The 136,408-nt window shown below is 39.5% G+C and overlaps 4 protein-coding genes across 11 annotated transcripts; 3 read left to right on the top strand and 1 right to left on the bottom strand.

Moving 5' to 3' along the window:
• Nucleotides 1–458: 458 nt before the first annotated feature.
• ZFC3H1 (zinc finger C3H1-type containing) lies at nt 459–44,550 on the bottom strand. 7 transcript variants are annotated; one of them, XM_064449625.1, is made up of 35 exons: nt 43,873–44,549; nt 39,579–39,998; nt 36,538–36,593; nt 36,085–36,280; nt 35,651–35,877; nt 33,892–34,015; nt 32,149–32,246; nt 31,031–31,234; nt 30,169–30,333; nt 26,928–27,065; nt 26,399–26,517; nt 25,919–26,065; nt 24,714–24,888; nt 24,392–24,523; nt 23,128–23,676; nt 22,934–23,043; nt 21,526–21,657; nt 20,322–20,443; nt 19,684–19,785; nt 19,206–19,322; nt 18,189–18,372; nt 16,219–16,405; nt 15,552–15,743; nt 13,359–13,596; nt 12,111–12,216; nt 11,835–12,033; nt 11,264–11,358; nt 8,956–9,066; nt 6,602–6,706; nt 6,347–6,512; nt 5,511–5,611; nt 4,243–4,344; nt 3,634–3,673; nt 1,431–1,493; nt 459–1,305 (listed from the first exon to the last, which is right to left on the bottom strand). In XM_064449625.1, exons 1-35 carry the CDS (start codon nt 44,465–44,467, stop codon nt 1,168–1,170), a joined length of 5,955 nt encoding a protein of 1,984 aa, XP_064305695.1. In that variant the 5' UTR covers nt 44,468–44,549; the 3' UTR covers nt 459–1,167. The 7 variants fall into 7 exon arrangements, 5 of the variants coding, with proteins under 5 accessions (XP_064305695.1, XP_064305688.1, XP_064305678.1 ...); XM_064449618.1 differs by having other exon boundaries at nt 36,085–36,283; XM_064449608.1 differs by having other exon boundaries at nt 36,538–36,599.
• THAP2 (THAP domain containing 2) lies at nt 44,505–66,921 on the top strand. The gene is given in 6 exon segments (XM_064441747.1): nt 44,505–45,922; nt 50,334–50,397; nt 50,481–51,676; nt 56,683–57,149; nt 64,294–64,338; nt 66,825–66,921. Coding segments are annotated over 3 exon segments (549 nt in total). The 5' UTR covers nt 44,505–45,766; the 3' UTR covers nt 50,810–51,676; nt 56,683–57,149; nt 64,294–64,338; nt 66,825–66,921.
• A 1,169-nt stretch (nt 66,922–68,090) lies between these two features.
• Nucleotides 68,091–85,980, top strand: TMEM19 (transmembrane protein 19). Of its 2 annotated transcripts, none has more exons than XM_064449653.1 (7): nt 68,091–68,145; nt 68,465–68,615; nt 77,645–77,758; nt 79,282–79,419; nt 79,749–80,003; nt 81,127–81,336; nt 84,235–85,980. In XM_064449653.1, the coding sequence occupies exons 1-7, from the start codon at nt 68,095–68,097 to the stop codon at nt 84,396–84,398; spliced, it is 1,083 nt and encodes a 360-aa protein (XP_064305723.1). In that variant the 5' UTR covers nt 68,091–68,094; the 3' UTR covers nt 84,399–85,980. The 2 variants fall into 2 exon arrangements, with proteins under 2 accessions (XP_064305723.1, XP_064305728.1); XM_064449658.1 differs by lacking the exon at nt 68,091–68,145 and adding an exon at nt 68,152–68,308.
• A 26,119-nt stretch (nt 85,981–112,099) lies between these two features.
• On the top strand, nt 112,100–125,391 carry RAB21 (RAB21, member RAS oncogene family). The gene is made up of 7 exons (XM_064449586.1): nt 112,100–112,483; nt 119,468–119,527; nt 119,710–119,817; nt 121,359–121,422; nt 122,246–122,300; nt 122,732–122,820; nt 123,720–125,391. The coding sequence occupies exons 1-7, from the start codon at nt 112,337–112,339 to the stop codon at nt 123,857–123,859; spliced, it is 663 nt and encodes a 220-aa protein (XP_064305656.1). The 5' UTR covers nt 112,100–112,336; the 3' UTR covers nt 123,860–125,391.
• Nucleotides 125,392–136,408: the final 11,017 nt, after the last annotated feature.

Here is a 136,408-nt window from a genome sequence, read left to right on the forward strand (position 1 = left end):
AGGTGCTACAACCATCTTTTGATATGATTTGGCATGGAGAGAAGAACAGGTGGAAAGCCAACCTGATGTGAACAGCCCCATCACTGGTCCAGTGGGCTGACAGCATCTCTCTGCAATGCACATGTAGTGACTTTGGAGAGCGGCCCTCATTTCATTCGAGGTGAAAAGGACAAAATACAAAATGTACTTTCCATTACTGAATTGGTGTTATTGACAGGGATAGTTGATAGGGGACAAACACCTGTCTAGCTGAGGCAAGAGAAGGAAAAAGCCCACTGAGAGGTAGTTATTCCACACCCACAATAGGCAGCTCAACCGCATCTGCCACATATGGAAAAATAACAAAAGACAACAGGTTGGGGTTTTTTTAAAAAAGGTCAGCTTGTATTGAAAATATCTCTGTAGAAACACCTGTAATACTACAAGGTAGTACCAATACAAAACAGATCAATATTAACTTTCTTTAAACTGTTAAACTTTATTATAAATTAAAATTTCTTTACAAAAAATTGCACATAATTGACCACTCTTAGGTTCTGATGCACTGGCATTTGCAATAGTTTCTTTAATCTTCAAGTTTAATAGTCTCTGCCGTGAGTCCAATGCAGAAAAGGGCAGTAAGCAACCCTCTTAGAGCCTTCAAGTGCAACAAGCATACTTGTGGCCACGGCAGTTACACTTCCCTTAAGAGCGGCTGCTTTTGTTTTAAATCCTGTAATGAAAAAGTCTCAAAAAAGGTTTAAAAAAGGAAAAACCCAGAATGGACTACTTGCTTTTTACTGTAAACACAGCCCAGTAAATTAATCCCAAACACAGATCTCTCAGGCATCAGCGAGAGTGTCAAGTGAATCAGGAACAGCAAAACAAAGAAAACAGAAAATAAAAAGAGAACATAAAAAAATAATGTCTGTCATTTTGATTAACTATACTTACGTAGATGATGTTATGAGAATCTGGCAGGGCCCAGAAGAAAGGCCAGACAGGGAGTTCATTTTTCCAGAGGAGGGTCACGTTAATTGTTTCCAGGTTCAAGGAAAGCAGATTGGAGACTTGATATGCTCAGCAATACTCATCTGCCTTACACAGATCTTAGGCATGGATCAGCCTGAAGAACCATTCAACTGATTTTGGCATTTAATATGACTTATGGCTGACCGTACCCAGCGTTCAGTGATTCTTGCTTTCTGTTCTGTAAGTGTTTAAATTTAAAAGCTCATCTAGGCTGACTCCAACCTCTTGGCACTTGGAAACTAGTTTTCTCAGGTTATCAGTTTTACCTCCTCCTGATGCTTCAAACAAGAGTTGCTGTAAGAGATGGGGAAGCAGATATAAGATTTAGCCAGAGCTTGAGCATCACCACATCTATGGATATGGGATATGCAGAAAATTTATATGAAACCTCAAACTAAATCATAAGGAGAAAACATTACATCTTTCCACAGTGTTGCACATAGAGGTAACTTCTGAAGGGCTCTCTGATATAAATGATGGACCTGTAAAATAAAGACAAGTATTAAAAGTCGGCACAATTTCATGCACTAAAAATGAGTGATTTGAAGCACAAAAATCTCCTGCAATAATTCTTAAAATCTGCTTTTAAAGAAGTTTAAAAATCAAGCATTAAATTGGTACCAAAAGCAAAGGCAAGGTTATGTCTGACCTTAATTCTGACCCTTGTATGCACATGATTAATTGCATAAGGGCATTCTATTTTTCTTCACAAGACTCTTGCCTCATTCATTGCACAGGATGGAACACGCTCAGGGAATGAAGCAGCTTACTGAATATTTCTCTTTCACCACTCAATATGTAGTCTCAAGGCCTTGCTTATTGCATACCATCCCAGCTCTGCAATGAAAATAACTGTTTCATAGGGTTTTCTTTTCCTTCAGCACCTATCTGCCTGTGCTGTAAATAATCAGTATGTCTTTGCAATACTCTAAAAATAAAAAGTGTTCTACCATTTTATGGTTAGAAATAGGACCAAAAGATTTAATACTAGTATTTACTCAAGTCTTCTTCAACTACTGGCATCTAAAGTACCAAATTTCATCAGAGAGTCATTAGGAGAGGTATTTATTGGCATTTTAAATACTCGTACCTATTTTTACATTCTTTTGGCAAACCTTTACATGATCTGATGATGGGAATAAGTGACAGGTTCTCCAGGAACAGGAAATCCAGAATCTGAATCATAATTCAATTTTAAAACAATATACTACTTGTTTACTAGAAAAGCCAGTTATCTGGAATAGTCACCGATTGGTGTAAAAAAAGTTTTAAGTGCTCACTACATCCCAAAGTAAGCACCCCCCCAAAAAACCCAACTGCACCGTGTGCACAGTGATTTTACTCCACACTGTATATTTAGCCAGGTGGTTGCAGAAGAAAACCACAAGATGACTTCTGGCTGTAATCCAGCTACAGTGTTTTACATATGCCTTCATTCTAATTGGTTTTCTTCATGGACCCTCTTTTTGAGTAGTTTGAAACCTATTTTTCTAACTTTCTAACAACACAAAGCAGGGATCTTTTAAGTCACCAGCCTCACTACAGGCAGCTCCTTACAATATATTCCATCTAATACAATGACTGAAGCAGGGATCTGTGACTAATTAGCAATTACACCAAACCATCAACACAGAGACAGAATTAAGGTTCAATAGGCAATCATGCCTTTGATATCTCCTAACTTTGAACTATTTGATATTACTAACCAAGCAACTAACTGCCTGCTTGGGGAAGTTTCTTTTTAAACATTCTAGGAGACAGTAAAAATGAAAAAAGATTTCATATGCGAGTCTAACAATAGCCATGCTACCCATTATGGATCAGTTAAAGCTTTAACACTGTTTCAAAAGAAAGACTGCTGACAGAGAAGAAGCCACCTCAAGAATGACACAAAACAGGATACAGCAGAGAAGTCGCTCAGAAACACCACAAAAAAGCAGGGAGTCACAATCCCAGAGCCTCATGATCCCCCCCTCAATAACACCGCATCTTTCCACAGGCAGGGGAATATTTTGAAGGTGACAGCAACAATACCAGGAAGATCCATTCTGCTTGAACTGAAAAGTGACTCAGTTGCTTGCCAAAAACCTCTTGTATTTGCATACAGAGTGATAAAAGTATTTCCCTCCCCAAAGTACCAATGCATAAAATTGTTATTTTTGGAGAAAAAGAACTGATGCCTTTGGCGGGATCAGGAACTACTCGAATTCTCTACATACATTGCCTTGGCAGACCCACCTTTCCAACTACTAAAGAGAGTTGTTAGCATCTTCCAGCACAACAATCCTTCCTTCCCTCTACTGTATTTTAAGAGCTGGTGATCTCCTCCAGATAAAAAAAAAACCCAGACAAACAAGAGTTGGAGAAGAACACAGGCCCCCTAGTAAGCAAGAGACACGCACAAACAGTATGCACAAGTATTCATGATATAACCCATTCTACCTTGATTGCCAAAAATCTTTCTCACCCTTCAGGCAAATGCTTCGGAGTTAATAGATAGAGTATTTCAACTATCTAGAAATCTTGGATTTAAGAGATGACCATTGCTTTGGATAAAGCCAAGGTATGAAAAGTTTTACAGGATTTTGTAATTACTCATTTTAGTAAGCTGTGTTGACTTACTTCTCTTTGTCCCATTAGAAAGCATTCGGCAGCAATGGCTCTGAGGAAAAGAAATATATAAAAATATTTATTCTTGAATTATTTTAAATGCCATTAGTGGCAGAATACTGACTATGGAATGGAATTACAAATTCCTTGAGAAGAAACTGACTAACTTCCAATGATGTTAATCTACAGTGAAAAGATAAAAATAGCCATTTTTTAAAAACAACCTTACATGAGCAAGACATTTCAGTGGTTCCCCATTATGAACAAACACTGAAGAAAAAGATCAGTTCAGCATCACTGGATAATGGAGATTACTGCTATTGTGATATATAAAGGGGAGGGTAGAGAGGAGGAGACAGAAGTCAATAGTTGAATTAAAAAGGCAACTTGTAAATACATCATTCATATTTATCTACGTAATAGCCATTCACGTTTCTCATTTTAAAGAGGTGACAGTACCTCTGTCTGTTGTAACAAACAGTTGCTGTTTAAATAAGCAGCTAATGAAAGAGACTTCCAGCACAAGCCCAATTGTAAGGACGTTTCAGATTTACCTTTGTGATGTAAACCTTATAAACAAAAGCAATATCTATGAAAACAGATGTATGACTGTTGCATTACATTTTCCAGATGGCCAGGCATGTTGGGATATTATATGTAAACATCTTGGCTTGCAGTTTCAGAATTTGAACATTGCTCTCCTCCCAGTATCGCAGAAGCAGTCTGTAAAAGGCATTCATGAGAAAGGAACACTGTTCTAATCACTGGGAACAGAAAAGCAATCCAAGATACAAACACATTACACAAAATGTATTATACTTAACCTGAGCCAAGAGTTACAAGTAGGAAAAAAACCCAAGCCACCGTATACAATAATGACTGAACATGCTCTCAGAACAAAACAAAAAAGTTAAGATACACTTCCAGAGAATAATCAGTAAGTGTGAAACCAGATAAGAAATACGATCTTGGCACATTGCAAGATCCATTCTTAGCATGCACAAGGTAACTGTATATTTGAAAGCAGGCTAATTAGTCACGTGGCTAGGAGACACTGTTCAGTCAGTTCTGCTCACCCATTTCACATAGTATCAACATTGTCTAAGGAAGCTGCAAGTGCCATCTAGACAGAATTGCAACTTGGTTTAAAATGCAGCCATTCAACTTCGTGTGCCAAAGGTAGGTTGTGTCGTACCGTCCCCCATGCCCCCAACTACACACACCACTTATTTCAAGACTTGCTTCGAATTCTTTGGGATCACTGTTGATGATGAACAATAAGCTTTTTGGGACTTTTCAAAAATTATTTGATCAAATGTTCATGAGTTCACTGCAGCTGAATACAGTAAAACATGGACTCTGCTCCTGGAAGAGTGCATTTTGAAATACTGTTCAAATAAAAATCAATGCAATGCTTACATCAACTGCTTCTGTTTCCCATAAGATTTTTTTTTCCCAAAAAATTAAGAATGGTTTACCTTTGCTAAATAATTGTCAGGTTAAGCCTTAAGGTAGCACTGTTACACACTGGTGTATCCATTTTTATTGTTCTATGCTGGAACTGTACTTCTATTACATCATTAAGTAACAACAGGATTTTAACAAGTATCTGACATTTCTCTACACGCTTGAAATTTTGACTATTTGTATTCATTATATACAATGCATAGTTAATTTCTGTATAATTATAACCTTTCTGCAGATAGAACAGAACCCTGTCAAATACAAGGAAGACTGAGATGATGTTGGAAGGCACAATATGCCTCAAGCAACATGCAATAATAAGAGTTTTACTTTTGTAGTAGAAAGCAAATCATGCATGTCTTGCACAAAAAAAATGTAGTTATGTTAACCAGCTGTTTGTCTTGATTACAAGTATTTTTACATACCTCAGTGCAAGTCCAGGATTAGTAGGCATGGTAGAACAAAACCGTTCCAAGGTTTTGGAATGTTGAGATTTTGGAATGCAGCTCAAATAAAAAAGAATTACCTGTAGAATTTGAATTATAAACATGAATTTACCTTATAGCTGTCTAATTTTGCTAAGAATAATGGAACAATAAGCTATGAACATTATGACTCAAGTGAGTTACCACCTACAAACCCTATCCCTCAATAGTACAGAAATCAACTTGTGTAACAAAAAGTTAGTGTCAAGTTGTTAACACCGCGTATTTTATTCCTTCTAGCCTGCACTTAGTGCAGTAAAGAGAAGTGCACTGGATGTTAGCAAAATGGGACCCAGGACTTCCATAAGCTTTATTCTGTCTAAGTGCTCAACCTGTTTTTACTCCTACTTCTACATAATTTCTTCTGTTTCTTAACCACTGTAATTTCTATGATCAAAACTGACAGCTTAAATACTGCTTCCATCTGCCAGCGTTACAGCTCTGCAAACCCCTCTTGCTTGTCCATCTCCTCCCTCCCTTACACATCTTCTCTCTTCTCCAGGATAGAATAGTTTGCCATTAACAGCTGTATTCACAGTATTAAAGCATGCCATAATAAAATTTCTCTTTGCCTTACACACCCTTTATTCAGAAGGTCACTGCTAGACAGCCTTCCACTCAGGACACTACTCTCCTCACACTCGTTTCTTTTTCTAATTCCTAGCTCAGTGTTCATACACTATTAGTGCCATATTTGAACAAGTAAACGCCATGTACCTGCTAAAAGGTCATCAGTCTCTTTGTTTAATCAAAACTGTCCACAGACACATTTTTACCTTATTATGAAACTCATAATTGGTCCAATAATCAGCAGTACTAAAAGGAATTGGGTATCGTGTGGGGACTGTAACCAGACATCTGTTCACTAGGTCAGTAAAAAGCTTGAATTCTTGAACTTTGTTGTTGGATCCAACAACTTTGCTATTGATAAAAACAAGGTAACTGGAAGAAAAAAAAAAGAGAAAAAAGATAGTTCTGGTAGCCTTTACTCAGTTTTGATATTAATTTACTTTCCTTCCTTAAGAACTTACTCCAGCCAGATGTTCTGAACAGTTTCCTGCTGCATCACTGCCCCCAGAGCTGCTTCATACGCATCCAGTGCTTCACCAACACTCGCATGGAGAGACTGGCACAAACTGTTTATATTAAAAGTTAAAAAGTGTTGTATGTCATAAACAATGCATGTTCTTACATATTAAGAGTACGAAACAATGAAGAACTTCCCATTCTGAGATGCAAGAAAAGAGTGTTGTCAGTTTAGCAGTGTTATGGACTAATTTCTCAGTCAACTTAATAAAATGGGTAAGTCTCAACTGCAAATAAATACAGAAACCACACAGTTTATAATGCAACTCTTAAACAGAAATAAAACATTGTGAGTTGTCTTCTACTCTTGTAAACTACCCTTTTACTAATAGTTTTAATAGGGATGCTCTGACTGCTACAGAATGGAGACAAGTCTTGAGCTTCCATTTGGAAAGCTCCAAAACAGTAGGTTTCGAAGTCGGATTAAAACCACTTGAGAAATGGTGTCAGACTGAGGCAACAAAATTAGTGTTCCGAAACAAATACTACTGGGGATCTGGGGTAGAAACATGCTGATGTCAGGGAAAAAGAACCTGACAAGAATAGTCAAAAAACTCTTAATTTTGTTCCATAGTTCCTCAAAGAAACACATGGTCAGACAACATATAGGACAAAGATAGCAGTAGACATATTTTTTGACCAAGTTTCAGTGAACAATCCTTACTTCCAAGTGTAAAGCAAGAGAGAAAAAAGGGAAGACTTACTGTAAGTCGTAACAGGGAAAAAAGAAAGTCTCATGAAGAGGAAAGCTACAGACATGCAAAGTGAGATTGGGCTGGTATTACTACCTTGCTACAGAACTCTTGTGACTAGGGTCACATAACTAGAGTGCCTGATTCTACTCCTGTTTTCCCCAAACACTACAAACTAAATCACCAATTTGCTACTCCTAAAAAAATGTGTGTATACGTTTGCATATACATATACACATGCGTACACACATACAATGATCTTTCCAAGTAAAACACTGTTCCTTGAGCTTTGAGGCTTTACTGTTTTCCATCTGACTATTTTCACTTGGTAAAAGTGAACTTTTATGCCTTTAGTCCTCTGTACCTGAAAAAAGGAAAGGCAGATATATAGGCCCAAATACATAGGCACTTATTGTAGCAAAATTCAACCACAGAAACACTCAATTGTTAGCTCTGAATGTAATTTAGGAACTAATTTCAAGAGCATTAATTTTCCCCTTAGAAGCAGGTGCTAAAATACAGGAGCATCTGAGCTTAAGTTAAGGTCCCTAATGACTAGACTAAACAGTGACCTGAAGTGTCTTTTTAACCTTTCTGCTATGCAAGTACCAAACTGAAAATTGAGCTTGCGAAGAGGTATGTATTTTCTAAAAACTATTTATTTAAATTGGTATTAATGGACAATATAAAAAGAAAACAAAGATAACTTAACATAAACCTTATATGAAGATTTTCTTGAAAACCATACATTCTACCTGTTTATAAGTTGTCCACCAATTAAAAACTATAAGCAACAGTGTTGAAGGAGTTCTGAGGAGTCCTCATGCAGTATCTGAAGCACTACCATCTCCACCCCTTTACTCATCTGAAAAGCCACATAGCTACTTGTGAAGATTGACAAACCCAGACCATGAAGTGGTAAACTTCTTAAACAGCCTAGGTCAGCATCTCAGCAACCACAGTTAAACTAGCATAAGTTATAGATGGCTAATACTTTGGTGCTTGCCAGTCCTGGATATTGCTGCTATCAAAAGGAATGGTGGAAGAAATAAAGGAAAAAAAAGATTGTGTATACATGACAAAGATCTGTCACCTTTGCAATCTCTTGCAGAGGAAAAGGTCGCTTTGCTGTATTACTTTGCTACAGAGGGGCACCTGTGACTAGTCCCAACTTTTATAGTCTGCTGATAGTAGCTCCATAAACAGCTGAAACTGGATCAAGGAAGGTGGGGAGACTAGGGCTAAACAAAGTTAAACAGCATGGGGCAAACTACTGTAAAATAAAAAGGAAGACAACTGAAAGCCAGAGCACCACTACTAGTAGTGGGAACCTAAAACAAAACAAAAAAATCATTTTGTGAGATGAACACACCTGTTACTGTTCCCATAGGATAGAATTTCTGAAAGATTTCTCAAGTGGAGAATTTAAGTTGATGTGCAATGCAGTTTCATAAAATTGTATCTGTTGTGCAGCAGGAAGGTAGGTTCTCTAAGGACTAGCAGATCATTTATTGAAAGAACCCAAAGCAATATAACATTCTGCTTTGGAAAAAGACATTTACTCAGACCCAATAGCTGTTTCTCAGAAATACTTTAGAAAGTCTCACCAGTAGATCTGCCACAGATATGGGATTTGCTGGTTTACAACATCATCTGTAAGGTGTTCTTTATAGAGAGGTGATGTAAACTCAATTGGCATTGGAAAATTCAAGAGGTATCTACAAGAGAAAAAAGTAGCAGTAAATGAATATTCCTCTACATGGAAGATTCCTATGTGGACGTAAGACTTAGTTCCAAAATCCAGTTCATGGGACATACTAAAAAAAAGCACTTTTCCTAGATTTTAGTTTAACTCTATCCAGCTACAGAAAGCATTACACAGAAACATAGAAAGCATTTACTCCCTCCTTACACAGAAAGTTAAATGTTACTTTATACCTCAGGCTTCCCCTTCCCCACTTAAATACATCAAGTAAGGTACAGTCATCTACATACACTCAGCTAACCAGCGTGGCCAGTTGTAATGGAAACACCTTTAAATTGTTGTAACCCAGGATTTGAGCTACACGTTATGGGAACTGCTATAGCAGGAACCCCTTGTTGCTAGACAGGCTAGGAGCAAAGGGAGGAGGTCACTGCAATGTTAAACCTTATAACCTGGCCCAAAAGGGGGCAGGGGTGGAGACTGCAATGGTTCCACCTTTGAAGTGTTGTATCCCTTGATTTGAGTTGCATGTTATAGGAATTACTACAGCAGGAACCACCTGAACCACTGAAGGACAAGCCTTACAAGAAGCAGTGCAAGTCCAGCAGTGACCCAACCTGTGCTGGCTTTGGTGCCCAGTAACTCCACGTACCACCACCTCTCCTGTGCTCATCAACCACCACAACAGATGGAGCCTGAAGTCATGGATTAAATTAACTCAGTGGACATCTGTGAACATTTTAAAGATACTTTACAGGGCCAGTCCATAGAATAAAGGAATGATATCTGTGTATTATGCCAAAGGATGGAAAGGGTGGGGGGGGTGGCTGGTGAAGTTGTCTTGAACAGTGCAGGACCTGAGCATGACATAAGTGGTATGGAGGAAGGGGTGGAGAATGTGGTTTTGGCTGGGATAGAGTTAATTTCCTTCACTGTAGCTGGTATAGTGGTGTGTTTTTGATTTGGCATGAGAAGAACGCGGATGGCACACTGATGTTTTAGTTGTTAAGTAGCAGCTAAGCGTCCCTAACTAGTGCCTGTATTAGTCAAGGACTTTTTCAGCTTCCCATGCTCTGCTACGGTTTCAAGAAGCCAGGAGGTGAGGTGGCTCAGCCAAGGTAGCTGATCCAAACTGACCAAAGGGATATTCTATACCATATGACATCATGCTCAGTATATAAAGCTGGGGAAGAAGAGCAAGGGGGTGGGGACACATCTGCAGTGACAGCATTTGCCTTCCCAAGTAACTGTTACACCTGATGCAGCCCTGTTTTCCTGGAGATTGCTGAACACCTGCCTGCTGATGGGAAGCAGTGAATTAATTCCTTGTTCTGCTTTGCTTCTTTTACTTTTTTATGTAATTATTGTTATTATTACTATTACTGTTTTGCTTTACCTATTACACTTTTACCCTTCTGATTCTCTCTCCCATCCTGCTGTGGGGGAGTAAGCAAGCAGCTGTGTGGTACTTAGTTGCCAGCTGGGGCTAAACTACAACACCAGTACTAATTTTAAAGTAAACAGATGCAAGCAGAAATAAAATCTAAACACGTAACTTGGAGATAAAAACATTTCAAAACCTCATCTGCATAAGCTTTAGCACAGGTCTTCCTTTGAAGGCCTTCAGAGGCATCTATTTTGACTATAAGGAACTTGCATATTTCAAAATGACAGTCTCTCAGTTAGGTGCTAAAATTCAAGTGGAAAATCAGCATGCTAGATAGGAACCTGTGCCTTTTCAGCAATAATAATCTGCTGATTAACAGCATGCTGGACCTCTGGATTGTGGTCTTCTACATGTGCCTAAATATAGTGGTTTAGGTTATGTGATTTTAGGCTCCTAGCTTTTGCAGGGGAGAGGGGGCAGGGGAAACACCAACAAAAACAAACACCCTCCCTGAAAAACCCAAACCAAACAAAACATCAACAACAAAAAACCAAAACCAAACACCCACATCTCTGGCATACATGATAGATTTTCATTCCCCAAATCCAGACATAAAACTTGCTGGCTGTTTCATCTTCAAATGCTTGTGGTTTTACAATTTAGTGCATAAGCACAAACAACAAGTACAAGCCTTATGAACTATTAAATCATAATTTACTGAAGTTTTAGCAAAACATGCCAAGCTAAAAATAGAGGAGTTTAGAAATTTCTAGACTGTCTTGTTTTTCAAGAAAATTTAAATTGAAAATTATTCTAAGTGTACCTTAAGAGATCCATGGGACCATGCTGTTGGCATGTATTCTCAAAGAAAGCTGCCACAAAATCTTGCAACAGTGGAAGAATACTGCTTGACCTTTCCTGTTTTGGGATTTTATTTTTTAAAAATAGAAAAATTAAAATGAGACATCAACCTGAAAATAATAAGAACAATTTAAGCACAAAAAATAACAAGTGGTATGTCTATCTCTGCAATGATCCATTGTCTTCATTCTCTCAAGAATGAAGTCTAACTAGGTCAGTCAGCAGATAGCAGAAAAAAGCTGAAAACATATTACATGATTTACTGTTAATGTGTTAGTCTTGCTTAAGGATATTAACACTGGATTAGAACAATTCAAACTATAAATTTATGATTTTGTATGATTCCTTTGATTATCTTTTAATCATGTCATTAATCTTGCCAATTCTATTTTTCCCATCTATGTAAAGAAGTACTGGACATTACAACAATATCATGAAGAATTAATTTGATAAGTGTTTGAAGCAACACACAAACCCCAAACTTTTTATAAAGCCAGCAGACCAACAAAATGAGTTTTGAAGTGGAGTATTACCTGTGAAACAAGGAATTTGCACAACTGATAAAAAATTTCTGCATTCTGAGGATTCTTCTCAAAAGCTCCAATCCACACTTTGTAGGCATTGTCACTCTGCTCCATCTGCAAATACAAGGTGGCCAAACTCTCCAAGAGCTGACAGTTGGTAGGGCAGAGCTCCAATAAAGATCTACAAAGGTCTGCAGCAGACTCCCACCTTAACAAAAAGTAAAGGTAAGTTTTCACAAAAGCAGAGTTGTGTACTCCAAATAAGAATGCCTTGAAACAACTTACCTTTCAAGAAGTTTCAGTAAAGCTATCATGTTTCTGTAGAGAGGAAAGCAGGTAGCTATTCTTTTATCAGCCTCAAGGCTTTCATCAGTGCATGTTTTGACTGCATCTTCAAAACAAAAGTATAAAAATCAAGCCTTTAGACCTCAAGCAAGGTCACCGTTATTCGAAGCCTTAACATAATGAAAAGTCTCATTTAATATAATGAAAAATACAGAACTGTAGAAAGATATTTCCGAGTGCTGCTTTTGCAAATTATTAAAAAAACCTACCATCTTTAGAAAAGCTTTCTTAAAACAGCACCACAGTCCAAAGACATAGTCTTTCAGAAGTTTCATCCCTTGTTCATTTAAAAAATAGAAAACATCCTACCAGTGAAGTGTTAAAGCCACATTACAGATAGCAGTGGATCACTATTTTTGAAACTACATTCCAGGATTTCCAGCATAGCTGCTCAAAGCTATTGAGACAAAGGCTAGTATAGGATATTATTTTTCTTCTCAGCATAATAAAAAGTTACCCAACAATGAACACCCCATAATAAATGCCCCATTATCATGGCTAGACTGCCTTCACTCCCACAGTTGGGCTAATCAATCTACCCTTGATTATTTCCACAGTGTTACCACCTGCAGCATTCTCAGTGGCAATTCAACGTTGTTGCTGGCTAAGTATTGACATTTAGACAGCTCTATTATAAAGTCTACGTCTGGCAGCACCACAAGTCAAGAATTCAATTTTTTCTAGTATCTTCATTTTACATCTTAAGAAAAATAATTCAGTTTACTTAAACTCTGAATGAAGACAAACACATACATTAATTTGCCTCTTCTAAGGAAACACACTAATCTTCCAGGAAAGTAACTTTCTGATAGACACATCCCATCGAAGGGAGGAAGGGTAAGAGAGAACAACAGGAGCTTGGCTTTATGCTTGCATAAGCCCAAGAAAACTAGCACTGCCATACTGTCAGAAGGCACTGGTCTTTTTCTCTGAACTATAATATTCTATCAAGATAAAGCTACAGCTTTGAACCACAGATGAAAAACAGTGTGTGTGTGTTAAGTACCCGAGTACATGGACTTTCCTCACTGCTCAGTTCAAGTCAAGATGAAATATCCACTGGATTAATCCCAATTGCTTAACACAGTCATCAGCAAAACCGCTTTGCCTTGAAATTCCAAAAGTTGGATAATATTTCCTGATTTACAAGTGAGTAATGTATTAAGTAGTTTAACTCCTTAATCTTACCTTCAAACATAGCTAACAGCGTATCAGGATCAGTCTTCACATCTTGAACTGTTTGCCATGGTATTAAAAATGGTTCTTTGTTCATGATCCTTGAAGGGCTGACGTTAGCTGGATCATAGAACTTGACTGGGAGAATGCCGAATTCAGTTAGATGTATGTAAGCCAGCCAAGCCAAGCAACGGTCACTTACAGTAAGGCGTTCTGATATTATCTTTTCATTTGCTGAATTTAAAGCATTCTGTAAAGGTTAAAAGAAATAATTATATTCTAACCACAAAATCTTTAACATCTAAGAATGAGAAAAGGAAACAGGAAGAATAATTTCAAATATTTTCCATAGAAAAGACAGGAACTAATTCTTTATGTCAGTCATGATTATATTTGGCTTATGTGATTGTTTGACTGTATTCAAATTGTATGCATAATTTCTAGTAACAGGTTTAGATAACTGTAGATTATTATTTTCAAAAGTGAACAGAGATAGACTTTGAAAACATGCATCTCCCAACATGTGTTCCATTTTTCTACATAATTCTTGGACAATTACTTCCAGTTGCATAGAAATAATACATTAGCTCTAGAGACAACTCAACTAGAAGTTGGACTCAGCTTGCTATATCCTACCGAGTTTGGGGTTTTTGTTTGTTGGTTTTGGGTTTGGTTTTTCTCATTATTAAGTTCTAGTTATCCAGCTACTAAGTTACAGCTATGCAAGTCTTCTGAAAGCACCACCATCTCTAGACATATTGTTTAAAAAAGTGTGTTGGAAACATTACTGAGAACAAGGATACTGCTTCAAATTTTCCTACCAGTCATATGCAAAACTAGAATAGCCCAGTTAAATCAGCAGATCCCAAATAAAAATCATTAGTGCATGCAATTAGACAAAATCTAAATACAATTGCTCCTAAAGCAGAACAGAACCTCACAGCTAGTGATGTGCCAACATTTATCTGGATGAATGCAGTATAATCAGAGAATGCATTTTCAAGGGAATGAAAGTACTTGTAAATTTAGACAAAGTTCAGCAGGAGACTTGTCCCGTAATAGGCTAAAACTGAAGCTTCAAAAACATGTCACTTATTCACCCTCCAAAATATTTACTTTTGAAAACTTGAAAGCAAATTTTCTAAGAGACACATTGCTACTTACTCTGAAGTAGCATTTACTTACAAATTATCTTAAATACAGTTAAATAATCTCTCCTCAAGACATTCTTTGCAACTACACATTTCAGATTAAAAATGTTTGGTTTTGTGATGATGCTTTGGAGAAAGGTAAGAGAAACCAATTTATGTTATTCTCCCATATACACTGAATTTCCACGTCAATTCAACAGAAGCTGAGTTTTTTCTCCTTTTTTTGTTCATTCAAACATTCAAAGTTACATTTACCAGTACTGCTGTGTTTTGAATAGCTTTTGGGGGAAGTCTACACAGAATTACACTTCTCTATTTAAACTAGACATAGAAAAAGCATGACGACCTTAAACCACACAACTGAGAAAAATGTTTTGGGGTGTAGCAAGCAACAGGTGCCACCTGCTGGTAGGAATGAAAAAACTTGTAACTGAAACTAGAGCCGCTCCCACTTTTACTCAGAACTGGTGTCAGCACTCAATTTCCTACCTTCATCCACTACTACTGGATACAGAACAGTAAAAGTGACCTAAATTCTTTCTACAGTCACAATAAAAGCCTGAGATAACTCCATGACTTTGGAGTTCATGGGATCAGTAAAGTCTGATTTAACAGTCACCAAGATGTGGAGCAGGGCCATACTGTTAGATAACATCATATTATGTTCTTTCCCAAGAACTACTGGTTTGGTAATTTCTGCAGCAATGAACATCTGAGTACCTGAGGCAAATCATTATTCACTGGCCCTTCACTGCAGAATAGTGTTCTATGGCTTACCAGAAATCAAGCAGTAAAGCCATTTCCTGGGAATTATTTTGAGACGCAGTGGTCTAGACTATTAGCTACACAAGCAAAGCAAAACAGGTAACAAAAACCCCAAAAGTATATCCAAATTTTACAGTGGCATCGTATCTCAAAACAGAAGTCTCTAGGAGAATTGCTTCAAGCAAACAAAGCAAGCAGCAGTTCTTCTGAAGTTGACACTATCAGAGTCACAAGTGTTAGAAAGGTGAAGGTATGAAGACAATTCCTGGGGTGGTAACCTGGAAGTTACCTGCAGCAGAACAAGAGCATTCTGATGTCTTCCTGTGAACAGGCTTAAGTGAACCCTGTACAGGAGAGTCTCCAGCAGCTGAAAGGACACAAGATTTGGATTTTCTTCTCCCCCTGTCACTTCCATTAGGAACTGTATCATCCTCCCACATACGTAGTCTTTTCCATCAAAGGAATTCTCCAAATTCAAAAACTAGAGAAAATTCATATTAATAATAATAATAATCAGAACACTAGTAAAGCTTCTAGGTTAAAATTTAAAATCAAACAAACTTCGGATAATGTCTTTGACTGCCTTATGAAACATATTTCCCTCCTTCACACCAAATTTCCCCATCAAACTTCAAAAAGTACTGTTCAAATATTAAAGATCAAATAGTCAAAGTTAATTTTTGCAAGCTTAAGTAAAAAAAAAAAGAAATGTAACATCTTAATTTTAAATAACACATTACCTGAGGAAAAGTGATGATTTCTACAAATATCCTGCAAACAGAACTTTGAATCACTTCATTTTCTGAGCAACTTTTGCGTTTTCAAAAAGCTATAGTGTTTTTCGTTTCACACTTTCCCTGTCACACGTACTGGTTTTCTACAGTAGAAAATGCACACTTACATGAACATTTCACATATACTTTTTTAAAAACTTTTTGTCTGTCTGTTTTACTTACTGTCCACCAGATTTGATAAGAAGGAGCATATTCCACTGCTGTTTCACACATTTCCTGTATCTCTTCCTTGGTTCCTCTTTTTGAGAAGAGTCTGAGGTAATGACACCAAATTTCAGAATTTTCTTTGTTGTTCTCAAGGGCTCGAGCCAAAACGTTTAAAGTAGAATCTAAACACTCAGACGATGAGCTGTAAAAGTTCAAAATATTAAAAACCTCACATCAACTGTGTTAATACAATAACTTACACAGTTTCATACATGAAAAATGGATGCCTATAATTAGAATGGAAGTGACACACAGACTCTTAACATGCAGTGTTCTTTACTATGAAAGTTTCAAAGTTTCAGTAAGTTTTCATCCTTCAAAGGTTAAGTGCAATTACCATAGTGCATGGAAAAATAAGTTTATTCAGAAAAGAGCATCAATTCAAATAAAATTTCACTTCACAAATAAAAGTCCACTTCAATTGAAAGTGGGTAGGCAAAAGTCTCAATCTGCAATCATATAAAGGCCTTAAAATCACACAGACTTAAAAACTACTAGATTTCTAAGATTTGGTAAAATAAGTTAGAATATTTTTGTCACATATTTAATTTACTTTCTACAGTCAAATATAAGCCTTTATTTCAGGTCTCTATGCATGTCATGCAGGTTTTCTTTTTTCAATGGTTTAGAGGCACGGGAGACTGTAGTTTTCAAGATACCTATCATGAGATGATACCAGCAAAGTAATACAAGATTAGCTCAAATAACCGACTATTGCAAAACACAGAGCTGAGCTTTAATTCATAAACAAACTTCTGTAAAACCACTGAAAGCTTCTGAGGCCACATTTATTCTGAAAACATCTTTAGAAATTACTTTGCACAGGCATTTATGAGAGGACATGCACATGTCCGAAAAGAAAACTAATACAGTTCACCATGTGTAAGTCTGAAGCCTTCCCAACCCCTTCTGCCACCACTGCCACCTATAAACCACTCAGTTTCTTCAGTCCTGAGGCACGGGAGAAATGGGGCATGCGGGTGTTTTAAGAAAAGGATGCATTATCTTACTTTAGGTTTTCTCCCTTCTTTTCTTGGTCTTTTTCTAAGTATACTTGTATTTCGCAAGTGTGCTCCTCTCATCCTGCCACTTGCTGGTAGTATCTTATTTGAGTACTGGCCTTTCCAGTTCTACCCCATCTAGTGATCAGGCAGCTATTAATATAGCTGAACTTCTGCTACATGTTGCATTAGCCACAGTTTACACATGGCTTTTAAAAGAGAACTGGTCCTCTCTATTTCCTTTCCTCCCTGTTGCAGCTGCTTGAGCCAGTACCTCACTACTACAATTGAAATCAGTCTCTAGAATGAAACCACCATGACAGAATTCCTACTGAAATTATCTGACTGCCAATAAAAACATGGCAACCTGCAGAATAATTTAAAGAAACAGAAAAGAAACTAGAGAAACTTAGAAATCCAGAAGTGAAAAAAATTACAGTAAAAAACTGACTGCACAACTGGACCATTTCTACAGGGATAAAACCATATAGCAGAACTGTTCTTATAAGAAAGCTTTCTGATGAAAGTAGTTTCAAACATTATTCCAAGCATTCACTCTATAAAGGATAAACTGATTTGAGTTTATTGGTTCACTACTTTATCACTGGAAGTAAAACATTCCACTGTAATCTTGGGAATACATTAGGTTGTGCACTCTCAAACACCAGCAGTTATTTCTCCCACACTACTTTCCAGCAACTTCCGTTCCGGATCAGAACCTACCTAAAGGTAAGCCATCAGTATAATTTATTACTTACACACTATATTGCATAAAGTAGGAAGACTAATCTATTTTTAATCTACTTCTATTTCATAAATTATTTGTGGCGTTTGTTGAAGAAAATTCTTTACCATCAGAAAGGAAACTTAATCATAGCAGCATGGGTAAAGCACAAAATGAAATCTAAAATGTAGCAGACTTACCCTTCATTTTGATTCAGGTATTTGTATGCAAGTTTAATCCATAGCTGTACATCACAGGGGTTTTCTTGGACACTTGCTTCCAAGTTGGAAATGTCATCCGTCTCACTTGTAAAATACCGGACATCATCTGGAGTCACTACGGCATCAAGAACTGGAACTCTTTTTTTATGTTCTGTGGGATGTGCTGCAAATAAAAATAAAGAAATGTTTCTTTTCAAAACAGAAGTCACCTGTAAGATTAGAACTCACACAAGGGGTGGCATTTATATATTTCAAGTATAGCCATTGACCAGAGCAAAATACGGTTATTTCAACATCTTCTAAAACTTAGAACTGTGTAGCCTGTAGAAAACTAGTTATATTTCAAGTGCGAAGGCAAGAAAAATAGCAGTAAAAGGCTGCTCTGATCAACAGGCACTGATTAAGGCAGTTCATCGGGCAGTATTAGGAAAGACACATGTGAAAGAAGATTTTCTCAATTCTAAGTCTCTAAAAATCCTTTTAAAGGATTTTCTAACAAATCCTAAAGCTCCCACTTGCATGAATCACATGTGAAACACTGTTGGGTTACAGATGCTCTAGCAAGCTTCCAAGTCTCAAATGCAGTTTAACAGCAGCTTTAACTCCTGACCTCAACACTAAATACTAATTGTACCAGTTTAAGATAACCAAACACATGAAGTTTTACTACTTATAGTTCTGGGAGGGAAAAACAAAAATTAAAACACACTTCCTAATGGTCTAGTGACAAGGAACTGTTTCCGTAGAATGTTTCAGCTTTATGTTCCTTTTAAGACTTCTAGTCACCATTTTTTTCCCTAAAGGCAAAAAATTCAGGTCAAATTTTACCCAAAAATGCATGCAAAATAAAGTTTGCATGCAGGAAAGAGGAAGTCATGAGAGGTATTAAAAGCATTAGTTCTCTTGAGAACCATTTCAAAAATTAGGTGTTGGGAAGAGACCGGTAGATATTTTTCCCCATACTCTTTTTTAATGACTGCCACACATTCAGATTACCATATTTAATAGGTCCAACAAACTGTTCCTCTTCACTGCTGCTACTATCTAACAGAGGTTTTCTCCAGTACTTTGGTCTCCATTTCCTTTTATCTTTCCATGTTGTAAATGGAGGTGCTGTAAACAAGCAAAGTAGTAGAAATTGTTTTAATTTTGACAACAAAAGTAACTGATCTTTGCTAACAAAGACTTCAAAGAAAAACATTCTATTTTTCTGTACAAATGTAGAAGTTTCAACACAAGTTATTTAAAATCTATTGTGTTCAAGTACATAAGTCACTTTTCTAAGCTGGACTCCAACACTATTACATTATTGCCTTAAAACAAACTCTGCTGCCTTTAATTTACCATAAGCAGAATTTATAATACTGAGATAAATAAACTAAGTAACAAAAAAATTTATTTGTTTATTAGATCATTAAGGTACTCATATAATTAAAAGAGTTTCACATTGCATTTAATCTACTAAGTTACTTACTGTGACTTTTACTCTCATTGACATTGCTGGCCAGAAGAACAGCCATCTGATCCACTGACATACGGTCTCTGTTTATACCAAAGAGTTTTTCAACGTATTTTTCTGAAAAAAGAATATTTATATCAATTTTCATTTATGTGTTAACCTAAGATAGGTAACAATAATAATTCAGCATAGGTCATGCTAAATTTATGAAATATGACTGCTTCAAGAGGTCCTACAACAAAGAAATTAAAAACTGGAAAAGTTCTGTTCAGCAACTTGCCTATACGGCAACAACACTGTTTAAGATTCCAGCTCCACAGAAACAGACTAGTCCAGTAGTTATAGTAAGAAGTGAGGAAGGGGAAAGGGAAAGATCCTATACCCGTTGCTCCCTAATCCCCTGAATCCAGCAACATTTTTTTTTGTTTTGAGTGAAATGTTCCACAGATCAATGATCTTTTCTTTCTATAAAGACACCCAGGTAACTACCCACTACAAAAGACCAAATTGAACAACTGCAGAAACCTATTTTTTCATATAGCTGTATATTATACATTGCTTTACAAATTCCTTGACCCAGAGCTTTTAATGAAAGCCATTCCCTTCAGAAATTAATCTTTTTATATAAAAGTGAACAGAAGACTCTTAAAAACCTGTGGCAGTGCTGATTTCCTCATCAGTGCTTTTTTCTGAACAGCCAATCAGTTCTAAATTGTAAGACAGAATATCCTGAAACAGCTGCTTACGGCTAAGAGTACAGTCTTTCATGTGCTGCCTGAAACAAACAAATAAGCAATTGATAGATTTATCACAGCAACAATTTAATAAGGCTTTTAACTAGAAAGTTGGTTTTAGTACATGCTAGAGTAACACATGAAGAAAATTACACTCACAGAAAACACTATAGCCTGCTTTGAAATTTCTGTTAAATATGTCTGGATCTTCTCTAAATTTAAGCCTGCATCGGTAACTTTATCGTAGTCTTCATTATTTCACTATAGCCTTACTCTAAGATAAACTTCTACACATTTGCTTTGCACTAACCCAAAACCACAGTATTTAAAACTTTCCAGTTCAAACAAGGTAGTTATAAGAATTAGGTATCACTTTGTACTTGAGAGTCAAACCGTGTTAACAGCTAAAAGCTGATCCAAAAAGCTGTCTGCCACCAAAAGTAGGGGGGGGGGGGGGAAGCTGAACTCCACTCCTATTACATTTTTCTAGTAGTCAGTAGTTTCCAAGTTGAGTTTATATTCCTTACCAATTTGTATCCATTTGCTCTTGTACCAAGTTTTAAAATAAACTGTGCAACATTGTTTAACAAACTATTTGTAATATCATTTAACACCAGGCTTCAAAGAAACAAATTTAGCCAGTATTTTCCCAGAAAACTGGAATTCTACTAGTACTATAGTATTTTTCTTACATAATCACATAATATTTGGTATATGCTTTGTTTTGGTTAGCAGCATGATACACCTCTAGCATGCTTAACAGTACCAACCACCACCTGAGGTTCCATGATGGTCTGAAGTTATGATGAAGCTGTAAAGCAAGAGCAGTCCTATCCAAACTACAAGGCAACCAAAAGGTGAAATGTTCTCTAATAGTCCATACTGCTTTTCTAAATTTACATCTAAAGACCCTCCTTTCTTCGTGGCTTAGATGAAAGAGCTTTTCTCCTACCTACCAAGTATCTGCAATTGGGTGTTAAAAATAACTTTCTTTTCTAGAACTTGGGCATAGGATCATAAATCCAGACCTTTTAAAAAAAATTAAAAACATGCTTATTTTGGTCTTTGAGTCAGATATCTAGAAGAGAGGTTTAGTTCAAACAAACAAAATTTAAAAACTCACCACTGACAGTCATCGTCATTACACGTGCCTGTTAAATCAAAACGGCAGAAACACTGTTTTGGCTCAATCATATTGCTATATGTTACTGAACTGAGGTACAATTTTTCCTTCGTTCGAAAATACGGACTAAACCTAAAATGAAACAGTGAATTTTTTTAATTAAGCTTACAAGATAAGACATCAGTTTAACTAAACAAAGTATTTTTAAAAAATAGTCATTTTCTCTATGTTAAATCTCATTATTTCCAAAACCCTACTACTAAAAGTATCACTGACGTATGAGTTAAGAGGAAGGTGAAAGCAGTGGGAGAGGTAAGGAACAAAACAGTACTTCTCAATCTAAACAAATTCTGCTCTAGCATTCTCTTTTCCCTTAGGTACAGAACTTCATTCATATAGAAACAGGAAGTGTAGTAATCATCCAGTAGGAAAAGGAAACTACTGAAATTGAATTTTAGTTTAGTTTTTTAAAAACTGCACTCATGCTCTAGTCAGCATAAGATCAGCGTCAAATGGAAGTATGAAACGAACTGTTAAAGATTAACCTGAAATAGCAGCGAAGAAATCCACATCAGATTTTAGAACATGCAAACAAACAAAAACCAGTCTGAGCTAAGCAGACCAATGCTTGTTTTAAAACTTTAGCTAAAGCTTGACAATGTCAGTTTTGGGATTTGTAGCTCCTTAAGGAATTGAAGCCATAACCTATAAAAAGGTTAAAATGAATACCCCTTTATGATGCATCCTCCATCTTCTGCTGCTTAAGAATATAGAAATAAAAAACCTGAAGCACATGGTAGGATTCTACTGCTCCAGTTTAAATACCAGACTTTAACTTTTAGAAAACAAATGTGTAGGAACAAAGCCCTCTAGTCAAAAGAGCGATGCATCAAACTCATTACACTTCCAGGTGCCTACTTTAAGTCAAGACAAACCACTGTGGTCATGCCTCTCTTACTGAGCAGGAATCCAAACACAGGTGATTAGCTCAATCTTGTCTCAGAATGCAAATTCTAGCAAAGTTTAAAGACTGCATTATTGAAATACACTTCTGTTAATTTTGTCCTGGATTTTAGATTGCTTCATACTGGATATAAAAATCCTGTTTTCAAATGCTTATTTTTCAATTTAGTTATACCAAACAACAATCCAGTTGTGGGGAACAGTACTCAACACAATATAAAAGCAGCATACTGCACAAAAGCAAGAGACACCCGCATACCAGAAAAAAACCCAAAACACCTAAAATCATTAGGTTCCCTAAATTAGGCAAAATTGTTTAAGGATTGCAGCTTCTCACTGCAACTTGTCTTTCTGTACATGCCTGGGTATCAAGGAAGAGAAGTGAAGAATACTTGAACAAGAACACACATACACAGAAGTCAAACAGCTGCTACAGTCTTCATACCTGTAGGATTTAAATACTAGAAGAGGACTATGATACGGTCCAAATGGAAATGGTTTCACTTCAGTTTGTTTGTTTTGCGATGTAACAAAATTCATGTCCACTGAAATTTCCTAGGAAACAGATAAATAGATATATAGCAATTGCAATACCACCTAATAAAGACAAGCCTTCATATTTACTTTTAAAGCATTTACCTGACCACACAACAGATCTTCCTTAGGTACTATAAAAGCAGTACTTTTCACTAGCAGCTCTTTCAAGCTGTCAGCTTTAGCATAAAGCTTTTTCAGTTCATCAACATTCAACCCAAGGAACAGCTCAGGCTCCTCTGATGCCTTTTTCGAAAGTTTGTTTATAGTTTCTTGTTTTGGAGTGTCCATGTGTTTAAGATTTGGTTTAGTGAAAGAATTAGATTCTCTGAAAGATCTCCTTCGTTCTCGGTTTGAATTAGACAGGACTTCATCATCGAAGTAGTTTTCTTCACTGTCCAAAGACAATTTATCCTGTGTAAGATCATGAAGTGATGGCTGAGGTAATGCAAATTCAGATTCCTCTTCCACATGAGGTGCAATATTTGCTTGTTCCTTGGTTTGAAGTGCACGGGCCTCTTTCAATTTCTGAATCTTCAGAGCATATTCATACTCTAGTTGCTGTAGTCGTTTTTTCTCTAGTGCAATCAATTCTGCTGAATGCTTTTTTGGACTTGATGTAGGAGAGTTCTCCAATTTCAACATTTTGCTTGGCTGAAAAGAAAAAAGTTCCCTTTATTTCATTTTCACATTTACTGATCTATTGACAGGAGGTAAGGGAAACATGGGCAAGATATATAATTCAGAGTTTATAAAAACCTGTCTTAAACTCTTGCCAGAAAAATTCAAAAAACAGCAGGAAAACCACAAAAGAGTTTGCCACAATTCAACTGGCTTGTTTGCAGGTTTTTAAAAAAAAATTACCCTACATCATGTAAGAGGCTTCAACAGGAGTTCTGGCTACATTTAAAAGGTGAGCTGTAAAACAAGTATACATGGTGGTGTTGGCAGGAGTGGGGAAAAAAAACAAAGAGAAAAATTTACAAAAAAATATTTTAGCCTCATCTTTCAAAACAACGAGATCAGATACCCACTGCAGCATCTTTGCTAGATAGTTTTAACAAGATCACTGAGGTATACAGACAGTAAAGTATTTCCTTCCTTCCTGGCATATAGCTCCTCTTATTATTTATCCATTAATTACATTCCCCGGCATAGAAATGCAGACTTTGAACAGTTTTTCTCTTTTAAATGCTTAAAGCTTTTCCCTCTGAATTCCCCAAGACAAAGGATACCAATAGGAAGATTCCTGCAGTACTTTTGAAATGTTTTCCTTTTTTCCTGAAATCCTATTTGAACTAAGTTTCCTAATCAAAACTACCGCTTCTTTTCAAGTACAGCATGGTTTAAAAGCATGCAACAGACTTACTCCAAGATGATCTTGCTCCAGTTTTCGTTTCCCAATTTCCTTACTTGCTACTGCTTTTGCTCGAGCAAGTTCTTCCCCATATTTTAATGCCAGAGCTTTTTTTACTGTAACGCGTTGTTGAACTTTATGAATCTGAAAAAAAACCACTACAGTAAGATACAAATTTTCAGATATGACCACATAAAAAATATAATCAGAAGAGACACAGGAATTAATCAAGAATTAATTCAAAAGAAAGCCTACTGCCTCAAAAAAAAAATCAGGCTTCCCATTTCAAGATATCCAGCTCCAGAAAACAGAAAAACTTCAAAATTCAAGTTACTTGTTCCTGAAGCTTCTTGAGAAACATCTTATTGGCATTCAAGATCTTCTCGGTTGCTTGTAGCTGTTCAGCCAGTTTGTTAATCTTACTTTCAGCAATTCGAACATTCTCTCTCTTCTTGGCCTCTTGTTGCAACAAATGTTTCAAGACAGATTCATCCTTCATCAACAGAAGTCTAAAGGTAGAAGAGCCATGTAACAGATTTTTTTACCAAAGGGAAATTCCTCAGAGCTATCACAGCTCCTCTGAAATACTCGCTATTTAAGAACCCAGCTCTTTTTCACTTATCAACGTTTTAAGTTTCTCCAGATAGCCTTAACATCCATGAGACAAATATTGGTTCAGCAATGTCAGTATGAAGCAGATTAAAGCACTCTAGCTGTGAGGACAGGGGAAGGTAAGCAAGTGGTGTATCTTTAATACTGATTTTAACATTAAGATATCCAAAACACACATGTTCTTACTTTCTGTTAAGTAACAGCCCAATTCTTCCTTAAGGCACATACACACATTAGCAGATTACCAGCCACAGTATTACAACACAATAGCAAAGTAATTAAATATAAAAAGCTATGCATTAAAGGAAGCAAGATAAAGACTTAGATAGATATGAATAAAGGCAGGACAGAAGAACGTCCTTCAAAGCATGTCTGACCAGGAAACAGTTTGTTCACAAGACCACACAAGTAATCAAGTGGCAATGGATGCAGAGAAGAACCATGCAAAGTGCTTGTATTTTCCACAGTAACTTGGAGGAAGAGTGATAAACATGAAGGCGGCATGCTAAGTCAGAGAAGGCGACAGGAAACAACTTACCTATTCAGCAGAAACACTCATTCATTTATATATATAAAATCAGGCATATCCCATTGAAACATGCTACCCTCAAAGTGTACTGATTAGTAAAAAAGCACACTCATTTTTTCATATTTCAGAGTTATTAGGTGGCACAGGTGATGGTCTAGTCACTGAACGTAAGCACAGCTGGAAAGAGTTTGTGTGACAATTCATACTTAGAAAATACCACACTGGCACTACAACACACAATTCCTTTTGTACAGCAATAGAATTCAAGACTGAATAGCTGAAGACAACAGAAAACCAATCATTTCCTGTACTTTAAATGCTACACATTCAAAAATTTTATCTACAATTTTCATCCTGCTAAGCAAACAAGGTAGGACTTACAACAGTGAAATATGTACCTGTTTCTCTTAAGCTTTGCTTCTGCTTCTGTGACTTGTTTCGTCACTACTGCTATTCTCCCAATTCCATCAACCTCACCATCAGAATTTGCAGGGGACGAATTGTTCCTCAGTGGATCAGACTTAATTAAGCGTTGCTTTTCACGACTAAAAAAAGATGTCAAAAGCAAATATGTTCAGTAGCTTCAACATTCCTTTTGATGTGTACTCCCCAATAGTTTTTAAATCTTCAAAAAAGTAGCAGGACAAGATTTCAAGTTAAAAGAAGAACTTTCCACAGCTGCAATCAGCTACTGTAACTCAGTTCAAATCCAAGGACTTTTAGACTACTATGTTGTCTTACTAAAAATTGCGTGGGAGGGAAACCTGAAGATAATGGCAATGTTTTCAAACTCGGATTTTACTTCCAGTTACAAAAATAGACTAGTAAAGGACTACAAAGAATATACATTTTACATTAACAATTCAACTCAGCTGTACCTGGCAATCTCTTCTTTTAAGAGTCTGTATTCTATCTTCTTATCTTCTGGTAGAGCCTCCGGGGTTCTCATTGGATCATTTTCTTTTTCTGATTTTGGAGGGGCTTTGATTTTTGAGGCCTGTTACAACAAGGTTCAAGTCAATACTAGTTATACTAGTTTAAAATACAGCTATTAACTGGTATTTTTAAGAGGCATTTCAGCACAAACTTGAAGCTGTTCAAGGCTAATAACATCTTCTAAGCCAGTATTTTTTGCTAGTAATTAAAGATGCATTGAATTCTAATTGAAAAAATGAAACCAAAATATATTACAAATTCTGTCTTCAAGATGCCCATCTTAACCAAAAAATCCTTTTAATTAGCTTGTCCAATCCAAATTACAATCTAACAGTCCAGACAGGAGTGATGTACTCACTCTTGCCATTTCTGATGTAATCCAGTATTTCTTGACCCAATTCTGAAGTTTAAATTCCATATATAAAGCAAAGTCATTACAAAATAAACCTATTAAATGCTGATAGTGTTTACCTCAACATTTCTCCTTGCTTCTTTTATCATAGATTCTAGTCCTCCAAACACACTGTTAGTTGCGTTAGATGGCTCTCCATCAGACTCACTATCATCCGAATCATTTAATGTAACCACAACAGACTTGTGTTTTGGAAGCTGCGGGGAGATCAAAAAAAGTTTTATAGCAAGCAGAAAAAGTTAGAGGCAGGTACAACTGAGCACATATTTACTGGATAAGAAAAAGGAGGTTAACTCCTTTTGTTATCATGGCACACCTATTTCACCTTGTAAGAAAAAAAACCCTAAGCATTTGTGCATCTCTACCACAAGACAGAGATACTATACCCATTCTTGATACTGTAAGATGAAAGGTACTCCAACATTTGCAGCCTATTCCCAAGTATCTGCAGCATCTCAATGGTCATAGCATCTGATCATCAAACCTTTCACTTCTATACTTCATTAATTATTCCAATTGTAATGGAAACTATCATCTGCCATTTGCAAGCTTTCTTTTTTTAATTATCAAGTCTACATTAGAAATGCTGTGGCAGACATACCATAACTCCCTCATCTTTCTGCCACACAGTTGTGATGTCTCTTGTCCCAGTTATACCTAGCTGCCCTTACAGTCAGCTGCTCAGGCAGTTAAGTTGGCAGATCACCAACAGTACATAAAGAACAAATGAAACAAGATTAGTCACTTTTTGCCAACATCACGAAGTGAAACAGTTCACTGAAGATCAGGTGACTGCCAATTCCAGCACAAAGATAGATGCAGAAACAAGCAGACAATTTAGATTAACGTCAAATGCTCTGGTGTTACAGCCTGAAAAGAAACAACTTAGTTCATATTTCCAGGACTGCTCTTCCCATCTCTCACTGTAGGTCTGGACAATTACAGTTATACATGTAACCTTTACCTCAGTACAGGACCTCTTCAAAGTTCTAGGTGTATTTTGAAGTACACACCCCACAAAAAACCCTACTACTTAAAGTGAAAAATACCCAATTTCCACAATTGTTTCTCTTTTATATCCTCTTTCTGGATGGTTCTTACAATAAGGATCATATCTACTACTTCTGAATGTATTACAGCTGCATCATTTTTGTACCACCATAGCACAGGTAGGTGAAATTCCAATTTGTACTGGTGCAAGAGAACAGACCAAGGCACTGCTCCTCTCCTCACAAATACTCTCTGGCTGCAGCTCCATGGAAACTTGATCAGGCAAGGCACCCCATCCGTCTCCTTACCTGCAGTTACCCAATACACCCCCTTCCCTACCACTGGCTCTTGATATTGAAAGGCTAAAGCTGCCAAGCTGCTTTTGGCACAGTTGTGTAGGGTAAACTGTCTCTGCCTTCCCCATTTTCCTTCTGGGGGAAAAGCTGATAGTGAGGAGGGTCAAAGTCAGCTGTTTTTTCCTGCTGTTTTTCAAAGTCAGGTGTTTTTTCCCAGGTGTTATTTTTTGATATGGTTCAGGAAAATGTTTAACGATGGGTAAAGTAACACCAGTCACCCCACTGCCTTCAGTAAGATTAGCTTCTGCTGCAGGGCAACCACGGCCTCAGCTGTAATGCAGGATCTCTCCAAAATGTTCCAAGACGTACTTTTGATCAGTGGTGAACAGACCCCTGAGTGTCCATGTCTACTTTGAAAAAGGGTTACAAGATGTCACTGAAAAAGCAAACCGACATCTGTAGGCTACTTCACTACGCCAAGGTCCTCAACTCCACAGAAGACATCCCAAGGTTTGTAAATTAAAAACCTCTTCTGAAATACAGTAAAGCATAGTCAAATATTTAAAAGCTACCAAGCCTCCAAAGCTATGAAGTTGAACTTCAAAACCTTGAAGAATTTGTGTCTTCTGTTCCTTTGTGATTTTTTAATGTCTGGATATATCAAACAATGCTAACAGAAAAAACAATCAGCTTTTAAGTTCAAAATTAAATTATCATTAGTTCACTTTCATTAGGCTCCAGTAAGACATACCAAATACTAAAAAATTTTAAAAAGTCATAAGCACTCAGTTCAAATTGTTTCTACAAGTTTAAACTAACAGGAGCAATTGATACTGTTTTCACATTAGATTGTTTTCACCTAGGACAGAAATACCTTGTGACTAGTCACCTGTGAACATTATCTGGCCATAAGTTCTTTAAAACACACACCTATTTATATGTAAGTATTCTATATCCCATCCTATTTAAGAAAATTAATGAATGCTAAATGCTTCATTTCTAATATAATTTATGTTAAAAAAGACACTAGCCAAGCTAACTGATTTAAAAACAAGGTATTAATCTGTCAGCTTTAACTAAGCTAACAATAATTAGCAATTGGCACCGGGTTTCAGTTGCAGGTTAACATTTGCATAATACCTTTCAACAGCACAGCTGATAAGAGACATGCATTATATAATTAAGACAAACCAACAACTTCATAGTAACATGTGTTCTCCCTTCATTAACTGTTGTTGCAGAAATAAGTCTCAGGGCAATAGAATATGTGGCAATTTAAGATTTCTTCCAGAACAGTTTGAGTATTTAAACATAAGAACACTTAAAAACATAAGTAAACATGAAATAATTACAGAATGGATGTAAGCATGCCCAAATTGAACAATTACTCTAGTAATATCTGGAATTTAAAGTCGATTGAGAGGATGGGTATGAAAACAAAATCCACCTTAAGCTTAAGAGCACAGTGCTAGCTATGTTGCTCACACACTGTTCACTGAAAAAATGCAACTCTCCCTAGAAGGAAAAGTACTTTTTCCCCCACCAACGTCAGTTTTTCTAACCAGTTTAGCATGTTGAATAAGTTAAGCAACATGTCTGATGCTCCAGACCTCAGTTTAAAAAGAAGGGAGACACCATTTGGCCAGGAGCAGAAGAAAGAGCAAGAGCACCTCTTTTTGGGCAACAGTGACTAGATTAGCTCAGCTACCATTGGACAGCACCCTTCAGTCTGGGCTAATCTGGAGAAGAAATTAATTTAGCTATATTTATGGTGTCTTTCAGTTCAGATGAGTGCTGGTGTGTTTTGATGCTCTCTTAAACTGTACATTCTTACTTTGGCATCAAATTCTTTTTAGAAGAGCGGACAGATTATCAAAGTTACTAATAATTCAAATGTTTAATTGAAGCTCCATCGTTCTGTGCTGTATCACTAGAAAACCTTAAGATTGCTGTTCCTTGAACTGAGGACAACTTCAAGTCATAGTCTTAATAGAAAGCACCAATATTTCCTTACTGTGATCACTGCTCTTGGAGGCCTCGGTACTCTAATAAACTTTGTATTTTGTACCCGTGGCTGAGACACAGTATTAATACTGACAGCAGACAGATTGCTTCTTGGCACAGACTGCAAATTATCTGGAACAGGAGGGGAAGGTGGACCACTGTTACTTGAAGTTTCCTAACAAAATGAAAAAAAAAATACAATCATAAAAATATACACTATACACAGCTATTTTAAAAGACATAAGCATAAATGAGATTGCTCCGTGCATGTCTTGGAACTGTGATTTAGGCAGACTATCCAAACATTTAGACAAATCTTGCAATTCTGCAATAATGTCAAAAAGGCACATAAGAACATGCCCATTATTCACAGGTCAAATGCAAAAGATCTGTGGCCTTTTAATGAGGTCAAAAACAATCTGAGTTATCAAAACAACAAACTCTGCTTCTCACTCAAAAAAAAACAAAACAACAAAAACCCAAAGCAGTTAACCTCTACTAACTCCTTTTGCTAGAAGGCTGAAATAAAGTGTCTTGTTTTCTAGCTGACAGCTGATAAATAATGAACTTTTTTGCAGAAAATAAAATCCCTATTCCCCTGAACGTACTCAGTTTTCACTATCTTTAAGCTTCATAATTCCTTCAGAAATAAAAAATAAGCTGCAGTTTACAATTCAAAGGGTGTTCTGGAGTGGCTTTTGTTCCAGTTTCTTTTGGGGGTGAGACGGTGATGGAAATTCAGAGATTTATTTTTTTTTAAAGTCATCTGAAAGGCAGCATAAAAAAGCCTGTAATCCTTACTTAGCAGGTCACATTTAAGTTTTGGTCAAGATTGCCATCTAGAGGTTTACATTCAAAAACCAATGGAGTACCTCAGATCTGAAAGCTCGTTTGTTAGCTAGAGACTTGAGTAATTCTTCTCGTAAGAGCATCTCCTCTTCTTCTTCCTCATCGGCAAATGGAGGTTTTGGTGGCTGTTCAGGTTCTTCAGGCGGAAGAGGCGGAAGAGGTGGAGGTGGCTCAAGAGAAACACAAGAAATACCCTCCACGTAAAGCTGGCTCAAAGATGGTACAGGCTGAGATAAAAACAAAAACAAGGGTTTGAATACTACTGTACGATTGTTCAGCAAAGGTTGAGACCTAAATGATTTCATGGTTTAAAACTAATCCAAACTGCAGTGGATTTAAGTGACTGTCAAAGGCTGCTGCTAGATTGTAATTCTGTGATTACTCAAAGATGATAATGGGAAAAAGGTTACATTTGGATAGTAAAGTAGCGCAGACACACGAACTAAATGTAAATGAGAATTCAGAACTGGATATAGTCTAGTCGTAGAAGTATGGCTGACCAGATAGGTTCACACTGCTTGAAAACACAGTCCTTAAACAGTCTTATGAATTTGTCTTGGCTATCAAAATTACAATTTCCCATAGTCAAAAATTCAGAAGCTGTCATGGCAGGGAATGGCAACTTTCTACTGCTTTACTAAGAAAGGCAACAATCATTCAGTGAAGAAAAGTGGTGGGGGAAAAAACACATTAATTCAACTTCCATGTTTGAAAGGAGGACTGTAATGAGCTACATTTTTGGTTGGTTCCCCCCCCAGGTAACAAGTCAGAGAATAAGTATATACATGGCCTAGAGATAAGAGGCAAAACTGCCGCACTAATAATTCCAATTCATTATTTTCCCTTGTGTGCTTGAGGCAATTTTCACTTTCTATTATGAAACAGCTCTAACAATGAAGGGAAAATTTTGGTTCAATAGGGAGAACTTCCATTAAACAGGAATTGGATCAGCCAAAAAATAGCTGAAATAAAGTATCTATAAAAAGGAACCACAAGTCTATCAGATAGTTCAAGGGAATCACCAAATAGAGAACTGTATAAAAACAATCTAAAATTTAATCCTAACTTTAGCATTAGAAATAAGATACAAAATGAGAACTATCAACATTTATGAAAACACACTCCTTTCAAGGTTACTTACTGGAATTGGAGGTGGTAGTGGCAAGGAAATTGGTGGTACTGGAGGTGGAAAATATCCTATTGGACACTCAAAGAAAGGAGGCTGCACTGGAGAAGAAGCTGTAATTAAAAATTACTGAGTGTAAGAAATCTGGCAGATAACTATTAAACATTAACTCATGCTTATGCTTCAACTGATTTCATGCAGCAGAAGGAGGAGACAAATATTTTTACTACACACCAATTTGAAAGGTAACACCAGACACAGCACAATGCATCTGTTTCTACATATATGTATATTAAAAGAGTAGTTACATATCTTTTTTCTATTCTATATATGAAATGCAAGTACAGCCAAGCAGTACCACTGAGGTAATGATTCGGCCCTCATATTTGATTTAATTTGCAAGAATATAACTTCTTCAACTAGGTATCCCAACACAGAGGCTCCTGATGACTGGCTACCAAAAATACAATAAAAACTGGGACAGAAGCAGACCAAATGCACAGCTGATACTGAATTGTGAAACATAAAACTAGAGCTTGAGATGCTTCATCAAGAGAAGATTGATGTAGCTTACATGTCCAAAACAGCAGGTGTAGTGTTTTAGCAGACTAATGTACATGGAAGGCTGACAAGAAAGGAGAAAAAAAAAAAAGGGAAAAGAAAGAAAAAATATGGAAGATGAAAAGCAAGAGAATAAAAATGGCCAATGAAGTAGTATGCTTAATGAAGCTTTCTCAACACTCCACATGTTCAGGTGGAATAAGGAAACCTGAATACCTTAAATGCAGCTCAAACTCAGAGTCAATAACTGATTTAGGTTGGAAGAGACCTCTGGAAGATATATGCCCCAGTACAGGTGCTCCAAACAGGGCTGCCCCCAATGTCAGGTGGCTATGGTACTTGTCCAATCAAGTTCCAAGTATATTTGAGGATGGAGGTTCCACAACATTTCCAGTTAATCTGTTGTAGTGTTTGACCATCCTCTGTGAAAGTTTTCCCTTATATCTAAGCAGAATTTATTTTGTTACAATTTAAGTGTTGTCCCTCGTCCTTCAGTTGCACATTCTATCTTAACCGCCCATGAAGTAGTTGGAAGACAGCAGCAAAAGCCTTCCTTAGCCTCCTCTTCTCAACACAAACTCAGCTTTCCCAGTTTCCTTCCACAAATCAAGTGCTCCAGTCCCCAATGAACTTTAAGAAAAACAAGCCTGAAACAGTTTCCCCTAGTCAAGAGGGTCCTTTGCTAGACTTCTAGCACATCACTATCTTCCTCCTCCTGTGAAACCAGAGAACTGAGGCAGTCTCAGTGTTTAGCAGCCCCCTCCAACCACCTGCCTGTTTTAGCCACAATGCTTGCTACAACCCAGGCTGCAGTTTGCCTTTATTACCCAAAGCCATGCTGACTCACATTTTACTTAATGTCCATTGAGACCCCAAGGCCCTTTTTTGCAAAGCTGCTGTCTATCCAGTCAACAACCTGGGGTCCTTACTTGCTACACAGCTGCTTGGGAATGTAAAAGAATAAACTCTACTCTACTGCAATGAAAACAGTATAGCTTTGAAGACCTTCAAAGTACCACTACAGCAGAGATGGAAAGAGTCAGCATTAAAACAAGACAGAATTACTTCACCTTAAAACATTAGTTCTATGACTGACATCTCAAAAAAACAGACTTTCCTTCTAAAAAAAGATAGCTTGTTTCCTACTTTAACTACTTTTACCAATCACCATATAAGAAAACTGTAAATAAGTCTTACCTGGAGAGTTAGTTTCACTATCTGTATCCATAGCAACTTCATCATAATTATCATACTGATATATGCCTCCTGCACTATCTGTAGACTGCTTATCCAAAGACCATCTCAAGTCCGTATCTGAAGACTAAACACACACAGAAAAGGTGTATTTTACTTAGCTGGTCTTATGTTAATTCTTTTAAAGCAAACCAGTTAAGAGTAAGTTTTAGAAACAGGCCCTTATAATTTTCTTATAGCTTTTAAATACCATTTACTTAGCCTCTACAAAAAGAACAAACTGAAGATTACCTTATAATCAAGTCCATTACAGGCAGTGACTTGACAAATTAACATGCAATTTTAAAACTGGATCTCTTGAGGGAGGGGGTTGGGGGTATGTCATGATACACAGATGCAATTTTAAAATACCTATTAGGTCATTATGTATCTGGTAAATTGCCACACATATATTTCTGAAACACTGAAGGAGAATTAAATGCTTTATTACTTCTGTTAATCTGTCATGGCAATTACCAAGAGTACTTGAACTACCTTTGTTAGAAACAACACAAAATTGCACAATGATCATCTTCACTATGACAGAGGTTGTGTGTTTAGGTGAAACATGTTCTGATTGTTTCAAGACTGACGGCTCAGGTGGAGGATCCTTTTGTTGTCCCAGAAGGAGCCACACACCACACTGAACTATGCCCAGAGACTGTCAACTAATAAATCAGATCGTTTAAAGAATGCCTAACACTATACGGATGCCAATGTTCAGTAAGCACTGAAAATATGCAGAACAGCTAAGTATGACTTCTTAGACTCCTCAATTTATATCTTTCAGAGCCATACAGTAGACATTTTGGTAGTTTTTAGAACTTCTACTGTGTAGAGTTAAACACTTTTAGCCTCAATTTTCCACTCATAAGTGGGACTATTCTACAGCATGACCTCAAAAAGGGAGTCCCAATTCCCTTAGTTGCAGTTTCATTTCTCCTTACAGCATCAGTAGCTCCAAGCACTTGAAGCATCTAGCTGCAGCAGCTCTACTGCTTCCATGATGAAAGAAAGAATGCTGAAGAAACACTGCCATTTTTAATGCAACATACCAATGTTTTAGAGACAGAACATTAGTGATTCAAGTGCCTCTTGCTAATCTCAGGATGAGAGAACAAAGACAACCTACAAGTTGCCGCATGATGACCACTGCAGTAACTTTATTCCTTCATAAATTTGACACAATTCTGTCACCCTGTAATGAGGCTGAAGTAATTAATTATCTTTTGTTTCTGTGCATATTTTGTACCTTGACAAATTAAAAATACTACAGAAGAAATCAAACCGCAAATTATATTTTGGAAGAGGCAGGCTACTGAAGTGATACAGACACAAAAAGTTTGAAAATGTGGAGACAAAACTGCCATATAAGAGAAGAAAGCTTGGTTTATGGGTTTGTGTTAAATTACAAAGACTGCTCTTTGATTACAACATTCAAAATATTTTCAGGAGGAAAATGCTTTACCACTGACTTGCAAATGTACAGCTCATACAAAGCTGATCTTACCAAACCTAAAGGGAACGACTGTCTAGAATGGGATTAAAACACTGTAAACACTGAAATACTTTCAGATTTTTGTTATTGTTGTTGTTGGAGGGGGAGTGAGTGTTGGAGGGGAGGGGTCAGGGAGGGACAGGATGTAGAACCAGGAGGGGCAAGACAGAAATCACTCATTAATCCTAAATATAACACCTGAACACCATATAACAAATTTGTTACCCTGCTTCTCGATCTTCTCTTTCCTCCAACTAGCTTCATAAATCGATTGTACTGCTCTTCTTGGTTTGAGAGGTCCCTAATTTTCCTGATTTCTTCCTCTCTCTTTCTTCTCTCCTCTTCCTCTTCTTGTTTCCTCTGGTCTTCCTCTTTCTGACGCCTGTCTAGCTCCTTTTGCTGCTGCATCTTCTTTGATGTCTTCGTCTGCTGTTTCCTCAAAGCTTGCTTGGCTTTAAATAAAAAGATATGGGATTAACTCCATCTCACCTGAATAATCTAGTATTAGGGGGAAACATTGAAGAGCTCTGAGTAGATATATGGGGTTTTAGAAGGATTAACGGCTCATTGCCCAACGTTTCACATAAGAAAAAAAACATAGTATGTTATTTCAGAGGTCATGCCATTGATAGCCACTGCAGTAACATTAAACTTATTACCTGTAGTGCTAGTTTTTTTTGTTGAATGTGCTTTTGTACTGGCTTTGACTTTCTGTGTTACACTTTTCGTTTTTGTTAATTTCTCCTTGCTTTCCTTCATCACCTGTTGTTCTTTTTGCTGCCATTTTTTACTAGCAGACTGAAGTGCAAGAAGCCTAAGTTGCAATTCAGACATCTCCTCCTCATCATCAAGCAGCTTCTTAAGAAGAAAAGAGAAGAACGGATACGTCAAGAAACATCATTTAATAACTAAATATGTTTTGAAAACGTCTTTTGAAGTCTGTCCCAAAGTTTTTACCAAGAGAGTTTAAAAATCCTGCTGTACTGGTAAGTGTAATTCCTTAAGAATGGACTGTTTTCTATTACTGAAACATTTCTGGATTGTAATTTGGAAAAAGCCATCAGAGTAACATAATACAATTATGCCTCGTCTACAGAGGAATACTTTCTTACCTTTTCAGATGTAACGTCTGAACTGCTAAGCTTTCGCACTGTTTGCTCTTTGTCTTCTGTACCTTCCAGAAGAAAAATACCGTATTTTTGAGCAAGCTGTTTCTCACGAGAGCAAGCTACATTACAACGATGTGCAGAATTTAATCCATAAACATATTTTATCAGTATCATTGGTACATAGCGTAAAACAGAATAGCCGTTTTATGTATAAGATCACATTAACAAACATTAATATAAACTCGGCATATCTGATGAAATCCACATCATCATGATGCCATACGCCTAAGGCAAGATTTGTCATTTTTCAATAATTCTCTGTCTTAAGGTTGACACATACTTCAGCAAGAAGCAGAGAAAAACAGATTTAGAGACAAGAGGAAAAGACGACTTCTTGCCATCTGTTTTATGCTACCATCTCATATCAGCTGCTGTCCTGAGCATCTCAAATTCCACTGGCAGCTATTTTGAGGAACTGGTCAGTCTTTTGCAGAATTAAATATAAAGGCCCAAAGCTCCAATAAGAACATGCTTGCTCCATTTCATGCCAAAGGAAAATAGGAAAGCATTATCCTACGGAAATGAATAGTAAATAGAAATGCTTTCCTGCTAAACATTAAAGTGTTGACATACTAATTTGTTAGACCGCCCAAAAGCCATACATCCATCTGATTATTATAGTGTACATGTAGACATATTAACATATATTTTATATGTAATATACATAATGCTGTGTATTACATGTACTATTACATTATTTAGTGATTATAACTATTAATATAATTGATAGCAAAATTATAATTGTAATGGTATAATTTATATATAACCGCACATAACATATATATAATCATCTGCATCAGAGGAAGGAAATAAACATTTAGAGAGAAGCTTGGAGATCTTCTCCTATATTAGCATTTCTCCAAAGAGATATTATATTTTCTACCAATTTGAATTGTGGAAGGAATAAGTTTGCACCCCACACACCTTTTACTCTTCCTAACATTTTATGAAAAGGCACATTCAGAAAGGTACTGTTTACGAAGACCTTATACCTGAACAAAAATCACATGTAGCAAATGGTGAAGGTCTTCCTGCTTGCACATGCATGCATTTTTTTAAAAGCACACATGCAAAAGGCAAAAAAATATCTAATACACATGCATATTCTAAAAGAAAGTTCCAGTAAGTTATTACACTAAGCAAAGATCCTAACCATTCAGTTGACAGAATGGAAGTAGGGAGACAAAGATGGAACAGTAGTTTGTGATGCAGAAATACAGGGACATACTACTAACTAAAACATTCTTTCAAACCAGAAGGGAACAACACAGGCAGAACAGACTAATGGGCAATAAGGGAAGGAAACCAGGTAATACTGTAAAGCCTCTGTCAAAAGTCAAACCACAGAGAATTAATTCTGGAAAGAGACACAAACTTCCCTGAGTTTTTAAACAAGTTCTCCAACTTGAACAGGTCTAGAGAAACATCCATACACCATTTAAAAATAAGTATTATGAAAAAATGAATTTTTCTCATTTCCTGATATATGCATAATCAATTAGCACACGTTCACTTGGTACACATGAATCTTCAATTACTCAGATCAGCTGGGTTATTCTACTTTGGAAGCTTGTATTACATTGTCATAAACAGTCACTCACACAAGAATGATCTGAAGTTAGACAAATTATGTTATACATGAGTTGCGTGCAAAAATTAAGACATTCTTAATGTGTGTACTATAGCTTCTATTTTCAAACTGTATTTTCAACTTCAGTGCTTCTAAGTTTTGAAGTTGGATTATGGGTTTTTTTGAGACTGTTTTGCTTTTTGAATAGCTCATTTACTCCTGCCTTGCTATATTCTCTTCCTGCCGGCTACTGTTTTATGGTCAAGATCTGTAGATCTTCCTCATGTCTCCCATTAAAAACTACATTACCTCATAAAGAATAAGGGAACCCATTTTCTTCTTTTTTCTTTTTTTATTAATGGGAGAGACAAGGGGAAAAAATACCTAGAATGAGGTGGTTTGACTACTAATTATCAGTTTTCTTTTTCTGTTTCGTCTTCTAAATTCTTATTCTGAAGTTACGTATAAATTATTCTGACTTTCAGTGCTCTAGTTCTATCTCTATTAATATTCCTACTAATTCTCACCTGTATTCTTAATCCATCCATTTACTACTTTGTCTCTTCCCACTCAAATTGATAGTTTACACACACTGGCAAATTAGCTAACATAAGATGACAAGTGACATCCACAAGCACACCCTCAACCACAGCAAACACTTATTAGAACTAGATGAAGCTTCAGAACAGGAAGGTTAAGCTAGCTGCTTTATTTTGCTGCAGACTTGTAAGCTCAAGGACTTTTACCACAGGTCAGCTGGACACAGTAACTTGTTTCTCACTAACTGTTTCAGGCATCTGAGCAATTACGCTCTTTGCCCTGCAGTCCAGAACTACCTGGACAAGATACTGATTCTACCCTTCAGCTACATTTCTTCTACAAATACTTTCTACTTCTGGCCCATGATTTCTCCTTTATTTGTGCATATCAAGAATGACTAAAATAATTCTGGCGAAAATCTCATAAAGGCTTGCCACACTGAAGAAAACACATAACAAAGATGAAATGCAGAAAGAGAGGTCTCTAAATGTTATCTTTTCCGCTAAAAAAAATTTGCTTTTGCAAAGAAGAACAAGGGAAAAACAGAAGGAAAACTTTCAATGAAAGTCGATGATTTCTGCAGTGAACAGCAATTAAAACCTTCAAGTCTTGTCCTTGTGCTTTCTGCCAAACTATCAGTCTAAGAAACACATTAGTTAAAAAAAGCAAAAACATGCTTCCAAGCATGTTTACATAATTCAAGGAATTACATAAAACAGGATTTAAGTACCTTAACTCTATAGCTTAAAACATTTAACATTAATTAAAATTAGTATTTTAATTAAAAGTAAAATTTTCCCCAACACCTAAGAAATACTATAGATAATGGCATGCAAAAAGAACTTTACAAGCTAAAACAACTTCACGTATTTACCTTGGCTGGATTCTGTGACTTCAGATTTTTGTGATGATTGTTTCGTTCCCTCTTTGCCTTTTTTTAATCTGCTCCTCTCAGCTGGAGTAGGCAGTTTTTGTCTGAGAGGTTTCAGTTCAAATGCCTGAAAGGCTATAACCGGATTTTTCTCCTCAGGAGATACTTCTTTTATAGCATCTGTTGTAATACTGTCATTTTCTACAGTTATTTGGTCCTCAGTGTCCACTGCTTTATCATCATCTTCTTGTTCATTTTCTTCCCTGTTGCTCAAAGCCAGTCTTTCATCTTTATTAATGTATTCGAGCTCTAATTGTATCTGCTTATATTTCAAGAGCAGATCCTCAAAACTTTCTTCCACAGAGTTTTCATTTTTAGAAGAGTAGCTCTGCTTTCTAGATGGGGACCTTCCAAAAGTTTTGGCTGAATTACTGGTCAAGAAAACTAAGACAAGAATATGTATAACCTTAAAACTGAAAGCTGAATTATGACAAACAGAACTTAAGATCACTCTCACAGATTTTATCTTAATTTTACACTAAGGCTAGCTTGAAAAATATCCCTTATAAATGAGAAGCATGCAAAAGATGTATTATTATATATTGACAGATTAAACATTTTATCAAACGAACGATTTAAAATATCCTGCTTATGACAAGAATCTCATTAATTGCTGAGAATTCTTGTCTCTTGCTCACACCATCCTCCCAGAAACAACAGCTGTAATGCTGAGAAGGTTCCCTCCCTATCACATAGGGTAAATCAGATTTCCAGAGTTCATAACTCAAGTATTGACTCCCCATCTGACATTCGGAAAAAGGTTACATGTGTTCTTACTCATTTTATCCTTCCATAAAATGCTAAGTATAGCCACAGCACAATTACACACTGCACTAACTGTACACCAACAAATGAGGTAAAGCACAGGATAATCAACAACTGAAGGAAATAAAAAAGTGGCTAAAGACTTGCTATCAGAACATTCAAAAAAAAAAAACCACACTATAAAAGGACTAGGAATTACTAATTGCTCAGAAAAGGTTGCATGCCCAAGGGACATATTTTCTTGACAACATGTTGTCCAAGGCATGCAATGGAAATATTCTTAGGCAACTGTACCCAGAATAAAAGTTCTCACTATTAGATGTTTGCTTCCTCTTACCTTAACCCGACACTTGAAAGCTAAACTATCCTGTAAAATAGTCATGCTCGAGGGGAATTTTTTTAGGATAGCAAGTCAGGTTTGACTCATTTGACTTTCAGTATCAACCCCGCTGTGATAACAGCTGACTCACACCCAGTTATGTGAAATGCTTTTTCATCAACGTAATCTCTTAAAACAATAAATGGAGTAAAACTAACAGCTAAAATAGGTGCCCTGTGAATGCAGACATACTGAATCCCGAGGAAGATAACTTTATTTGTCTTCTGCTCAGAACATGCATCAACAACTTGGATGGTTCACTATGTTGACTTCTAACATAAGTATGAAGAATCTTGGTATGTATCCTACAAAAACAACTTCTGTAATATCAGGAAATTTTTTGCTATACGATGCTTTAAGGTTAGCACAAAAAGCAGAAACTAGTAAAGATAAGCTACATAAATCTGGAAGGCAATCAAATGATCTATAAACACCCTGAAAATGCTAAGATTATGTAGCAAACAGATTTGCGAGATTAAACTTCCAAAACATTTCTACTTCCAAAATACAACTACAGTAGTGATTTTGAGAGTCACGGGAAAGTCTAAAGCTAATTAAGTCATTTAACATAATTTATAAAAATAAGTCTAACTATTATTCTATATTTAAATACTTCAGTAGGTTCTGGAGTCATCTAGAATTGGGTAACAAGGACAAAGTTTTGAACTGTTTTTTGTTCTCAGGATAATACAGTATTAATCAGAAATTCTGTGCTTCACATATGTAGAAATTTTTTTATGTGATTCTACACATAGAATGCAAGACTACATGGAGTGCTATGAAAGGCAGACAGGCACATATACATTAAACCAACAGTTATTCTTCAATTGACTCAAAAGAAACTTGATCCTACAACCAAAAAAAAAAAGACATCAACTGAAGAAACCGGGGGGGTTGGAAGTGAAGAAAAATATACATTGTGAAGAGTTCAGAATTCTACAGAAATTCACATTTCGGTCCCATATTTCAGATGCAGAATTCCACAATTCTCTATGCAAGAATTTCTGCAGAAAACTATCCAACAGCTTCATGTTTAAGTTGCTAGGAATTAAAAGAGAAAAGCCAATTAAAAGCTAATAGCCAAGGTAGCAAGAATTCCTGAAGTGCTCCACAATGTCATTTACTCCATTTATACATGCACTTCTAAAAAGTATTGTGTAAAGTATAGTTCCAAGGATAAAGAAGAAAAAAAAGACATCACTCTTAGCAGACACATAAACATTTCACTTTCCTGGGGGAATTCCAAATACCACTCCAGGCCACAAGCCTCCTTGTACCAGTTGATGTGAAGGTCTCTTCTGAAGTCACATGCCCATGAACTATGCCCCTACTCCATTAAGATTAGCAACATGGAGGTACCTTAATATTTAGGAATACTGTACTATCGACTCCTTTAGGTAGCAAGGATACAAGAAATACAGAAAAGGACTTAGACTGAGAGAAAATCATGGGCCTTCCTTAACTATACGATCCATAAACAACCAAATTTCACTTATAAAAGAGCAAGAGTATTAGAACCTTCCCTATCACATTTAAACAGAAGAGTGCATCTTAAATATCAGGGGAAAAATTATTTTTCCTTATTTTCTGCTTTTGGCTTGAAAGTTAAATTATCTTCTCCTGAATGCTCTTTTAATTAAAAAAAGAGAAGATGACTCTGTATCAGTATTAACAAACACTGCAAGATCTGTTTAGGATGATCAGTACATTTGCCCTGCAAATTACTCATTACAGACAAAGTAACCATTTTCTGGTACTCAGAGCAATACTGCAAATAAAGAGACCTAAAATGTATTTTCAGCACTAGAACTGTCTTACTGTGAGACCTTGGGCAAATCACATCTTCACTTGCTGCCTCTTGAGATAAAGATCCTTGAATGAGGAGTTCTTATGAAGACCTCCGTAATGTTGTAACTTTACCAGATGAGATTAAATAAAAGCATCTCTATCACTAGTTTACATACTCCATCCACATTAAAAAAATAATGACATGGATAAATGATCCAAGCATCCAATGGGTAGTTTTCAAAGCCCTAAGTCCTGGCACAAGTAGGAAAAATTCCCGTTCCTGGATCAACCAGCACCATCAAGCAAACAGCACACATCCTTTGACTACTGGTATGGAGGACAATAAAACACTGTAAGGTTCTGGAGAACAGGTTTTAACCTCTAGTTCTCTTGCTCAGTGTTTTTTTTACACTTGTCTACATTTTCAGTTAGGCAACAATGCAGTTACATCACATTTCAGTAATAGGCTGATCCTAAGTTACAGTTGGCATCAGTTCTTTATGGTTTTTTTCTATAGCAAAACTGGAAAATAAGAGGAGCTTTTTCCACCACTTTTGCAGTTCCTCCTTCTAAAAGGAGGAAGTATTAGAACTCTAGCAAAAAGTCACCTAACCAACTCTAAGAGCAACCAGTGGAGAACACCCTACAAGGAATGCTGGGTATGTCTTTAGAGAGAAATAGAGCTTGCCTCTGTTACCCAAACTCTTACATAAACCGCATTCTGTGCGTACAGCCCTAGTTCAACTTAGGTTTAGCTTTAAAGTTAGCTTTCGCTATGTGTAACTGCCTCTGAAGGGCTGGAAGGGAAAAATGAAAAAACAGTGGATCCTCCATTGCCCAATACGGGAAATTAATAAGCTCAGGCTTTTAGCTTTACAGCTGTGCCACTGTAATTACAGACATTAAAACCGCCGCACCAAGACTGACCCCGCTTCACAATACTCGCACTTCGGGCTAGAAAAGCAGCCGCCTGGGATCCAATCGTCTCAGGCTTTGTTTCAGGCTACACTTTTTTTCTTTTTCCCGACAGGGGAATAATGGTCCAGGTTACAAGCCAGGTCACGGCCGTAATCCGGCTTCCCAGCAGCCTCTCCTTGAGAAGCAAGGCCCGCTGCCCCAGTCAAGCCTCGGACTGGAAGGGGAGCCTCCCTCCCCATTACCCCTCAGGAGGTCCTGGTGCCAGGGCGGCAAGGAAAAAGCCTCCCTTCCCAGGGCTTTCGGCCACGTACCACGGCACAGACACACCCGGGTCCACCCCGGCAGCTCGGCCTCCCCGCCTCCACCCCCCTCACGTCTCAAGGATACATTTTCGAGGGGAGGGCTCCCTCCAGCCCTGGCTGCTACTGAAGCCGGCTCCGCCTCCCCCTCCGGGCGGCCTCCCCGGAGGGTTGCCTCCCCGATCGCCATCGCCTCGGCTCCTACCCCAGCGCCCTCCGCCCCTGTAGGGCCGGCCTCGGAAGCGGAACCGGTCCAGGGCATTGTGGCTGCGCTCCCAGAATGAGAGCCGGGGGCCCGCCTCAGAGTGGGAGCCCGACGGCATCCGCGGCGCCGGCATGGGCGGCGGATGGGAGCGGAACGAGTCCTTGGGCCGGTACCCGCCGTGGCCGTGCAGGTGGCCCATCTCCGGCGGGGGCTGGTGCCGTGAGCGGGGAAAGCGCCGACCGGAGGAGGCGAGGGAGATGCCCCCGCGGAGGTCGGGAGGCGGCCTGCGCCTCGAGTAGGGCCTGCTGCTGACGAGGCCGCCGCCGGGCTCGGAGCCACCGCCACCGCCGCAGGGCCCAAAGCCGTTGTTGTCGTCGTCGCTGATTTCGCCATCTTCCAGCTCCCCTTCTTCCTTCGGGGAGAGGCCGCTAGGATCCAGCGCTGCCGCCTCCGCGGGCGCGGCCTCCGCCGCCGCCATGGGGCCCAGGCCAACGGTCTCGGCGCGGACGGTTTCGTTTCCTGCGCAGGGCGGACCCGCGCCGCGCCTCGCCTCACCCCGCCCCCCGGCCACCGCCCGGCCCCGCCCCGGCTCTCGCGAGACCGCGCCCCGTCCCCGCCTTGCCCGGGAGCGAAGGGCGGTGCGGCACTGGGGCGGTGGGGCGTGAAGCATCCTGGGTAATGTAGTTCCCAGCTGGGGGCCAGGCCGTGGTATGCAGGGGGCGGGGTAAAGACAGTGGCTTAGCCTATAGCGGGGCGGGGGCGGGGGGACGCCAATGGAGGTTCGGCCCGCCATGTTGGTAAAGGAGGCGAGTAGGGGGGCCGCCATCTTGTTGAGGGGAAGGGAGCTGTCTGGTGAAGCGATTTCGCTCGGCTGCACGGTGGGGGGCTGCGCTGCTTTCTACCACAAGAACGTCAATGGCAACTTCGCTTAGCACGGTCTGGGGCACCGCCAGCCACGGCGCTTCTGAGTGCATGGGTTCTCCTGAGCGCTTATGTGGGTGCTTGTTCCCCCTAGCAGCAGACTCTTTCTCCTTCGGCGGGCCCCTGTTCTGCCACCCCCCCCCGGAGCAGTACACAGGGTTCTAAAGAAGGAGAAGCAGCAGGTGTCGTGGCAGTGCCCAGCAGCGTGGTAGGCGTCATTAATCCATCAGTTCCCTCCCTGTAGCTAAACTGCCATTAAAAATTTTTAAGAGGGAGGCTTCTGGGAAGTCCTCACGACCTGTAATTGCTTGGAAGTTCAGATTGGCCCTAATGCCTTTTGTGACAGGAGTGAAAAGTAAGCATCGGAGAGGGTAAAGCAATTACATAAACTCCTTAAATAATCTGGTCTAATTTAACTTGGAGTATTCTGGTACTGCCTCATTCTGTGTTCGGAGACTCAGCCTCCTACCCGGGTGTTGTCAGCCAAGCAGTTATGGCTTTCCTGGATAGAAGCAGAAATCTTAAAGCCTTTCAGCCTTTCTAAATCAAATTAGTGTCTCCTCGAAAACTCTGAAAACTTGACTTCTAAAACTTCTAGCATGGTTCCTGATAATTTCTTCGCAATGATCATGTATGCTAAATGTCTTGGCAGACTTGCCATGGTTCTAAAATGTGGAGAAAGACTGCTGCCTTTTTATGCTTTTCTTGAAGGTGAATTATGAAGGGTTTTCTTTTTAGTGAATAATGTGCTATGAAAGCACAAATACAAAAAATAAAGTTTAGTATCATGTTATGATTTTTTTTTTCCTTTCCCTCTAGGTTTTCTTTAGATCCAACGAGAATAGGAGAGTGGATAATGCATATGCTTTGTAAAGTCCAAAATGTTGTGCCAAACAAACTTACTCCCCTTTGCTCAAAACACTTTGCATCCTCTTGTTTTCATCTAACTGGACAAACTACATGACTTAGAATAGATACTGTTCCAAAGACTTGTCTTCATATAAAACTCAGGGTAGAGTAATGGAATTTGTATATCAAGTCCTAAATTTCTCTAATTTTTTATATTTAAAACAGTGTGGATTTATCATAGTTTTAACCCAGAAGGCAGCTAAACACCACACAGCCGTTTGCTCACTCCCCCCGCTCAGGGGGATGGGGTAGAGAATTGGAAGAAAAAAAAAAAAGTAAGATTTCTGGGTTGAGATAATGACAGTTTAATAGAAAAGTAAGGGAAAATAATAATAATAATGATGAAAGAATATACAAAGTAAGTGACAGACAAGGCAATTGCTCACCACCTACCAACCAATGCCCAGCCACTCCCTAAGCAGTGGCCCCCCCAGCCAGCTTTCCCTTAGTTTATATACTGAGCATGACATCATATCATATGGAATATCCTTTTGGCCAGCTAGGTTCAGCTGTCCTGGCTGTGTCCCTTCACAGCTTCTTGTGCACCCCCAGCCTTCTCAGTTGGTAGAGCCTGAGAAGCTGAAAAGCCTGAGAATCTTACACTTGACTAGTGTAAGCACTACTAAGCAATAACTAAAACATCCCTGTGTTACCAACATTATTCTCATCCTAAATCCAAAACACAGCACTATGCCAGCTACTAGGAAGAAAATTAACTCTATCCCAGCTGAAACCAGGACAAGATTCTATTAAGACATTTACAAGGAAGAATGAAGCAAGTTAAAAGTTTGCCTTTTTTTTTTTTTTTTTACAGGTATCCATCATACCACAGTACTGTTATTTGTGTCAGTTTTTCTATTTAGATTGATGTTATCTCTAGAAATCGTGCTTCCTTGGCAGCTTATGCTATTTTACATATCCCACAGTACTAAAAACATCTACAAAGGGCTGGCAGATCTGACACAGGACCTACTGAAAATTTTCTGAAGTAGCAGCTGGAGGTCAGGCAGGTTTCTTAAACAGTGCTAGGGTCCTATGTTTGTGTCTGAAATCTGATCTGCTGTACAAAGAACTTTCAACATCACTACATCTAATCTGCGGAAATTTCCCTCCCAGCAGACGTTTGCTTACTTGGGTGTCTCAGAGCTTTGCATAGACCTGGTTCCAGTTTCCTTTGTACAGCTATGTTTATTTCTAAGTGTCTTCGCACACCAGTAGGAAATTAGTACCAGCATCTTTTAGAGCAGGAAGGAAGATATTTATAGAACTGTATTGGCAAAGAAGCAGGAACTCTATGGGAAATTAGCCTGATGTGGGTATTCCCAGTCCATTGAGCGTTACTGCATGTTTGCCAACAGTTCATCCAAAAAGCGTGTTGAATTTATTCAACAATGCTATATGATCTGTATTATAAATTTGTAACTGAGATACTTAACCATCTGAAAAAGATCCTGAGAATCCGTCAGTGGTTTCGTGTATCCTATGGTATCATATGTCCCTTCTTTTACTTCAGTCATCTGATACTACCTGTTTTTTTCTCTTGTCTAGGGTTAACAGGCAAGTAATTTTATGTCTAAAATTTCAGGAAGAAGTGGATTCATCAACTGTATTCACTGTTAATTTACAGGGAAAATGATAGTGTTAAATTCTCTTCTGTACAGGGAATAAAATCGCATGTGCTGATCTGATGGTTTTGGTATCTACACATTTGAGAAAGAGGACATAAAGATTTGAAAACTGCAAGGGACCTGCCATTCAAAGAGAAAATGTTATGAAACTTCCTTGCTTATGGCATGGGTAACAGATGAAGAATTTTTTTTGTGAGATTTCATTCCAATGTGTAGATTTAAGACAAAATCCAAAGTAAAGAGATATTATCTTAGCTGCATTTGACTTAATTTCTCTTTGACAGATATCTGATATTGCTGCTGGAGCACAAATTTTTGTGTTAAATACTGAGTATGTTTTCAGTAAACTACAAATGGAATAATTTAAAATATAGGAAAGCATATATTAATATATGTTAATACTGGAGCACAGAATTTGATTTATTCCATATCACATTCCCCGAATATGTATGTACCTCTAGACATGGGCAAAAAAGCACTGGAGAAATGGCATGTTCATGAAGATGCACATGAATTACTGAAATCTGTGTACATAAGCAGCTACGACTCACTGAATTAAAGGATATCTTCAAGATCTCTTCCTGCAACTCAGCTCCTGCAGTTGGTAACATGTTCTATATATAAAGGTAAATAGCAGAGGTCACGGGATGGATACACAGCTTTAATGCAATTAAGACTCACTTGCATATTTTACAAATGTGAACAGTGACCATCAGTGCAGCTATCCTAATCCTATCAGTATTATTTCTGTTAAAGTTTTAAATATCCCTGATATAAAGAATTACCATATTCTCATTTTCTTATGTGTCTCAAGCTCTTTATCAATAGCTGAAAAACAATACTGGAGTTAGTGGTCTCAGTGACGTTTTTGCTTTAAGTGACCTCATTTCTGGTCCACAAAACATAAAAAAATAAATCCAAAGTTTGAGGCAGAAAATTAGTAGCATGTTTACCATATAAATTAAATTAATATTTATTAACAAGTGATTACAAGTAAAGTGGAATCTTGTTTTTCAGAAGCACAATCTGAGCTTTAAGGTCTGGGCCACATTTCAGAAGATAAAAGACATTTGGTATCTTTTTGTAGGATAATATTTGGCTGAGACTAATTATATGATTATTTTTGTTCCATTCCTGCTTTGTAAGTGTCAATTACAATTGTCTGATACCAACACAAAACCTAATCTAGCCAAGTTCAAGCTTAATTCACTTTACACAAAATTAGAAGCTTATATTGGTGTATTTGGTCTGGCTGGGATGAAGTTTCTTCGTGGCAGCCTGTATGGTGCTGTGTGTCAGGTTTGTGGCTAAACTAGTGCAGATAACGCGCCAGTGTTTCAGCTGTTCCTGAACCCTGCCGGCACAGCCTCAAGGCTCGCTCTTTTTTCCGCTCTGCCCGTGCCCCAGCGAGCAGGCTGGGGGTGGGCAGGAGATGGGGAGGGGACACAGCCAGGACAGCTGGCCCAAACTGCCTAAAGGGACATTCCACACCATGTAACCTGTGCTCAGCAATAAAAACCAGTAGAGGAAGAAGGACGGTGGGAGAGTTGTCTTCCAAGCTGACCATTGCTCAAAGACGGGTTGGGCATCAGTCTGCTTGTGGGAGGTAGCAAGTGATTCCCTTTCCGATGCTTGTGTTTTTCTCTTTACCTCACCTGTTGAAATCGTTTTTATCTCAATCTGTGAGTTTTCTTGCTTTTGTTCTTCCTATTAACTCCCCATCCCACTGGTGGGGGGAAGTGAGCGAGCAGCTGTGTGGGTGCTTAGCTGCTGGCAAGGGTTAATCCAGCACAGCCGGATACATAAACTATATGCACAGTGTATACATGTGCTACTAGTTAGTTCTTATTCATACTCACTTTTTTCCCACCCAAGCTGCTGACAGGTTAAACTGTAATTGCTTTTGTAAGAGACTAAGAGACTTCACTGCCGTTTGTTTGTTTGTTTGTTTTCTTCTTGGTATTCAAACAATTATAATTTTAAATACAATGGACTCTAAATGAGTATTGTTTCCTTTTTACTAATCAAGAAAACATGAAGCAGTTAAAAATTGAATTTGGGGAAATGGTGAGGACAAAGTATGTGACTGTGAAATGCTTCTTTGTAGGTGCCGGGGGGATCAAATGTTACAATGACGGCATTCTACAGAAATAATTGTCCTGTTTTCAGTTGGGATAGAGTTAATTTTCTTCCAAGTAGCTGGTACAGTGCTGTGTTTTGGATTTAGGATGAGAATAATGTTGGTAACACAGGGATGTTTTAGTTGTTGCTTAGTAGTGCTTACACTAGTCAAGGTCCTTTCAGCTTCTCATGCCCTGCCAGAGAGAAGCTCAGAACAGGCACAGCCAGGACAGCTGACCCAAACTGGCCAAAAGGATATTCCATATGATATGACGTCATGCTCAGTATATAAACCGGGGGGAGTTGCCCGGGGGGCAGCGACTGCTGCTCAGGGACTGGCTGGGCATCAGTCAGTGGGTGGTGAGTGGTTGCATTCACTTCTTTTTTCCTGGGTTTTGTTCCTCTCTCTCTCTCATTGTTTTCCTTTTCACTACTACTACTATTACTACTACTACTAGTATTAGATTTCCATCATTAATCTGTTCTTAGCTCAACCCACGGGTTTTCTTACTTTCACCCTTCCAATTCTCTCCCCCAACCCACCATGGTGGGGAGGGCGAGCGAGCAGCTGTGAGGTGCTAGGTTGCCAGCTGGGGTTAAACCAAAACAATAGTTGAACGCTGTATAGATTGTATTTGGATTTTGAGAATTATGTTCAGTTAATCCATAATTTGACACTAGGCAAGTTACGCAATTTCACATCACTTTGCTTTTCTGTTTCCTGTCTCGTTTCTTCTGGGTTTTTTAATTATTTTTTTTTAACAGAAAACTGTGAAATCTTCCTTGGCGGAAAGATGTTTATATCCAAGAAGGAACGTCCAGCTTCAAAGTAAACATTATGCATAAACAAGTTCTTACTGAACACAGTTAATACCTTCAAAAAACGTGAAAGTAGAAGCAAGTAAAAATTAGAGGAGACAGTAAGATTGAGAAAAAGAAAGAAGAATCATATTCAAACAGAAGGCAGAGCTTGTACAATGATACATGGAAATACTTGTATCATCAGAAGCTTAAAATCAAATAATATTTCACCAAGAGATATATCTGAGCAAATTATATTAAATGCGTTAAGGAATCTTCCCTTGGACGAGTTAAAACTACAAGATAAAAAGATGAGATATTTATATGAGATTAAAATCAGATATTTTGTAGAAGACAATTTAGAAAAGCTTTTCAAATCAAAAAGCACCTGTAATCTTTCCTTTAGTATTTATGATGAGTTAATGCTAAAATATGAATGAGTCACACTGATATGCTCTCACTCACTCACTCAGTGATGGGAAAAATCTCCTTTTTATGGCTGTTTAATTCTTCAATACCTACCAGTTACTAATGAAAACTTTAAAATCTGGAAGATGTTAAAATGTGATTTTTTGTTTTCACGTGTCTGCTGGAAGAGCTGGTTCTATGAGTTTAGTCTTTCCCAAAATGCATACAAAAAACATTTTTCTTTTGGAAGAGGCTTTACTTTTAGGAACGTAATCGCTGCACATAACTTTGGATGGAACACACTTACTCATGTAGCAGTTAACTTCCTCCTGTTAGATGTTGCTAAAAAGAATGGCAGTTTCCTCTCGGGAACCTCAGCGCCGTTTCCTTTATCCCTGGAGATTTACAACTGAAGATCCTGTGTTGGTACTTGGGACGCTACAGAAGCCTCTTTGTAAGGACCCATAGAACTGAATGGGACATTGAGGAGAAGTAAGCAAGCAAGGTCAGAAAATGAACCACAGAACGCATGCCCTCTTTAAGGCAAAGGAGACTGTAGCCTTTTTCTGTTGAGTTTGTATTGTACTTGAAGCTTGTGCTTGTCCATCTAGGCCAAGGTTAACAACAAAGACTGTGATGAGTGTGTAATGCTTTTTTTGCCCTTTGATGGCACGACTGTGTTTCTTAATTCTTCAAATTGTGTACATGGCTGATCAAAATGAAGAACCAGGAAAAAATCTTGTACTGTTTTCATTTCCCATTCTACCATATGCACATAATTTACTAATCAAAAATATTTTGGCATTTAATTCTTCTTAAGATAAAAGATTAAGAACATCATTATTTATAGGATGTGGATGCTACAGCCAATTTCATGTTAGAGACATTCACCAGATCAGGTAATTTTTTACCCTTTAGTAAGTATGCAAGTACATGTGTCAATGATTAAGTGCAACGATTTCCCTTATTTTGGTATTTTCAGTGTTTTTCCTAAATGATTTTTAAACACTTCAAATATTCCTTAAAACAGAAAATCTGAAACTAAGGGCTCAAATTAGCATGATTTAAAATAATATAAGCAATTGCATCTTTTCTGTTTTGACAGGTAAATACTGCTATGGGTTGGGTTGCACACAGAATGTTGAAGGAGAAAGAAGTGAAAAAAATGTCACATGACACTTTTTTCTTTATGAAGTGTTGCATTGTATTGGGTTATGTGGCAAGATTTTGGTAGCAGAGGGGCTGCAGGGGTGCCTTCTGGGAGAAGATACCAGAAGACATCCCCATGTCAGACAGCCAGTTCTAGCCGGCTCCAAGACGAACCTGCCACTGGACAAACCTAAGCAATGTTGGTAGCACCTCTGTGATAATGTATTTAAGAGAATGTACCCATTATTAGGTTGTTTTTCTTTCGCTGAGTCTTTTTTAATGTGTTCACTCAAATCACAAATGGTTTTAGAATTGTCATAAGACATTATATTCCAATTAAGGTAGATATTTTACCCTTATGAGCCAGCATAAAGTCAAGCGCTAACCTGTTTTCAAGGGGGACTGTTCGGATAGTGGTCATTTCAGTCATTATTTGGTAAGAAGAATCTGCAGTGTTATTACCAATTTGCTCTAAATAACAGGTAATAAACAATTTCTAATGGTTCTTGCCACCTCATACACAGGAAGCATAACAGTCCCAAATTTTTCAGGCTCTGAGATAGCTTCCTTTTCTGATAATATTCAGAGGGGAGAGATGACAAACATTGAACAGCAGAGGTTACATACCCAATATAACCTGATCCAAACCAGTCCCATGGGAGCCACAGGTATGCCATGAATTAAATAGGCTTCCAAGGAAGTACATATAGAAGATGATGTCAACTCACAGTTTTGTGAGTTATTAAATAAACATCTGGTATAATTCTGACAATTAATAGTTTTGGTACAACTAATCTGTCCAATGTAGTATGTTGCATTTTCTTTCAAGTAACAAGTGTTCCCAGAGGCAATTAATCGCAGGTGGTGGGTAGGAGTTGTAGGTTCATGCACGCTTGTATTAGATCAACTTGGATCAGTTCTCATTTGTTGTCAGTGGGGATAATCTCGGCCAAGGAATTTCTGCCCTCTGGGTATTCCAGACTGGTCTTTTTACTGATTAATTACATGCCATAAGAAGCATGGTGACACCCTCACTGGAGTGATTAGGGATATGGGAACACACCCAACGTTTTGAAACATCTAAGTCTTTAGCATAATGGTAGGCCAACTGAATAAAGGTATTTTAATAGTTTATGTGATGATATGAAGACTCTGAAATCTTGGAGGACAGGGCATCTTTATGGGTTCCATTCTGGTGACCTTGAGTCATGTGTGTGTTACCTCAGTGTAGACACAGGTCTCCACTGGCATATTCAGAGGCAGGTTCTGGAAGAGCTTCTTTTACCTGTTAGTGAATAGTCCTCACACATTTTATTAGAGCCTTACAATAATTCAACATAATGTCATCAGTCATCTGTAGCATGGATCGATGGTGTGGTTTACGTGTGTTATGCAGTAACCTTATGGGTTTACCCATTATAATTTCATACGGGGATAGTGCGTGTTTCTTATTCGTGATGCTTTTGATGTGTATTAGGGCCAATGGTAGTGTGTTTGAACATTTAAGGCCAGTTTCTTCACACATTTTGGCCAGGCTAGTTTTAAAATGGAATTCTTCCTTTCAGTAGTGCCAGTGTAAATGCTGTTGGATTCCTAGGGCTTTACTGACCACCTGGACAACTTGTCCTGTGAAATGAGTCCCCTGGTCACTGTGTAGTACAAAGGATGTTCCAGAACAAGGCATTCTCTGAAGAGTTTCTTGGTGACAGTAGTAGCATCTGCATGTCTATGAGGGTAGTCCTCTACCCCTTCTGAGATTATGATTATGATTACAAGAATGTATTTATAATGACAGCATTTGGGCATCTGTATAAAATCCATATGCAAATTTACAAAGGAACCCCATGATTTTGGGTGTGCTGCAACTTTGGTTTTGACCCTTCATCTGATGTTATGGACCAAACAAACAGAACAAGTGCCGCGATACTGTTTTTCTTTCACAGAGGAATTTGGAGCAAACCAGTCTGCTGCAATCACACACACAACCCCCCACCCCCGCATTTGCCAGTGCGAGCCACCAGGTGGGTCACACCGGCAAGGTACGGGAGGAAAATCTGAGGTGCAAGCAGGTGGCCTATCCGGGTAGGCCACAAGGAATTGAGGTGTAACTGGCAGCCCTGGTGCAGCCAGATGGTGTTTTTGTCCCCCGGGGCTGGGTCCTTTAAAATAGACAGTTCTGAAAGAGAAGTAGGTGGTGACAGCTCTGTGGAAAGGCTGATGAGAGCATGTTCAGGAGCATGCCGGCTAGAAGGGCCCACTGTCCTTGCTGATTGATCAGTTAAGACATTCTCTTGTGTGATATCAACACAAGGAAAACCATGAATTTAGCATTTTACTATTGCTAAAAGAGAGGGTAGTAGTAATGCTAGCAGAGGAGCTTCAGCATAGCCGCCATTCCGAATAGGAGCACCACACAATGTTAAGAAGCTGAGTTGTGTTTCCATTGTTGTGCACAATCCCAAAGGCGTATGGGGAATCAATATAAACAGTGGTTGATTGCCCTTGTGCAAGTACAGATGCATGAGTCAGGACAAGTTCTGCAATTTGGGTGGAAGAGATGGTTGGCAATGAATAAGCTTCTAGACCACTGATGGAAGCACAGACAGCACACCCTGCAGCTGGATGCCTTGTGGAGCCATGGGGACAGGACCCATCTACAGAAGGGATTATGTCAGCTTCTGTAGGGGAACATCTCTGAGGTCGTGGAGGGGTGTCAGGTGTTCTTCTGTGACAAGAAAGATGGTTGTGGTGGTCTCCATCAGCAGGGGCAGAACATGATGCTTCAGGGCTAAGGACAGAACAGCAAGAGAAACGTTGGCTGCTGACAGGAGTTGCTTTTGTTGGAAAATATGATTGTGTGAGTTGGAAATAGGCTGGGTTTTCCCTTTTAAAAGGAGGGCTGCAACAGGGTGGGGAACAGCAACAGTTAGGGGATGACCCAGGACCAGAAAATATATGGTTTTTTTCAGTAAAAAAAACAGCAGCAGTGACTTTCTGTGATTTCTTTTGTTTGGGATTTGTTTTGGTTTTTCCATTGGATGTCTTTTCATACTAGCCAGACCTGGGCCACCAGGTTGCCTGAGTATTTAGACTATTAAACATATCAACAAAGGAGACAGACTTTCATAAATGAATGCCTTATAGAAATTCTATTTAAAAAATGGAGTATGCATGTTACTTCTCGGTAGCTGTGAAAAGAGTTGGGGTTGCAGTCCTGGAGAATTAAACCGATACATAAAGAGCTGTGACATGACCCTCGGTGTTATGACAATTTTTTCAGCTTTTCTTGCAGCTCTTAACTGTTATTCTTCAGTCCAATCTGAACTATGAATATGTAGGAAAATTAAAGAATTTGAAGTGGTTTGTCCAGGTCCAAATACCTTTTCTTTACACTATCTTCAGGAAAGCTCAGGAACCTTAACTGGGCAAGAGAACAGAAGTGGAAGGGGATGATATTCACAAAGGCCCCAGTTTAAAGCACAGAAGGCTAATATTTGACTTTGTGCTGCTAAATACATGAGCTTGGGTCCAGTCCCTGGCCTCAAGGCCAACTGGTGCTTAGGCCTAGCCCGCTCTTTGGGGACCTCCTGGAAACAGCTAATTGGAGCAGTCCAAATACAGCTGGAGAGTAAGTTTACAATTAAGCAGTGTCAGTTATGGAGATACCAGTGCTTGAGCTGCACCCAGGTCCTATTTATTTATTTATTTAGCCCTATAAATTTATCACTAAGGTCTTCTCTTAGTTAATGGAGAAAGAAAAGTTTCTCTACCTGTTGTTTCAGCTCACCTAATGCCAACTGACTGCAAAGAGGGGACACACAACAGAAATCTTGTGTTAATTAATAGTGGCTTCCATAGGCTGAAATTAACTTTTATATATACAAGTGTCCAAAGACAATGAATCTGTGAACATCACGGCCTTAGCCATCTCTGCAAAAGTCTTAGCACCTTAAGTCAGCCAGCAGCTAACAGTGGCCTGATTGTTGCATAGAGAACTTTTCATTACTAGTTATCTTCTGGATCTGAGCATTTTCTAGTGAAATCATAGGATCAGTTTTCAGAAAAAAAAAATCAGAAGGTCTTCTGTGTGCCAGTACCAACTCTGGAAGAGTTCTCCAGTTCCTTGTGTGCAGGACAGAAATCTAAAGTCTTTGACAAAAGTTTGAATATTTAGGCAAAAAAAAAAAAATTATGCAAGTACTTTGCTTACAAAGCCTAGAACAGCTCCAGCTTGCCTGAGGCTTACAACTAAATAGGTGGCTGACATAAGAGAAATTAAACACATAAAATGAATTCTAGATAGCTGAACAGGCTTACAAGTGGGAGGCTCAAATAGTTAACATAAAAGCAGGCTGGGTGAAGTCTCAAGACAGAAGAATGCAAAATATATTAAGAAATCATAATTCATTCTACTAAAAGAATCATGGATATTAAAAATATTCACTTTTTATTTATGTCTTCAGATTTATCATGAGAAGATTTTGTTTGAATCCAAGTCATTCTCCTTTCTGCATTCATATTACCCAATGTCTCTGTCATCAAGAGAAAATATTACATGTAGCAAGACTTGGCAGCTGTGAGATAACCTCCTGTTGTTATGGTGTGTCCTAGAATTCCCAAACGTGAAGTATCTCAGATTTATATGGAAATGCAGAACACCAAGTTTTTTTAATTTTGCTATGATCATGCTAAGGAACAAATACAGGCTCCTTTCACAGACTAAGAATGCATCTTTTTTTTCTTTTTTTTCCCACAGCTAGTCAAACATGCAATCTTTTCTGAGAATTAAAACAGTCGTCCCTTAGAGTGTTGTGTACAGGGATAGTGTACTCTGCAACTTCAATACCAATTTGTGACACTGGGTGGATCTCTGAAGTCAGGAGAACAAGAAAAGAAATCTTTAATTGGCACTGTCTTGGCATAAGAAGAGTGGATTGGGCTCCGCCCTGTTTGTTACCGTCTTGATTTGTCTATTTTTCATCATCTGCTTCATAAGAGGACGATTTGCTGTGGCATCACCATACTGTTTGTGACTGACAGAGTGGGAGTAAATTATCACGACAAAGCAGCAGAATAGGCAGTTAAATATTCCTTCTGATGAGAAACTTCAGTTGCTGAAAACACTGGGAATCTGCAACCCTTTGTCACAGGACTTTAAATCCTCTTGCTTTTGAAATACTTTTTCTGCACCAGATCTACTGGACTTAACAGGAGTCTTGAAAGGTAAGGGATATTTCTGCTAAACTTTTGAGCGCACATTGATATAGCCACCCACCTCTTTTAGGTAAAACTTCCCTTCCTTACTCTGTAGTTTTAGTTTTCCAGGACACCTTCATGTTTCTTACATAATTATCCAATTTCTAAAGTGAAAACATCTTCAGCTCCTTAGCAGTGTTTGAAGTTAGATGTGCAGCTGTTTGTCCTGGGTGAACCAGGACAAAAGTTCTGTATTGCCAAAATTAAAAGTATTGTATTTGCATGAGTAAAGTATTTAATGATGCAAAAATTTTTCTTTATTAAAATGCAAATCTCCTGAAATCCAATTTGTTGGCCACAGAGAACTTGCTGTTTTCATCTACCCAGAAAATATAGCTAAATCTGTAGTGCGCATAACAAGTGTATTATCCTCTCATGTATATCTCTCCAAGGAAATAATACGTGGTTTAACAGAAGACTAAATATCTGTCCAGGTACTACACAACATAAAATTTTTCAGATACAACTTTACAAGTACATATTTGCAATTGACTGTAAATCTAAGAATTATGGTATTTAATTTATATTATAAATTTTATATCTTTATAATAATGGTGCAGTGTAGGTAAGAAAAACAACCCTCTGTAAAAACACATCAGACCCCGTTTCTGTCTGCAGTAGTTTTTAATAGGCTACTACTAATGTGTAGGGTCTTCTGTGTCCAGAGACCAAATCAATACAAGGCTTCTACAATGTATGAAATGTGTGGAAGGTCTTGTAGTGCTGTAGATTTGAATCCGGGTGCACCCCTCAGCTGCATAATTCCTGCAGGAACTTTCCTTATACTTTCTTTGGCAGTTATTGAGGTTAGCATTGAAGGATGATACATAATTTATTTTATTATGGGATCCAGAGACTCTGCTTAGGGCTTACAGCATCTTCTACAAATGTTTAATTAAATGTTTAATATAACATTTCATTGTGTATGAAAGAACTGGCAGGTCTTCTGGTTTTATGTTGGTCTTGATTAAGTTTCCCATGTGGTCTGGAACAAGACATTTGCCAGTATTATTTCCCTCCCTTAAACTATGCCAAAATGTAACATTTGTGAAGTTTTTTAACCTCTTACGATTGAATGGCTATAGAAATACAAAGTATGTGTTACTAATTCAGAGACAGAATACACTCAGTGCTTAAGCTGTGTCTTCATAACTGATGTTCCTGCCTCTCAGATGCATATAACATCCAGCCATAATATTACACTAATAGTGCCTTCATACCATAATTCATTCTGTTTAAAATTCAGCTTGCTTTTGATACTTCACTTTCAGCTATCCCATACTTCTAGTAACCTAAAAAAAGTGAAATGAAGTTGCTTCGAAGTTGATTTAAGGGGCGTTTTACATACTTCACTAGATTTTATATAATGGGTTATAAATTTAAGCTAAGAACATGTAACTGCAGAAAAGAGTTGTGAAAGCTATTTTCTATCCTCCCCTAGTCAGACCTGAATTTAGTACATATGCAGTAACCTCTGCTGTACCTCTAATCTTAATCAGATGAAACAAATACAAATGAAGACTACATACAATAATGGATGAAGTGATGATTACTTTATTTCTTTTGTCAGAACTACCAGGAGCACACCAGTATTCATCATATGATTCAACTGAAATGAACACACTTATCACTGGAAATGTGAATTTTATCACTTAGATCTGTGCATCTAATATCAGTCCAAACTGTAATGGCTTCGCAACTAAAGCAAAATATACTAGCAGGGACAGTGCCTTCATCATCTGTTCTTCACTGTCATCTGTTTTTATCAGTTCAGCAAAGGCTGGCTTTGTGGCCAATAGCTTTGCTGTCTAGTAAGTACCTAGGCATAATCCTTCCACTAGTTTAAAGGAGATATATGTACAAGGTAGAGGTAACCATTTCATTATTCTTTATAAATTAGATATATAATATTAAAGTATTATAAAAGGTGATTTACCATTCTGAAAATAGTCATCACTAATAAAAAATACCACTCCCACTTATTTCTCAGAATCAATTAAAAAAAATTGTCAGGTGGAAATTTAATAAGGACCGAGCAGCAAAAAAGTAAAGGCAAGAAAATAAATGCATTTAAGTGGTGTTTGAAAACCAATCCCTCCTTTAATAAAAAGCAATTTTCACTTTTAGTCTCCTTTTGAAATAATAATTAGTGAGAAAATATATCTGTCTGATGGTGTTAACAGCATCTACCTCGAGTTTTTAGTTCAGATCTGCACATTGAATCGCCACAGCTTCACTGACTTGCATGGCATTGCAGCATCATACAGCCACAAAGGGTTCATCCCAGAATTTATGTAAGTCTGTTTGGTTATGAAAGCATCCTGGCCTCCTTCACATGATAGAGGCAGAGGTACATGGAGTCACTATAGCTTAGAGCAACTGAAAACGTGTTGGAAAAAGGGAGTAGGAGATACGAAATCATGCCCTCATTGGAGACCTGGCACGTGAAAGACTCACTACCTACCACCGGTTGATTACGCTGGTAGAGTTCCCCCTGCAAACAGCATAGTGTAGTTCAGTGCTGGTTTAGTTCAGATGCAGATAAAGGCATGATGAGCAACTGCTTGAAACATCTTAGCTAAAAGCTATTCACGTAGAAACAGCGTTTTGGTACCTGAGCCACTGCTCAAGGAAAGCATAGTCTCTTATTCTATTGAGGAGATTTTTTCTGAAATGTGAGTCACATACTTCCCTGTTGCTCTTCATCTTCCAACTGATGGTAGACTGGTCTACTTTTTGAGGTCCTACAGTGAAATATACATTCAACAAATAGTTGGGCTTGGTAGCCTGTTGGTGTGGTTTCTCCATCAGGAAGAAATTATTAGGAATTTTACAAACTTTTTTTCTTTTGGGGAAGTGCTCTTGTGCTAAAATCAAAGCAAATTAGTTCTGACTATTTTTTCATTCCAAAGGTCCTAAAGTCAGATCAGAATATGGACAAAATTCTTGTGATGCAGACATCCCTTACAAGAGCTAGTAGTCTGATGGTTTGAGTAGTCAGTTAGAAATAGTAAACCCACTTTCAATCCTTGTTCTGCTTAATTCTGTAAAGATGAGTAAGGACCAGTAAACATTGGTCTTCTGCATTCCCAGTGACTTCTAAGCCATTAAATCATTTGGAGGTGAATCACTCCATTTAATTTTTTTTATGAAACTGTCATGTCTGCACCCAAAAATCTCTTTCCAAGCTCAGTTCATTTGATTTTGCTGACAAGAAGACAAAGAAAAAGGGATTTCCTCTCTTCGCAATTAAGTCTGATAATTGGTGTCAAGGTGTGCTGGAGCATCCACTTTGCACTTGTGTGTCTACTCATTACATTGTCACTTCTACCTTCCTACCGATGTGTTCCTTCTTACTGGTGTCATTCAGCAAAGCTTTTCTACCTCTTGTTCTGCCTGATGGTTCTTCCTGTGTTCCAGTCTGTCTCCACTGGTGTTTCCCAGGCATTCAGCCTGTCCTGCTTTTCTTTGCAGTCCTCTTTTTTGCCCTAGATTTTTATCAATTTTTTTTTTTACCTGAAGCACCAATCTTCTTTTATATAAAAGCCCCAGCTCAACAATTTCATAGCTCCCATCTGCCATTCCTCTGGACTGCATTTTCAAGTATTTTCCTTTTAAAGAAGTACAGCTTGTGTCTTCACAGATATTTAGGCACACATTTCCAACTAAAATCAATGTGAGCTTGGCAAACCTGTGAGAATCCAGGCCTCGTAGTCACTAATGACCTGGAGAACAATAGTTTTTCTTAAAACTTTATTCCATATCTAGATTTAGCTTTGGTTCATCCCCCCTCCCCCAGTATCTCTTACAAATTATTCTAAGCACAATAAAAAGTTAGTCATCTTAAATCTTGAGCAGTATTTACCAGAATTCTCCAATTCTGCTCAATACCCCAGAGGTAAATGTGACAGAGTTCTTTTGCTGAAAACCTTAAATCTAACAACTTGATCTATGCAGAAAAAAATATATATGCGTGTAGTTCCATCACTTCTGCACAGTCTGCCTAAACAGGTCAAACTGCTGATTTGAATCATGTATGAGAAGTCACACCCACTTGGGTTGAGGCAGATGTGGAAGGACATGTGTTCTCACAGGCTAAAAATGTATGTAACTTAATGACTCTGAATCATTTAAAAGTTATCAAACCTAAAAGCCAGCCAATCCTGTTCCCTTGCATAGCTATTATTCTGTCAACAAAGACTATGCTCTACCTAGCGAGGTGACACAGAACAATGATACAGCTCTGACGCCAATCCCATGGTTGTTCTCATACCGTATGTTGGTACTGATTTCTTAAAGCAGATTTGGTGTTCCTGAGCTAGATTCCTCCTGGAGTTAGCCTAACCTCCCAGTTTCTCTCCAGATAAACTCAAAGGCTTAAGGGGTTGTCATGGTTTAACCCCAGCTGGCAACTAAGCTGCACCCAGCTGTGTACTCACTCCTCCCCAGGAGGATGAGGGAGACAATCAGAAGAGTAAAAGTGGGAAACTCGTGGGTTGAGGTAAGGACAGTTTAATAGGTAAAACAAAAGCTGCACACGCAAGCAAAGCAAAACAAGGAATTAATTCACCACTTTGCATGGGCAGGCAGGTGTTCAGCCATCTCCAGGAAAGCAGGGCTCCATCACACATAATGGTTACTTGGGAAGACAAATGGCATTACTCAGAACATCCCCCCTTCCTTCTTCTTCCCCCAGCTTTATATGCTGAGCGTGATGTCATATGGTGTGGAATATCCCTTTGGTCAGTTGAGGTCAGCTGTCCCAGCTGTGTCCCCTCCCAGCTTCTTGTGCACCCACAGCCTACTCACTGGTAGGGTGGGGTGGGTTGTGAAGCAGAAACGGCCATGATTCTGTGTAAGCACTGCTCAGCAATAGCTAAAACATACCTGTGTTACCAACACTGTTTTCAGCACAAATCCAAAACATAGTCTCATACCAGCTACTGTGAAGAAAATTAACTCTACCCCAGCCAAACCCAGCACATTCTCCACCTCTTATCCCATACCATTTATGGCATGCTCAGGTCCCACACTGTCCAATACAGCCTCATTAACTACCACCCCCCTTCCCATCCCTAAAATAAGCATAGGGAAGTCCTTTGTTAAGGTTCACAGACCGTCAGTGATCAAGATAGGGATTAGAACTGATTCAGCAAAGCATTCTACCATAAACAGATAGGACTAATAATATGTTTAGACTTAGGCACTTGCAGAAGTTTGCTAAACTGGGATAATAAATTGATGTAGATTCATGAAGCATTTCTCTATACCACACCTTCTAATGGTTGTTTCCAGTAATACTCAAATGTGTTCACGAGCTTTATGAAAAATACAGTCCTTGTTCTGAAGTTGCAGATGGGGAAGGAAGATGATAGTTCTGTCTGGTATAAGTTCAGTTTTGCACAGCACGTGAAATGTACAAAATGCTTAACTTGAAATAAAAATGACTTCTTTTTAATAACTTTTTTTTGATAAATTTGGCATGCCCAGTGAAATACCAGATCAATCCTGAAAGCTTAAAGTAATACTTTCAGCTCTGAAAAGTCAAAAACATTTTAGAATATTACTAACACATTTAATTGGTGTTACTGTCCTTGAGAAAACTGAATCAACAAAGCTAAAGTCTACCCACACATATTTAAGAAATTTAATATTTAAAGCATCATTCTGTGTTCTGTTCTTTTCAGTGAGGCAGTTGGATATTTACTTTACTCTTCATCATTTGTTGTTATGTAGTACACAATCCAAATCCTCCTATGAATGGTTTTTCTATAGTATTAATCACTAACATTTTTGACTGCCTCAAAAATGTTATGAATTCATCAGTGTAGCAACGTCTGTGGTATGAAAATAACTATTTGCAGTTTGGTTGGCATTTTCACAGCTGACTAATGTTGGGTGCTCTACTTGAGACGGGTATTTGCCTGCGGTATTAAGCTTTTCCTTCTGTTTTCTGTAGACTATCTAATGATGCTGTCAGCATAAAGCTTTACAGTCTTACTGTTTTGTCATTTCTACAGCTGTGAAGGACCTTGCAAGTAGCTATACTTAGAACAATGTTAACAACATGTCCAGATTTTTAATCTCATGTATTTAATAGTATTTTGTCTTCAATCAGTTTTCAGTTATTTAAAAGACATATTTAACAAAGAATTTAAAAAATACTTATATTATTATTTAAGTTTCAAGTTGTATTATTCATAATGCATTCTATCAAGCACAAAACCTATAAAGGCAACAGATAAAAAGCAGCAATATTCCCTTAAGTAAATATAGAATCATAGAATCATTAAGGTTGGAAAAGACCTCTAGGATCACCAAGTCCAACCATCAACCCAACACTACCATGTCTCCTAAACCATGCCCTGAAGTGCCACATCTACACGTTTTTTGAACCCCTCCAAATATATCTATATATAAAAATTCTTGTGGAGTGTAACAAGGGAAATAGAGCATAAAAGTTCATGTCCAAGTATGGTGATTTCTCCAATAATAACTTAAGTAATAGGAAGTAAAAATCAAGATCATCAAAGGGGTTTTTCTTATTTCATTGCCACATTAGCTGTAAGACAAACAATACTTGTCTCCAAAAGAATATTAATAATCTCATCTGTTCAGCTTTTAAATACCAATGGCCAGCTCCCTTTATCTTTTTTCTTGCCCCTACTATTAACAATATTTCTTATCCTCTAAAAAGACTGCTGACGGAGGTGAAATGGATTATTCCATGGTCAGATCAGCATTTACTATGAATATTATACCACTAAGAAAAAAAGAATAGCATAATGAAAACAGAGCCCTCACAAACATGGATAACGTCTTAAGCAGTGAAGAGAAATGGAGAGTAGTATCTCAGAGATACAAAAAAGAAGGCAGAAAAGCAAAGCAGAACAGAAAGTCTACTTCTAAATTTTTCATTAAAATCTGGAAATTTTATGCTATATTATGGCAAATCTACTAAATTCTAATGTATTCCTAGGAAAAGAATGAATGTAAAAGAGTGATTGGCATGCTCTGTACAGTAACATACTATTATCTTCATTTTGTCATGCTGCCTTTAATCATCTCACATTCCTGTCTCCTATTAAATCGTATTTATTTTTATTTCTAGACTCTGCGCTGGTCGTGCTTTGCATCCTATAGATCTAGGTAAAAGGTAAGAAGAAACTCTTCTTCTAAATATTGGGCAGTTATAAGGCTAACTTTTATTTAAACTTCTCAGATTTTTCTTATTTCAAGTATGTATTTGTATAGGAAAGTGTGGGGAAAAGCTTTCAGGTCTATGTGTCTCAAGCAACTGTTACTTGTCATTTTTTAAATTATCAAGCTTATCAATATTATTAAGTGTGAATGAGGAATGTGGGGTGTTTATAAGTAAAAATTGTTTATGAAATGTATGTATTGCATGTACTAAATATACATAATACTATTCTTATGGATTCAAGATGGCATTTTAAGTATGTGAATTCTAAATTCACAATATTGTAAACATCTAGATGGGCACTTAAATTTTAAAAAACCCACTTTTGCCCATTAAAAGCACTGTGATTTTGTTTTATTGCAGGACCTAGTAAAAACAAAGGGCAACGTCTAGAAAAGAGGACTTTAACTATATGACAATAACTGCTGTAGACATTGCTTTCAAAAACGTGGCTACTTCTTTCAGTCTCTAAATGTAGAAAAAAAGTCTAACTTTGGGTTCCTTTCTTTTTCATTTTCTAATCTACTTGTTACATTTAATGTGTACCAAACAACTGCAGGAAAATGTTTTCATATAACTGAAAACACTGGAAGAGGGATGCATGAAGCCATATTTAATGAAAGTCTCAGAGCTGAAAGAGAACTCAACGTGAATATTACTCATGCAATGGTTGTTCCAGATTTCATGACTAGAACAACCTTTCTCACGCTAGGCATTGAGAGCAGTACTAACTTGCTTTTCTTGCTCCTGTAAACTCCAGCAGCAGCAGCTGTGCCTTTAAGCCAAGATGCAAGGTTTGTGGATAAGCCAGTGCAATAATCTGGCACGTCTCTCTTAGCACATGTATGGGATCCATGGAGGCAGCTGAAAGGTCCTTTAGAGCTCCACAAACCTGCCCCCTCTTCACGCCAGCTTGTGTGTTACCTGTAATCATGGTCCCACGGTTGTACAGTCCCACAGATATCAGCCAGGGCTGTATGATTCCTGCAGGAACCTTTTGTTTCCCCACCAGAAATTCCAGTACATTTTAGAAAACAAAAAGTAAGCAATAAATTAAAGCAATTTATTCCAGTTAAGGGTGTATTTGGATGAATAAATTATGGGAGTTGGTTACACCTAAACAAGCAGCTACTTGTTCAGCCACCAGTCTAAGTGGAGTTGATCTTGTTCTGGTTGAAAAATTCAGTTACTTAGATTTTAGCAGAAGCACCTAAGCAATGTTGTATCAGCATTATCCTTTAAAACATGTCCTGTTCTTACAAAGCAGGGCTGCTTCTGAGCCCCTGACTTTCAGATCTCAAACCAAGACCTCAGATGGAGTTTTAATGAAAATTTGGGAGGTGAGAAGGAAGACCAGATATACCAAAGTCAGTCCTGCTACATCAGTATTGATGTTTTGGAGATCTCTTGTTCAGAGAAAAATTTGGGTGTTCCCAGTCTTTATTATCCATATATACTGCAGAAAATAAGATAAAGCCTGCATACCCTTGTCTAAGGATCCTAGTCCAAATTTTTGCTCTAATTGCCTGGAGCCAGTGCCTTGTAAACACCCAAGTGTTAACTTTAACCTCTGGAACTGGCCTACTGTCTCCAGCTAAAACCGAGTATCTGTAAACCTTTGCAGAATATGGTCCCTAGTTTAGACAACATCTGAAGAAGCAGCTCTGAGTCATCACTGAGTATTTTTTTCACAACAACACAAAAATATATCTAAGTTTCGGTTGCAAAAGGATCCACAACCTGGACTGTGTTCACATCCTGTTAGAAACTTACTCCAGATGCTGAATGAAACATAATAGAACATGCCTCAAAGATGAGTGGGTGCCAACAAGCCAGAAATAGTCTTAAATTCGGTAGGGAAATTGTCAACTCTTACATCAAGATTATTCACTTGAATTTTCAGGCTTAAAAACTACTCCTGTTCTATGTAAAAGAACTCTTAGTTCACTTTTTCCTATTACTCTGCCTCTCGCTGAATACTTAAAACAAATATTCTATTCTGGTACTCCTTCAAGCCCATGAGAACAAGCACCTGAGGTTATTGATGTTCATGAGGTGATTCATCTGTACCAGTGTTTGTAAAATTGAAGGTTTTTGGTCTACCTTCCACTGAACAAACGTTGAGTATATAAATGCTACTACAAAATTGGTTTCTGTCATGCCTAACGTCTTGTTTATTTCATGCCTCAAAATGAAGGGAGGGTTTTTGAAAAGTTGTGGAGCTTCACGTCTTCCTGTGCTTTGTTGATAAAGCCTCTGATGTGTGGAAGTGGGAGCCATGGAGTCCTTCTACTAACTCATGTTAGCTCCTTCGTTTATAGCCGAGTGTATTGGGAATAATTCTGGCATGCCTGCAGAAAAGCTACCAGGCAGGTTTGGCTTGCTTTCATCCCAAGTTAACTTCAGGAAATGTTTTAAGTCTCTTTCTTCTGGTGTTCTAGAACTTTGCAACGTTCCAACACTTTATACAACACAATCACAGAATGGTAGGGGTTGGAAGGGGCCTCTGGAGATCATCTCGTCCAACCCCCCTGTTTGAGCAGGGACACCCAGAGCAGGGGGCACAGGACCACGTACAGACAGGTTTTGAATGCCTCCAGGGAAGGAGACTCCACAACCTCCCTGGGCAGCCTGTTCCACTGCTCTGGCACCCCCACAGGAAAGAAGTTTCTCATATTCAGGTGGAACTTCCTGTGTTCCAACTTGTGCCCATTGCCCCTTGTCCTGTCGTTGGGCACCACTGAAAAGAGTCTAGTCCCAACCTCATACATTTAACAGTGGTGTCATTCCCCTTTTCATTTCACAGAGGGGCAAATAGGATTTATGTTTAACCAGCCTTTCTTCCTTTGGCACGTACATTAATTGTACGGCGAGGCAGGGCAGGGCAGGGCGAAGCCTGGGCTGTTCTTACCCCGAAAAGCGGGTTCGTTCGCCCGCTGTGCACAGCGCCAAGCTACACACAGAGCGGAGGTGCTTTATTTAATTCACTTTTGCGCAAAGATGGGTGCTGGGTGGTAACCCCGCAAAGCTGGCACCCCGCACCGAGACACTACAGGGCATTTATGCAGTTAAATGTGTCAGTCACAGCTAATATCCACCCCCCTCAGCTAACAGTTGGTTAATTTCCTTCTAATTTCAACTTAAAGGTACAATTCCCTCTAAATTTACCACGCATGCTCAGAGAGGAAGGGGCTGATATGGCCGTTGGTATTCCTGGCCTATGGGCGTGATTTTTAGTATTATGAATGAGGATAGTTCACCGAAAGGACACCTTGTTTTAGTTCTTATCAACATCGCGATTAGTTGTTCTCCTTGACTACGCACTTTATCACCCTGTCCTCAGCACCTTCTGAGGCGGGATGTTCCCTTTTCTCAGTCTCTCAGCTCTCCTCAAGGATATAGCGTTAAACAAGTGCTTCCCTATCTCTCAGTTCCCTTCTCCGCCCGTCAAATTCTGTTTCCCAGGCTCACATGGTTCATTGTTATGGCTTAGGAATATTTCCATGTTCTTCGGGAGATCACTCTGGCGGCGGGACGCGTCCGAGGCCCAGAGAGGGGAAAAGGCTCCGTTGAGGGGAGAACAGCGCCGGGGCGGACGGGGCGCGGGAGCACCCCTACGGCGGGAAGGGAGGGCGCTGCCCGGGGGCGGCCGCGGCGGAGGAAGCGGCCGCCTCCTCCCCCCTCCCTTCCCGCCGGCGGGGGCGACGGGGCATGCGCGGAGGGGCGGTGGCGTGGGACGGCGCCGGCGGACTAGGGCCGCGGGTCGGTGCTGGAGCCGGGCGTTGCGAAGGGGGGAGGGCGGGGCAGGGGCCTCCGGGCACCGGCCACCGAGCGGGCCAGCCCCGCCCCGAGCGGGTGGCGGACGGCCGCAGCCGCCTCCCAGTGAAGCGCTTTGGTGTCGCCTCGCAGCGCCCCGAGATGCCGGGTGCGATGGCTGCCGGCCCAGGCCGCGCCTCGGGCCGGGTGGGAGGAGGAGGAGGAGGAGGAGGAGGAGGAGGAGGAGGAGGAGGAAGGGGAGGAAGAGAAGATGAGAGGAGGTAGTGGTGTTGCTGATACGCCGCGCCTTGTGTTTCCCCGCCAGGTGTTCTCCCTCTGGCTTCCTATGTCCTATTACCAGGAGGATTTCTTCAAAGAATACCTCAAGATGATGGCGAATATAATCATCCTGAACTTGCTCATTTGTATTTCTCTGGCTCTCTGGATCGTGTCCATGATTGCAAGTACGTACTACGGTAAGTCCCGAGGCGAGCCGCTCTCCCCTCCAGCCCCTGCAGGCGGGTGGGGGTAGAGGGTGGCAGAGGGGGTGCAGAGCCCCTTCTGTCCTCAGCAGCGCTGGAAACCTCAGTCCTGGCAGGAGCTGATAACGGTTCAGAAGGTGTTAACAGCCACTGTACCCATCTTTGCAGCTCTGCCCGGGGATCCCCTTGAAAATATAACGTCGGTGCCCTTTGCAATTTATCTCCCTAAAAGAAAGCTAGTAAGATAAAAATGAAAGTGAGAAGAAAGAGCTAGCTGATAGATGTCTTTCTCTGTCAGGGGGAGTAGTGACAGCATGGGAGGAGCGTGCCGGCCTTCAAAACAATTTTAGGAAGGGACGTGCGGCCTTTGAACAGGGCACGCAAGAAGCATTCTTTGGTCAAGGAACAGAGAAACTGGGGAAGTGGGGCAAGAAGAGAGGGATGTGTGCATGGAGTCTCTGGCATGGGCGTACACAGCCAGCTCTGTTCTGTTCAGGTAGCTTAGGCAGGCTGTTTGTTAGTTGTGTGCAGTTGCAAGGACGCTAGTACTTTCTGTGGTCCATCATCTCAGCTCTAGCACCATTTTTACAGCAATGTGCAAAAGCAGCAATACTGCCTTCAGCGAGTGTTCAAGGCTAGAAGAGTTTAACTGCTTTCCCAGGACAGGTAAAGAACTGTCCTTAAGACCTCATCCAATTTCATGCAAGAAGAGCTCCAGTGTCATTGCAGTGTTGCTGAGAGTGCCTAGGGGTTCAGTATGCATTCTTCAACTTCCTAGTGTCACCCTGGATCCAGAAGAAGCTAGAATAAATATCCCACTGGTGAAAGCTGACTTTTGCAGTGGCAGTTTGATGTCTCTGCTCAGTGTTTTTCAGTGCTTCAGGTTTTAGGATGGGCTATTAGTCCTGGTAAAGCATTATTTCTGTGTTGTCTGGACACTTCTACTTTGGCTTGTAGTGAGATGCCAGACACATAGAAGGTATGCAGAAGCAGGCTTCACAACCAGGTTTTGTTTGCTAGCAAAGTTGGATTTAAACACACAACTTCATTTATGTGTGTCTGCTCTCTATAGGTATAGCTCTCTGAGTTTTGCCTCTCGGGTATTCCTGTCCTTGCTGTCTAATGTGATTGAGAATTGACAGCGTAGAGTGAAAAGGCCAGGTGAATCAGGGTGGGGACTGATACAAAGGAGGAGACTACAGGCAAATCCTCCTGCTTGCAGAGAGTGGTTGTGGAACAAGAAGGACATAACAACTTTTGTTGTCCATTTGTCTGAGACTATGGAAAGACCTTGGCTTGAGGAGGTGAATGAAGGGTATAGTAAGAGTGGGAGTGATAACTTAAATAAGTTCAGCCCATAAAAGCAATGAAATTCACAGTCCTTAACCATAAATATAAAAATACTACAAATATACGTCTATTAATTTACAGTTTATAGTTCATACTAATGCTTAAGCACCAAACAGTGACCAAAATGTTGTTAAAATTGGAGTGTTGAAGAATCCATAATAAACCGATGAATGTGTTCTAGCTGAGTCTTAACTGCTTACTTCTAGTAGTAATTTAGTACCAAATTTCTTTCCTTCTCCCCCCTGCCCCCCAAGGAAACACAAAAAGGTCTGTTTAAAAATTATCTTAAAAATATGAAAATTCTGTTTGCTAACCAAACAGATATAACCCCTTTGTGTTCTGGTACCGCTCACAAGTGAATATCAAGAACCTTCATGGTTTGTGATTAGCAGTACCAGACTAGAGCACTGGAGATCTCTTCATATACAGCTGGTGCTTGTCTTTTGAGTTTTTGACTTGCCTCTTGGCTGCAAGACTCCCTTGTGCACCTCCTACAGCTCTGGGGCTTTTCAGTACACAGAAGAGATTTTTTTTTGTCTTGTGAATCTTTGTCCTTGCAATGACAAGTGTTTTACTGTGAAATATATTTGCCCTATTTGTACCAGGGAGCCTGTATATCTGCAAAGCTCTAGGTACTGCTGACGCAAAAGTTTTTGGTGAAAGCCATCGTGTTTAGCTTTCCAGCAAGACAACCTGCTGTGCATGTGTGAAATCTTTCTATGAGTTTGAAACCCACTTTAATTATAGACTTGTGGTGTCTTATACTTCTATAGCAGGTGTGATAAATAACTTGTCATGATTTTGTATTTTTTAGCTCAAAATCTACATTAGCAACTCGCTTTACTTTTTAAAACTTTGGGGTTTTTTAACAAAAACTGTCAGGTGAAATCTTACTGAGATGGATTTCAACTTAAAGTGTATTTTTGACAGCCTTACACTGAGTTTGAAAGGATTGAAAGGGCTGACTTTTTTAGAAAGCAGTCATGCCACTTTCACCTGGTAGGCTGGCTTTCTTGTACTTTTTCTGGTAATGAAATACTGTGAAAGTAGTGTAGTACAGGATGTAATCGATAGCTTTCCTGTCTCTCTGACTGCAAAGATGGAAGACTTAAGCTGTAGTATTAAGGAACAGTTTCTTCTCAGACTTCTAAATTTCAGTTTTCTATAAGATGTACTTTTGGCATCTTTTGCAATGAAATTTGTGTCTTGCAATTTGAAGTCAAAATGAGGTGAAAGAATATAAAGGTTGTAAGAATCTTACTGCTAAGACAGTAATTTATTGAGTCAGTTTTATGATTAAAATAAAATACCTTTTAACTGGACAATAACTCCTTTATTAACTTTATTAACTGCTTTTATTTTAGTAAGTGTTCTGGAATTAGGAGGAAACAAATATGTTTAGGAAATTGTTAAATTGTCTCCTTAGAAAATAAGTTGCTATGGACACAAGTGCTTTATGGAATAGTGTGGAATTATGACAGCTGAGTGGGATATTGTTTTCCTGTTCTGATACTGTAAGTCAGCAAATATTAAGAACCCTCTAAAACTCAATTTGTAGTTTTAGAAAGCAGGCATTCTTTATTGTGGCACTGGGCGCAGAGGGTATCGCTCCGCCTAGCGTGTGCACCGAGTTTCTCTACTACAGGGGTTATATGCAGTCAAAATATAGATATTCATTAAACTTCTAAGAAGTAATTACCATATTCATATTATTCTTGGAACTCATATGCAAATGTCCTTAATGCATGTGCATTCATGTTCATTGGTGGTCTTCCAGGGTCCTCTGGTGGTTGTGGATAGTCTTCCTCACTGTGTCCACTGGTTGAACTCAGTCTCTGGGCATGCTCAGTTCATTTTTGGCTTGGTTACACAATTCTTACTGATAAGAAACTAGCTTATTCTAGTACATTTACCTTATTTTTTCTACTCAAGGATACAGTGTCTCCAGACTCCCCTCTATCTAATCACATACAGCAAGTTCTAAAATGGTCTTATTTGTAAAGTATTCCAAGTATTTCAAAACTTAGCTATGTTGCTTCAATTACAGGGGTCTGTATGTTCTTTTGAAGCTGGTGTTGGGTATCATGCTGCAAGCATATTTAAATTCAGATTGTAGTGACTTGACTGACTAAGCAAAGGGAACAAACTGGGAACTCAAGAAAATAGCTTTTTAGAAGGCTCTTTAGATACTTCAATGAGAAAATAACTTCATTGTTTGTAAAAGTAAACTACTTATAGTTTTGAAAACCAGCATTTTTTTGTTTGGGAGTTGTTCAAGTGGGCTGTCTTGGCAGTTTAATAATTGTCAGTGAAGAATATAATTAAAAACAATCCTTTCTTGTAAAAAGTTTTGCGGTTGACAAACTTCCAGTTAAATACTTCAAAACGTTCTAAGGTGGGTTTATTCTCTGTGTAACAAGGAGGATAACAGGTGGGCCGTTTTTGCATAGATGTTAATACTAGACCTGAAATAATTTATTTCTCTTCAATTCCCAATTTCCAAATACAGAAGCTCTGATTATGTAGAATTGCTTTCATATGAAAGCAAGGAATTGATAGATTTAAACTGTGCAAGGTATTGCGATTGTTAGCTCTGTCAGGTGCATTAAAAGGAGTGTGGCCAGAAGGTCAAAAGAGATTATCCTCCCCCTCTACTCTGTCCTGCTGAGACCACATTTGGAGTAATGTGTCCAGGTTTGGGCCCCCCAGTTCAAGAAGGACAGGGAACTACTTGAGCAAGTCCACTGGAGAGATGCAAAGATGATCAGGGGACTGGAGTATCTCCCTTATGAGGAAAGGCTGAGAGACTTGTCTTTGTTCAGGCTGGAGAAGAGAAGACTGAGGGGGGGGTCTTATCAATGCTTATAAGTATCTAAAGGGTGGGTGTCAAGAGGATGTGACTGGACTCTTTTCAGTGGTGCCCAACGACAGGACAAGGGCAGTGGGCACATGTTGGAACACAGGAAGTTCCACTTAAACATGAGAAGCTTCTTTTCTATGAGGGTGCCAGAGCAGTGGAACAGGCTGCCCAGGGAGGTTGTGGAGTCTCCTTCCCTGGAGGCATTCAAAACCTGTCTGTACGTGGTCCTGTGCCCCCTGCTCTGGGTGTCCCTGCTCAAACAGGGGGGTTGGACGAGATGATCTCCAGAGGCCCCTTCCAACCCCTACCATTCTGTGATTCTGTAAAAACCAATAACCTACAATCAAATATTTGAATAACTGTAACACAGGAAGCTCAGTTTGATTAAATTATGTTGACCAGTAAACAAAATAAAGACAAAGCTCAGAGCTGTCTTGTTAATTTTGCCACCCCTAAATTTGCACGTACTGTTCACTTAGCAAATATGTAAACCTAAAGTCCGTACTCACGTGAAATCACAAGGCAGAAATTGAGTAATGTGGCAATTCAGCTGCAGCTGCTGTCAGAACAAAACTCAGTGAAAAGGGTTCCCCCGCTATCTGGGGCCACATCACCTCGCATAAAAAGAAGGGTATCTCCTAGCTTAAATATCTGTTTTCAGTCCATGCTGAATATACCGTGCCACAAAGAAAACAATTTGTCATGCAAGCATGTGCAAGCAAAAAGAAATTATCTTGTCACTAAAGCTGTTTGATTGCACTGTTCCATATAGAATTAAGAAGAAACAACAGGAAGGACAGCGGAATGTAGAAGCGGAAAAGAATTAGTCTAGAGAATCCTCAGAGAAGAAGAAATTTCTGAGAGTAAATATGTTTTACAAACCATGAAATTGTTGGATGTAGCATGCTTTTCAACAAGTCTCTGCAACGTTCCAAAGAGTGCCGTTAGTTGTCTACACTGCTGCAGGTTGGGAAGGGGCTATGCATGCGTGTGCAGTGGAAAGGGACTACACAAAGCAAAGAAAAAGAAGTCTAAATCATCTGTGATTCTCAGCTGATCCAAATTTTCTGTAGATTAGAGGAACAGACAGGACAAGGAGGACTGCACTAGACAACTTCAGGCTTGCTTGAGGATAAATATTCAGGTGGAAACCAGACTGTATAACATCTGACTTGTATGTCATGTGGCTACCTTTCCTTAAATACAAAAATTTAGAGTGATTTTGGGAACCCAGTGGCTTGCTGAAATAAGTTTAATTTTTTAAGGGTTCCTAGTTTCCTTTGCATGTTTCTAGGACTAGCCCTTTTGGTGAAAAATTTAGGGTTAATAAAGTCGTAAGAACATCCATTTTAAGGATAATGGATGTCTTCTCAGGTCCTGAGGGATGTAAGTTCTCCCTGAGAATTTACTCTACGGTAGAGATGGGGACCCAAGAGTGTGGTTACCATGGATAAAGGTGATCAGATAGTAATGCAAGAAAAGATGCTGAGAAGAACAGGGAGCAGCAGGGCAAAAACATGTTTTACACCACAGCTGTCTATAATTAATATACTGCATGACTGAAGAGATAAGTAGCCTGGTTCAATACAAGTAGGTAATCGGGGGAGGGGAATTACATCATCCGGGTTACTTAATATATTCTCATCTTTTTTTTCTTTTCTAAATTAAACACCTTTCATTCAGCCAAAAAATCAATAGATTGTTAAACATTGTAAAATCTTGGTGTATCTGTGCCATGACTACTGCATGCACTTGCAGTCATCCCATTTCAAAATGCCCATAGCAGAATTAGAAAGGAACAGTGAAGGCAGCAAGGATAATTGGAACAGGTAATACCACCCATTTGAAGAGGACTTAAATAGGTAAAAATATTTCAGCATAGAAATGGGACATCTGTATAGGTCACGAATGGCAGGAAGAATGTGGATAGGAAATAATTATTCAGTTGGTCATAAAATTTAGCAGATGTCTGGTAAAAGTTGAGGCAGCAGGTTCTTTGTTGTTCAGCTTTTTGAAAGGCCTTTTTCAGTGCATCTAAAACCAGAATTCAGTTCTGTGGGTGGTTGTGGAAATGAAAATTGTAACTGTTTTTAAAAACGGATTGGACAAATATATGGGGGATTTTAGAAATGTCAACATAAAAGCTGCCAGTAAAACGGGAGATCAGTCTGTATTCCTTATACTCTTGCCCTGCACATATGCAGCTTACCACTGCCACATGGGATTCTGATTCAGACAGATATTTGGCTTGATCCAGTTTGGAAGTTCTTGTATTTTCAAGCAAGTATAGTGTGGAAATAATCAGAATGTTCTGGATACCAACAAAAGAGGTATATGTGTTTTTTAAACTGTAAAAAAAGGCCAAGCATCTAAACTTCCCTTTTTGCATCAGTGTAAATTATCAGTGAGGCTGTGATTAAACTGATGATTTGTTCACAGAGCAGCAGGAGCACAGAATCAGTGTACAAAATAAGTGTATATACAAACTGCAGGACCTCCTGCTAGTTTTATTAGATGACATCACATATCACTGTAGCTCAGCTAAGCTTTAAAATATCACAGAATATGTAAGTTTTCCAAACTAGAATTAAAAGGATATGGTAGTAATATTAACGCTATTAGCTTGCTTGTATGCATGCTGACATGTTCTCTCTGCATAGACATGAAACTACTTCTGAAGTCTTCTGTCAGCCAAGTAGCAGCTGTCCTTCTGTTAACATAGTGCAAAATTATAAATTATGTCATAGACATCAATGTGACAACATTAGGCACATCCTAGGAACAATTCAGAATACATAGATGATGAAAAAAGTTGCCTGCTTTTCATAGCCAAAAGCTACCAAGCTTTTGGTAAACAAGAATGTCTTTTCCTAAAAACACTGGTATTTGGGATGGCCTGAAAATCAAGGTAAAGCTTCTAATATATTGTTCTGACTTTCTTCCATTGCAATCATAGAATGCCCTGAGTTGGAAGGGACCCACAAGGATCATTGAGTCCAACTCCTGTCCCTGCACAGGACAACCCCAAAATTCACACCATGTCTCTGAGGGTGTTGTCCAAGTGTTGCTTGAATATCGTCAGATTTGGCACTGTGACTGCCTCCCTGGGGAGCCTGTTCCAGTGCTCCACCACCCTCTGGGTGAAGAACCTTTTCCTAATACCCAACCTAAACCTCCCCTGGGACATCTTCCTGCCATTCCCACGGGTCCTGTGACTGGTCACCAGAGAGAAGAGATCAGCACCTGGCCCTGCTCCTCACCTTCTGAGGAAGCTGCAGACTGCGATGAAGTCTGCCCTTAGTCTCCTCTTCTCCAGGCTGAACAAACCAAGAGACTTTAGCTGCTCCTTGTACGGTTTCTCCTCTAAACCCATCACCAACTTCGTGGCCCTCCTCTGGACACTCTCTAGTAGCTTTATATCCTTAATGTACTGTGGTGCCCAAAACTGCACACAGTACTTGAGGTGAGGCTGCACCAGCACAGAGCAGAGCGGGACAGTCACCTCCCTTGAGTGGCTGCAATGCAGTGCTTGATGCACCCCAGGACATGGTTGGCCCTCTTGGCTGCCAGGGCACACCGTTGGCTCATGTTCAACTTGCCATCAGCCAGAACCCCCAGGTCCCTCTCTGCAGAGCTGCTCTCCAGCCTCTCGTTCCCCAGTCTGTATGTACATCCAGGGATGCTGTGCCCCCAGGTGCAAAATCTGGTGCTCGCCCTTGTTAAACTTCATACAGTTGGTGATTGCCCAGCTCTCCAGCCTGTCCAGATCCCTCTGCAGGGCCTGTCTGCCCTCGAGAGTGTGAACAGCTCCTCCTAGTTTTGTGTCATCAGGGAACTTAATTAGTATTTCTTCCAGTCCTGCATCCAAGTCATTTACAAAGAGATTAAAGAGTATGGGCCCCAAGATGGATCCCTGCAGAACCCCGCGAGTGACTGGCCACCAGCCCAGCGTAACCCCATTTACTATCACCCTTTGAGCCCAGCCCATCAGCCAGTTGCTCACCCACTGCATTATGTGTTTATCCAGGTCTATGCTGGACATTTTGTCCAGGGGGATACTGTGAGAGACAGTATCGAAAGCTTTACTGAAATCCAAAAAGATCTAAGCTATCTAAAAGATCAATGGTAAAAAATACTAGTGACCATAGACAGTGTTGTTCATTGCCTTTATTGCTGCCGTATTTTCTGAAATGTCATCAAAAAAAGAATCATAATAATAAATTCAGATTTGTTATTGTAGTTACCAGAGAATCAGTCATAATGTGATCTATGAGGGAAGCTCTTGCACTAATTTATTTACTTAAAGTTGCTTTGCAGTGTCTTTACATATTTTGCTAACTGACATTTTATTTTGAATCTTACTCATTTTTGAAACTCAATCCTACTTAACTTACTGTGGATGTATGGGTGGGGGTTTTATTTCTGAAATCTGAACTAATCTGTTCAATCCAAATCAAGTTTCAGCTGGTCTTAACATTTTGAATGTTCATATTTGGAGTTTATAAATCCCTTTCAGAATGGAAAATATCACCATGTTTATTTCTTGACACATTTGCTATTTCTTTGTAATTAATTTTAGTGAATTTAATATATTTTCTTTTTTCTGTGAATGCTGAATAGAAAAATTTAGTAGATAATTGCAGATATTTCTGTCTTCCATTGATAAGAATATATTTCTTCTAAAGGGTAAAAAGTTTAATCTCTATTAAGATCAGATTTTAAATATATACCAGAAGGTAATTACTTTTAAGATATAAAGGCATTAAAAATGCTTTATAAGGATCATCTGTAACCATTTTGTTTGATTTATCAGGTACTTTACGGCCCATTTCTCCATGGCGCTGGCTTTTTTCAGTCTTGGTTCCACTAATAATTGCAGTACAGGGTTTTAAGAAGAAGAGTCTTGACCACAGTGGTGCATTGGGTGGTATGTATAGGAGACTATTTAGCTAAACATTTAATAAACTCAATTAAGGTCCTTTTTATTGTACATACTATTCTTTTAAGACTTTCCTACCTGGTATAATAAAAGTATAAATGTAAGTATATATACCTTGAATTCATACTGATTTTTTTTCTCATGCCTGTTTAAATAGTCATTTTTTTCTGTTGTTTGTAATTAATTTGGTTAATATTATTAGACTTATTTAAACCTGTAAGATTGTTTTAATCTTCAGTACAGCATGCAGTTAAATCACATGGTTTTGTTGAATTTATAGATGGATTCACATAGAGATAATGAAATGGCAGAGGCGGGGTAAAGAAATACCATAAAACTGAGCCATGCCACCAGCCTACCTGCCTGGTAGGAAGCCAGTAAAGATAATGGTTCTTCTTTCCATAATACAAGCAGATTTAGGTGGGTTTTGCCTCCCCAAAATGAGAAGAAAGTTAAACCTGTACTTCACTTTAAGCAAATTACTGTTTCAGCAATGGTTTATCTTGACCATGTGAGAAAAACCCCAACATAGTGTACAATAGTGTTTGTTGGAATCTGATGCGAGATTTCCATGTCAGGTGATTAATGCCTGTCTTGTGTCATTGTCTGAATTGATGGTCAATGGAAAGAAGCAGGACCTCAAATCCTTTCCTTCCGTGTCAGCCATTTTGTGAATCTTTTTCTGTCTGTGAGTTAAGGGGAGCATTTTCTAAATTAAGAAACCCCATCTTTTCTCTTCTGCTGTGTTTTCACCTCTTAACATTACAGCTTCACTAGCCGGCTTATATGGGCATTTCCTTTTAAGTGTGGCCAGTTTTCTTTCAGACATGAAGAATTGTAATCTCATGGTGGGCAGTGAGAATTAGACCTCCCTTGTGGAGGAGGAGATAAAAAGGAAGCACATCCTGGAGCTCAAACACTTAAGAAAATTACAGGAAGAAAAAGGTGACATAAAAATCAGAAACAGAAATAATGAAGAACAGAAGGGAGAAGTAGCAGCTGTTAAGATATGGAGAAGGGTTATCCAGGTTATCTTAAAGACCTTGGGGGAGAGATTTGATTCCCAAACTGAATATCAACTTGCTGATGAAGACACAGCCACAGCTGTATATATGCTTCTTATACAAATAATTGTATTCTTCAGGCACGGTACTTAAATGTCAATGAGACATCCTTTGGCTTCTTTTTTTTAATTGCTCTATCTTTTATTTTTGCACAGTGTTACTGATTTGTGGCAAGAGAAGGTCTTAAAAAATCACGCACTTTAGCAGTAGCAGTTAAATTAGCAATTTACCAATAAAATCGAAGAGAAAATTATAAAGATAACTTATTTTTATTCAGTCAAGATGTCACTGGAATTCTTAGGTACTACAGTAATTCTTATATTGCATGATTGTCTCAAGTTTATCATGAAGATAATCTTCATATTCAAGAGATTCAAAATAATTGCTTTGCAAAGCAGACATTGGTACATGAGGGAACTTTATATAGTGGTTTTTTTTCCTTCATAGGTTTGGTGGTTGGATTTATCCTTACGGTTGCAAATTACAGTTTCTTCACTTCTTTGTTTGTATTTTTTGTTACTTCTTCAAAACTCACTAAATGGAAAAAAGATATAAAGAAGCAAATAGATTCAGAATACAAAGAAGGTAAGTCGTAACATTTTAATTCTTTAAGATCCCTTGTGGAGAATAAATACTGCATATTGCTCTTCCTTTCAAAAGCTCAGGTGGGATATAACATGCAGAATAGGGAACACTGTTGTCATGCCTCCCCTCCACCCTTATCCCTATGAACATTAGCAAGCAACTTTGCTTTTCCCTCTGTTCTATTTAATAAATTGCTATCTAGTTTCTGATTTGAAAGTGTGTCTTTTACATTTAAGCTTTATATATGTGTATTTTGCTTTTGTCTCATCCTGTTGCCTGTCAAAATGTTTTGCCTGAAAATACTAAAATTTAGTTTTTGTCATCTTTAGGTGGACAGAGGAATTGGGTGCAAGTATTCTGTAACGGTGGTGTTCCTACTGAGCTGGCTGTCTTATATATGATAGAAAATGGACCAGGTGAAATTCCGATAGACTTTTCAGAGCAATACACAGCATCATGGATGTGCTTATCCCTTTTGGGAGCTTTGGCATGCTCTGCTGGTGATACCTGGGCTTCAGAGATTGGTAGTGTTATGAGTAAACGCAAGCCAAGGTTGATAACAACCTGGGAAGAGGTTCCAGTAGGTGAGGTCTTACCTGTTCTACGTGTTCTTGCCTTAATATTTTGCTTATTTGTTTTGAATTTTGCATCCAACTTGGAACAGTTAAAAAAAAAGTCCCATAAAAACAAACAGCAGAAATCTGGGATTAGAAATTACTAGCAGGAATGCATTCTCTGAAATGGCATTTACTCAATTGTGTTCCTGCTGCGTCTTGTTGGTAAGGCACACCGACATAGCATCCAGGGAGCTAAAATCATTCTGAGTGAATGCTGTCACTTCTCATGTCCAGTACTGCTAGAATTGTTTATGCTGTCAATAATATAAAGAATGCAGGTCATCATCTGATTTTTTCAGACATTATAATTTTAATCAGGCATTTTAATCTGGCATTTAATCAGTAGAAGAATATATATATATATGTTCAGTAGAGGCACTGTAGAACTTCTTAACCAAATCTCTCACTTCCTTTAACATCTTACCAAGGGTGGATGAAGTGAACCTCCTGTCTGAAACCTTGTCTGCAGAGTGGATGACCCTGCTACCTTAAAGCAGCCTGTCTTTTTCGAGTCCTGCTGTCATGTTGTTCTGAGTTTTAGATCTTGAGAGATAGGATTTAAATGCGCAAGCATTTTTTTTTTCCTTTTTATAAGCGTTCTTCAGATTTTCATTCAGTGAGCTGTCAAACATTTTCCTGCTTATGGATTTTGTTCCTTCTAAATTTGTTGGTGAAATATATCTTGGTATACTGCTGAAAGAGGCATTGTTTTAATAACATGCACGTCTCAAGCTCTGTATTTTTGGAGCGTATATCTTTTTCTCCAGCCCCACCCCCTCCCCTTACAGCACACAAATACCAGGTGACATTGCGAGGTGTGCTATCTGTTTTTATTTAATTTAATGCTAGGGAGTATGTCTAGGTAACTGCCGTAGCGAAAGGAAAAGTAATAGTAATAGGCTGTGATGGTACAGGTTAAGCTTCTCAGCAGCATAATGGGGACTGTAAATAAAAGCAGTGGTAGCAGAGCCTTGTGGATATAAGGGGGGAAGATCGCTATAAACACAGTTCTGATTTAATATAAAACATTTGAACAAATATAAGTGATTAAGAAACAGTTTGTAAATCAGCTTGGTTTTGTTTGATTTAGGTACTAATGGAGCAGTTACTTTAGTGGGCCTGCTCTCAAGTTGCCTTGGCGGCATGGCAGTAGGTATAGCCTACTTCATAACACAACTCATTTTCGTGACTGATCTGGAAGTATTTGCTCCACAATGGCCCATTATTGTCTTTGGTGCAGCAGCTGGCTTACTGGGATCAATTGTTGATTCATATTTGGGAGCTACGATGCAATACAGCGGTAAGATTCTCTCTCTTTTTTTTTTTAACTGTCTCCTAATGTAACCTAAAAATGGACTTGAATTTCCAGAAGGGCTGAGGACATGATTTTTAAATGGAAAAAATACAGAATTAGCAACACAGAGGACAAAGGGAACCAAAGTGATGGACATGATAATGAAAACAAGAGCAAGGGCAGTTGGTCTTTTTCCACTTTTTTATTTATTTATGTTACTGTCTTGTTGATGACTGAAAGAGACCAGAGATCTCCAATGTTACCTTGGAAAAAGCAGTTGCTGCCCTCTTCTATCCTATGTATCTAATTATGGTAACATTTTATAAGAGAAAATGTCAGCTTAATTTTATCCTTCCACTCAGATTAAGTTGTCATTGCAAAAGCTCCATTTCTAACTCTGAAAACTTAGCAATAGTCTCAGCTTTAAGAATTAAAAAAAAAAACTCCCAGAAAATGTGCAAAATATTTTATGTTCTGGTTTCTTTCACTGCTTAATAGAGTACTGATTCCTACAAGTTAAGCTTATCACAAACTAGCTGTGACTTTAAAAAAAAGAAAAATGTCCTTTTCTAAGAAAAAAGTTGGCTGGCTAATTCTAAATTATTTCACTATTTATTTACTCGTTGCTCTTAAGGACCATTGTCTGTGAGTAAACACTACAGACAACTGTTAGGCTAAACTGTAGACTTACCCTATGTTTAAAAGTTGTTTTAAGACTGTATCTGATACTATTCTGTTTAACAGCTGGTTTACAGAGAGAACTTAAGTTTTCAGATTTTGTTGTCAGTATACTTATTTGTTGGAAGTGGAGGTTTGAACATGCAGATGAACTGCCTGGAGATACAAGTCCTTTAAACCTACCATCACAGTGAGAACTGCAAACTGTTGTTGATGCTGTGGATTTGGCTTTCCAGCAGTTTTTATGCTCTATTCCTTGTAGTTCCAGGAAAGTCCAAAATATAATGAAGTATTTGACCGTTTTAAGACATTTTAGATATTTCTGTACTAAAGAGGAAAAACACTTAAGCACTCAGACAACGTTTTGTGCTCCTCGTGAGGCAGATGCATTAAGAGAATGTGGTAAACCTACCTAATGCATGCCTGCATTTGTCAGCATCTATTTCTTCCTTACTTCAGATATTTTTCCATGCTCAGCAACTTACTTTGTTAGCTACAGCAGGGACAGTATGCAAATTCCACAATTTCTTTTACAAATTCATGAGCACTGCTGGAGTATGCATACTATATATACATATATGCTATGGTGTATATATATGCTGTGATATAGATGAAATAGTGCTGCTCATGTGGTGCACACTGACAGGTTTTGTGTCCCTCCTTACTTTAACCCAGTTTTCCAATCCCTATTCAGTGTGTTCTCATAAAAAATACTCCATTCTCTCCACAGCATCTTGAAAAACAATAAATAAATATGGTAGTGGTAATGAAGAATTCTGTCTTTTTTGGAAGCATTATGCTATCACTGCTAATCCCTTCTGTTAGTGTTTTTCCCATTGGTAATCCTCCTAATTTTGGTTTATGTACTAGTCTGTGATACCCACTGTTATAAGAGATATAGTCTTTTTTTGCCCACACATTTGAATAAAACTTTGTCTCAATAGCTGTGCAGAATTAGATTCAAATTTTCCTGTGTTATCAGTCTGAAGCCATACTAATTCTGTAAAAAACAAAGCTAATGGAAGGACTCACTGTTACCTTTCCTACTTGTGTATGCTCTGAATCTACGCTTTATGTGCATTTGAGGTACATATTTATAAAAACTTATTCCCAATTTATCTCTCAAGAAACCTGACGACTTTCTAAAACATAGCAAGTGTTCAGACTTGAACTATCAGGCTTTGATTTTTTTTTTTTTCTGTAGTACTTTTGCGTTACCCAAAGCTAGCTTTAAATGTATGATTTAAAGGTAACTAATACCAGCTATATACCTGCCAAGCAGGTTTGGGGCGGGGGGGGAGGGGTGTGTGTTTAAGTTGTGTCTGAGGTGCTGAAAACTTTGTAATAAAGCAGCAGCTCAAAATGAAATTTCCGTGTTGTGGGTATTAGCAGATACTCAAACCTACGGAGGAAAATAATGTTGTTAAAAAATGCGCTGATTTGTTTTGGAGCGTGTCTTCACATCAACCTTAAATGTGTGCATATGCACATACCCAGTTAATACTTCACTGTAGTGTCAAATGGCATTAATATCAAGCATCCTAGATTTTTATGCTTTTGTTGGCATATAAAATATCACAGCTGGACAAAACATAGGGTAACGGTGTGTGTACATTAGCAGCTAATGAAACACAGTGCTAGAGTACTGCAAATACAGAGGCAGAGCAAGAAAGGGCTTAAGTAATAGGAAAAAAAAATCTAGCTGCTTGTATTACAAAACTGCTCTGTAAATAGAAATGTTAAATTCAGCCTCTGAAAGGAGCTTGTTTTCTGTCAGATCAAGTAATAATGTTATTTCCGTAATTTTCCTTTGGAAACAAATACATCTTCTGACAGGAAATACATGTTGCTAATCAGTTGTTTCTGCTCAAAACAGCATCCTTTGCCTTAGAATGGCTCTTGGAATAGCTTTTTCCTCTTCTGATTTAGCTTGTGTTTCACTCCTTTTTTTTGCTATGGAACTACGTAAAGAGAGAAGTAGACCTGTCAAGAGTGTAACTTTTCAAAAGAAGTAACTTCTAACATAAAGCATTGCATTTATATCCCATACTTTGAAGCTACCAGATTAAACTAAACTGTAATTTATTTTAGTCTGGTGGTGACTTTTCTTACAGAGGTTTAGCACCATAGTGATAAACTAAATTTAGGAAGTCGCATACACATTGTTAAAAAGTTTGTTTTCAGTTTGTTTGGCTTTGTAAAATGAAGGTTTTTATCTTTCCCCAGGTTTTGACCAGCGTATTGGCATGGTTGTCAACCACCAAACACAAGACTCCAAGCACATATCTGGAAAACCTATATTAGACAATAACGCAGTAAATCTTTTTTCTACTATAATCATTGCTTTGGTGCTTCCAGGCGTGGCGTGGTGTTTCTGGCCCAGGAGTTAAAATGGTTTAAGGTTTTCTGCACGTGATTCATATATGTTCAATGTTACTCAAAAACTCCAGACAGTTCTGTTTGGACTCCCTCGAAGGGAGGGATCGGAAACTTTCAGAGAGCCAAAGGACTTTCCATCTCAGCCTGCTAAGGCTTTAAACTTCATATGGCAATTGGCATCTGTCAGGGCAAGGAAGGGATTTTGTCAATATGTTCTTGCTGCTCTTGAAATGGATGTAGATCATTGCCAAGTGAGGTGAAGCACTTAATTTATCCTCATGGAGCTGAAAGGTCGGCATCTGTGTTCTCTCCAGTCTCCAGCATCTGGAAGGGCAAGGAGCTGGAAATAGAAGTCTAATCTACATCAGTCTGTGGGATGAAGCATTGTGGCAATTGTCCAAGCCAGGCACAATGTACTCTGTGTGTAGGCAGTGGTAACACAGGTGAAATGGGTGAATTCTGGTATTTCCCATCATCTACAGTACATAAGGTTTTATGGAAGCGTTTTTTTGGGGGGAAAGAAGTAATTCTTGTTGACTATTCTGTATCCTGATACTATCTCCGCTTCCCTGAGAATAGGGTTGGTACAAGTGATGCCACTTTGTGATGTTTGAAGCAAAAGACTAAATTTAAAATAAAAACTCACTAGTTTTTCCAGTAAGAATAATAAATTTGCCTGTGCTCTTTTGACATCTTTATTTCTAAACTAATGATATTTATGATGATTGTCAATACTGTGGTACTTTCTAAATTATCTAAAATTAAGGATCACAGTTGTGAATTCACACTCATTTCTTTAGAAATAGAACATTCTTTCCATAAGCATGGAATTGTTCCATAATGCTTAGCATTCTGACCAAACTGTAAAGTTTTCCCCATGTTGTTTGGGGTTGCTATTCAAAGATGACGGCCTCAACCAAAGAAGCTACAGAGGTTATCCTTGTAGCGAATGGGGAAAGTCTCACTTAAATTCCCACTTTTAAATGGTTTATAACTTCTGGTGCTCAGGTTCCTGTGTTAGGTGATACCATCTTCCATCATTTATAGAAGAGGTGAAAGCAATTTAGCCAGCACAGATTGTATTTAAACTTTAGAGATACCCTCATAATAACCTGTCACTGTCAACATTCAGAAGGTAGGGCCCATACTGTCAACTTAAAGAAAGCTTTTTCTTTTTACCTTTAGAGATAGGTGAGGATTTAGTATTAAACAGCTGATGTTTTTACAAATGTCTTGTGTGTTGCCTGTCTTAATTCACTTGAAACGCATCTTATGTCAGCTTTTCTGGGAATATTCAAAAATTGGAACACCTTCCATGCTGAGTTTACTCTTTTGAAATCTGGTCTGAATAAATCTGGAATTTATCACTGGAACTGGTTTACTGTATTATCCAGTTATGCTGATGAGATTTCAAACTAGTAAGAGCTTTCTGAAAAGAACAAACTGTGTGGCTGCTGTATGTCTGTTCCTGTGGAAAGGCACAAAATTATAAAAGGAATATATGCACTTAAGCTGTAACAATAAACACTTGAGAATTTTATGCACTGCTTGGATTTATGCTGTTTCTAAATAAACACTGTATTAGTTTTTTAAGATTTTATTTATACTGTTGTGATTTCTAGAATTAGGAAAGACACAATTTTTGTAAGATAGTTGTTCTTTCAAGTAAATGCCTTATTTTTGTATTATTTTGCTTCCTGAAACAAAGTATACTTTCAAACACTGAAGTGGACATGGTCAGCTTTTAATATGGGTCTCATTTGAAAAACAGCTTGCCGTAGTGAGAAGACACCTGTGATTTTAAATTCACAGCAGCATGAAATGCTTTGATCTGTTACATGAATGTGTGTGATCTGAATTAACTCCTGCTGCTAGGACCTTCAGAGGCCATTATTCAGAATTTATTTGCCATGTTTCAGTGATGACATTGAGTTGCTTTTGAAATTCATACTCATAAATCTCCAGTATTTAGAAAGATCTGGGCGCTCTTGAACTCTAACAAGGACAGTGTTAACTCTGGTGTATTACATTGAGTGGAATATGGCTTATGCAAATATTATTACATTTAACTGCTTAGTAGCTGTAAAACTGTTAGCTGGGGGGAGGGGCAGGAGATACAGGGAAGAAGTTACAGAAAGTGACAAACTGCCAAACTGGTTTGTGTCACTAAGAGCCATTCCTGAGCTCCGAAGGGAGCAGACAGGGGCACCACCAAGTGTGCTACTTGGAGAGACAGAAAATGCAAGAGGTAAAAGGGAAAGTGATAAAAAGAGGAGGAGCTAGGAGAAAACCAAGGAAAATATTAGATTTGAAGGTGCAAAATAGGCCACTGTAGTAAGCAAATTTAATTCTAGTCTTTAAGCGCTTGAATATTTGTTTTACTTCAGAGCCATCGGTGCTGTTAGTGTATAACTTGCTGATTTTCCTTTCATATTGAAGTGGTGCCAATATTTCTGCAGGGCCAAGAGGATACGCTCAGTATTATTTTTTTTTTTAACTGAAGAGGTTAAAATTATGAAGTGTTGGCCTTAATTTCTTAGCTTGAGTTTTTGATGTGTTAGAAGTTCAAGTACAATTATGACATAACTGCATATGAGAAATCTTTAGCCAGGTCTCGCTTAGGCAAGAGTGATCACGAGTGTTGAAATATACTGGTATCGGAGTCACCAGTATTCAGTTATTTTTTATATTTCTATTTTGTTGTTACAACTATATAGATTGTATTGGGTCTGTTCATGCTGCTGTTGAGTGGTACATCATTGCAGATGTAAACCACAGTTCCCTGGGACAACGAAATGAAGTGGTATAAAAAATGGCAGGGATATACCATGTCTCTCGGGTATTAAGGACTAGCTGATGTTCAGAAGACTGATTTTAATTTTTTTTTTTACAGTAAAAGGCTGAAACATCTTGAAATACTGTTGGCACATTACAGAACCTAATTTGGGCACTGGAGAAATGTGGTAGATTGATATTCACATCAAAACGCCCAAACCTGATTCGGGCATCTCAGATTTGTAAGGAGGATTTGTCTTCCTCGTGTTTCACCCAACCATGCTTCGGTCCCCACTCAGCCTTTCATTAAATTTCATTATCCAGCATCTTAAATTGCAGTAAGTTACTCTTCAAGCAAGAGCTGACCTGTTTTACAGAAGGTTTATTCACGTTAAGCTTTGTAGGTACATTACAGTCTCTGCTTCTGGCTATTGCCATAACTGGATAATAACTTCCAATTTACATACTGTTTCTGTTGGGGGGTGGGGTGCAGCTCTCTCGATTATGAGCCTGTTGTAATGTGCAAATTAGAGCAGGTACATGGGTTCACTCAGACTATGTGGATCCCTGCAGTGCTCCCAAGCCTGCAGCCACCTTCAGTAAGTATTAATGCAAGTCCCAAATGAAGATGAAATATGGGAATGTGGAAATTAAGCTTTTGGGCAAATGGCACCTTGTACTTCGGTACTCTCTAGTCTGTAATACTTGAAACTAAGTAAAGAAATTCCACTAGGACAGCATTTATTCAGTAGCTTTTCTACAACTTCCAGGAGAAAATGGGTCAATTTTAGTATCTTGCCATACATACATACAGCCATGAACTTGAATCACAGAACAGCCCAGGTTGGAAGGGACCTTGAAGGATAGTCTGGTCCAACTTTCCATAGGAAAGGGAGCCTCGATGAGATTATCGAGCACCCTGTCCAACTGCATCTTGAAAATCTCTGGTGATGGGGACACTACCACATCCCTAAACATCAAGAGTTTTCCTTGAAACACAATAAGGTGGATACACAGGAAAGCAGAAGACCACAGTTAATGTGAGTTCTGGCTGGGAAGCCTTCCATGTGTCTGGCCGATAATATGAAGTAGTAACGCCACCCATGTTATCACTTTGAAAATATTTTTAGAATTAATGTACCCTCCCTTAGTAGATCTTCTGGCAGGATTGTTTGCTCTGTGCTGCTCTGGAATCTGCCGTTTTAGAGCAGGGGCGAGTGCTGGTTCCTAATCCAGGTGGTTGACTGGTGGATTTAGCCAAAATGTGGAGAACCACTCTGACCCGTGTTGAGGGAAGGGCTTTTAGAAAAGGGAACACCACCAATCTGGAAACAACCACCAGTCTGTGGGGAGCTACCTGGCTGGACTTGCAGAGTCACCTGTAAAGCCCTGAATAACTTGTTTGCACCTCTCTTGCCTGGTGGCTGCTTTTTCTGGCTTTGTTCAAACAAGCGCGGAGCAGAATTAAACACTGCAATGTGATCACTGTCTAAATCGGACTTGGAGGTTCAAACCCAGACTACTAGTAAGGATGACAGCATTTTAAAAAATGAATGCGTTCTGCAGTTAGAGGAAATGTCAGTAGAAAGCAAGAAAGCAGTAAGAACAGTCTTCTGGTGCTTAGAGGATATTTGTTAATATCCTCTAATAACTTCAGTAATGAGTTTTGTAAGGACTTTACAAATGCAGCCCTAGCCTCAAAGCTAAGAAGGTAGAAGAACATTGTAAAAACTTATATGGGCCTTAAGAAGCGACATCATGCACATAATGCAGAAGTAAACACCTGTGCACAAGCTTCTGGTTACAAAGGCTGATCTCTGCACCCCAACCTCATGGTTCTGTAAACTGTGGAGAATTCTCGATTCTCTCTTTCAGTTAACCCAGTTACAGGCTTCATAGAAGCCCTTGGGTTCCCAACGTGTCTGTTTGGATAAATACACCAATCAACCAACCTCTACCCTTACAAACCAGCGCAGGTACACATTTATAAAAGCATCAGAATTCCCAGAATCCATAAGAAACCAGAAGAATCCCCATGAAACAGCCCAGATTGCTGCTGCTTATCAATAGTGGGCTGGTATCCATCATGGGCGTGACGGTAGTTACTGTGCTCTGCTGTTTTTGCTGCAGGGCTCTTGCTGCAGTGACTTCCACAGAGTTCAGCCCGGGACTAGAAAGGCAATGACCTCTGTCATCCCCATATTTTGTTACCATTACTCATTACCCTGATATTTCATTTTTCTATTTGTTGACTTCCTAAGTCCTGAAATCATTCCACTGTCAAAAGCTGCTGCAATCTAATGCTCTCCCAAAACAACTGTAGTTTCAGTCTGCCTTCAAACTGCCAAATGCCTCTGGTTATGGTGCTCCCAATATATAGGCATCATCTCATTGCAGTAAGTGCCTCCTCTTAATATAATTCAAAATGAAAAAGTGAAAGGAGATGATTCATGATGCATTGGGATAAGAAGCATGAGTGTAATTCAGGTCTGGAGTTCTGGAAACCCTATGTCATTTGGTAGGTGCCATAAGAAAAAGGAGAAAGCAGATGTCAGCATCTGACATTGCACTCAGCAGTGTCTGCTCAAGAGGCTTTAGAGCTGACTTAAACTGTGCAAAGCTATGCTGGGGAAAAAAAAATAGAAGCAACCCAACAAAAAACCCAACCAAACCTGAAAAAGTGCCTGAAGCCATTATCACAAAACAAAATGTAAGCATGATTTATTTTATTGTACTTTAGAGTTTGAAGTTAAACAAAAAAAATATTCTCACACTGGGTTGCCTACAGGTTTATGAGTAACACACCACTTAGGCAGGTTTGGTTTGGAGTGGTTTAATATATACTTCACATGGGTTCAGAACTCGCCTGAAATAAGAATGTAATCTAGATTTAAGGTTAGATACCTTTCCTTTTTCTCTTCTTATCTCGAATTAAGCCAGTTTTTACTATATATTTTGATTTTTTTCCACAATGGAAAACTGCTCGTCATCTGTCTTCACTGACTCTTCTATGTAAGAGAAACTATCTTTGTTCTTAAGGTATGATAAAGTCAAGAGGGCAGAGGCAAGGATAAACCCACGTGTAGTTTTTAAAATGCGTTGCCCAATTCTTCCTTGCAGACGTTTTTGCACGGGAGTGCAAGCTCTGGCTTGATTACAGCATGCTCCACTTTATTGACTTGTACTCTTAAATCGTACATAGACAAACTGTTCTCCTGCCTCCAGCCCTCCGTGCCATCACAGGAACGCAGGCCTTGCACAGTGCACGGCTTCAGTGAGCTTGTAGTAGCATTTTTAGAAGGAGAATGAAGTCCAAATTCACAAAATTAATTTAAATGTTGCCCTACCCAAAATGTTCTCCAACCCAGTCTAGTGATTTTGCCACAGATTTCTTCTTTGTTAGAGAATTTCAGTATTTTCATAGCCAATAGTTTATCTTTCATTCCTGATATTTGGCACATTTAAAGCGAAAGAGATGTTGTATCTCGGCTTTTTCCCTTAATTCTTGGTTATTTTCATTGTAACATGGCAGTGTTGTTGCCCTCTATTTTCTTTAGATTTTTGATAGTAATGCTTTTATTGAAAAAAGTAAACCTTCCACGTGCTTACTTAAATTTATCCTAAAATCTGAGTTACTGGTGATACCAAAACATTATGTACCATAGAAGAAAAAGTGAGTGCTTAAGAATTTTGTAAGTGGCCAAACTGAAAAGAATAGATTAATTAATGCAACAGCTTATTTCGTATTGAGGAAGGGAAATGAACATATCATTTAATGGCAGCCTGAATCCCAGCAGGCACATGTTAATGTTCATACTCAGCAGTTAGGCATTGTCCTGAACAACTAAAGGTGTTGACCATTAACTGTTGCCGACATTTGCAAATAATGTAACAGCAAAATTCTACTCGATTTAATAGGCACTGCTATAAAGACTGCTTTTTGACCCCATTAATTTTAAAAAATTAAAACTATCAAGAGTATTGTCTTTGAGGACTACCGTTGGCTGAAGTTAAAATCCAACTTTTTTAAAAGCTTTTTTTTTTTGTAACTTGTTTTATATGAAAGGAATAGTACATTTTAGATTAGTAAACAACTTCTTACTGTTACCAGGATAACATTTTGTTTAAAGGTTACTCATACCTTTTGTCCAAGAAGCTAACATTAAAAATGTTAGCCCAAGAGATTTTTTTTTTTATTTAAATGGAGTTAATGCAATTGAAACTTGCTGTTAAATCTGTGATACCACATAAGTTCCCTTAAATGATATCAGTACGCACTTGCATACAGCAGCTCTAGTTTGGTATATGCATCAGTCTATACCCATGTCTTCACAGAATTTACAAGTCCAAAAATAACACCTGCACATAAGCCGTTTTGGGGTTGTTATCATTAGTTCTTTGCAATTTTAATTCTCTCCTGTTAAATACCTTCTCCTGTTTATTTTCCTCCGTTATCTGAAGAATCCAGTTTTCTTCATTCCAGTTTCCTCTATCTCCTCCTCTGTTTTATTGCCCCAGCTCCTGGCCTGGAGTCTGCAGCTACTCTCTGACCCTCATGAATGTGAATTAGAAGAACCATGGAACAGTGACTCTTTTCATAGCAGCAGATACAAAGTTAGTATTTACTCTTTTGTGCATGGCACAGGACTGATCTGTTCTGTGCAATTGTTTTTCCTTTGCTAGTGCAAATAGTCATATAAAAATATTATTTTATGTTCTCTGGAGCTTATAATGTCTCCCTTCTCATCCACATTTAGGGAAAAGTGAAATGTAAAACAACAAAAGCCGACCGCTGAGGTTGAATGTTGCAGAAAGCTGAGATCCTCTTCTGCATTAAGGATGCTAGGAATGCTAAGGTACCCTCGTCTGTAAAAGAGTTTAATGCAAAGAGATCCCTTTAGATTTGAAGGCAATCCTAAAAAAATCAGCTCAGTGTCTTCCCCAGAATCGAAGCATCAGTCCTGTGTGAGACCGTATCAGGACACAACAGAAATACACCTGCACCAGGATTATTTCACTTCTCCACCCAAGAGCACTCAGAATAAGTTCCTTCCCATTTTTCTCAGATAAGGAAGCTGAAAAGCAGGAAAGTAAATTAGCTTTGCCAAAGCACCTGCACTTACATTGTCCTCTCTTTAGTAAGAAATGGTCTGCTTAGTAATTTTTGTAGAGACTCCTGTAACAATGAGAGCATCTTTATTCTCTACTATGCCAGAGCAGTCCTAATTTGTAGTGTCATAGGTTTATCAAAGTTTTCAGCAGAGTTATTTTCCTGTGCCTTGTTTTCAGCACAGAGTTTGTACAATTCTTTCCACAGTCAATAACGCTGTTGTCATTTTGCCAAAGTCGGTGGCATCAAGTGCTCCAGAGCAGCTGTATTTCATCCGTGTCTGACCCTGCTAAGTGGAAAGCAGCAAGATAGTAGCCAGCAAAATGTTCAGGCACACAGTTAATTTTAAGCACCAGACTAGTCCCACTGAAATGTTAGTAATTGAGGAGAATGCTAGTGTTGTTTAAAGTAGGGTAGAGGGTAGTGGTCAACGGCTCAATGTCCAGATGGAGACTGGCGATGACTGGTGTCCCTCAGAGGTCTGTACCGGAACCAGTACTATTTAATAACTTCATCAGTGACATAGACAGTGGGATTGAGTGCACCCTCAGCAAGTTTGCAGATGACACCAAGCTGAGCAGTGCAGTTGACACACCAGAAGGACGGGATGTCATCCAAAGAGACCTGGACAAGCTGCAGAGGTGGGCCTGTGAGAACCCCATGAGGTTCAACAAGGCCAAGTGCAAGGTCCTGTACCAGGGTCGGGGCAACCCCTGGTATCAATACAGGCTGGGGGCTGAAGGGGTTGAGAGCAGCCCTGCAGAGAAGGACTTGGGGACACTGCTGGATGAAAAGCTGGTCATGAGCAAACGATGTGCACTTGCAGCCCAGAAGGGCAACTGTATCCTGGGCTGCATCAAAGGCAGCGTGGCCAGCAGGTCGAGGGAGGTGATTCTGCCCCTCTGCTCCGCTCTGGTGAGACCCCCCCTGCAGTGCTGCGTCCAGCTCTCGAGCCCTCAGCACAAGAAGGGCATGGAACTGTTGGAGCGGGTCCAGAGAAGGGCCACAAAAATGACCAGGGGGCTGGAGCACCTCTCCTGTGAGGACAGGCTGAGAGAGTTGGGGTTGTTCAGCCTGGAGAAGAGAAGGCTGCGGGGAGACCTTATTGCAGCCTTTCAGTACTTAAAGGGGGACTATAGGAAGGATGGGGGCAACCTCTTTAGCAAGGCCTGCTGTGACAGGACAAGGGGCTAAAGGTTTTAAACTAAAGGAGGGTAGATTTAGACTGGATATAAGGAAGAAAGTTTTTTACAATGAGGGTGATGAAACACTGGAACAGGTTGCCCAGAGCAGTGGTAGATGCATCATCCCTACAAATTTTCAAGGCCAGGATGGACGGGGCTCTGAGCAACCTGATCTAGCTGGAGATTTCCCCTCTCACTGCAAGGGGATTGGACTAGATGACCTCTAAAGGTCCCTTCCAACCCACAGCATTCTATGGAAGTTCAGCAGACTCTGTGCAGCATTGCTGAACTGCAGTTAGCATGTCCCTCTGCATCACCTCTAGCAGATGGGCCCTGATCATGTGAATAAAGTTTGTGAAGTACATGCACAGTTGAAAGATTGAGTTATCTGTTTTATCTTTGATGGACTGTGCTTAATCTTCAATCATAAAGTAAATAATTCAAAACTATTGTATTATTACTGTCATCAGTTCAGATCCTCCCTACCATGGCACGTATTTTCAGCCTCAGAAAAAGCATTTCAGTAGTCTTCAAAGGAGGTTTTAAAGAAATGAATGCGGATAGGCTATTTAAAATCACTGCACCCAGAAACTGGGTGTAGTAAAACTCCTTTAAATGACATAGTACTAAAGCAATCTAGGTTGAAAACAAACTGCAAGTTCTCCAGGTGAAATGGGCATTTAGAGAGTGCCTATAATTGCTCAAATAGAAAGCTGAAGCAATGCTTGAATATTTGCCTAAAAGATAAGCTCTAATTCCTGTAAGAATTAGTCAGGGAAGACGTCATAACTAAATTAGACCGGAGGTGAGACTAATTGATGGCAACAACATATTTTGGCTTGATGGTCTGTGAACTTTGTGAACTGACCACTTATATGAGCCTAGAAATTTATTTGAACAAGCAGTGACTCTCAAAATGGCGTGCCTGATTTGTGAGTGAAAATATTCCTATTGATATTGGTGGGAGTTATTGATGCATAACAGCCATTTAACCACACACTAATCACATGGCAGACAAGTGACATGAACATGCAATTATACAGTCTTATAAAATGTTTCATCAACTAATTAAACAATGAAGGTGATCGATATTTCAGTTTTCTATCCCACTGAAAACACTGGCAACCCCAGACACCAGAAAGTACCTTTCAAGCTACGCTACTTCAGCAAGCAAGCTGTCATCTCTACAGAGTTTCTTCCTGAAGCACTGGGATTTGCCTGGCAGTGGGAGAGCTCTGTGGAGTGGCTTAGCTACGTTGGCCCACTTTCACTTACACTGCATGTTATCACTAGGCTGCAGCAAAGAAAATTAATAATAAGCAGCAGTTTAGGACTTATCCTTCACATTTGACAAATCTGTGGTTTTTTGATCAGCTTGTTATTTTTATACATCTATGCAAATGTACTGTCCTGCTATCTTAGCTCATCCTGCCCCCTGTTTTGCATGAAAAAAGCAAAATATTTTCCTTTTACAAAGAACAGAGTTATCAGCTGGTGTCTGTTGACAGAAGCACAGCTTAATATCAAAGGAAGCATTTGTTTGCCTTGAATTTGCCATTAGGTACACATAGTTTCTTCATCTGCTAAGATTAATACATTTAAATTTTATTTGGACAAAAAAAAAAACCTAAGCAGCCTGAAGTGATCAGACTCAAAACAACTTGCAGGCCTTTGATGGTAAGTAGAAGTGATTTCCTGATAAAACCACAGAATTACTAAATACAGTAGGATTTTCAAAGTGGTTTGCCTCAGCAGAGCTCTACTACGGTATTAATGTTGCAATAACACCACTGGAAGAATTTAAGCCATATTCTCATTATTGCTGCAGGTCTGTGTGCTCTGTGTTCTGAAGGACTTGGCACTTAATTCTGCTTGCTGAGGAGACTGTTTGAATGCATTACAGCAATTCCTGAGGTAGAACTGGGACAGCAGGTCTGAGCTGACTTCTCCTACCAGGCTGAACTGGCAGCACCAGGGGGGCAGTCTCACTTTGCCCTGTGAATTATTTGCTCCTGTGAATTATCTGAACTCTTCTGATTGTTGCAAATAGGTTTTGTCCCTTCCTGAGGGTCCTTTGAGCTTTGTGGGCCAGGCTCCTTAGTCAGTGCCCTGGGAGTCCAATGAGAAACAGCAGGAGATGGGGCCAGAGACAGGACTGGAGACCAGGCCACAGCCTGGGTCCACAGACTGGCAGGCAGGACTGGACACTGCCAAGGCTATCTACCTTGGAAGTCTCAAGTCCATCCAGCTAGACTGGTCGGTAAGTGAGGACAGTAGGGAACAGGGCAAGGCACAGGCACACGTATGAGATAGCTCAGACAAGGTCTGAGTGCTCAGGCTGGAGCCGAGCTCCTGGGCCACAGGCAGAAGGTGTTGGTGGGGGTCCTGAACAAGGCTGGTCAGGGCCATTAAAAAGGTCTCTTCATGCATGCAGAGCCCTGACAATCCTGCTCTTCCAGAGGGCAATTCAGCTCAGAAGATTATCTCAGGTGTTGTGAATTGTCTTCTTCCATGATGAACTACCAGTGAAGCTTACAGGTCTCAGGTCCAATAGTGTCAGGTCCTGCAGCACCTGAAGGCAGAAGCCCAAAGCTGGCTACCTGAATACACCTATCAATCAGTGACACACCTAGGCTGCAAACAGGCAGCAGAGAAATCCCCTTGCACAGACGAGCATCGTATTCTCTTATGAGGGATAGCCTCCTGTAACCAAGGATCCTCTTGTGGAACTTACACAGAGGGAGCAGGCAGAAGGTGTAACCTGGCAGACTGGTGCATCCTGGGACAATTTGGCTGTGCTGATGTGAGGACCCGGGTAAATGTGACACAGAATCAAGAGATATTGTATGATTCCTTGACGCTGAATTTATTCTGCCATTTGTAGGGACACGTCTGATACCAATGAAATCTGTGACTTGTTGCAATTAAAGATCCTATGGAGTTTAGTGACAAGAGCAACAGTTAGCACAGTTTTCTAGATGACTTGCGTGCCAGGTTACTACAGTCTGTTCCATTCGTAAGTGTTCTGGTGAGTTAAAAGCTTACAGCATTTCTTTCTCCTCAACTTTTCTGCACTGGAGGTTGTACTGCAGCTTCTTTTCACCATGCTTCAGTGATGTCTGTGTGTTTTATCTGCTAGTAAAATTCCTATATTTTGTAGAGAAGTAGAGATCAAAGATTACAAACAGGCTGGGAATGTTTAAGGAAATGCATGACCTAAGAATCAGTAGTCGTCTTTTCAATACTAACATTTATACACTAGTTAACTTCATTTTTACAAAATAAAGGCCATTTCCTAAAAAGCTTCATTAAACTATTATTTTCCCTTTGTTGTTATGCCAAATTTACAAACCTTCCAGTTTTGCAAACCCTATTTTACAGCTCTCATTCCTGATCTGCTCAGACCCATGACCTCCACTATCAACACCTCCTCTGCAGTGCTGCTCCTCAAGGCTCTCAGTGTAGGTAGAGGCATCATTGCCTTGCAGACAGGAAGGTCTATTCCACCTTTGGTCAGAGAAAGCTGTTGTGCACAGAGCAATGCATAGAAATGTGTGGAGAGTGAGTGATATTATAGCATACTTCTAGCATCAGAGAGACCATGTCATTGTGTGGCAGTACATAAGCACTTGTTTTATGTTCCTCCGTGGAATGAATCAATTCGGATACACAGGTAATTTCAGCCTTCACCTTTTAAATGAACTGCTTATAGTGACAGATGATTTCTTTCACATCTTCCTTTAGGATGTTAACAGACTGTGGGGAAAAATGAGAGTCCAAGGAATTGCTCACATTTCCCTGGAGAATTCAAAATCAGAGCTCAATGGAAAAAGAAGTGGAAAACTAGTCATCACTTATGGCTTCAGACCTTTTTCTAGACTCATAGAATCATAGAATTGTAGAAAGGTTTGGGCTGGAAGGGACCTTTAAGATTAGTGTCCCCCCCACCCTGCTGTGGGCAGGGACACCTTCCACTAGATCAGGTTGCTCAAAGCTCCATCCAACATGGCCTTGACCACTTCCAGGGATGGGGCATCTGTAACTTCTCAGGGCAACCTGTTCCAGTGCCTCACCACCATCACCATGAAGCCTTTCTTCCTTATATCTAATCTAAATCTACCCTCTTACAGTTTAAAGCCATTGTCCCTTGTCCTATCATTACATGACCTTGTGAAAAGTCCTGCTCCAGTTTTCTTGTAGGCCAGTTACTTCCCGTTACTGGAAGGCTGCTATAAGGTGTCCCTGGAGCCTTCTCTTCTCCAGGCTGAACAAGACCTATCAGACTTCCTCCATTGGAGAGGTAGAGGTGCTCCAGCCCTCTGATCATCTTCATGGCCCTCCTCTGGGTTTGCTCCAGCAAGTCCATGTCCTTCCTATGTTGGGGGCCCCAGAGCTAGATGCAGCACTACAGGCAGGGTCTCATGAGAGTGGAGAAGAGGGGGAGAACCACCCCCCCTTGACCTGCTGGTCACGCTTCTTTTGATGCAACCCAGGACACAGTTGGCTTTCTGGGCTGCAAGCACAGGTTGCAGGGTCATGTTGAACTTCTCATCAACCAACACGCCCAAGTCCTTCTCCTCAGGGCTGCTCTCAATCCATTCTCCACCGAGCCTGTATTTGTGCTTGGGATTGCCCTAACCCATTTGCAGGACCTTGCACTTGGCCTTATTGAACTTCATGAGGTTCACATGGGCCCACCTCTGAAGCCTGTCATGGTCCCTCTGGATGGCATCACTTCCCTCCAGCATGTTGACCACACCACACAGCTGGGTGTGTCAGCAAACTTGCTGAGGGTGCACTCAGTCCCACTGTCCATGTTGCCAGCAAAGATGTTAAACAGCACTGGTCCCAATACTGACCTCTGAGGAACACCACTCATCACTGGTCTCCACTTGGACATCAAGCTATTGACTGCAACACTTTGAGTGTGACCATCCAGCCAATTTCTTATCCACCGAGTGGTCCATCCATCAAATCTTTGTCTCTCCAATTTATAGACAAGGATGTCATGCAGGACAGTGTAAAATGCTTTGCACAAGTCCAAGTAGATGACATCAGTTGCTCTTCCTTTATCCACTAGTGCTATAACCCCATCATAGAAGGCCACCAAATCCATCAAGCACAATTTGCCCTTAGTGAAGCCATGTTGGCTGTCACCAATGACCTCCTTATTTTTCATGTGCCTTAGCATAGCTTCCAGGAGGATCTGCTCCACGATCTTGCTGGGCACAGAGGTGAGACTGGCCTGTAGTTCCCCAGGTCCTCGGTTTTTTCCCTTTTTGAAAATGGGGGTTATTTTTCTCCTTTACCAGTTAGTGGGAACTTCACTGGACTGCCACAACTTCTCAGATATGATGGATAGTGCCTTAGCAGTTTCATCCACCAGTTCTCTCACGACCTGTGGATGCATCTCATCAGGACCCATGGACTTGTGCACCTTCAGGTTCCTTAAATGGCCTTGAATGCCTCCATTGAAATAGGAACATTCTCCAACTCCTCCTATCTCTTCCTTTAACAGTAGCAACAGCTGTCCTGTAGTAAAGTGAAGTAGGGAGCCACCAAACCAGACCCTGAGGTTTCAAGTCATTATCTTGTGGCCTGTAATCTCATGACCCACCCATGTGAAAGTACTGTTTCCCTTCTCTACGTTCCTAGATCTTGTATTGTTCTTTTGTCAAACTCATGTAGAGACATCAGCTTTTCTAGGAACCACCAAATGTACCATCACATCAGACCATAATTCTCAGCAGCCCTCCTGGAAACTGGCCAGCGCTAGATGCCTCAAAGGAAGAATCTACCTGAAGTAAGAGAATTAGCCTGGACGATTAGGACATTTCTTAATTCACCTCAGTTAGAGGCTGAATTTCCTGAAACTTCAAAGTTCATACCATTACTTCAGTCACTGCTGCACATCTGGGGAGCCCAGGGGTCAAGAACTGAGACTTGACAGAGCTAGGAGCTCAGAGATGCCTGCTATATAGCATTTTAAAACTCATATCATGCTTTCACCACCTGAAATGCAAAGATGATTGAACCTAGACTTACACCTGTGGCCCTTGGAGATTCACATCATTCCCTTTGCAGTTGCCCTCATGTGGTAAGGAAAAGGCAAATGAGAAAGTGCCACCATTTAAACCAGCTGTTCACCAAGTTCAGTCATCGTTAGTTGTCTGAACTGGCATGCATATTTTAAATGAACTAACAAGTTGAAACCAGCTTGATCACAAAACATCAAGAATAAAATAAAGTTTTATTAGTATTAATCATGCTAGCCATGATTTCTGTGCCTTGCCAGATGAAGCAATTAAGCAGCTAGTCCTGTTCAGTCATCAAAGGCTATTCTGTGGGAAGATTCAGGATTTTAATAAGATTCTGATAGGAATTTTCACTCTGAAGAAGCAGCACATAGTTCAAAATTAATAACACAGGCTCCATGTCCCTCCAGCTTGCAACAAACAAATGCACCTTCCCTGCCTGCAATACTCCTTGAATTAAGGAAACGGGACTCCCAGTGAGCATGGTGGGCTAGGGAGCAGAAAAGCTGGCTCCAGGTGCAGGGGCTTATTTCATTGCTGGAAACAGACACTGGCAGTAAAGAAAAAATCCTAGTCAATTCACAACAGGACCACAATTCCCTCATTTCTAATAACCAGAGTTATAAACGCACACACCTTCCCTCCCCTCTTCATGTTTTTATTTGTAGTAAGTACTGTTTAGTAAACCTCCCACCCCTTTACTCATGGAAAAAAATGTAGTAACCAAGGAAGCAATGATATTTTGAATCAAAGCGCTTGTAAAGAGGACTTGGAACACTGGATTTCCCCCAGAGGGTTTGTTTTGGGTTTTATTGCAGGATCTTGTCTGTTCTCATTGGCAAAGCTTGTTGTTTGCTAGGAATCTGTTAATAAATCTGTGGGGTTTTGGTTTTGTTATTTTTTAAATGAACACATCAATATGTCTTGCAGTCATCAGTGCCTCCACAAGGGAAAGACAAAACTACCAAAATACTGCACAGAATCCCTAACCATGGATCCACTCATTTAAAAAATTTAGTTCATGGGAGAACTGCTGTTTATGGTCTTAATAGTCGCTTTTTCTGAAGTACATACAACTAATGTCTTACATAATCTTACTCCTCCATATAGTTTCAGGTAGAGCTTCAGATGAAAGAAATGAGAGGATCATGCTTTTCAGATAAAACGTGAGCTCCTCCTTTCCCCTCATCTACTGGAAAAGTAGCACAATCTACCTGGCCCAGCAAGTTTTGGGAATGTTATCAGGGCTTAGTGAAACAGTCATCAGGTCAGGGGGAATATAATTATTCCTTAACAATTTACTCCAAGTAACCCAATTATAAGCAGTTTCCAATTCTCACTTTACAAAGAAAGACCTTAGGGGTAAAACCTCTGGTTGTGGCTCCATCGTCTCTGTGCCAGTCCTGTCCACACCCCTACAGCGGTCCCTGAGTGAGCACATTTCCTGGCTCCTCGTAGGTCACCAGATAACCTCAAATTAAAATGATTCCTCCCTTTTCAACACAAGATTTTGTGTGTCACAACTCGGCATAGGATATTTGCCTACATGCTAAGTCCGGCAAATGCTGTTGTGCATTAGCTTTTTGTCTGTCCTTCTAAACTTGTGTCTATTGCAAACTTGAAGAATTATGCTCACACAGAAGTATAAGGTTCAGAAAAATAATTTGTGTGGGGAAAGAAAAGCACATGATTAAATAATATAACAAGGAATCTTTCAACTGTTTAATGATGGTTTGATGTTTAATGATGGCTAACTGCTACCTCAAGCTTCTGTAGGAATTCACCCACAAACTACATGTCATAATGGCACAATATCAGGATTATCTACAGACTGGGGAGGATAAGTCTTCCAGAAGGGCTCATTCAATGGGAGACAACGGGTCTGTTTGGAGGTTCATCACCTCAGATCTTGCCTTTGAAATTCCCATGAGCCTATAAAGTCTCAGAGGTCTCACTCCAAATGTAAATTTCAAAGTGAGCGGCTTACCAGAAAGAGAAACACTAAAGGTTTGCATGATTTGTCCTCGTAAACTTGTATTGAGCAATCTGGGTTGAGGCCCAAGACCTCAACTTGGGTTCAGAGATGTTTTGTAATAACGGTATGAGGGCTATTACTATAGGGTTAAAAAAAATACAAAACCCAAAGTGGAACATAGAGAAAATGGGTATGGGAAATCATGACAGTCCCATACTGTTTATCCGTGACTTCATCTTCATTGTTGGTAATGACATATTTTATATCTCTAGCATTAAGGACTGCTATCTCTGGCTCCAGATCTGTCCTCTGAGGCTTCAGTTTCAGGCCTGAAGAGTCTGTAAAACCCATCTCTGCAGGTGGAGATGGAGCCTCAGGCACGCACCCAGCAGAGGAGAGGGCAGATGCCACCATACACCGGTGACAGCTGCAGCAGAGCAGGCGGGTGCCCCACGCAGCCCCTCTTCCCCCTCCCCAGCTCTGGGGAAGCGCCTCCCCCCACGTCCCGCTGGGCTGAGGCCATCGGCACCCACGCTGCCACAGCTGGAAAAGCACGCGAACCATCCTATTTGCCTCCCCTGAAGGACATCTTTCTTTACAGCAGCAAAGTTTCTGCTGGCTGGATGTGCAAATGTGCCAAGGGAGATGTTTTTTACTGACTAAATAAGAAACCGCTTGATATAAATAATGGCTTTCCAAAGGAGCTCCCACTTCAAGAGCTGTATGTTATTTGAATGACTAAAATGAGCTTGATCTTACCCTTAATCTCACCTTTCATATAGATAACCAAAAATGACATATAGATATATGTCTTTCCATATATACATGCACAGAGTGTGCATAGACCGCTGTGCTTACTCTCCAGCGGCTGTCTAACCCAGCGCTGTCAGGCAGCCTCCTCTGGGGTACAGCGCAGCAGCAACTTGGTGGAGTACTTTCACTCACAGGCACATGGAGGATTTTGGCCAGAAACACATCACTGCTGTCACTTTTTACAACGTGGTTCTCAAAAGCGCAATCCTAAGCTCATCTGGCAACCCGGAACCCAGAGGGGCCGCTCATGTTAAGCATCTCCTCACTTAGCACAGGAGGACTCTTGTAAATGATGGGTGTAACCAACTTCCATAGCCCTGGAAGTTTCACAGCCCACACGCTTCATACTGCCCTGGAGCATCAGCTGCTTCAGGCTTGGGGGCAGGAGTTGTACGTAAGCATTTTTCTAGAGAGAAAATGAGGCCAATATCTCTGTCACTACAGTTCTTCACTCCTAACAACAAGAGGTTTTGCATTTTAAAAGAAAATATTTCACTGGTCAAAGCAGCAAGATGAGATTCTTTTTCTGTGATGTGTTCTTCTGACAGTAATATGCAATGGCCTTTGATTAACTATACTCTTTTTCCCTTTGTGTCCATGTGACTCTTTTGAAATTGGGTTACTTAGTGTAAGTAATTTACAAAACTGAAGCCAAAACAAGCACTGGCTTTAAATTAGAAATTTCTAAGACAACAAATTATGAGGGGAAGGAAAAGGCTGGCTGATTCTATTTTATTTGTTCAGTCAGTAGAAATGAAAGCACTTGGTTTAAGAGTTTACATGATAAGCCTGGTGTCCAGTCATTTGCCTTTATACAATATTTTAAAAGGGAGGACTGAACAGGAGTGATAATTGAGCACGTAATTGGTGTGGCTTATTTGTTTACTTGCTTATTGCCAGTATCTGTATTGCAAAACACTTCAAGGAACACTGTGCAAAGGAAAGAATCTATAAAATTAAATGTATTTTAGAGAGCAGCAATAAGCTTAATATCAAGGGTAAGGATTGAATTATATTATTAGAAATAGCTTATCTGTTTTGTTCCTTGTTTTGAAGGCCACTTAAGGATAAACTGCTTCAATTTAAACCACACAATGTAGTCCTAGGATTGCTCCACTTACACCCATGAAGTATATGTTTAGAATGCAAGTTTTCCTCCAAATTTTAGAAGTCTTGGATGAATGCACTATATTTTTGTGAGATGTGATTCTCATTTGGGCCATTAATAATTCTGACCTTCTTTATTTCAGCAATGCAAATATGCTGACTACAATATTGAAAACTAAATTAAATTATTTTAAAACTGTTATTAAGTTTCACAGCTGGCAAAGACGGTCAATCTCCTGTGAACTGGGCCTGGTGACTGTCTGAAACACAATCTGTATCTAGCCAAAGTCGTGCCATCAGGCTCTTCATCAACCCTCACGCAAAATTGCCAGAAGATGAGGAATCATTTGCTTCACTTTGCAGTTTGTTTGAATCTGAATTTGTCTGGCTTTAGATTCCTGCTATTAGTTCTCTCCTTGTGCCTGGCCCTGCTACAGCATTGATGAGCCGACCAAAGCGAGCCCTTTCCTGATCTCTACCCTATTTTTAAACTACGTGCCAAATTCCAGTATCAGTTTTATCAATGAGATAAAAACACCTCTCTGTTACTTCCTTATTTCATATCCAGGAATTACCTCAGCCTTTTTACTGCAGTCATATACTAAGATACTTGTTAGGTTTTGACTCTTATATTCTTTACATTGCCTAAAAGTTATCACTCTTACATCCTTTGCAACGTTCCTACTTCTCAGGAGATAGCTCTTGCTGGCTGCCTTATTCTTACTAGTGCTTATCACACTGACAGTGCCACACCACTTCAAGTTTGATTAGCACTATTTTATATTTACTTTCCAGGCCATTTAGGAAACCCAAGGAGCCCCAAAGGAAACATCAGTTTTCAAAGATGACTGTCTCACCGACAGCTACTTTGAATTGCTCATCCAGTTCTCGATGCACTGAATCTGTGCTTTATTGCATTATGATTTTTTTCTGACCATTAACATGTGGTGCTAAGTCAAACACCTTAAAAAATTAGTACAGCTATGACAGTATCTTCTAACAGCCAAGCCTGTAATCTCACCTCAGGTTTGTCTGACAAGACCTGTTTTTCCATTAGACTTTGTTAACTGGCAAACATAATATTTGAATGGTTCATTTAATTGTTAGGCATTCTTTTGCATCATTACTTTTTTTCTTGTCATCATCTGCTCCTCCCCACAGCTGAAGGTGTGAATGCCACGGTGAGGATGGGTGAGTCTGTGCGTGTACAGAGTTTGTACAAGCCTATGTGCAACTAGGAATTATCACTACCAAAGAGTCGGTCTGTGAACAGGCTGGTTGCTGTTATACTGATGATGATTTGGATGAAGATGTGTAGTTGATTAAGTAAGCTTTCCAGGATCCAAAGAAGACTGGTTTGCTCAGAGAAGCTCATTTCTTTCCTAACCCATGCAATCATCATTGCTTAACTGCAGCTCAGTAGCACCGAAACAAGCCTGCTTTAGGACGTCCCTGACTCTGTTAGCACACACGCTTCCTTTCCGTGTTCCCGTTCCTGCTATAGGACCTCTTGGAAAATGCACTGGCTGATCAGCCAGTAAATACAAACCCTTTCTTTATTATTACTGCTGTGACTGACCCGCAGTCAGCACACTGCAAGATCTCACTGGGGATCAGCTTGCACATTGCTGTCACTCAGAGCAGAGTCTGAAGGAATTTATGGTGCCACTGACTTCCCCATCTTCTTCTGCACCATCGCAGCAGCAAGTTCCTCTGGTGGGAAGTTTCATCATTTATACACCCCAAGAAGTAAATCAGACCTGCTGGGTCTGTACTTGAACATGCCTGCTTCTCTTTGAGAACACTGTTGTGATTGTTTAAACAAGGTTTGCCAAGGACTGATATTAATCTAGGTAGTTTATGATTGCATGGGTCCCATTTTCACCTTTTTAATTTTGACATAATCTTACCAGTTCTGCCTTCCTCGGAATTTCCCTGGTCTGCCAGCAAGTGTTTAAAATGAGCACTTCTGCTTTTTTTAAGTTTTCATTCTTAACACTCTTCTAGCGTATATCTAGTAAACAGACTTTTGGGGGAGGGATGTATTGGTTTTTGTAACTGTGACATTTTAAAATCTATTAACTTTATAAGCAGTGCGTTTACCCTCTACTGTTTGGCTGCCCTGCTCGTATTCTGCCTGTCATTATCCTAAATGACTACTAATTGCTTTCTACTTCCTCTGTCTTCCCTCTATTTTTTTCAACTTAATTTCTGCTCCTACTCATTCAGGTATGGCATTTAGCAACAGTTACCTCTTTGTCTTTCTTTTGTAAATTACAGAGTTGTGATTTTTCTAGCCTTACAAGCTGTTCAGTTTAGAGCAAAAAGTTTTCTTCCTTTTCGAAATCAGCTTGTTAGCTAGTACCACGATCAGAGTGATGGAGCACCTCTCCTATGAGGAAAGGCTGAGAGAGTTGGGGTTGTTCAGCCTGGAGAAGAGAAGGCTGCAGGGAGACCTTACAGCAGCCTTTCAATAGTTAAAGGGGGCTTATAAGAAAGATGGGGACAGAATTTTTAGCAGGGCCTGTTGTGATAGGACAAGGAATAATGGTTTTAAACTAAAAGAAGGTAGATTTACACTAGATATAAGGAAGAAATTTTTACAATGAGGGTGGTGAAACACTGAAACAGGTTGCCCAGAGAGGTGGTAAATGACCCATCCCTGGAAAAATTCAAGGTCAGGCTGGATGGAGCTTGAGCAACCTGACCTAGCTCATTGCAAGGGGGCTGGACAGATGAGCTTCCAACCTGAACCTTTCTATGATTCTACGAATGGGTAATGTTCTTTTTCTGCCCATAATTATGTCCTTGATGCCTAGGAAACCATCTCCAATGCCATGATTTTTTAAATCGTTAAGTCCAAAGAAGGATTGCCACATGCTGTGTGCTCTACTGTTTAAGAAATGAAAGATAGGCATTCCTAAAATTCAGCTGATAGTTCATAGCTGGTCTCCGGGTCCTCCAGTACAGACTTTCTAAATGGACTGTCACACCATTTCCTCTCCTTCTCCTCAACCATACAGGCAGAATACAGACAAGTTTCTAGGAAGAAATTCAAAGTAATTCTCTGGTTTGTTTGATCATCTTTCATTGATCCCCAGTAATGTCCTTTTCTTGGGTTTTACCAGTTAAAATGATGCACTCAAGGTTCTCTGTATCTGAGTTGTTAATAATTTTAATACAAGTTACAGTGTCTTCAAAACAAGTTATAAGCTCCTGTGTGTACTTTTTCACTACCTTTATGCTTTTTAAATAGATTATAGCATATAATTTTTATATTCCAGCCATTCACATTGCCCATGCAAGCTTCAGAAATGCAATTCATAGCACATTTCTTTAGTGATATTTTTTTGTTTCTCTTGCTCATTTCTTGATGTTAATATAAATACAAAACAATGTAGATGCCCTTGTAATATATTTATTCCCTCAGTACCTTCTTCTGAATTCACCACGATTACCAACTGGAAGAACCAATTCTCGTAAATGAAACCTTCAGACCACCTTCTGGAATGCAAACAAATGCTCTGCAAAGCCCCGACCTCGCATTTGTAGCAGCTGAGGACCAAACAATCCATATTGTGTATCTCTGGGAGCTGCCCCCAGAAGAAAGGGGCTGACACTGGCTCTATGCTGGCCTTGAGCCCCAGCAGCCAAACCTCCTGGAGCAGGGCTGAGCACTGCCCCACAGGACTGAAGAGTGAGATTGTGGATTTACGCTGAAAGGAATTACAACACCACTTGCCTCTTCTTCATTGCTTTGACATTCTGTGCAGTTTCCACGGGATGCCAATTTATTTGTTCTTATGTGTCAACAAAGAGAAATATCCATATCTTCCAGTCCTGGGAAATCTTTCTTTTATATGCTGCATTTCTTTCCCAAAATAAGTAGCGCAACAGATTCTGTCTCCATGGTCTTTGTTGCAAGTTCTGAATAACTAAAGTTCATATTAAGGGCCCGTTGAAAATGAAATGGTGTGTTGGAATAGTTACACTCAGTCAAACTCGGGAATAACTGGACTGAAGCTACACCATTCTGACAAAACGCATTCTTGTGGATGACAAAATTTGCCTCATGTACATATTCTACATGTTAAATATTTTATTTCCTATTAAAAATATGGTATATCTGCACATCATTTTGAGTAATATTGTCAGAGAACACAAGAATTATTATTATTATAGCTTAATTATTAATACAGAAGCAACTTAGATGGGTGGCTTTAAAAACATACACTAATCAGTCAAGTGTATTCAAGATAGTGGCCAAATTTTCCACAACTGAGGCATCTGGAGAAAAATTTTAGGAGAGCAAGAACTTAAAAGAGAAGGGTGGAGAAACTGAGGAAAAAGTTTTATTTACTCCTCGTTCTTAGCCCAGATCATCATTCCCTCTCCTTTTCTTATTTTCCTAGGGAATTGCAGAATTGCAGTAAATGAATAAAGCATTTATCCAACTGCTGCTTTTGAGTCCTTCCTTTTTTCTTTTTCTCTCCCCCACCAGATCTCCAGCATCTCTTTCTCTGAGCTTGCCCTGAGCATGCTGATGCATCTATGCATCATTCTGTGCTGCCTTCAGTTTCGCTCTTGCTTTCACCCAGGGGTTCCTTTACTAAGGGGTTTGAGTGTTGTTCATTCCAGGGTGAGCAGGAGAAGAAACACTGAACAGAATATTTTGAGTCTGAACAGAGCCTTTGCTCCTGCAAGTGAAAATGCCAAGAGCAGGGGGTGGATGAATGGTGGAGCAGCATGCTGCTTGCTGTTCTCAGCACGCATCCAGGATGCTGCTTGTCAGTGAGGAGATCTACCAGGATCACACGGGGATGCTATTCGGCATTGCCATATGTGTCACCATGTATGTATGAAAAAGATAACGCAAAGTGGCACAGGATTCAGAATTGCTTATCCTGAGGGGGAATGACATTTACAGACAATTCTTCTTCAGCACGGAGAACTGAACTTTTAGGAATTAGTCACCTTTTTCTTTACAAGGACAAAAAAACCAGCTTTCCCTTGCTGGCATTGTTTCTTAGGTAGGAATCAGACTCTTATGTTTTACTTGTTTCTGCAAATTAGAAACAAATTTCATGCTGCACAAAGCCTCCCAGCGCATTACTGAACCTGTCAGGTACTTCCCCGTGGGTACACAGAGGCTCTCAGCAGTGAGAGAGTGGGTAAAACAGGTTCAGAAAAGTCCCTCCAGGTCAAGGTTCCTTCTGAATTATTTGTTCTTTTCTCTTCAGCTTCATGTGCTTTGCTCTTCATCTTTATTCTTCATCTTCAGACCCTGAATAGTCATCTTTCTTTTTGAAGCAGACCACACCTTTTTACTACATTGACATTTCTTGACTTGTGCTTACTGAATTATCATAATTTAAGGAACCCAAAGTACTGATCTCACCCTAGATAAATATACCTGCTGTGGTTTTGATGGATAGGTTGATGTTACCTGTGATTGCCATTTGGTGGAACAGTTTTAATGTCTCTCCGTCTAGACTGGATGTTTGTGTCAGTCATGTTAGAAGCGCAAATACACACATTTCACAGAATCACACAGAATCACAGGTTGGAAGGGACCTCAGGGAATTTCATTCTGAGCATCTCCCTTTCCTGCCAGTACTGAGACTACATTACTAACTTAATTTTATTTTATTTATTTTTAATTATTTTTTGTTGCTGTTGGTTTTTTCCCCTGTTCTGATTTCTTGCTTGTATGGATATCAATACAGTTTCAAGGAGCTGTTTCATCTTATAAAACTGTATATTCTTTGGCTGATATTTCATGCTGTCTTCTCCAAGTAAATCTGATAAAATGAGAGCATTTTACTCTAACTATGATGAATTATGCTCAGAAGTATTGTCCAAAGGAAAAAATGCAAATATAAGACTGACATTATCTGTGAAGCATCTGCCACCTATTTAATTTACAGGAAACTCATAATCATTCCAGAAATCAGTTGCATGTTGTCAGTGGCATGGGAGGTGTTCATGCTGTTGTAGGTTTGACCAGCAAGAGTATCATCTCCTCTGTACAGCTACTACATGTGCTTAAGTTTACACTGGAATTAAGACGTAATATTTTTATAATGAGATCTAATAATGCAAGCCAGAAAAAAAGCACATTATTTTCACTTTAAGAGATGACAGTGCCTGTGAAGTAAAAGACATGAGTAAACTCTTACCAAGAATGATAAAAGGTAATGGCAATGGATACAATAGTACAATTTGTTTTGGTATAATAACATACAGGGTATTGTAGTTTCTTTGTGAAATAGCAGCTATGTCTCAAAAGGCCTTTTTCATGCAGATATAATCAGCAACATAGTTAAAACAGAAGGGCTGTAAAAGTATTTTTAGGAAGCTATGTAAAAAGGGGAAGCATACCTAATTAAATGAAAAAGAGGCATTCTCTTCTTAAATACGCTGAAATAAAATACACACCTCCCTAATTAAATTAAAACTGTTAAAGTAACTTGATAACAATAACCGATCATTAAACCTGCAGATTTTAATAAGTCATGCATATCTAATTACAGTGAAATGTGACATTGTAGATAGCTCTGGCAGCATTTTCTGTTCTCAGCCAGATTGGCCTTTTAATTTCATTTAGTACTGGTGGCTGAAGTTTTGGAAGGTACAGGACTTCTCATACAACCAAACCAGTAATCACAGGTTCCAGGTAAGAGAGAGGAAAACAGAAATGATGGAATACAGCAGTTACTTGCAGGGGCCTACTGTCAGTGAGAAGTTGTATCCTCTGACTGCAGCACAGCAAAGGGTTCTTGGAAAAACACATTCTGCCAGAACTGAGCCGCAGCGGGTGTTTTACGCTTTGCTGTGCCCTCTGTTAGAAAAACACTGCTCACAGTTACACTGTGAGGTGCATTTAGTACACGGACGTCATACAGGGTGTCTCTCCTGTAGCCCTTTTCAAAGCTTCAGCTCTCTTTCTCACTGGAAGATAGCCTGTATTTCCACCACAGTGTTCAGTACAAGAATACGCTTGACTTAAGATTGATGAAAAATCACCCGTGCAGAAAGTACCCTTTTAACCAATAAGATGTAACTGCTAATATGGATCATTTCTATTCAGAGGAGAGCTGAAAAGTACAAATCAGGTGTATTCTTCAGTGCAATCCTGTGTATTTATAAACAATGTACATAAAACCTGCTTTTGCTGAAAACAGTAAAAAACTACAAGAACATGAAGGCTTTTTGCTAACAGTTTTCGAGACAGCCTTTCCACACAGCCCCATGTCTCAGCAGATGCATTTGCCACCAGTTAGCCAGGAAAGCCTCAGCCTGCTGGGCCCTGCAAGCAGCTCATGCTCCTGAGCATTGATTTCCATTGTCTCCAGCAGCCTTAATCCAAACCCGATCTTACCTCCTCCTTCTATTCAGCCTGAAAGAACAACAACTAACATGGCAGTCAGTTTTACTGCCTGTACGCAGAAGGCATGATTGACAGAAGCCAGCATCGCTTTCCAGCAAGATGGTATTTTTGTAGTAACTTGCTGAAACCACTTACGTGCTAATAAGACTGGGAATTTATTTAAAGAAAAGATGCTCCTGAAGTTTGTGGCTACATTGATTATTTTACCTTGTTCCATTTCCTTTATTTACATCTGGATAAAATAAAAAAGTTTATTTACATCTGGAGAAAATAAAAACAATCCACTTTGTATATGAATGTAATGATGTTCAGTAATAAGGTTTCTTGCTTCAGGAAATTTGATCTTTATTCTCCGGGATGCATTCTCTGTTCTCTATTCTTTCTCACACAACAGAGCATTAATACTATCTGACAGAGAAAAAGGAAATTGCACTACGATGCCTTTTCATAAGCATTATTTTTCTTACCACTAAATGATCACTAGAGAGAAGTTACGCTGCGGCAGTTTGGTTTGTGAGGATTGCTTTTAATTAAGGAATGATATGCAGTTTTACAGAGCCGTTATCTAGTTCTCGAGCATATGAAACCCTACCAGCTCCCTGCAATTAAGAGATCTGGACAGAAGAAGAACCTTTTTCTTGTGCCTTTTTCATCGCCTGGTCTCACATCCCCGTTTTAAAAGCATGATATTACAGGCTGTTTTTTTGCTAACGTTTAGACACCTGTATCACTCAGTTCCCGTGGACAGGGCCACTGACACTGGAACAAAACCCGTGCTTGCGACGGCTGTGACCTGTTTGTCAGCCTTTGGCCTCCTGCTCACAGGGAGATGCCTCGCGAATACCTCCGCTGCAATTAAAAGCCGTGTTACGACACTTAAAAGGGAATTTATATGCGCGTATAAATCTCGCAGGGGTTTCCGTCTCTACCCACGGTTCATTTCTAGATATGGCAAAGCTATTCGCTCCGCCGGGGCCGGGAGCGTCACCCCGTCGGCGGGCCACCTCACTGCTTCCCCTCGTGACGTGTTTCAGGGACTGGCGGGTATTTTTAGAAACCGGGGAGGGGGGAGGGAGAAGAAACACACCCCTGAGGAGAAGCCGCCGCCGCCGCCGCCCCGTCGGGCGCGGAGGAGCGGCCTGAGGAGGAGGGGAAGCGCCGGCCCCGCCCCCTCCCCGCTGGGCTCCGTCGCCGGCCCCGCCCCAAGGCCCCGCCCCTCCCCGCTCCCCGCCCCCCTCCTCTCTCCCCGCCCCCCTCCTCTCTCCCCGCCGTGGCGTCCACCCCTCCCATTGGCGGCGGGGGGGTGCGCGTGACCGGGCGGCGCGTGACGTAGGAGGAAGAAGACGCCATTAGGGGGAGCGGGGCCGTTGGGTGTGGGGGGTGGTGTGTCTCCCGGCGTTTCTTCTCTTGCTCCAGCCCCGGGGTCTTGGCCCACGCTTCTTCCCCGCCCCGCGGGTACCTGTCCCGGAGGGTGGCGGCGGCGGCGCCCCGCGGCCGCAGTGCGGAGCGTTGATGTGAGGTGGTGGCGGCCCGGCTTGGCTCGGCGGCGGCGGGGCGCGGATGGCGGCGGGGAGCGGCGCGGCGGCCGGTGGCCGCAGCTTCTCCTTCAAGGTGGTGCTGCTCGGGGAGGGCTGCGTGGGGAAAACCTCCCTGGTGCTGCGCTACTGCGAGAACAAGTTCAACGACAAGCACATCACCACCCTGCAGGTGCGGGGCGGGGGCGGGCGGGGAGCCCCTGTCCGGGGCTGCTGGGGGGCGGGGAGGGGGGGCGGTCCGCTGCTCTTCCCCCCCTTCCCCTGCGCACCTTCTCGGGTTGCTGCCCGGTGCCGGCCCGCTCCTTTCCCCCGGGGCTGGGGGAGTGTTGCTCCGTAAGCCCCCGCTTGGGTGTCGGTGCTCGGCGTCTTGTTTACCGCTTAGCGGTAAAGTCACTCTTTAAGTGGTGGCGGTCCCTTGCCGAGTCTGCTGGAAGCTAATTTTGTGGTTCTTTTTACGTCTCGGACTTAAGCTTTCAGTACTTGAAGGCCTCGTTTCTATTCTGAATGCTAGCTGTTTTTTCCAGTTATGTGTATGGGTGTCGTCTTTTGAATCTCAGGAAGCATGATTTGAAAGTAATGTTATTGTAACCATTGGTAGGGGACTGATGACTAAGTGTTTCATACGTGCTAAGTTTCTGTTCATTATAGTCTTCCTCATGTTCTCAAATCCTAACACTTGAGTTACCTAAATAGTACTGTTGAAAGAACAGCTTTCACGAAATGGTTTATGAGATTAAGGCTTATGATTTAATAATGAAAAAGACTCTTAACGCTTACTTGCTTGTCACATCACCTCTCTGAATTTTGGCATGATTCTCAGTAGTACTGTCCACTAATGTATAAAGAAGTAAAAAGTGATGTTCCACTTACGAAATATGACAGGGTGTCTGCTTGAAAGTAATGTTCTTTTTCATTACCTACTAGTGCTGCATGGCATGTGTGCTATGGTACAAAATAAAACGTATATGTTGTACGTGGTCTTGGAAAACATGTTTAAAACTTTGTTGTGGATTGTATGTTAAGTTTTTTGGGATGGCTCTGCTTGCTTAATCTTTTTATTTGCAGTTACGTCAGCTGCACAGCATCTTTCTTAGCAGGTGTGGTTTTAGCACTGTAATGTATACTGCTTTTAATACTTTTTTTTTTTTAATAAAGAAACAAACCCTGCCACCACGTGGGCCACTAGTGGGTTTTGAACTACTTTTGAGGTTCTGTGAAGTACAGAATAAGTAGTACATGATGCCAGAAAGGAGCCTTAGGGTATTTGTGCTCTATTCCTACCCAACCCACAAGAATTTTCCCCTAAACGTGTATCTCAGAAGTATTTAATAGTGAAACTTACCATTAAAACCAGAGAAACATTAGAGATACCCTAGAAACAATACAGTGAATGTTTAATAAATGGATACTGTTGCTCCATTTTTTGCTATAAAGAGCTAAAAAGAACACATTTTAAACTTCATTACTCTATCTTCATACTCTGCTGTTGGATTAATCTGTTGGTAGGTTTTCTAGGCATGGTGTGGTATTTATGGCAAGCTCATTGTAGCTCTGATTGCCATAGAGGTAGTTGATATTTTCTACACTACAGAAATGACTAGTAATTTGTTTGCTCAATGCTACACTTCAGCTGCAGCTTTGACACCTACAGTCATTTAAAGTGCATCAACATGATTGTGTATAGATGAATTCTCATGTCCCACATAGAAAGAGCAGAGCTGAGTAGTTTGTCATGTGATGCAGCTCAGTGGTTTTTTGTTTTTAAATCTGAGTTGGAATAGAGGCTTGGGTCACAAATGTTATAAAATGGACCTTTAAATGGCTCCAAAATGTGACAGGAAAATATCTCCAGATACTATGGCTTGAGCTTTTGGTTTTGACTAGCTGGAAAGGAGTGTGTGTGCTTGTAGAGGAGTGGAAGCACATGCTCACACTTGGTATTGAGATTTTTTTTTTTTCTCCATGATTACATTTCTGGTTGCTACCTGCATCTTTTAACTGACTGCACAGTGTTTCTCAACTCGCTTTTCTATTCTGAGCCTCCTTAGCCACATATACATCTTGTAAAATACAATGGCAGTTGCTGTTGTGCACATAAGATTCTTGTGAAACACTATCTTTATTCTTGTTTTCCTACATCTTACAGTTCTAGAAAAAAAGTTTTTAGTAAGTTCTTCCACTAGCAAATTAAAATATCCCTTAAAAAATAAGGAGAAACTAGGATATCTGATTAAGCAAGAAGTGACATTTTTGCAAAACATCCTTCTTTTTTTTTAAGATTAAAGGCTTAATCTGATAAGGTGGCTTTGTTTCATGGCATCAGTTCAAAGTATTGCACCAAGTTACTTTTGTTCTAATAAAGCCAAAATTAGATAAATACTTAACTTCTGAGTCAGCAAAGGAGCCAAGTGATGAATTATATGAAAAGATCACTATATTCTGAGGCAAGGCTCTCCATCCACGGTAATCTCTGACTTAGTAAAAAGCAAGTACTGTGTAGTGCTTTTTCCAATATGATCGCAACAAAAAGGGTGGTGAGACTGTATCCTTCTGGAAACTTTTAGTGATGTTGGCTGGTGCTTCCTGCACTGTGAGCCCAGGGATGGGGAGAGCACAGGAAGTCTTTAAATTGGTCAGCATGAATCTTTTACCTAATGAATATCTATGCTTTTCTATCTGAATTCTAACACTTAACTATTATTCTGTTTTGAAGTTAACCTCTGTATGCACAAATAGGAGAGTTTCTTTTGGCTAGTAACAGAAGGCTTTTAGTGAAAGAGCTGTTTCTCTTCCTTCCATGCACCCCTTCCTTAAATGCTAGCTAGGGGGAAATGGTGACCTGGAACTTCCTTTGAGGTTAGGAGGCTGCTGGGGTGTGTTGCTGTAGTTCGTTAGCTTCAAGTCATGTACGTAAGATATTGATGACATGGAAATTTAAATTAAAGCAGCTACATTAGATAAACATTTCCTTATGTTTTCTTAGAGTAATGTGAAAAAGCTGATGCGGGAAAGGTAGGGATTTTTTGCAAGCAATGAATACAATCCATAAGCTGTTGTCAGGCCTTGTGGAACAGTTAGAATTGGTTCCCATTGATTTGGAATATTGAGGTCAGTGTTCTCATCTTCATAAAATAATTCTAAGCTATAAAATTATATCAAATGGACTGTGCTGGAATTACTCCAATCCTAAACCTACTGTCAAACTATTTTTTTAAATTCAGGTAGACACTTTTAGTTAATTACTCAAGATAAATACAATTTTTTTGTACTAATGTCTCAAATATGTGGAGGACTGCAAAATATCCAACCCAAGAGAGCTGCGAACGTGGTGCTGATCATACTGTACAGATCCTGATGGCTTTGCTGGACTTGTATAACTTGAAAACGCTGTCTAAGATAGCTGAGGAGAGGGGGGAGACAATGCAAGGAGGTTCAGTGCTATGTGCAGTGTTTGTATGCCTGGCTTGCCTCTGTTGAAGATGAATCAGTCGAGGGGCAGGTGACATACACCTTCTTTTATTCAGTGACTTTCAGGAGAATCTTTTCCAGCTGGATCTTCCTTGTGTTCTACTTGGGCTCCTTTATCAGCTCCTAACAGGACCTGATGGACATGTGAAACTGAGCTCTTAAAAGAAAGAATTAAAAGAAGAAAAGATTTTTCTACAGGCACATAAATAGAATGGAATTGTAGCTCTTATAAATACATTATCCTTTTCTTCTAAGTGTCTAGGTAGTCTTCAGACCAGTCATAAGACCGTAGAGTCAAAATACCAAAATTAGTAGCTTACCTCAAAGAGTTGAGATTACCTATATTTGAATTAACTGTGGCCCTATATCTGTGGGTTTTTGAAAGTCCTAGCAAAAATGAGGTGTCATAGTAATGAAAATAATATGGAAAGGAGTTACTGGTTGTAAGTTGAGCCACAACTCGGACTTAAATCTGTAGTTCTCAATTTGGTAAATTCTTGGGAGGTTAGAAAAAATGTTGAATCCTCTTCTAAGTCCACTTACCTAATGCCACCTAGACTCTACTGATTTCAAAGGCTTTGACACTCTGGGCAGCTGACTTTTTTTCCTAAACTATCTCAGAACAGTAGTTAAGGCTCTTCCTTCCTTGTTGAGTTCCCCCCAGATTTCTTAAAACTACATAGTCCTGCTGTTCACCAGATTAGTTTTTTGCTTTCCAATTTTGGAATGAGTGAAGAGGAGTAGCCTTACTTTTCCATGAGACAAATAGAAATTCAAGGGAAGTGGGGGGGTTAAAAGGTAGATATTGGGTGGTCTGTCTTTGTGTTTGCTGCTGTGGCTGTAAAATGCACTTTACAGGTGGTAAATATGGTAAACTTACCCATACCTATTAATTCAAGAATGGGACCTGCTGACAGTGTTCTTCAAGTATATGAACACCATGAAGAAGAATGAAGCATTTAATCTGTAACAGAGTATTGACTGTTTCTTGCAGCATGTTCATAACCATGATTACTTCAAATACCAGGTTCCAATCTTGTTATTGGGTGAGCTTTTTGGACAAACTTGCTTGTAATCAGGATATCTGATATAGGATATTGTATCTTTTTTTGTTTAGGGGCCTAAGACTTTAGGTGGACTAAAACTTAATTAGTACAAATCAATCAAGTTTTAATACAGAGAGCAAGTATAATAGCCCAATGCTAAATGCTCTTGCCACAGTCTCCAGTAACTTTTTTTTTTCAGGAGTTACTAAAAAGCCTTACTTAAATGTATGGGGCTTCTAATACTTGGGTATATAGGAAAGGAAATACTCTACTCTTAGTGCTAAAAAAAGGCAGTTTTGCTGTCAAAAGCTGTAGTGACCTGAAGAACTGGTGATACTTAAGCAAAACTTATCTATGGGGATAAGCCTACTTTAGTATTTGCTCTGTCAGATAGTAAATATATCTGTGATATTAATGGGCCAATGTCTAAAGCCGTGATGATATGACTTTATGGATACTACATACTGTGTGTTTTTAAAATATAAATTCTGTTTCTGTGAAGGATTTTTCTGCCTTTTGGTCCAGAAATGTGATTCTCAAACACTCAGATCAACTGAGCAGATTTGATTGTCAGTGTTGTGACAAAGGCAAACAGTGTTCAGAAGAGCTTTTCCTTTGAGACTCTACGGTAGACTATCAAGTACTGTAGTATAGCTGATCAATAAAATAGCGTCAGGTAAGCTTCACACATTGTGCCTAACCATACCTTCTCTTAATGTGGCCCAAGTGCTGGTGAATTTAAACTTCTGAAGTCACCTCTAACCTTTTGGCATTTAAACTCTGGTGTAGTAGAATAAATAATGATATGAAGACTAGATACTGATCAGAAAATCCTTAGAGACAGCTAGCTGAAAGCTGTGAACTACTTCATGCAGAGTTTTTTGATTAAAGAATTAAAGCTTTCTTGATATTTAAGATTTGGTACTCTACTGCTAAGCTGTTTGTTACAAGTTGGCTGGAGTGTTAAATAGTTCTTACATGCTGTCTGGAACTGTTTTCTGAAGCTGACTTATGGTTGCCAGCCACCTCACTATGGGCTGAAGGGGTAGCATTAATGCTTTAGTTATGTTGAATACAATGGTCATAATGATTAGTTCTTTGCTGTCTGTTCTTGGAAAGTTTCTGAGTGTTTTTTTTCCCTCTGGTCTGTATCAGACTTTGTGGAAAGCTTTGGGGGAAGGTACAATTTACCTCAAGAAAGGTAGGTTTCTTGAATCATCTCACCTTAGGTCATACAGATGCCAGAGTTGATGTTAGGGAAGTAGTTGAAGAGTAGGAGCTGCTCTAGCTGAGTGTTGGATGACTTTAACTGTAATACAGGCAGCACTCCAGAGAGGCACTTTCACAGCAGTTTAGGCTGATGTGAATTGAACTACCATGGTCTTCTGCACATGTACTGGTTGCTTGTGTAGTTAAGCAGCTGATCTGGTCCATGACACTTTCCGCGTACACATGACTTTGCGTAGTTTGATGCCTGGTCAGCACTCATACAGAGAGCTTGTGTTGAGCTGCTGAAGTCCACCCTAAAATAATCTGGGATGAATATATCATAGAATACTACTGAGTACTTGTTTGTATCCAAACGCAAGTTGAGGTGAAGCTGAAAGGAAAACGGAGTATAATTTAAGGTGAAAGACAAAAGTTAACCCTTGGCAATTGAATTGTCTGTTAACCTGTTACTGCTAGTCTTCAGAATGGGGGGAGCAGGTTCCTAACGTATCAACTCCTTCAGACCCAGTTCTAGTCTATTAGATTTGTATTAAATTATACCCCTTTTTAGCCACTGACTTATACACTTGGTAACAGAGGTGGTGTTTGAAAATGTGGATCATGCAGGCTTGGAGAAGAGAAGACATACTCTTGAGTTACTGAAATAAGACTAACCTTGCAGTATGCTCTGGTTCTGTAAAATGTTTTCAAAAGATAATGTTGTGGAATTCTTAGAGCAGCTTGTATACTTATTTTGAGGCTTATCCTGCCACTTGCTTTCCTTTTGTGTGTTAGCTGAGAAGCATATCCTTGAGCTTTCAGGAACAGTGTCTTGGGGCTGGGGTGGGGGCAGGGTGACAAAACCCAAATAAACTACACCACTGCCCCCAAAAAGACCCCAAAAACAGAGGAGGAGAACTGTGGGCTCACTTCAGCAAAAAAGGAAAAAGATACAGGCAAGGAAGCTTGTAGAATACTAGTGTTCTGAGACTTAGTGATAAACTAGTTTATTTTGTTCTAGTAGCTCACTAATAGTGAACTACTTTGCCCAATTCCTGCAAATCAAAAATACTGTTAGGCTGGTTCCTACCCAGACTTCATGTACTCTTGTGAAATGCTGTGAGTTCAGCTTAGACTTATCAGTCTGAATTCAGACTCTTTCCACACAACTGTTATCCTTCCCAAATCATTTAAAGCAACAACAAAAATGTAGTAAATGATTGTCCTAAACCAAATTTATTTAGAATAGACTCCTGGCAAACTGTAGTGAAATGACTAACTGGCTTAGTATTGACTCGGCCTTCTGGTTTAAAGAGTATTTTGATCCAGAAATCTGTCTTTTATTGATTCAGCTGTTTATATTAGAGTTAAGTTTTACACACATATGTCTCATTTGACTTCAGATTAATTTACTAATCTGTTTTGCTTTCCAGGCATCTTTTCTTACAAAGAAGCTAAATATTGGTGGGAAAAGAGTAAACCTTGCAATATGGGTATGTTTCCTTTCCTGTTTTCCTTCCCCTAGCCAAATAGAATATTTTCCTGAAAAATTACTTGGATTTACTGGGTGTTAGGCATAGGCACTTCTTAATAAAGTAAAACTTAATACTTCAAGAAACTCTAAATATTTTTGTTTGCTTTGTCTTAAATGCTAACAAGTGTATTTTAAATGCAGGATACAGCTGGTCAAGAAAGATTTCATGCATTGGGGCCGATCTACTACAGGGATTCTAACGGCGCTATTCTAGTATATGATATAACAGATGAAGACTCTTTTCAGAAGGTACTGGACAGATTTTTACCTCTATGCAAGATGTAAACTGACTGAAAGAATCTGTAATATGAGTGTGTAAATGGGAATCTTTTGTTTTCAGCAATAGCAATGCATATTACATCTGCAAATTTAGACCATATAATGGCAGTAGAGGCCTTATCAGTATTCTTTTGAAGGCTGACTTTTTCAGATTACTAAAGTTCTAGCAGGGTTATTCAAAGTATACCAGAGAATGAGATGTGTGTTACCTGTGACAGGCTATAGACGTAAACCAGTACTGTTGTGATAGGATGCAATACTGATCTCTGCCGTATAAACCAAATTGCTAAAACACATTAAGTGGCATGACCTCTAACAGGTCTGAACTCTGAAATTGCAATACATGATAGCGGGAACACTGCTTTCTCAGGATAATTGATATTTGGACTTCAAATCCTCATCAAAACCTGAAATTTGATGGCTAATTATTTTACAGCAATATTAGTTGATCAGTCCGAGCAGGTGAGTTTTTTCCAACGCTGTGTCAAATCAGTGCTATCACTCTATAGATGTTCCAGCTGAAAACTGCTGACAGTCTTTCCAAAGTGAGTTTGTCTCAGATTAGCTTGTGGCAAAACCAGTAGGACTTCTGTGTAGGGGAGTAAGAAATTGGGGTTGTATGGGCAAGGCTTGGTTTAGCAGTGATAGAAGTAGCATAAGGGTATGGTTCCACAACAGCTGAGGTAATTTAAATAGTCTGATGTAAGGCAAGTAAAGCACTTGTGCTAGCAGTTAAACTCTCACCCCCATCTGCAGAATTGCGATGGCTTGTGAGCGCTACTTCAAATTGCGCCTCTTCATGCTGAGCCCTATGTAGCAAAATTCTGTGATATCAGAACACTTAAATTCTCAAAAAGAGGGAAGGTTAATATGCAGAAGTTATTGCATAACTACCTCTCTGTCATGTATCCTAACTATTTTTAGTTCCTTGAAGTGATGCCCTCTCGGCACAACTTAAATGCCCTTAAAATAGCAGTCCCTAAGTCAATGCAGGGATCATACAACTTCAAAGCACGACAACAGAATTGATAACAGATATGTTGCTGTCAGCTGACTCAAGACTCGTGTCTCGTCTGTACTCTCAGGAAGGAAATGTCTGTTATAATCTAACCTGAACAATTCTGTTCAGGTACCTGTACCTTTGAAGTACCATTTGTGATCTGTCAGTAAGTGCCTGTTGATAAAAGATCTCATGCCTCACCTAAAGCAGCCAGCGCAGTGAACTTGTTCTCTGGAATGGGGCTAATGAGAGTGTGGTGAGTTTATATTTCTGGAGTAATGGAACCATTTTATTGAAGTCATTTGCTCTTAATTTCAACTCTGAACTAAAGCCTGCTGAGTGAATGTCATGCATAGCTGTCTAAAGAATATGTTGTCCATCTATGTCTGTCTAAACATAGAGCATAGATGTTTCAAGTTTAAACAGTTAATGAAGGAAATGGGTCAGTTCCACAATGCCTAAGCTAGTAGTATATCAAGTGAAGATAAACTTACCTCTGTTCTTTTTGCAGGTAAAAAACTGGGTTAAGGAATTAAGAAAAATGTTGGGAAATGAAATCTGTTTATGTATAGTAGGTAAGTCTTTTTTAACATGTGATACTAATGACTGAATCGAAATGTATATTTTGATTAATAGCATCTTTCAAACATTGCTTTGACAGCTTGTACATGTGAAGGGGTAAAGCTTACGTTAATTTGGTAATTAAAATTCAGTTGGAGCTAGAAGGTTCAGTAGATCATATTGAGCAAAATAAGAGTTATGAAAAACAAGCTGTTTAATGATACACAGGGTCAGAAGTGTATGGTACAGACACCTGCAGACTGTAGTTCAACAAAGAGAAACAGAAACCTCGAATGTGTATTATCCTTCTTGCAAGTACTCAAACATGTTTTTTGCTGTTCTCAGTGGCATAGACTGGATGCTTGTCTGTTTTCATAATCAAGTGCTTGGGCGGTGGCAAGAATCTTAAAGCTTGGATATTTCAATGCAAACAGAATGCGGCAGAAGTACTGGTTTAGATTTAAAATCAAATCTAGTGATTAAAACACTTCCAGGAGGATAGATATATGGATATTCTATAAAATCTATCTCTGCAGCACAGATAATCTGCTAATAAATTTCAAAAGGAAAGCAGAAGGCTGAGTAGGTGGCTTACGGAGGTATTTAGCTATCCTGATCTATCTACGGAAGTAGAACTTCATCTTCATTGCCTGTAAATGTTTGAGTGAAAGGTGATTCTTAAATCATACCCTTGTGCTCCAGATTGAGACCTGTCTAAGAGTTGGCTTTTACTGGGACAGTTTGTAAGGAAATGGTGGGGTACAATGATTACATGACTGCTTTCTTCTGGATAATTTTGGATTACAAAGACTTGAAAGATTAATTTGTTTTCAACAGGTAACAAAATAGACTTGGAAAAAGAGAGACATGTTTCAGTGCAAGAAGCAGAAACGTAAGTCACACCAATTATTAATAGAAGCAGCCATTGCAGAATTATGCTGGAGTAATAAACTTGTAATGCTGTTAACAACTGGCAGGCATAAACCAGCAGTGCCTAGCTGGCTTCTCTGTTAAGTGTTCTGTTAGTATCTGAGTCCCAGAATGTCCTTACTGACCGAAGTGTAACTTGAGACTTGTACATGATTAAAGTCAACATTTGCAGTTCAAATGCATTTCTAGACATGAAACTTCCTTTATTTCATGTAGTGTTTTTCATCAATCATGGCAGTTTTAACCATAAATTCTGCTTTTACATTAAATCAGCATGTGTATGTACTCTGAATCAGAATAAAACCTCTTGTGATCATCTTTTGCTTCATATAAAGTAGCTTAGAAAGATTGAGTCCTTTAGTACAATGAAGTTCTGTATCTGCATTCCTACAGGTATGCTGAATCTGTTGGAGCAAAACATTATCATACTTCAGCTAAGCAGAACAAAGGAATTGAAGAACTGTTTCTTGACCTTTGTAAAAGTAGGTATTATCTAGCTTGTTAGTAAAGAGCTTATTCACAAAATGCTCAAGGCTTCAGAATGCTTAAAACCGTATCAAAAAGCCTTGATGTAAACTATTACTAAGAACTGACTTAATCAGAGTCTACTTCAAGCCACTGTGTACTGTTACAGCTATGGAAGCTTGATGTATGGACGCTCACAATATTGCAAAATCATGCTGTACTCCAAAAAATGTCTTTGTCACTTGTTGGAGCATGGACTGCTGTTTCACTCAGCACGTGTAAATCGTAACCTCAAGTCAAACTTCATGTGATTGGTCTCACTATTGCCTGCTACAAACCCTCTGTTTCAACCTTTTTCAAAAAATCTCAAATGGTGTCAATTACAGATCATACACTTGCAGTTGTAATGATGCAAATTTTACACAAGAGTCTAAACAAATCATAAAGATCATGGAATGCAGGATAAAAATGTTGCAGCAAAGGGAAGTTGTCCTACTGGTTGACACTTATGATATAAGAATTTAAGCAAAACTTCACCTGCATGTCTGAAGAGTAGGTTGGGGTTTTTTTGAGGGGTGGGGTGGTATGTGTCTTATGTTTCTTATTTGTGTTTTTCTTTTAACAGAATATTCTTGATATGGGTGGGTAAACCTAGCTTTTGTAGTCATGAATTCCAGAACATCTGAGCATCTAAGGCCTCCGTTAGTCAACAGGAGCTGCAGGATGTCTGGTGCTTTAGGAAGAAGATTTAAGTATGCTCTTGCAGCTATGCCATGTGATACCCGAGTACATACTTCTGCATAATAAATAGGAGAACCAGTCTTGCTGAACTTTATGCATGTAATTCAGATTAAGATCTCAAAGTCTAGTGTAAAAATGCAGTGGTGTATAATCTAATACATTTCTTCTCTTACAGGAATGATAGAAACTGCTCAAGTGGATGAAAGAGCAAGAGGCAATGGTTCCAGTCAGTCAGGAATAGCAAGGCGAGGTGTACAGATCATTGATGATGAGCCACAAGTACAGAGCAGTGGAGGGTGCTGTTCTTCTGGATAATTATAAAACTGTGCATCACTGCCCTCTCAATATGAAGACTGCCATATTCCAAGTCACGCATTCTTTACCAATGGAGTAATAGAATTAACAGTATTTAAAAATAATCACATGTAACACTGCAGAGACCTTAAGTGCTAAACTAGTGGCGTCTGTGACCAGAGAATTGGCATTTTCTACAGTGGTTAACAAAGCAATTACCAATGGCCTTTTTACATATTTTTCTTTAATGAGGAATAATATGCATGTAGAAAAGACCTACTTAAAGGCTTCATTTATATTCTTTTAAATCAAATCATTATTTAATAACTTATATACATTGTTGTTGGAATGGTATACGTTTTTGCAGCTCTTTGTATTTTGTGGTAGATTGAATTGTATCACTTCTAAATACAAATTGATTTTTTTTTTAAATTAGCAGATATCTGAAGTAATATTTTTGCAGGGCCTCCACAAGCCTGTAACCGTCAACTACTTTGATATATTCTGTTCATCCTGTATGCCAAGCTGGTAAAATACATTGTAAATTACATATTAAATATTTTATCTGCTTTTACAATTGCAGGTGCAGAAATATGTACATCAGTCTTGTCAGTGATTGTGAAGTGAATAAGTCAGTGAAAGATGCAAGCTTTTCATGTGTACTGTTGAATTGCTCATTCTATTCCCCCTACCTGAAAACAGCTTTTTTGGTACATTCATAGCTACAGCATTTTTTAAGCCTTTTTCTGGCAAGCAGCAGTATTCAGAGTATCCCCTTAGTGGGAAGAGAATGCTTCCTTAGGCTGCTGTTTAACATTGAGGTGTTTGACTCCCAGCTAAAACAGTTGGCGCATGTGTATATCTTGCCTCTGCAGTTACTTTGGCCTCTCAGAATATCCCCAGAAAGTCAAAGCAACTTTAGCCCTCATTTATCTGGTCGCCAGTAAACCAGATGCATGGGAAACTATTAAGCTGCATTGATATATTTGTATCCCAAGACAGCATTATGAACTATTAATTAGCATAATTTTTTCCCCTGTATTGCAGGGCTTGAGTGAAAAAATGAATTGGCATTAACTAGAACTGCTTCTGATTTGGAGTGATTAAATGGAAGATATGAAACTTGTGAGATGTAATTGTAACTTTGGGGTTACTAGACAGAACTGAACTTACTCCTGACTTGCTCTTTCTCTTGTAAAGCGTTTTGAAGTCCACTTATGTTTTGGGAGGAGGGATTTCACAAAAAGTGTGTAAACTACTATGAAAGGAACGCAAATGGTGGTAGCTGAAACTTCAAAATGTTTTGTGCTCTGACTTTTTTTACTTGTCATGCTTGGAAAAACAGTAAAGGTGATGTCTATGACAAAATAGAATATTCCTTGGCCTTCCTTTTTCTGAAGGGTAGAATTAGTATCGCATATGAATGCATTGAATGGTGTGGGTATGTTCTGATGCACAAAAGGAGTAGTAGCAGTAACTAATCAGTCTGACATAAGTGTGCTGTCTTCAGCCTGATTTTTATTTTCTCTGAAATAATAGATGGCTTTGATACAGACTGGTCCTGGTGCATTTTTTCCCTTTCTGCCTAAACTGTGGTATAGATACTTTCTCTTAAGCTACCATTGCTGTGCTCTTCTGACGTGTTTGCATGCATAATGGACAATGGTCAGCTGTTCGTACTAGTGAAGATAAAATTTCTTGGCTACACAGAGCTTTGGTGTGAATCTAAAACTCATGATATATGTGTATGTGTAGCAACACCATTAAGTTAACATTGTCATATCTATCTTAACAGTGAGCCTTGCCAAAGTTGAAAAACAGGTCAGTTTGATCTAAACCCAGTACCTTCAAATCCATGCAGTTAGATGAAAGTCACTCTTGTAAGTGATGCAGTATTTGTATGAGTGAAATTGGCAAGACTCTATGTTCAAGACTAGAATCTCCTTATAACAGGATTTGCAGATTTTTTATTCAAATTTTGTTTTTTGCAGTGGTGGGGAAAAAACAACCAAACAACCCGACCTCAAATTGATTTGATAAGCAGATGAGTGATGAGGTATTACCTACACCAGAGCATATGTGTTTTCTCCAGAGCAGAGCTTTTTCCACTTTGTTCAAGTGGACAGATGCAATTCTGGCTTGAAAATTAAGTGTTTACCCAAGAGAATGTTGTGTTTGACTACTTTGAAGTAGAAGCACTGTGTAGAATATATCTTTTTGCCTACACCTAAAGATTTGTTCTTGAGCATATTTTATGGTAGGGACATTCTGTATGACTTCTGTCAATCACAAAACTAACAAAGCCGTGTTGATACGGACTCTTAAGTCTCTTAAACTAAAACTATTACTGCTGAAAACTTAGCTGGGGATAAGTAAGCTTGCAATTTTGTGTGAGTAAAGGTTCTAGTTGCTATTAGCAAAATTTTTAAAATAAATTCTCAGAAGTTACTTTCCTTACTTAAACTACAGCATGAAAAATACTCTCTGGAAGCCTTTCTGTTGAAGCTGCAGTTTGGTTGGACTTTGTTTATGGAACTTAAACCCTGTTTACCTGTGGTTAGTAGGGTGTTATATTACCTTACAAAAGAAGTATAGCTTCATGAAGTCAGGGAGGTTGGTTTCCAAGACACAAGTGAAAACACTATGGATTGTTTAGACCGATTTAAGATAAGACTTCAGCTGTTCATTGTTAGCAGACAGAATACAACAGTTCCAGGAAAAAGCATCTTTATTAAAGATATCTAGAGTATTCTTTGCATTAAATGTATAGGAAAGCACAGATACCTTAGTTTTCTATATTTGAGCAGGATCTTACTCAAGTAAGCTGGTATTTCTACTGTGTGGCTTGGTTTTCCATAGTCTTTCACTTGCTGGAAACTTGCTGAAATAAAATCTAACAAACTGAAGTCTAAACACTTTAATGCAACAGTATGTATTTCTGTTAGGAGTTATTTATGGACACTGTCTTACTGCACTTAGACTATATTTCAGAAGTTACAGAAGACCAGATAGACTGATTCAGGCAAGACACTAATAAATTCAGATGTGTAGTACTTGGAGATGAGTGTAACTAGCTGTAAAGATTGGGGGGTGGTGACTTCACCTGGTTTGCAGTGATCTTACATATGGTTCTAAGGTGGGGACCTCCAGTGTCCAGATGAATGGTATTGGCTGGTCTCTTGAAGCAGTCAATAACTAAGTGTTGCCTGGGTAACATGTTTTTCTTCAGGGTTCACACATTGTGGACAGGCATTCTTGCTTACTACCACATTAAAAAGTATCACTTAGCCTTTTTTTTGTATCCTGGCACTTCTGTTGTTCTAGGTGCTTATCTTGTATCTCTGCCTACAGCTCTTGAAGAACCTAGTAATTCAACTTCTACTTTAGATTCCAAGCCAGATAAAAAAAGCTTTGTAAAAAGGTATGAGGTCATGGAAGGTGGTTAGAGCGTGAATGGAGTTCTCTGGAAATGTTGGATGCTGTCAGAAAAAACAGTTTGAAGGTAAGAGGAATGGGAGTCCTGCCTGAGGACACATGGTCAGGCACCTCCATAAGCTGAAAGCTGTTAAGTGGTATGAATGATAGAGTATGGGAATAAGAGGGTTAGAGCCAGCCATGTCTGTTATTTTTCTGCTTTTTGTGGAAGGAGAAAAAGTAGAAAGAGAAGTAGGAAAAATTGAAGGTGCTGGTAGTGGGCTGCTGATTGAGTTAAAAATTTCTTCGTGGAGTTGCTAGCATGTCTTCTCAGCAATGGTGGTTGCCTATTTCAAGATTTTAAGATTACTTACCTAGGTTGTTTTTCCTTCTGTGAAATACCTTTTTTGCTTCACTGAAGAGAATACAACTACGAACAGGCTTTCAGACACAATACTAACCTACTTAAAACTTGATTAGAATATGCAAATTTATGAGCTATTTTCAGTTAACTGTTAATCTTAGTTTGCGTCAAAGCTTAGGATTTTTTCCCCCTGACAAGTCAGGAAACACATCTTGCAGTGAAGATAACCTTTATTACAGTTACATCAGGGAGTTGCAGATGAAGACAGAGATCCTTGGTACTAGTTGCTGCACAAGCTCAGCAAAGCCCCAAATCTGGCTCTCTCAACTGTGCTGGTCACTTGCTCACGCTACTCTTCGGGGAATTCTGCTCAACACCAGGATTTTTACTCTAACCAACCTGTGCATGTCAGTGATGTAGCTGTCTACTGAATTTAGGATTTTTCTGTCAAATAACAATGTATCCTCTTCCTTTCTCCATTTTGGGAGCTGTCATTGGCCATTGCGTCGAGCAGAATGAGATGGAGAAATGGTTTTGAGAGTTGTGGAGAATCTGGAATGTCTCCTGTCTTGATGGCATGAACAGTAAGCACCTATGAAACTGTCACCATTATGAGAAAGGTGGTATTCTGTCCAAGATAAAATATTTTGGTTTGGAGAAAGTTTTACTGTAACCTGATGAAAATTATAAATTGCTCTACTTCCAAAATGAAAAATTATTTCACGCCTATCTCTTTTGTCTTAATTTTTTCCCAAGACTTTACATTTACCAAACCTGACCAAAACCTTCAATTGATTGGCACGTTCTACAGCCCTAAAATTATGTCTGTGGGTCTAGGGAGGAGCTGTGTACTCATTCATATTCCACTGGACAGTTTGGAGCTTTGATTGTATTTACTCAATACCAGGATGTTGAAAGACAGACTGCAAAAATAGTTTCCATCTATTTCCACTGCTTTGCACACTCAGCCAAGCAGCATGACCTGATGCAGCTGCAGAGTGAATGTGAAAGAGGTCTTGTGTCCCTCTCTTCCTGCTTCTGGGTGGCACTGATCCTCATTGTTGATGAATTACTACTACAGGAAGCTTCCTATGCTGGAGATCCCCCTGCATAGGAAAGGAAACACACATGTTCTCGGCTTGCTTCTTTAGCCCTTCTAGATGGTGATAGGTACTACAGGAGTAATACCCAGTTCCTTGCAGTTTGAGAACATTGTTTTTTCTCAAGAGAAGCTTTTTTTAGTTCTTGAAGTAATTTTTTTCAGTGTCTAGTTTCACAGATATCTTGCCAGGCGTTTTAATGCTTCATTGTAGGTCACCCAGAAGCAATGCAATTTGCAAGTATGAAAACAAAGGATGATGAGTAGTGGTATTGCAACAATCTTCCCCAGCAATTGGTCAAATCCTGCCTCCAAACCCATGAAGAGAGTGTACTGGAAGTCTAATAGTGAGTCCCTGCTACCTCTGGTGTCTGACTCCAGATTCTTAAGATATTCGAAGCAATTTAGAAGAAAAGCAAATTGAGAGGGTTGGAGAGAGCAAGGACTATTTTCTTATCTGTTGCCAAGTAGCTGATACCCCAAGACAGATCCAAACTCATGTAACAGATCTCTTTTGAGCTGTTGAAACTGTGAAATTGCAGACACTTCAAGTAACAATCACTCCATTTTGAAAGGTCAGCAAATTTGAGACTTGGAGTGGAATAGAACAAGTAGTTTCTCTTTTTTCAGAACAGGAAACTGAAACTGCCTAATCAGGCTTTTCGTAGTGGAAAGAGAAGAGGACAGCACTTGATACCTAAAGATTTAAGTGTTGTCAGTGCTTTTTGATCATACAAGCATTGTAATGATTGTCTTACTGGATTTCTCCCATCAGATAAGCTCATTGAGCTTATCAGACTCAGTCAAATAGTATATTTCTCTTTGAACCCAGAGGAAATGTTAGCAGGGCAAAAGTCAACACTGAAAAGGACACAGCATCTTTAATATCGGGTAACTTGACATTGTCAAATGGAATATTCCTGCAACATTTGGCATTTGTGGATAAAAGAAGTTTTGAAAACATTAAACAGCAGTAAATAGCAGAAGCTTCACAAACCTTAACTTTCTTAGCTCTTCCACCTGCACTTTCAAAAAGTCAGTAGCTATATCCTACTATCTTTGTCAGAAAGTATATTTCCTATTTGGTGACAATTTTTAGGTCAAGAAACTAAAACCTTAAGAGCTTTTTAGAGTAAACGTAATTCCTTCACAGATTTAATCTCTCCAAAGTATGTCAGCATCTTGTGAAAGAGGCTATATTAAACAGAGGAGAGGAAGCATGCTGCCAGTAGTGACACCCTGCAACTGGAATCTTACAGTGAATGTTTCAGGTAGCAGGAGGCAGCAGAGTATCCAATGCGCCTCTGACTACCAGTCTACTCTCCTATATCACAAAACAATGGAGTAATTGCAACACAATCCTCAACCATAAGGTGTGCCCATACTGGTTAGAGGAGTTGGTCTGAGGCTTAAAATGACACTAAATTGTACTTTGATTGCAGTGTTCAGGGAATCTTGACCATCCTTTTGGTATGTGAATACTGCAGTGCCTGGCACCATGGGACACCGTCTCTTTTTCTGGGACTTAAGGATTTCAGCTTGGGAAATTGAGTGATATCTGAAGTGGATTATGATGGCAAGCTCAGAGAAAGCAGGAAGTATTGTGTTAGTGGTGCAGACCCATCCTTCGCATTGCTTTTTGAATGGCTGGCATGAAATACAGCATTGACTACCCCCACCCTAAAACAATTGTTCTGTTAGTTTCCTGCTCTTTCCAGGAAATGTTGCCTGTTGGTTGTGGTGTAATGTGTGTGTACAGGCCATGGGGTTACTACTCTTTTGTCTGCGTTCCTAGCTCTGCCAATGCTGGTCTGTGCCGATTGGCAAACAGCAGATCAGTTTCTGTTTAGTCATTACTCTCGGATAGCTTCCAGCTATTCTCTGTGGAGATTGATACAATCATGCATCTCTCCTTGCACGAACAGTGCAGAGCATTTTGCTTTGGTATCTGCTCTGCTTCTTTTATATTTAAAGAAAAAAATAAATTTCTTGTCCCACTGAGAGAAAAAGAACTATTATGAAGTTGTGATCAGTTGTAAAAACCATAGTGTTTTCTTATGACAAATCTTGTATGTTTTGGCTTGTTTCATATTCTGGAATTCTATTAATAATTTTTATCTATGCATATCAAGTATCAGGTTCACAAACAAGAACTCACAGCTGTGGGTATGGATATATAAAATGTGACACAAAGCAAATACTTAAAGCTCATCACCCACTGTACTGCCTTCATGTTTTGTTACATCTCCATGCCTTTACACTCTAAATACAAATAAATGCTGGTGGGGAAAGCTATTTCCTTCCCTTTATTTTCAGTCTGTGTACTTAATTTCTTTGTCCCTATCCTTGCCTAACACTGTGGCAGAAGGCAGCCAAGCATGGAACATTACTATAACTGCGTGTTTTACTTGTGCATGTTAGGTTTTTTTATGTTTTATTGGAGGAACAGGTTAGAAAGGCTATCATATCTTCATTTCTTAGCTTCTACATTGAGGTAGAGGCAATCAGCGAGTAGAGGAGATCCTAACTGGTCCCAAAGGCTACATTTTTACTGGCAGATAAATTAGGCCAGGGTGCATAATGAGCTCTGGCCTTGAGAGCAAATGGAACAGTACGGCATTCATTCACACGGTAAAGTCCTCTTCTGCCCTATGAATCATATTTCCATGCTGCCTTCTTGGAGTGGCTGTGCCCTTCCCCACACTGTGTCTAGGTATTGGTCTGAGAATCTTTAAATGATTTGGGCCATAATAATATTAAGGAACATGCTAATGATTAAAGAGCAAGGCTTGACTGTAGGTCAGTACCCAGCCTTACTTGATTGACTTGAATGGATGTAGCCAGAGCCTGATCTCTCTCCTGCTCTCCTAATTGTAGAGTAGGATGGGAGGATTTTTTTTTTACCTCTTCTCTTGTATGTGGAAAACAAGAGTATGTGATAGTTAAATCCTGGGATATCTCCTCTATTGTCTATAATATAATTCACACTAAGGACTGCTGCTTCTTAGAATATGAGGAACTCAAGAAGCCTGGTCTACAGCTCCCTCCTGAGTCTCCTCTGCACCCACAGTCCAGGCCAGCATCCCATCTACTGTCTGCTTGTGGCCTGTGATAAACTGGAGAAGCCTGGAAAAAGTCTGGGCTGCATCTGTTAAAGCAAGGCTTGGAATATATCCATTTCCTGTGAGCAGAAAAAAAGGTCAAAGGCAAAGATATTTTGGCACTGTTTTTTTTTTTTCCTGTAGGATTTTTGTTTGACCAAATAAAGCCTGTGATGAAAGGCCTTGACAGAATCCGCACTTGTCTTGTGCAGGCCAGGTTTTCATGTGGTTGGGTATGTGGACAGCTGACACTTCTGAATACAGGAATGGGTCTTGGAACTCTGCTGAAATAGCTGTGTGAATAATAATGATAGCAGTTGCTGCAGCTCTTGGTGTAGTAATAATAGCTATGCTTGCAGCTGTGACAGCAACAGGAAAGCCAGGAACACTTTCTGGCTATGCACTTGGTGCTGGCTGGGGTGCTGTGACTACCTCTTTGTGGCAGAATATTCCTTATTAGAGCAGATGGCTACTTAAAATCCAATGAAGAGTGAGCTATCGAGCTGAAGATACCTTCCTTCTTAGATTCCTAACTATGTAGTGTGCAAAGGGTTGCCCTTTAGCCATAGAGCTACAGCCTGCCCCCTTGTTTTCTTAACAGGCTATGGAGAAGGGACAGGAACCTGCCAGTACTACGTCAGCCTATGGAACTTGGTGATCTGCATCATTCAGGTTTGTAAACTCAAATAACATAACGCACCATGACAGGCTGGGAACTAACTGGCTGGAAAGCAACTTTGCAGAGAAGGATCTGAGTGTTGTGGTGCACACCAAACTGGCTACGAGCCAGCAAAGGCAGCCAGTGGCATCCTGGGCTGCATCAGGAAGAACATTGCCAGCAGGCTGAGGGAGGTGATCCTTCTCCTCAGCCCTGGTGAGAGACTTCTGGAGTCCTGGGTCTAGTGCTGGGCTCCCCAGTGCAACAGAATCATGTACATCCAGAGCAAGGCCTATGAAGGGCTATCAGAGATGATTAGCAGTCTGGACCATCTGTCATATGAAGAGAGGCTGACAGCTGGGACTGTTTAGTCTCAAGAAGGCTCAAGGGATCTTGTCAACATATAAAAATACATTATGAGAGGGAGTAAAGAAGGTGGTGCTGGACTCTTGAAGTGGTGTCCAGTGAAATGATAAGATGAAATGCAGACATTGAAATACAAGAAATTCCATTTAAGCATAAGAAAAATCTTTTTCACTCTGAGGGTGGCCAAACACTGGAACAGCTTGCCCTGGAAGGTTGTGGTGTCTCTATCCTTGGGAGATACTAAAAATCTAACTGGACAAGGTCCTCAACAAGAAGGTCTTTTCTGCTCTGCAATCGGATTTGTGATCTGCTCTGGGCAGGAGAGTGGGACTAGATGAACTCTAAAGGTCTCTGCCAACCTCAATCTTCCTGTGATAATGCAACCTGATAGCAAAGATCCATTTTGCTCTGCATCTTGAATAATGATACGCTTATTGTTATGCAATGACAGTTTGCAAAAGAACAAGGGAGAAAAGTCCAAGAGGGATGTCTGGCAGATTGGGCAACTACCTAGGAAGTGGTCATATATCTCACAGAGTAAACCATTCTGTGGAACTGAGAGCTTTCTGAAACACTCCTGCCTTGACAGTGAGGCAAGCGGTGACTGGGACACTGAGAGCAGTGTGGCAGAACAGGAGACCCAGGAAGAGTCCTGGGGGACCTGTTGATCATTCACCAAAGAAACTTAGAGCAGAAACCCTTTTCCTATATCTGGTGGAAGGAGAAGGGAGCTGCACTGAACACAACTCCCTCAGAGGAAAGTAAAGTCTCAATTCTAAGCCTGGGAAGTCTCAAGCTTGACTTTAAGACACCTCTGAGAGAAGACTTCTCTGGAAAATAAAAAGAACAAGCCTGGTTGTTGTGTGAGAACTATAACTTAAAATCATAGAATGCCCTGAGTTGGAAGGGACCCACAAGGACCATTGAGTCCAACTCCTGTCCCTGCACAGGACAACCCCAAAATTCACACCATGTCTCTGAGGGTGTTGTCCAAGTGTTGCTTGAATATCGTCAGATTTGGCACTGTGACTGCCTCCCTGGGGAGCCTGTTCCAGTGCTCCACCACCCTCTGGGGGAAGAACCTTTTCCTAATACCCAACTTAAACCTCCCCTGGGACATCTTCCTGCCATTCCCTCGGGTCCTGTCATTGGTCACCAGAGAGAAGAGATCAGCTCCTGCCCCTGCTCCTCCCCTGTGAGGAAGCTGCAGGCGGCAATGAGGTCTCCCCTCAGTCTCTTCACCAGGCTGAACAAACCAAGAGACTTTAGCTGCTCCTTGTACGGTTTCTCCTCTAAACCCATCACCAACTTCGTGGCCCTCCTCTGGACACTCTCTAGTAGCCTTATATCCTTAATGCCCTGTGGCGCCCAAAACTGCACACAGTACTTGAGGTGAGGCTGCACCAGCGCAGAGCAGAGCGGGACAGTCACCCCCCTCAGCTGTCTGCAATGCAGGGCTTGATGCACCCCAGGGCACGGCTGGCCCTCTTGGCTGCCAGGGCACACTGTTGGCTCATGTTCAACTTGCCATCAGCCAGAACCCCCAGGTCCCTCTCTGCAGAGCTGCTCTCCAGCCTCTCGTTCCCCAGTCTGTATGTACATCCAGGGTTGCTGTGCCCCAGGTGCAATATCTGGTGCTCGCCCTTGTTAAACTTCATACAGTTGGTGATTGCCCAGCTCTCCAGCCTGTCCAGATCCCTCTGGAGGGCCTGTCTGCCCTTGAGAGTGTGAACAGCTCCTCCCAGTTTTGTGTCATCAGGGAACTTAATTAGTATTTCTTCCAGTCCTGCATCCAAGTCATTTACAAAGAGATTAAAGAGTACGGGCCCCAAGATGGATCCCTGCAGAACCCCGTGAGTGACTGGCCACCCGCCCAACGTAACCCCATTTACTATGACCCTTTGAGCCCAGCCCATCAGCCAGTTGCTCACCCACTGCATTATGTGTTTATCCAGGTCTATGCTGGACATTTTGTTCAGGGGGATACTGTGAGAGACAGTATCGAAAGCTTTACTGAAATCCAAAAAGATCACATCGACTGGCTTCCCTTGGTCAACTAGGTTGGTAACCTTGTCATGGAAGGGAATTAATTTTGTTAAACAGGACTTTCCCCTCATGAACCTGTGCTGACTAGGACTAATGACTGAGTTGTCTTTGAGGTGTTTTTCAATAAGTAGCTTAGTGAGGATTAACTTCAAACTCAGGGGTACAGTTTGGTGGGACAGATACCAAGCTGTGTTTGGGAGTAATGGATGATTCCCAAGGATTGGAGTGGTCCTAAGGCCAGATAAGAAACAAACGTATTGAATTTTAATGCTTTAAACAGATGACAAGTTGAAGATTAGTCCCTGCCTTGTATGAATGGCACTCTTCCATTGATTTTACATTCATACTCTGGTACCATATAGTCCAGTGATGTTTTCAAAAAAAATTATATTAACTTTGGAGATGTAAGATTAACTGATGTCCAGCAGTAATACAAATGGGATTTATCTTCTAATTCTTCGTTGATAGCTCCTTCATGTAATGCTGTACTGCTCCCTGTTCTGGTTGCACAACAGGAGTGAAAGCTTTCCATTTTGGCCTTGTTTCACAGCATTTGAAGGCTATCTTTACAGTGCTTCTTGGGAAAATCCTGAGAATCAAAGATTTAAAATATCTTTGAATAAATAAGTTATGTTTCTAACCATTCTTCCATTGGCATGCAATGTTTCTCTGTAAAGCTGTTTTTCTGAATTACTTATGTGTTGCTTTTGCCGTGTACCTGTATATTTGCAAAATGATGGCCCCATCTGCACGTCCATTTTAAAGTCTATATTTGAAGACTGAAGGAACTTCTTCATTCTAATCTCTTCCTTTTGAACTGCATGTTGAGAAGGGCTGGGCACAATTCTAGAACCAAAGATCAGGAATGTTTTAAAGATAGGGTTTTAGTCAGGTCATTGTTTTGCCATGTTTTTGCTCAAGGCTTATGCAGAGCTCCATGATACTTCTATAAGCATTCAGGCTCCATTGAGCTTCAGGGATGTTCAATCATTTGCTGGTCAATGATTTTTTAAATTTTACCTTTCTTATACCCCTTGTCTTCTCCAAGCCTAGTCTCCAAAGCCCTAGCTGCTGCTTTTCTTAGGGAATAATGGAAAACAGTTATGTCTCGTTGGTCAGGTTTTGAGCTACAGATCCTTAGTACAAACACTGATTACCCTAGCACAGATCTGAAAACAACAAACTAAATAATCTTTATCTAGATCAAAATGTTTAAGAAAATCAGTCTAGAAATAACTCACCATTTCTTGTATTTGCACAGCTCCATCTCTTTCAAAAATTTATTGAGTTTCCCTGTGTTAGCCTGTCCCCTGCTAAGTGATCCTTTTCTCCCATCCTGCTTCTGAAGAGAACTTTTGCCATTACTTACAGTGGTAGTTCCATGTTTAGCAAAGGAACTCTGATTTTGTGTATAGAATAAACATGTTGTATTAAACCCCTTCTCCCCTCACAAGGGGTGTACAGTAGCTGTTCTCACTGCTTATGTGGCATCTGCAGCTTAGTATTTGCCAGTTCCCACTCA

The sequence above is a fragment of the Phalacrocorax carbo genome, chromosome 1 (genome assembly GCF_963921805.1).
Source record: "Phalacrocorax carbo chromosome 1, bPhaCar2.1, whole genome shotgun sequence".
Classification (NCBI taxonomy): domain Eukaryota; kingdom Metazoa; phylum Chordata; class Aves; order Suliformes; family Phalacrocoracidae; genus Phalacrocorax; species Phalacrocorax carbo.

Coding starts and splice junctions, on each gene's coding strand:
- RAB21 (XM_064449586.1), top strand. CDS start 112,337: ATGGCGGCGGGGAGCGGCGCGGCGGCCGGTGGCCGCAGCTTCTCCTTC. Junction 119,528..119,709: donor GAGTAAACCTTGCAATATGG/GTATGTTTCCTT, acceptor TTTTAAATGCAG/GATACAGCTGGTCAAGAAAG. Junction 119,818..121,358: donor ATGAAGACTCTTTTCAGAAG/GTACTGGACAGA, acceptor TTCTTTTTGCAG/GTAAAAAACTGGGTTAAGGA.
- ZFC3H1 (XM_064449599.1), bottom strand. CDS start 44,467: ATGGCGGCGGCGGAGGCCGCGCCCGCGGAGGCGGCAGCGCTGGATCCT. Junction 18,373..19,205: donor TGTTGGACCTATTAAATATG/GTAATCTGAATG, acceptor TTTTATTTGCAG/CACATCCCACAGAACATAAA. Junction 16,406..18,188: donor TACCTGAATCAAAATGAAGG/GTAAGTCTGCTA, acceptor GAACTTTTACAG/CTCATCGTCTGAGTGTTTAG.
- TMEM19 (XM_064449653.1), top strand. CDS start 68,095: ATGCGCGGAGGGGCGGTGGCGTGGGACGGCGCCGGCGGACTAGGGCCG. Junction 68,616..77,644: donor GATTGCAAGTACGTACTACG/GTAAGTCCCGAG, acceptor TTGATTTATCAG/GTACTTTACGGCCCATTTCT. Junction 80,004..81,126: donor CTGGGAAGAGGTTCCAGTAG/GTGAGGTCTTAC, acceptor TGTTTGATTTAG/GTACTAATGGAGCAGTTACT.